At 57.8% G+C, this 141,200-nt stretch overlaps 1 protein-coding gene across 1 annotated transcript; it reads right to left on the minus strand.

Moving 5' to 3' along the window:
* Positions 1 to 12,951: 12,951 nt before the first annotated feature.
* On the minus strand, positions 12,952 to 102,721 carry GRM4 (glutamate metabotropic receptor 4). Its single transcript, XM_047795381.1, has 10 exons — positions 101,864 to 102,721; positions 67,700 to 67,916; positions 45,031 to 45,166; positions 42,394 to 42,548; positions 40,323 to 40,463; positions 29,229 to 29,429; positions 28,834 to 28,970; positions 24,796 to 25,731; positions 18,974 to 19,220; positions 12,952 to 13,840 (listed from the first exon to the last, which is right to left on the minus strand). Exons 1-10 carry the CDS (start codon positions 102,380 to 102,382, stop codon positions 13,791 to 13,793), a joined length of 2,739 nt encoding a protein of 912 aa, XP_047651337.1. The 5' UTR covers positions 102,383 to 102,721; the 3' UTR covers positions 12,952 to 13,790.
* Positions 102,722 to 141,200: the final 38,479 nt, after the last annotated feature.

Consider the following 141,200-nt stretch of genomic DNA (forward strand, 5'->3'; position numbering starts at 1 on the left):
GCATGTCCTATTGTTTCATCCTAAAGTCATTCGTAATCAGACTTTTTTCTATCCACCTGCTTTTAAGATCTCTTTGGATTTCCGCAGTTTCACTACAGTGTTCCTAGATCTGGGATTTTCTTTATTTACTCTGCTTGAATTCTTCATGCTGCCTCCCTGGGGTTTGTCTTTTTGATCATTTCTGGAAAATTCCTAATCAACATCATTAAGTGTTGCCTCCCCCAGTTCCTCAGTATCTCCTCTGGAATTCATATAAGATATTTGTTAAATTCCTTATTCTATATCCCATCTCTTTTTTCCTCTTGTTCATATTTTTCTCTTTGTGCTGCATTATGGCTAATGATTTCTTCAAATCTATTTTCCAGTCCACTAACTATCTCTTCAACTGTATCTAATCTGCTGGTTAAGCTGTCCTTTGGGTTTTATATTTCAACATTATTGTTTTCATTTCTGAGTCTATTTGTTCACTTTCATATTTGCCTGGTTTTCCTGATAGCATCTTTTTTTTCTCTAGACGATTTAAATGAGCTTTTTTTTTTTTTTTTTGTAAAATATTCTGGATTGGATCATTTTAACACCTTAAGTCATTAAGGTCTAATTTAGCCATTTGCTGTTTTTACTGACTCACTCATGATTGATCGTTTCCTCAGATGCTTTGTAATTTTGCATTGCCAGCTTAAACTCAGTGAGTTTCTACCTGTGGGCCTCCTGCACAGCAGGGGTTGAGGATGTGTCCCTCCCAAGAGAATTTGCTTTTGCTTTGACCAGGTGCCCCAGGGGCTACCAACACCTTGGAGGTGATTTCACTACTTGGAGTTTTCTTGAACACACAGGTAGTGCAAATATTGACCCTAAACCCCTATGTGGGCAGGCCTGTGGTTACAAGTGTAAGGGATTTTCTTACTACCTAGAGCCCAAGCTGACATAGACAAATAATCTTATCATTTATCTTTGCCACTGGGGGATTTTTTTCTCTATTCTTTCATAAAAGATGTAGCTTTGAGAGCCCTGGTTTGGTTTTGGTTTGGTTTCGTTTTGTAGAGGCCTCAATTACAACTCCCCACCATAAATGCCCACCACCTGTCTCATCCCCTGTGGAGCCCTTAACACCCAAGCCTCTAGGCCTTTGTTTCTGGGCCTGGACAGCGATGTCCCCCAGGAGATATTTCTGGTTGTCACAACTGGAGGAGGGAGTTTCTTTGGCATCTAGTGGGTGGAGGCCAAAGTTGCTGCCAAACCTCTTACAGTGCACAGGACAGCCACCCTCAAGCAAAAGTAGTCTGGCCCATGATGTCAATAGTTCTGCTATTGAGAAACTCTGATCTAGGCCAAGGAGATGCATGTGCAGAAGACCTGAGGTCTCCCCACAGCTTCAGAGCTCTCCAACTCTCAGGCTTCCAGAACCTTCTTTATATTTTACATCTTAAAAGTTTGTCTTGCATTCATTCATTCATGAATTCATTCATTCATTCTGCAAACATCGACATGCATTTTAAAATAATAGTTGTCTGTTTTACGGAGCCCCTCTGGGTGTCCTTCGGTAGGAGGTGTCTCGGATAACCACCTGTCACTTCTGCCTGCATCCATCTCTCCGATGTCTGCTGCTCTGGCTCACCACCCCATCCAGTGACCATCTTTTTCGTTGCTCTCCCTCCCCCTGCCCTGTGCACAGCGAGAAGCCCCGAGAATGTTACGAAGTTTTGGGGAATAATCAAAAGAGTCCTGAGAGGCTGTGACATGCCCCCCAGCAGCAGTTACTCTTCTGCAACCTCCCTCCTCTTAGTCTCTAGGACCCCCCCCCCACCCTCAGAGAGAAAATTCTCCCCCCACCCACCTGAAGACCTGAGGTCTTCCTGCAGTGGGAACATACATTGCCCGGAGTCTGGGTCAGGTTTGTCCAGTCTAGAGGGCCTGGTCCACAGGAGGTGCTCACCACTGACTCGCTGAATGAATGAATGAAAGAAGGAGGCCTTGTTTCTGGGTCAGGCAAGTCAGTCATAATAAACAAATGTATATTTCCCAGCTTCTGGGCTATTCCACTTAAAAGTGACTCTGTGTTGGGACAGTCACAGTTTGGGTCTAAATGCACATTTAGAGAAAACAATCTCTAGTGCTTTAAGCGCACAGCCGGGCTAGAGACTCTCCACACCCAAACAGCGCACTTCACAAAGTGCAGCATCAGCTCCAATTTGTGGTGACTTTACAGTTTCCTCTGAAAAAAAATTGGGTGGACTCTTGCTTGTTTAGTTACCAACAGGGCCCAGCTTGGGATGCAGGAAACGAAAGGAAGCCTGTCCAGAGCCTCAGGTGTCCACCTCAGAACTAAGTCTGCGACCCCTAACTAACCTCTCCCTGGAAAGAGCGAAGCCAGGTCTCTGTGGTCCTAGCAGTCCCTGGAAGCCAAGGCCATTCACTCCATTCATTCATTCATTCATTCATTCAGTATTGATAGAATGTCTCCATGTGCTGGGCACTGTTTTAAGCTCTTGAAGTCTTGTAGAAACCCTTAGGTCTAACTTTCTTCTGTTCTTCTTTCTTGAGGAAGGCTCTCATATCATGCAAAACTTATATTAAGTACATTTGTAGGCTTTTCTCCTGTGACTCAGTCTTTGCCAGTTTAATTTTCTGACCCTAAAAGGATCAAGGAAAAATTTCCCTCCCCTATGCTGGCAGAACTAGGAAATGGGGAGGGGACCACACAGGTCAAGTTCAGATGCAAGAACAGAGAGCTGGAGATGCATGTTTGGGAGTTAAAGCCACAGGACAAGCTCCTACAGAGAGGGTCCAGCTGGAGAAATAAAGGGGTCTGTGGCCTGAGCCCTGGACACACAAACATCCGGGGGTCATTAAAGGTGCACATCGGGGCCCATCCTGCTTAAGGTTTTCTGGTGGACCTCTGGCCACATGATGCCAGGTCCTGGGTGATCTCCCCTTGGGGCCACTGACTAAATGCTGCTCTGGTCCTATCTAACAAAGCTTGAAAGCAAGACCTGAAAGGATTAAACCATTTCCAAGTAGCTTAACTACATTCTGGAAAATCTCAAGAATATTTATATGTGTATAAAAATAACCAGCAATGTGAAAATATGTATGAGGTAAAACTCACAATATTTGGAATCCAATAAGCAGTTACTATGTATACAAAAAAGAAGGAAACTACAGCCCATAAGGAGAAAAGAAATCAGTTGAAAGCAACCCAGAAATGACACAATAACAGAATTAGTAGACAAATAGTTATTACAACTATATTCCATATGTTCTAGAAGTAGAGAAAAAAGTGAACATTTAACCAGAGACATGAAAGATATATATATATTAGAAAGGACCCAGTCAAGCTTCTAGAGATGAAAGCTACACTGCTGAGATTCAAAAAATGCACTGCACACAATTAAGAGTTTGGATGTCGCAGAAGAGAAGGTTAGTGAACTTAAAGACACAGCAATAGGAGTTCCCATTGTGGTGCAGTGGTTAATGAATCTGACTAGGAACCATGAGGTTGCATGTTTGATCCCTGGCCTTGCTTGGTGGGTTAAGGATCCGGCGTTGCCCTGAGCTGTGGTGTAGATTCCAGACGCCACTTGGATCCCACGTTGCTGTGGTTGTGGCACAGGCCTGTGGCTACAGCTCCGATCAGACCCCTAGCCTGGGGACCTCCATATGCCATGGGTGCAGCCCTAGAAAAGACAAAAAGACAAAAAAAAAAGGCACAGCAATAGAAACTATACAAATGAGAGAGTGTGGTCAAGATGGCAGAGTGGGAGGACCCTGAGCTCACGTCCTCCATGGGCTCCAAAATCACAACCGTTTACAGAGAAACTGTCTATGACAGAAACCTGAAGTCTAGCAGAAAGGAATTTCCATGAGTGATGATATAAGCGAAACCACAAGCCAGGTAGGAGGGCATGGTCAAGACCTGCACACTCAGGTAGGTGACCCACAGACAGGAAGGCCATTACAATTGCAGAGGTTCTCCCGCAAGGAGCCAGGTATCTGAGCCCCACAATGGGCTTCTCAGCCTTGGGTCCTGCATCAGGAAGATAAGCCCCCAAGATGTCTGGCTTTGATGGCCAGACAGGCCTGCACCTGGGAGAGCTAGAGGGCTGTGGCCAATAGAGACTCTGCTCTTAGAGGGAACACCCCAAATCTCACATGCTCCAAGACCCTGCACAGAGGCAGTAATCTAAAAGTAGTCTGAGTCAGTTGCTGATCTGGGAGAATCTCGTGGAAGGTGGGAGGCAATTGGGAACCCGTGGGAACGGAGATGCCGACGGCAGCCGTTTTTGGAGCTCATCATGTCATGAGAACACTGGTGCTGGCAAGTACCGTTTTGGAGTCCTTCCTCTGGCCTATTGGTGCCAGGGGCTTTCCCACCAACTGGCAGGCTGGCACCAGTCTCAGGACCCCCTAAACCAAGCACCCAGCCCCACTGGGACTCGGCCTTACCAACAGGTTGACACCAGCCCCAGGACCTGGTCCCACCTACCAGCAGGTAGCAACCACTGCACAAAGCAAGGCCTGGCAGCCAGCCAGGCCGGGGATCAGCCCCACCTAGAGTAGCTGGCTTTGCCACAGCAGAAGGGCCCACACACCCACACAGGGGGCACCCCCAGGTATATCACTCTGCTGACCAGAGGGGGGCACTGCTAGGACATCTCCTACAAAAGGCCACTTCTCCAAGATCAGGCAATATAACCAACCTACTAATACATAAAATAAACACAGAGAATTGGGCAGAATCAGGAGAAAGAGGAATATGTTCCAAATGAAGGCACAAGACAAAACCCCAGAAGAACTAAGCAAGGTGGAGACGAGCAATCTACCCCATAAAGAGTTGAAGGCAGTGACCATAAAGACACTCTGTGAACCCGGGAGAAGAATGATGAGCAGAGTGAGAAGTTCAGCAAAGAGTTAGGAAATATAAGGAAGAAGCAAACAGAGCTGAAGAATGCAATAATGAAATAAAGGACATCTGAGAAGGAATCAATAGTAGACCAGATGATACAGAGGAACAGATCAGTGAACTGGAAGACAGAGAAGTGGAAATCACCTGAACTGAACAGGAAAAAAGAATGAAAAAAAAAATGAGGATAGTTTAAGAGGCCTCTGGGACAATATCAAGCATGCTAACATTTGAATGATGGGGGTCCCAGAAAGAGAAGAGAGAAAGGGGCAAAGAACTTGTTTGAAGAATTATTAGCTGAAAACTTCTCTAACCTGAGGAAGGAAACAGACATCTAAATCCAGGAATCACAGATTCCCCAACAAGATTAGCCTTAAGAGGTCCTCACAAAGACACATTGTCAGTAAAATGGCAAAAAATTAAAGAGAGAATCTTATAAGCAGCAAGAGAAAGGGGAACCCTCACGCACTGTTGGTGAGTATGTAAATTGGTGCAGCCACTATGGAAAACAATATAGAGTTTCCTCAAAAAATTAAAAATAGGACTACCATAGCATCTCGCAATTCCACTTCTAGGTATTCCTCTGAAGAAAAAAGGACTAATTAAAAATTAATTAAAACTATGCACCCCTAGATCATTGGGGCATTATTTTTTTTTTACTATATCTAAGATAGGGAAGCACCCTAAATATCCACTGATGGAGGAATGGATAAAGAAGATGTGGTACATATACACAAAGGACTATTACTCAGCCATAAAAAGCAATGAAATCTTGTCATTTGAGACATCATGGATGGATCTGGAGGGAATTAAGCTAAGTGAGACAAGCCAGAAAGAGAAAGACAAGTGCCATATGACTTCACTTATATGTGGAATCTAAGAAAATGAATGCACATAACAAAACAAAAACAAGGTCATACATACAGAGAACAAACAGGCGGTTGCCGGAGGAGAGGGGGGATGAGTGAAACAGGTGAGGGAGTTTAAGAGGTACAATCTTCCAGTTGTAAAATAAAGAAGACACAGGGGTGTAAAGTAGAGCATACGGAATATAGTCAATAACATTGTAATCACTTTGTGTGGTGACAGATGGTAACTAGATTTATGGGGGTGATCATTTTGTCATGTATCCCAATATCAAATCACTATGTCGTACACTTGAAGCTAATATAATATTGTAAGACAATTTTACCTAAATAAATAATTAAGTTAAAAATAGAAACTTTACAAAAAGAAACACAAAGAGAAAAAAGACTGAAAAAACAAAGAATCAAACATGGCTGCATTATTGGAACAAAGTCTAATACACCGGTCATAGAAGTCCCCCAGGAGAGAAATAGAGGCAAAGAAGCAGTTCTGAGGAAATAATGGCCAAACTTTTCTCATTATTAACCTATAGATCCCAAGAAGCTCAATAAGATGCAAGTCCAAGAAGAGAACCACACAGAGGCGTGTCATCATTGAGCAGCTTAAAACCAGTGATAAAGAGAAAAACGTAAAAGCAGCCAGAGGAAGGAGACATTATATACAAAGGGAAGAAGATAAGGATGATGGCAAATTTCTCCTTGGAAACCACACAAGCTGGAAGACACGGAGCAACATCTCTAAAGAACCAAGATAAAGGCTGGAAGCTGGGAGAGGAGATGGGAGACTGTGCCTGCGGGCCAGGGGCCAGAGGGGGTGAGGGCATAAGGTCCAGAGGTGGCAGTGGGCACGAGGAGAGAGCAGAAGAATGATGGGGACATAGCCACAGACGAGAAGTGGGAAGGGAGGTCCAGGGGAAGGTGCAGGTTTCTGGTTTGTATGGCTGCTGAGCACCCAAATGGGGAGCAAGCAAGAGGAACAGGTGTAGGAGAAGACTGTGAGTTCCACTGTGGACCATTCACAAAGGAGCCCCCTGGTGGTCTCGTGGCTACTGCTGCAGCCCTGGGTTCAATCCTTGGTCTGGAAACTGAGATCCCACTTCAAGCTGCTACAGGCTGGGGCCAAAAAAAAGACGGGGGCGGTGGGGGGGACCCTGGAGTGTTGTGCTCAAAAGCGCCAGTGGGGTGCTCAGAAGGAGGCTTAGAAGCTGGAAGATCAATTTGGGATTTATTTGACCATATGTTAGGCAGGATAGGAAAAGCTATAATTTAGAAACAAATCCTGAAATCTCAGCCTCTTAGCCACAAAGAGGTTTATGAAGTTTATTGCTTACAAAGTTGGTAAATTGGCAGAGGCTGTCCTCCAACCAGTGATTCAGGGACCCAGGTGACCACATCTTATGTGCCATCATCCTATCACGTGACCTCCAAGAGGAGAAAGGCCTGGAGGAGGGGGACGGTGAGGCGGAAGAAGAAAGGAGCTCAGCAAGGGCCCGGCCCAGCGTCCGCGTCCAAGTCCAAGTCCGCCAAGCCTTGAGCTAGGGCGGGTCCCCGCCCTCCGAGCTCCACCCCTGCTTTGCTTAATAAAGCTCAGAGCGCACAGCGGTTCCGGAGCTGCCTGAAGCCTGCGCCTCCCCTGACTGCCGAGGCTGACCAGGTTGGTGGTGGGAAGGGTCTTTCTGAGGCTTCTCAAATCTTGGCAGTGCTCTTGACTCCCTGGGCCTCAGTTTCCTCCCCAGCTACTGTATGTGTGAGGCCGGGAGCAGATGATCCTTGAGATCCTGTCCAGCTTAGACATCTAGTTCTAAGCCCATTTCCCCCACTGTGGCGGGGTACCAGGCTGGCAGGCCACTCCCCTGGACTGGTCCCCAGCTCCACAACAGCCACATCAGTCTCCATCCTCTTCCACTGCCGGCAGCATTAATAAGGCCTCTTCCGCCAATCTCAGACAGAGGACCAGGACCAGGCAGGGGACGCTGAGGGAAGGGCCTTATTTGCATACTCGGGCCCCTCCTCCCCTTAGCGTGTGCACGGTTGCCATAGCAACCAGCCCCCAAAGGCTCTTGCCTGCAGTCGCCTCCCCTTCTGTGCTGCTGGAATGCAGACTGCTTACCCAGGCTCCGAGGGCTGGGAGCTCAGACTCATTTTACGGATGAAGACACAGGCCCAGAGAGGGAAAGCCCAACTGCATACCCACTTAGCAGCAGGTCTCCTGATTCCAGCTCCAGGCCGCCTGTCATTCTGGTGGGGCGAGGGGGCAGATGGGGGTCAGTGATCAGAGCGCCACGTCCATGCTCCCCTTGGGCCTCTAGGGAAGACCTTGGAAACCACGATGAAGAAATGACCCGCTGGACTCCGGGCAGAGACTCTATGATGGAGCTGAGCGCCAGGGAGTGGAGGGGAGCAGAGGTGGGGGACACAGCCAAATGGGTTCCCCTAGGTCTCCGGTCCAGCCCCCTCCCCCCAGTCCATTCATTCAGCAGGTATTCATCACATGCCCGCCATGTGCCAGCTACTGTCTGGATTCAGCTGTGATCAAACTGACCAAAAAATTCCCTGCCCTGGCTAACCCTTCGCTGGGAGGGGTCACATGAGCATCAAATGATGTCTGGGGTGAGGTGGTCTCCAGAAAGCCATGGAGGGACCGCTTGCTACCCGAGTTGAGGTGCCCTGCCCCACCCTTAGGGCAGCTGACGCCAGTGTGGCTGCCAACCACTGTCACGTTTGTCACACGCCTTGACCCAGAATCCTGAGCCTGTGGCAGGTGGCAGAAGTTTCCGTAGAGTAGGTGGCAGTCAGGAAGACGTGGGGACAGCGGCCTCCCCAAAACATGGGCAGCCGCCCACCCGTTCCCAGCATGGCCTGCTGCTCAAAGGGTCTGATTTCAGAGGCCATGAGAGGATGGCCCCCAGAACCACAGTTGTTACCCACGTGCTGGTCCTGCTCCATAAAGAACTTGGAGTTAGAAAGTACATTAAGTCCACATGCTCCTGAGAGCAGATTCCAGGGGCCAGGCTCAGTTAGCAGACCCCTGCCTGGGAAGGCAGTTTTATTTATTTATGATGGAAATGTTCAAACATATGCAGCAGGTGAACAGTAAAAAGAACCAGGTGCCAAGCACAACTCAAGAATCACTAACTCAGGGAGTTCCCGTTGTGGCTCAGTGGGTCATGAACCGGACTAGTGTTCCTAAGGAGGCGGATTGACCCCTGGCCTTGCTCAGTGGGTTAAGGATCTGGCGTTGCTGTGAGCTGCAGTGTAGGTCACAGGTGCAGCTCGGATCCTGCATTGCTGTGGCTGTGATGTAGCCCAGCAGCTGCAGCTCCAAATCCACCCCAAGCCTGGGAACTTCCATATGTTGCATGTGCAGCCCTAAAAAGCAAAAAGAAAAAAGAAAAGGAACCACCACCTCAGGGCTCCTCTGGCTACAGTTCTACCCGCTCCCTGCCCACTGGAATGCTCTGGTTTTCTAAGAAAAAATGAAGACGATCAGGAGGCCCCCAAGCCTGGGGGAGGGGACCCTAGAAGTGCGGACAAGGGCAGCCAACAGGAGGGGGTGCTGAGCACAGAGCTGCAGTGGGGAGGCCCCAGGGGGACCTGCCCCCAGAATGGGCTTCTGGGTCCTGCCCCATTTCCTGCCCCAACTCCATCTCTCTTTGTTTTCTTTCCCTCCTCTTTCCCCTCCTCACTCACAATAAAAACATAATTATGGGCTTTATTTTAAAAAAAAGGCAAATTATGGTGACATGCTTTAATTATCTGCCGAGCAATGGCGGGCTGAATTACACAGGCAGGGCCTCGGAGGTTACCTAAAAATAAAGCAAGAAGCCTCATTAGATGCTAATTGCTGCTTTTGCCGACTGGAGTGAGATTTTGGCACCGTGTACCATTTGATGCCGGGGTGTCAGCGGGCAAGTTCAAGCCCTGGGGAGCTCTGAGCACCAGGGTGGAGGCCTGCGAGGCAGGAGGGCAGTGCAGGGTTGGGTGGGGGGGGCTCTCGTGGCTGGGGGAGCACTGAGGTCTTCTGGGTGATATTCAGAGGGGGGGTGGGAACTCCAGGCTTGGGATGGGGGATGGGGTGGGGGGAGCACAGGCCCCAGGGAGAGAACCAAACAAAAGGGCCCTTGTGTGACCTCTGGGGGTGATAGTGTGCGGTGCCTGGCCTGGTGCTGACTCTCCGGCCTGGTCTCTGCCTCCAGGGCAGGATGCGGGAACTGGACCGTAAGACACTGGAGCTCAGAGCCAGCTGCTCCGAGCTGGAGGGGACCCAACTTGTGTGCTGCTACTGAGGCTGAGCCCCCTGGGTTCCGAGCTTCCAAAAAGGTGACCCCGGTGCCCAGCCAACATGGGAGCTCAGGGCGGGTGGCAGCCTAGTCTCAGCCTGAGCCTCAAGAAGCTCTTGAGTGGCAGTGATTCCCCACCACCACCCCTCTGGGCTGCAGAGACCCCTAAGTCTGGCTTCTACCTGGCCTGGCTTGTGGTACGTACTTAATAGCTGCTGAATGAATAAGGAAGGGAGTCTTATCACATTTGCCTAGTTTTTCCAGGACTTTCTTGGTTCCAGCATGGAAAGTGCTGTGTCCCAGGAAGTCCCCAGTCCATGGTAACCCTAAGCCTGATCCTCACCCGCCCCATCCCCCAAACACTGAAATCCCACACATCAGCCTTTAAAGATTCACATAGCTTTAGGCGGTGGTTCTCAAGCTTGGCCTTGAACCAAAGTGAGCTGCGGGGCCTAAAAAATGGATTAATGGCCCTGCCCCTGGAACTTCTGGTCCAGTAGGCCTGGGGTGGCACTTGCAACAATGTGCTCATTTAACAAGTTCCCAGGGATGCGGGTCTTGAGCAGAATCACCAGCTGGGGGCTGCATTGCTCCTGGGGAGATTGTAAACACACTGTGCCAGCCCCCGCCCCCCGCCCAGGGCCCAGCATCCCTGTGGTGGGGACAGAGTCTCCACTGGCCTGTTCCTCTCATCCTGCCCTGGGGCCTGGCCCTGACCTCCCCGCTGGGCCTCTTGCTGTGACGCTGAGGCCCCAGGGGAGGGGTGAGCCCTGAGCTTCTGGAGACCCCTTCACACGTCTTACAGAGCAAAGGTCTCTGGGGGCCACCAGCTCTGTCCAGGGAGCCAGGGACACTGCAACTCCCCATCTTACTGAAACAGAAAATTCTGAAGATGCAAACATCTTTCCCGGGTGACCCATAGGAGCCTGGGGAACAGTCACCCAGGACGGAGAACACAGGTGAGCAGCCAACCGGTCTTTCGCACCACGTGCATCAGGGCAGCGCGCGCGCACACACACACACACACACACACACACACACACACACACACCCGCCCCTGAAACCTGCCAGATCTCAGCCTGGGCCTCATTGGCCTGTGCCTCCTAGAAGGCCCCAGCCCCCGGATGCCCACCCCTCACCCTGCTGCAGTCAGCCTGACTTCCAAACCTCCCATCTTAGGCCCACGGAGTCTGCACCTCTCCTCTCCATTCACAGGCCACACAAGGCTCCACCCCTCAACCCAGGCATTCCCATCATTATGCTTCCTGGGGCCATCAGCATTTCCAGGCTGTCTGGCTCTGTGGGGGCTGCCTCTCCCGACGGCAAGGATTGGATGTGGGGGTGGGGGGCAGAGCCCTGGGGAGGCTGGACTGGACCGAGCCTCAGGGTGTCTGAGGGGCCCAAGCCCCTCGAAAAGCTGCCCTGGCCTGACTCTTAGCCCCTCCCCCCAGCAGGCCTTGAAGGCTGCCCTTGGCCTACTGCCTTCTCCTGAGTGCGACGGGGAGCAGAGGGGGCAGCGCCCCACCCCCTTGGAAAGAAGGCTATTCTCTCTGGGACCTACAAGGGGGCTCCACAGATGTGGGGGCCCCTGGGAAGGTCCCGAGCTGAGCATCAGATGCTCAGGTTCCAGGCCAGGTCTTCTGTCTAGACCGTGGCTCCCGCACAGCGATCTCCTTAGAGGGAAATGGAGCACAGGGGACAAGCGGCCCAGGCTGCAGGCACTTCAGAGAGCTGCCCACTCCCCTTCTCCACCCGACCCCCGACACACACCCCCTCGCCCAGCTCCTCCAGGCCCTCAGCCACTGTGTCCCACACCCCTGTCAGGTAGCCAAGGGGAGGGGGGCAGGCAGCCTGGCCTCCAGCTGCCTCAGTGACCTCGCTGTGTCGCTGGCTCGGCAGTTTACCACTGGCAGGGCCCAGCTCCGAAACTGTTCACACTCCTACCACCCAACCTGCACAGAAGCCAGTGACCGTGAACACACTCACACTCGCCACCAGCCCTGGCATCCTCACCGCTCAGGGGCAACATGGACTCAGACCCACCCGGGCCTAAACGGACAGACAGACAAGACAAACCAGCATGCACAGGTGTAAGAGCACGCACAGGCGCACGTACGCACATGCCACACACTGATCTCCAGGACAATGGCGCATCATCTCAGGCCCTGTGACCTGGAGACAGGACAGGTGGGAGGGGACGGCTGCAGGTGCTGAGAGCCCCGGAAGCCAATTTCCCAATTTCTTTCTTTCTTTTTTTTTTCGGTCTTTTGTCTTTTTAGGGCCGCACCCAGGGCATATGGAGGTTCCCAGGCTAGGGGTTGAATCGGAGCTATAGCTGCTGGCCTACACCGCAGCCACAGCAACGTGAGATCTGAGCCGCTTCTGAGACCTACACCCCAGCTCACCGCAATGCCAGATCCCCAACCCACTGAGCAAGGCCAGGGATTGAACCTGCATCCTCATGGATCCTAGTTGGGTTCGTTAACCACTGAGCCAGGACTGGAACTCCCAATTTCTCAATTTCTCAAGGGTTTCTTGGCGGAGGGAGAGGAGGTCCAGGTTACAGGATGGAGGGGTCCCAGGTGTGAGGGCTGTGAGCAGAGGCCAGGCAAGGCAGAAATGGTACCTCCCTTAGGGCCTGCAGGACAGAGGATGGGGACAGAACCTCCCTCTTACTTAGGGGACCAACAGGGGCTGATTTCTGGACTCTCCCACAATGTCCTGGATCCTTCAGGACCCCACCCGTTACCAACCCAGGGAGGAGCCTCCTCTGCCCCCAATCCCTATGTCCCCACCACCCAGCTCCTCCCTCTAACTCCAGGTCCTCCAGCTGTGGGCCAAGTCTGGGGTCCCTCTGCAGGACCCTCAGCGGATGTGGAGCCAGCGTGCAAAACCATGTGTTTATTTTTATTAGAAATGTTCTCAGTATAAAAACAATCATGCGCTACACATTGTCATCAAGAACCATCACCAAACACCCAGGCACTGAACTCCGTGTCATTGGCAGGAGGGGCAGGCGGGCAGGCGGGCGGGACACACGGCAGACGGGCAGGGGCGGGCAGGTGGGCTGTGGCCACGGGGACACACACAGAGGCCACCAGGAGGACGCCGCACTTGGCAACACACTCAAGATTTGTTTTTGTTTTGGCTTTTTTGTGTTTTGATTTTTTTTTTCCTTTTTTCTCTTTTGCGACATGTTGATTTTGGTGACTTGGGAAAAGATGACATGGAGAGGAACAGAGGCAGGACGGAAATGCTGAGGACAGGAAGCAAAAATGCAGGAGAGGAGAGAGCCCGGTGGAGAGCCTGGAGAGGAGAAAAGGCAGAGGCAGAAAGAAAGGAGAAGATACAAGAAAGCAGACGGAGACAGAGCACAAAGACAGGACAGAGAGAGATGAAAAAATAAAGACAGGGATGAAGACAAGACAGAAACGAGGGAGAGAAAACCAGGGCTGGGGCCCTTGCAACCTCAGCCCCTGGGCTTTGGGGCCGGGAGGGGCCTTGGTCCAAGAGGCAGGCTCTGGGGGTGGCCTGAAGCTGACCCGGCCCCTCATCCTTCTTCTGTCACCAACGGCTTGCCCAGGCTGCCCAGCAGGGACCGCCGGGGCTCTGCTGTCCTCAGCACCAAGCCACGTCCGCGGGCGCCCACGGGCAGGCAGGACGTCAGCTGGGCCCCAGGGTGAGGCCCTGGCCCATCGCACCATCCACGGGGCCTCGGCTCTCCCGCGTGGCTCCGTGGCCTGGCTAGATCGCATGGTTGGTGTAGGTGACATAGGTCTGCTTGGTGGCCAGCGCTGCAGGGAGAGAGGTACCGAGGAGTCAGAGGCTGGCTTGGCCCCACGCCCCTTCCGCACAGGTGCCCCCCCCCACCCCCCCCCACCCCCGCCTCATCAGGATCCTGATCTGAGCCTCCTCAGACCCTGCCCCGCCAGCCCCTCCCAGCCCACCCGGCCCAGCGCTCTGCTTCCCCCAGACGCATCCCGCCCTGACCTGGCTGCCTCCCTCCTCACTCTGCTCACAGACCCATCCTGGCACCACCCCGCTGCCAGGGTGTCGCTTTCCCTCAGAGTTCCTGCTGCCTCCTGACCAGCCACTTTGTTATAAAGTATCATCAAAAGGACATTTTTCAGAAGTTCTGGAAGAGAACATGTGAAGAATATCTGTGGACCCGCAGCCGAGGGGAAGCAAGTGGGGAATGCAGACAAGGGAGGTAAAGGATGACACCAGAGGGGGGGTCTTGGAGCCAGACAATGCCCCTCCCCAGGCCCCCAGGTCCCTGGGCCTTCTTGTGCCCCCACCCTTCCCTTTCCTGGCATCCCATGTCACCTCAGCCGGGAGCCCCCCTTACATGCACCCACCACTGCAGCTGGGGGCACTTGTCTGGGTGTCTCCCCTCTCCCACCCACAGGCAGGTGACACGATGACTGCCCTCCTGGGCACTGCGCCCCGCAGAGCGGCATGGTGAGGAGGCCAGAGAAGCACGGCCCCCAGGTGGAGACAAAGGAACAGAGGGAGAGGGGTCAGGAGCCCAGCCAGTCCTGTCCTGTCCTCCAGGGGCTCAGAGGCTCAGGGGCTCCCTCGGTAGCCTGGGGATGGGGCATGACAGTAACCCAGGGCAGAACTGCCACCAGGGGAGGGGCTGGTGCCGAGAGAGGAGATGAAGTGGGGGACAATCCTGGTGCCTGTTGTCATAAAAGTGCCGGACGCTGTAAGGATCCCGGCAGCTCAGGACAAGGGGCACCTGCCATGCGCAGTCAGGGGTGCCCGGCAGGAGGAGAGGACACCAGGGAGCAGGCTGGCCCCCTTGGCCCCCTCTCCCCCTTTTCACTGCCAAGCTAAGGACATTCCCCTGACCCCCTGCAGCCTGGCATGGCTCCACATGACCACATTCCTGCCGATGACATGTGTCAAGGGCTGTGTGGAGTTTCCAATGTCATTTGACTGAAATAGATCGTTTTCCTGCATGTCCTCTTCTCCCGTCTGTGGGCAGAACAGACACTGAGGTCATAGCCTCAGCCATGAGGACGAGGACAGCCCTCTGGGAGCTGAGGGAACAACAAAGCAGAAGGACTCAGTCCCGGCTCCTGTCCACCCACCATGCACTGCGACAGCAGAAACAAATGTCTACTGATCTGAGCCGCTGTCTTGGGGCCTCTGTCACCGTGTATAACCGGAAGCCCACGTTGACAGGCAGGACTGCTGCGTCCCCCTCTCGGGGGTCCCTCTAGTGAGGAGGAAGCAAGGCTGTCAGGATGTGGGGTGAGCAGAGGGGACACGGCAGCACCAGGGGGCAGAGGACCCGGGCTGAGAGTGGAGGAGGTGGCCTGGTGCTGTTGGTGAGCTGAAACAGCTGTTGGCAGAAATAGGCCAGTGGCAGGTGCAGTCACTGGGCTGGACGGTGGCAGGGAAACTGCGAATTATAGGTGCACCTGGACAGGTGCTGCTGGAAGGAAATGGTGCCCACAGGGTGGGGGGAACCCCAGGAGGGGCCTGGGCTGGGCACACATGGGGAAGGGGCTGAGCCGGGGGCTGGGACCCTGACTCAGAGGTGCTGAAAGGCTGGGGGGAGGCGAAGATGGCCTGGGGGGCCTCCCTCTGTGACCTCGGGCAGCCCCTCCCCGCCACCCCCACCTCTCCGCTCCACCCTCTCCCCCACCATCAGAATAAGAGCCAGCAGCTGGCCTGTGAATCAGTGCAGGGTGGCTGCGGGGCACCCAGAGTGGGTGGGGGATGGGAACAGGGGCAGCTGGGCCCTAGTCTCCCTCCAAGGCCATGGCTGCCTCCTCGAGAAAATGCCAGCCGTGGGTTTCAGAGCCTGGGAGCACATTCAGCCCTCAGCTCTAAGCCAGGGCCCCAGACTCCTTCAATGGAGCCTCGGTCTGACCATCTGAAAAATGGAAGCAGTGAATTCTGCCCGGGGCCCCAGAAGCTAACTGCAAGGATCTGGCCGAGAATCAGGACACTGGAGGTCCAATCCGGCCCTCACGAGGGTAGCGGATCTCCGCACCTGTCATGTGACCTTTCTCACACACTGAACCTCTCGGAGCCTCAACTCCGTCATCTGTAAAATGGGACGATAATAAACCCGTGGCTGCTCTCAGCTGTGGGGTGGAGAGCACTCCTCTAAACCCTGTAAGATGCTGGGCGACAGGCAGGAGGGGACAGCGGCTCTCCAGGGCATCCTCGTGTGTGGGGTGGGGAAGACTGAGGGGTGGGATCAGGAGTGCGGCATGGCTCTGGTTGGTGGCTTTAGTGCCCGCCGCCTCAGATAACAATTAGCTGGGCAGCACAGGCACGAGCTGTCAGCCCCCATTTGTCCGCCGGTGTTTTGGCGCCTAATCTGCCTGCGATCAGGCCCTGAATTATTTATTCTGTTGTTTGTTTAAAGATACGTGGCCTGCCAGTGACAGAGTGAAAAATGTCCCTGCTCTCTGGGAGTGACACCTCCCCCCTCTTCTGGCTCACACCCCCTCGATCTGGCTGTTCCCAGAATTAATCACCGGCTCCTGCCTGGCACCTCCACAGCCCCTATTGTCACGAGCTCTTGTCACAGTGGGGCCGAGGGGCTCTGGCCTCTGGTCCTTAGCGCCCAGGCGCAGGGAGGGGCAGCTCTCAACCCTGCGGGAAGTGGGGCTGGGAGCACGGGGTCGCCCCTCACCACACCCTCCTTGTCAGGCCCGGCTGGGTAATGTCCCCTGTCCTCAGGTGACCAGCCTGAGCAGAGGCCAAAGCAACAGTGTCCCCGAGGTGCCACTGGGGCTCTCGGTGATGGCCCCACCCCCATGGTCCCCTCTGGCTTGTCACAGCACTATGAGTGCCACTCTGTGGGGTCAGGGCGCCAAGTCCTATTGGACACGTGGGGTCTCCAGAGCTCTGGTGCCCACCGAGTGTCACGGGCCCTAGAGCAGAGCTTGGCACCAGCAGTGGGGCCTTGAGGGAGAGGACCCAGCAAGGCTGAGTCTCGGAGGAAAGGAGGAAAACGAAGTTGGGAGTAGGGGGCGGGGAGCAGCGAAGGGTCCCTGCTCAGGGCAGAACAGCCTGGTTGGGGGCAGCATTTAGGGTTTTTGCACACCAGGGTGGCCAAGGAAGGACAGGGGTGGGGAGGCCTGCAAGGACACTCCCCTCCCACCTCGAAGCAGAGGGCCACGTGGCATCTGAAGGGAGCCCCAGGTGGGCTGTGCTCTGGAAGGAGGAGCGGAATGAGGGAAGCGGAGGGTCACTAGGTGGAGGGTGTGGCCAGCAGGGAGTCGTCAGGGGTGTCCATCAAAGGAGGGGCATGCAGAAGCCAGGCACAGTGCCCAGCACAGGGAGCAGGACGCACAGCAACGGGGAGGCCACATGAAGTCAGCGTCCAGGGAAAGACACGGGGTGGGGCCAGCCAGTCACCACCTTGCAGTGTGACCTCCGGAGAGTCACTCGCCCTCTCTGGGCCTTGGCTGGGGACCCTGGAACAATTCTGTCTGGACATGGGAAGGAACATGATGTTCTTTCTACACGCGGGAGTGATGCTGAGAACAGACCTCCCTCCCCCAGAGCTCCAGGGTGGGAGTCTGTGAGACCTGCTGCCACAAAAGCCCCTGAGAAAGGAGTCCCCTGTCTCCTGATCTCTCTGTGGGTGACAAAGGGACTCTTCTCTATGTCCCTCCTGTGCCACCAACCACATCCACTTCTGGCCTTTCCGCCAGTACCAGAGGGAGGAGGCGGAGGGCTACCCCAGGTGCCAGGGGATTTGGGATGCTCCTGGGGGAGGGGGCTTTTGCATCTTCCTCCCCCACCCACAGAAGTCCCCCCGAGACTCTCAGAGAGTGGGGAGGCAGGGGAGCTGCCATTTAAAGCATCAGGCACCAACAGGGTGTCCAGGGAGGGAGCCAAGGTCTGCAGTGGGGTGGGGGTCACCGAGTGGCACCTCAGTCCTGTCCGCTCGGGAGCAACCGGAAGCAACCCCACCCCCAACAGGCCAGAGGCCTCGGGCAGCAGTCAGGTCGTGGGCTGCCGTGTGGCCTGGGTGAGCCCCTCTCTTTCTGAGCCTCCCTTTCCTTATCTGTCTCCTGCAAATGATTAAAAATAACTGCCTTTCAGGGTTGCTGTGAAGATGGAAACTGGTCCTTGGCAGGTGTGGCCCACAGCAGGGTTCAAGAAAGGGTCAGCACTGTTACTGGACCCCGAGGCTTCCCCTGTCCCCACATGCTCTGCCCCTGTCCTCTCTGTCCCTTCTCCTCACACCCAGGGTCGGCTTCTGGGGCAGGAGGTTGGGGGAGGGACAGGAGGTTGGCAATGATGGTGGCCCTCCTCCCTCCTGTACACGGCCCTTAACCTCTGAGGGGCCTGTCCTGCCCAGGCTGGACTTGGGTCTGCCACTCAGGTGCAAAGCGAGGCCCCGCTTCCTCCACCCCAACACCCCCCCTTGCAAAGTACCAGGGGCTCCAGAGGCCCCTCTCCACCTCCACACTCACTCAGGGCCCTGCCAGGGGGTGGCCAGTCATAAGCCAAGCTGAGGGGTTTCAATTGCTCTGGCACCAGGGCCACTGCCCCTGGTTACAAAGGGCCAGAGAGCAGGGGCCCCCAGACAAGCCCTTCCCCAGGGGACCAAAAGGGCCCAGGCCCAGAGGAGGAAGCCAGGGAAGAGAAATCCCAGGGTCCCCCATCACCTTGCCTGAACCAGGCTCCCTGGGGCCTCCTGAGATTCTGGGGGAAATGAGGCTAGGGCAGTGGGGGAGTGTTGGGGGGCAGGACCCTCAGGGTCCTCGCTACCAGGCTGGGGCGGACAGAGGGGGAACCTAAAGCCTCAAGGCTCCGCGGAAGGGAGGGCGGCCACTCACTGCAGCCTCAGGGCTCTCCCAGAGCCCCCAGAGGACCGGGCCGAGGTCGGCCTCTCCAGGAGCGGGCGGGGCCTGGGCAGGCGCGGGGGGGCGGGGCCAGGCGCTCACCTGGGGCTTCCAGGTTCTCGCAGAGCTCGGACTTGGCCTCGCCGTTGGGCCGGAAGCTGCCCTTCTGCGTGAACTTGTTGGACATGGTGGCGGCGGTGACGACAGCTTTGAGGCTGCGCTTGCGCTTGGGCACGTTCTGCTCCGGGTGGAAGAGGATGACGTAGACCTTGGGCATGTAGAGCATCCCCAGGGACACCGAGGCGCTCAGACTCACGGAGACCGTCAGCGTCGTGGTCTGGATGTACAGCTGGGGGGGCGGGCCGGGGGCGGTGTCAGGGCAGGCTCCGCCCGGCCTCGCGGCGTGGGGTGGGGGGCCCTGCCTGAAGCCCAGCTCCCAGACAGACCCAGGACTCCTGCCCCGCATCCCGCTGGCTTTGTGGCTGCGAGCTGGGGCTTTAGACCAGAATCCCTGGGTGGCCTAGCCCCACCAGTCGCTGTGTGATCCTGGACAAGTCACATCCTTGTGCCTCAGTTTCCTCAGGTAGAATTTGGGCTTAAGAATTACAGTACTCAGCTCCCAGGGCGGCTGTGAGTTTGAAATGACTTAAGCGCTACAAGCATGTCCAATAACAAGTGACACGTGGTCAGGGCCCACAGGTGCTCAGCACTGTTCTGTGCCACCTGGTGGATGCCCCAGAGGAGAGGCCCTTGGGGGACAGTTGAGCCTCCTTGGAAGCAGCCTCTGCACAGGGCTGGGGGTGACAGGAGCATCTGTCCCTGTCTTGTAGTAACTCCCAGTGGCCCTGGCATGGCCCCTCGACAGCCCCCCCCAGTGATCCCCCCCACAGGCCACCCTGTGTGGAGCAGGCTGTTGGCACAGGAGCCACAGCGTCATCATGATCCAGTGATGGCAGCCCAGTCAAAGCTCGTTTCATGCTCACTCACCAGCACTAACAGTGACAGATGTTTGGCAAAATGAAAGTCCATTAATCTGGGTGTCGGATAATCCATTCTTCAATAGTGGGGCTTTCCAGGCAAGGCCTACAGTTTCCACCACCCCCTCCCCTCCTCGCCTCCTCCCTTCCCGGCCCCTGACCCCCTCAACCAGGGCTGGGCCAGGGACGCCCAGGCTGTGGCCCCCAGGTCTGGGCACAGGGAAGGCAGGAGATGCTCTGCCTCCAGAGCCGCTGTTCCCAGGGGCCTCCTGATGGACCACCACCTCCAGGAAGCTCTCCCTGAACCCCAGCTCTCACCAGTCCCCCATGACACAACCTCATTCCTTGCACCCAGCCCAGCAGTGGGCAACCTGGGTCTGGACTGGCTTCTCGAGGTCACAGGGGCCCTGGCCTCCTCTGGTGGTCTCCTTCCATCCCTGCCCGCCCCCCAAATCCCTCATGACCTGGATCTGCAGGCCTAGTCCCAGCCCCCTACCTGGGGGAGAGGGGCTGGAGAAGTTCTAGAGTCCCCAAGCCAGGGGCATGTGACGCTGGGGAAGGCTCGGCCCCTGTCATCAGTGCTGTAGAAAGACAGCACCGGCCTCACCCAAACCAGAGGCCAACCTTGTGCATGGGGGCGGGGGCAGGGCTGGGGGCGGGGAGGCTGTTTCAGGAAATGTCACAGGCCTGGAGAGATGAGAGCCTGTTCCCTGGTGAGCACCCCCTCTGGACACAGTCATCCGGTCCTCACACTCGCTCGCACTCAGCCCCGAGCGCAGCACTGCCTCCCCCCATGCGGGCCGGGAAAGGTCACGACAAGTCAGACGGAAGGTGCTGCCACCTCTCCCACCCGTGGAGGTGGCACACGGGGCCAGGAAGGAAGGGGTGGAGGTCGGGCACCAGGGTGTCACAGCAGACCCTTGGAGAAAATAGTGGTGCTCTAGGCTAAACAAGTTGGGCTTGTTGGGGTCTTCACTGTCAGCTGAAGGCTCCCTGGGCCCAGTGTCTCCCTCATCAGACTGGGGCTCCCTGAGGGCAGGAGGTGTCTCTGCTTTCATGCTGGGGGCTCTTGGGGACAAGGGTTATATCCAGGAGAGACACCCATCTTAGGGCCCCCTGCTGATGGAGGGGGTATGGAGGAGACCAGTATGGAGGCGGAGGATCAGGGGTAGAGGCCCCTCTCCCGGCAGAGACAGCCCCGTGCGGGGTCAGGGGGCTGGGTTCCAGATTCCACTCTGCCCAGACCCTCAGAGGGCTGCTGGGCCCCTCCTCTAACTAGGGCACAGCTCTCTCCGTGGACACTCAGTTTAACGCCCCACCATTGCCATCTTGAATCCTGAATAATTTTCAAACGAGGGGCCTTCATTTTCATTTTGCTGCAGTCTCTGAAAACTACTGAGCCAGCCCTGAGTACTGGCCTCAGTGTTCTGTTCTAATCTGCATTTCAGCCTCGGAGACTTTCTGCACACAAAATGCAAGGAAGGCTGAAAGAGATGAACCTTGAATAAAGCTGTCCCCATCTGCTGGGGCCCTTCCCCCTGAGCATGCACCCTGGCCAGCCTCGGGCTGGGGTTGGGGGGCTGGCCCTGTGCTCAGAAGTGGGGCTGCACACCCCCAGGCTGTTCCTTGCCCCAGGGCCTGGAGTGCCCACCCACCACTAGCTCCAGCGTGGTCTGGAGCCCCCGAGGTGAAGGTGCATGCTGTCACCAGGAGATGGTAGCGTGTCAACCCCATCAGGGAAGCAATGGTCCTCTCAAATCTCTAGCCTGCAGGGCTGGGGCCCAGGCTCTGATGCAGGTCTCCAATGCAGGCGGCTTGAGAGGCGGCTTTCGGGAAGTGATCTCACCACCTCTCCATTCCACCCATCCCGCAGCCTGGAGGTCCTGAACTGCCCCACTCCTGCTCCCCTCCTCGGACAGGCCCGAGCCACACGACGTCCCCTCTGAGAAATCCTGCCTTAGCCTCACCAGTCACTGCTGCCCAGAGTGAGGGAGGCCGTCAGAACTGGGTTTGATGGGGGGGTGACAGAGGTCACCTTGGGAGGGGGCAAAGGGCACAGAAAGGATGGCCGTGGAGGTGGATGACGAATTTCCTGTTTGGAGGCTTGTCCTGGGAGGGGGGTCCCTGAGGAGTTCTGCCTGCTTTGTGCTCGTGCCCAGGCCGACCCTGGCAGGGAGAGAGCCTCAGAATCTGTACACACCAGACCAGTGAACTTCCCCACAATCTGGCTGGCCTCTGAGGCCACATCCCCACAGCCTGGCTGAGACGGGTGGAGTCAGCACAGGGTAAGGCCAGGCGGCTGCGGTGATGAGCCCTCCAAATCCGGGTTAAGGCGGGGGATCTGGCACCTGCTCATCAGAGCGACTCCAACGGGCTCACGGGACAGGCACAGCTGAGCACCTGCAAGTGCCCACAGCCCTGGGCACGCACGCCAGCCTGCAAACACGCACTGTATGCAACGTGTTCAGAAACACACCTGAACTCACAGCCACATGCTCCTACCTGACTCAGGTACATCGGAGCTCACACACAGCCTTTTGTGTTACCAGATACACACATGTGCATATACACAGGTGGATTCCTGCACATCTGCACATACACCTGAACTCACGCACTTGCGGCTTTCTTTGGGGCGCTTTATAGCTGGGACGTGACAGCTGAGATTCATCCCTGGGGCTGCTGAGCCTCTAAGAGCCCAGGGTCTGAACCAGAGGGACCTCACAGATGAGCATGTGTCCCGTGTCAGTGCCATCAAGGGTGGCACACAGGTGTGGGCTGGCCAGGTGTGTGACCCCAGGCAAGTCCCTGTCCCTCTCTGAGTCTCAGAGGAGATCATCTCAGAGGCTCCTTTTCACATCAGTACTGAGGGAAGCCTCTTAAAAAGGGACAAATTAGAGGAGGTGAGGTGGACGGGAAAGATGGGGAGGGTGCTAGACCTGGTGGGAGGACAGGGACCCTCCAGGGAGACCTGTGCTGGCTGCCTGCCAGGGCATCATGAGCCCACACTCTTGGCCCTGGCCCTGTGTCTTTGCTCCCTGAGCCAAGGGAAGGCCCTCCTGGGATTGTTGAGGGTAAGTTCTCAAGCTGCCAGCTTCCTGGGGTGCAGGTGGCCTCCCCTGCTGGCTCCACAGGACTCCTGGGCGCTCTGCTTGCACTTGCCCTCAGCGGGGAGGGCCTCCTGCGGGCCTGGTGGGGGTGGGCACCGGCTCAGGTATGCAGGGTGGCTGGGGCCAGGCCTGGTCTCAGACCTCAGGGCACTCACTGCCAGCCCTGCAGTCTGCTTCTCAGAAGCCCTGCTCACGGGGACACCACTGGAAGACAGGCCACGGGGCTCTCTCCTTGTCCTGAGGAGCTACTGGAGAAGAGCTGCGCACCCACCAAGGAAGCCCCAGGACAGGGGTGGGGGGGAGGGTGCCGTGGAGCTGCAGGGGGTCCTGAGTTAGACGGAGTAGGGTCAAGTCCAGCAATGCCTCCTACTGGCTGTGTGACCCTAGACAGGCCACATCACCTCTCTGCTTCCACGGCCTCATCTGTAACAGGGATGGTGTATCTACCCTAGCTCGCCACTCTGGTGCCTGCTGACCACCAGGTAAAGTGCCTGGCACAGGACCAGCACTTATCCATGGTGGCCTTGACTACAGCCTCCACGAGGCCCCGTGTCCTAGGAGCGCACGCCCAGGCACACTGTGCATGCCATCCCAGGAGGGAGACTCCCCCACTTATGTCTCCAGCCCGGGCCACACCCCTGAACCCCAGACCTGTATCATCTATATCTGCACTTGGACGCCTCACGGGCACCGCAAATTCAGCAGGTCCAGGGACCTTCCTGACCTCCGTCCCCAAGGCCCCTCTGGTGCAGAGGCTCCTTCCTTCCCATCACTCACACCAGCAGCGGGGTCCTCCTCGTCCCCCTCGACTCTCCTCTGCATCCTCATCCCACGCACACTCATCATCAGAAAGCCAGCCAGCCCCACCCCCAGGCATGGCCGGGATCCCCCTCTCCTCGGGGCTCCACCCAGCAGCCAGAGGGAGCCTTGAAACCTAGTCACAAGGCACTGCCCTGCTCAGGACCCCACAGCGGGGCCCCTCTCCCCCAGTAAAGGCCAACACCCTTCCCTCAGCCTCTGTCTCCTCCCTCGTTCCCACTCCCCACCCCCGGACTCCTCTGCCCCTGCCTCTTAGGATGTGGAAACTGCTCCTGCACCCCTCGTGTTGTGTGGTTGTTACACTTGTAAGTACTCTGCAGGTGGAGGGTCACGGCCCCAACCTACAGATGGAGAAACTGAGGCGTGAGGCGGCTGGCTTGCCCAGGGCTCCACAGTTAGACAGGTCCCCTGACTCTCCCAACCTCTGGCCTCGGAGTTCAGGGACGCTCAACCCTTCAAGACAGAACCCTTCAGAACTCCAGGCAGCGCTGGGGCTGTGGCGGCAGCAGATCTCCTTGGAGGAGGTCCCCCCGCTGCAGCCAGGCCAAGAGGAGGCTGACTGGGCGGCAGAGGCGGCCCCCAGGGAGGCCCGCAGCTGACACTGCCAGGCCCCGCTCCTGGCCTTGGGGGGGCGTGGGCGGAAGAGAGCACGAGTGCCCCATACATCACCCACCCTGGGGACCCACGGGAGGTCCTGTGAGGGCAGAGGAAGAAGGAAGATAGGCTGAGTGCGGGGAGGTAAAGGAGAGTCTAGGAAAGAGCGAAGGATGAAGGGGCAGCATCCCAGGGTGATGAGAGCAGAGAGGATGCGGGAAGGAGAGGGAAGGAGAAAAAGACAGAGAGGTGGGGGTGGGAGGCAGGGAGAGGGAGGAGAAGGGGGAAGGGGAGAGGGTGGAGGGAGCTGAAGCAGAGGGAAGGGAGGGGAGGCGGGAGGAGAGACAGGAGGGAGACCCTGAACTGGAGGAAACACTGAGACAGAAAAGGCACTTGGGACCCGCCCAGGAAGCTGCCCCGCACTCACCTTGTCGGCTGACTGCGAGGTGCCAAAGAAGATGGGGATGAAGGCGAGCCAGACAATGCAGGTGGTGTACATGGTGAAGCCGATGGGCTTGGCCTCGTTGAAGGTCTCGGGCACGCCGCGCGTCTTGATGGCATACACGGTGCACGTGACCATGAGCAGCATGCTGTAGCCCAGCAGGCAGATGAGCGACAGGTCTGAGATGTCGCACTTGAGCACGCCCCTGGCGAAGCGGGGGTCGAGCGTCCGCTGGTCCTGGAAGTCCACCACCGAGTGGGAGGGGTCCACCACAAACCACACGCAGATGCCCAGCAGCTGCAGCGAGATGAGGCTGAAGGTGATGGCCAGTTGCGAGGCGGGGCTGATGAAGCGCGGAGCGCTGACCGACCGCTTGCCCTGCTCGAAGATGCGGTAGATGCGGTTGGTCTTGGTGAGCAGCGCCGCGTAGCTGATGCTCATGCCGAGGCCCAGGAAGATCCGGCGCAGTGAGCAGGTGCCCAGGTCGGGCTCGGCGATCATGAGGAAGGTGGTGGCATAGCACAGGAAGATGCCCGCCAGCAGCACGTAGCTCAGCTCGCGGCCCGAGGCCTTGACAATGGGCGTGTCGTTATAGCGCACGAAGGTGACCACCACGAAGAGTGTGGCGGCGATGCCCACCACAGCCAGGAAGAGGGGCAGTACGGCCCAGGGCGAGTTCCACTCCAGCTTGATGATGGGGATGGGCCGGCAGCCCGTGCGGTTCTCTGTGGGCCGCATGTCATAGGGGCAGGTCTTGCAGGTGTAGCGGTCCACCTGGTACTGGTAGCCCGTGCAGGGCTCACAGTGCCAGCAGCATGGCATGCCCTTCACCGTCTTCTTCCGCTCGCCCGGCTGGCAGGGCAAGCTGCAGATGGAGCGGGGCAGCTGCTGCACACTTCCCGGCCAGTGCATCCGTTCCACCTGGCAGCAACAGCACCGGGAGGAGGGGCTCAGGACGTGGAGCCCATGCCCTGGACCACCCCACCGGCCGGCACTCTGGACCCTACTTCGGAGTCACCCGGTTAGCCAGCTCAAGCCCGGCTACAAGGGTTTCCCCCCACACAGGAGCAGCTGAATAACAGCTGCATTCAAATAAGCTCCCGGCATGACTCAGACCCAGCTGACCTATGGGAAATCCTGCTCAAATCAAAACTCCCAAGGGTCGCACAGAGAAACTGAGCCCAGAGACCAGCAGTAATAACAGAGTCCTATGGCAGAGCAGACAGAACCCAGCAGTCCAGACTCCCAGTCCCGTGAGCCCTCGCTACTCAAAGTGGTCCCCAGACCAGCAGCAGCACAGGAGCTTGCTGGGATGTAAATTTCTGACCCCACCAGACCCACTGACTCAGAAATCTCAGTTTTCTTATTTGTGTGTTTGTTCGTTTGTTTTTCTTTTTAGGGCCACACCTGCAGCAGGTGGAGGTTCCCAGGCTAGGGGTCATATCAGAACTGAAGCTGCCGGCCTACAGCACAGCCACAGCAATGCCAGATCCGAGCCTCATCTGTGACCTACACCACAGCTCATGGCAACACTGCATCCTTAACCCACTGAGGGAGGCCGGGAATCAAACCCTCATCCTCATGGATACTAGTCGGGCTCTTAACCTGCTGAGCCACCACAGGAACTCCTGAATCAGTCTTCAGCAAGACCCCACAGGTGACCTGTGTGCCCTACAGCTCAGCCCACAGGGCCTCCCCAGCGGCAGAGTTGGCTTCAGCAAAGGGCAATGAACGAAGGCTCGGTCAGAGACGCTCAATGCGTGCCTGTGCCCGGGTCTGCGTTTCCTTGCATCTCGCTCTCAGTGAGCGCCAGTCGTAGTTACATGTCTCTAAAGACAACATCACTGAGAGCAAAGGCACACGCCGAAGCCGGCACGCCCTACTGAGTGTGTCAAAGTTCTGGGGTGTGAGAAAGAGCCCTGGCAGAGGGGGGCCTGGGGGTGCTTGGGAGCCACATTCAAGCATCTGTTCTCAGTCATGAGGTGCGTGGGGAGCAGCAGGCCTGGCAGGCTGTGTGCTGGGTGCTAGGTCCTGGGCAGACGGACAAGCAGTTGGCTCAGGGCCAAGGGGTGGGGTCAGAGCAGAGGAAAAGGGTGAAGGGACCGAATGGGGGGAATCTGAGGACAGCCTCACGAGGGGAGGCTTGTGCTGGGGGCCTGGGCATAACACTGTGTGGTCCCCTGAAGGCCAGGGAGCACAGCAGTGACCAGTGCCACCCACATCCTGCAGGGACAACAGGGCAGGACAATCACTAGGCATCAGGACTGTGACACTGCAGGGGGGCACGGGGACACAGGGTGATAGTGGGTGTTCTAGAAAATTCTGTGGCTCCTGTAGAGTGGTGGATGTGGTCAAATCTTAGCACCACAATTCTGTCGCTAGCTGGCTGTGTGCCCTTGAGCAGACACCTCAACATCTCTGAGCCTTTTCCCCACTTCATCCAAAGAGAGGAGCTATGAAGCCTCTGTGCCCTTTGTGACTTAGTGTGGCGTCCAGTCAGAAGTCATAAGGGAAGCTCCTCACATTTCTCCAGATCCTCAGCCACAGGAGGACAGGGGGTCGAGTCACTTCCCTGCTGCGTCTCTAGCCCGCAGCGCAGGGCTGACGCACAGTGGGGCCCAGGCAGCTCTGAATCTCTGTGGAATCTTCGCAGGACGCAGTGAGGTCTGGGCGCCGGCAGGAGAGGCTGCTTGACCTCAGACCAGAAGGAGGTCGGTACAGGCAGGGAAGGCCTCTCCTGCTCTGTGCCCCCTACCCCCGCCCAGCCCAGTGCAGCCAGAACCCAGCACTGGGAAGAAGGTGGGGAGAGTGGTCCCGCCCCTCAGCTCCGTGCTGGTGGAGGGGCTTGTATTACTGCGGAGGGACCCCTGCCACCCCGCCCCCCATGCTGCCTTCACTTACCACGCCTGTAGCCTCGGCTAATAACAGTGCCAGCCCCATGGGGCCACTGTCCCCACAGTAAGGTCACGTGCTTAGAGCAGCAGCTGCACACAGCAGGGGCTCAGCAGGATGAGCTGCTGTCACCAGTGAGTGGAATCACGGCCCCCCCCTTTAGGGTACTGTCCCCACCCCGGCTCCACCCACCCTGTTTCATCTGTCTGTCCCCACTCAGCAACATGAGGAGCATCACTGTAGGAGGGGGCTCCGTCCCCGCTGTGCCGTGTGGCCTGTGGACTGTCTCGCCAGCCTGTTTTCCCGAGATGTCTCCCGACTTGAAGCCGTTGGAGATAAATGAGATCACAGGCAGAAAGTGCTGAGAGGGCCCCAGGTGTTGCCGCCAGAAGGGATTCTGACAGGAGGGGACAGCAAGGGAGGAAGGCCCCTCCCCCTAGATGTCCGGTCCATGTAGACATCACGCTGTGCCCACCCCGAGCAGGGCTCGCCCTTCCACTGGGCGAAGCGGGGACCAGTCCACAGGTACCTCCTTGAGAGCCGAACCTCAGCTCCTTTCTCTCCAAAACATGGCTCTATTCACAGCTGGGGACACTGCGGGGAGCGGCCACCAAGTCCACGAGACAGCCATGGGCTGGGGAATGTGGCCAGGAGGACCTAGGAGCGGCCTCCACGACACCAGAAAAGTGATGGCCTCGAAGCACGGTCTGGATGCTCCGGGTGGCTCTCCCTGCCCAGCGCTGGAAACCCCGCTATCTGACTGTGTTGCTGCCTGGTCCAGACGCAGCCCTCTGCCTGCTCACCTTTCTTGCCCCTCACCGCCCCCCACCCCCAACCAAGACCTTGACCCCGGGGTGAATTCATCTATCTGGTTTTTGCACATCCTTTGCAGGAAGGCCTCTGGCCAAGGGAAGAGCAGGAGCAGGAAGGGCAGCAAAGCCCAGCTGCCCTGTTCTTCTACTGGGAGGAGGGCTCAGGGTCCTCTGAGGTCTTGGGGGGCACCGAGAGAAGCCCTGCCTCAGCGGCAGCAAACCCAGGGGTTGGGTGAATCAGTGGCTGCCTTGCCTTGGTCCCCCCCAGGTCTGGGGGTGCCCTCCCCCCCCCGCCCCCACCCTCCCAGCAGGCGCTTACTCGGAGGTGCAGGTGGTCGGTCCAGGAGCCGATGACCTTGTACTCGGCAGAGCCGTTGTGCAGCTGGTACTGGTAGATGTCATAGCGTCCGGGCGCATCTCCATTCTCATTGAAGGTCACAGGGTTCCCGGCGATGCCTGTGGGGCCGGTGGGTGTCACACGCTCTGCCTGCTGGCTGGGCCTTCGCCCAGAGGCAGGGAGGATGGCGAGCCCAGGGCAGAGGCCCCTCCACAGGGAACATCTTGACAGGGTTGACCCCTTGGGAGTACCGGCAGAGAGCCTTCCACTCCCCCGACAGAGCCACGGGACTCCTCCCCTGGGACTCCCTCCCCTGGAACCCCCTCCCCTGGGGTCCCTCCCCCGGGGCTGGGTGGCGCCCTACACCGCTGTGCTACCTGAGAAGTTGACGCTGCGGATGTACTTGAGCAGCTGGGTGCCGTCCACGGGGTCCATGCGCGGGCAGAGTCCCACGCGGCCAGGACACAGGTCACGGTGCATGGCGTGCAGTGCATGGCCCATGGCATACACGGCATCGATCACAAACTGCACTTTCCCCTCCTGCTCGTAGGCCGAATCCTGCCCGATGCGCTCTCGGTCTGCAACAAGAGCCAAGAGTGAGGGGCCGCGAGGCCCGCTGTCCTCACCAATTACTGTGGGAACCGCGGTGGCCCCCAAGCCCAGGAAGCCATCTCTGTGCACCTGGGCATCCGGGCTCAGGCCAGGCTTGTCCACCACCCCAGGGGGGTGTCTGCAGAGGCACACAGGATGGCGCTCAAGGGCCCTCTGCCCTCATGGCTGGACCTGTGCCTGAGGCCCCAGGACAGCCAGGGCAGGCCCCCTTGGCATGGTCACCCTCAGAAGGCCACAAGCCAGGGAGTTCTTCTGGCGGTGGTGCTTGCCTGCCTCCCCATGCCTGGCCTGCACCAACTCCAGGAATAGCAGCCACGCGGGCAGGGGATCACCAGGGCAGGAACTGTGTCAAGCCACACAGCCATGGGGATGCTGTCCCCACCCCCCAGAGAGGGTGAGAGACTGGCTGCAGGTCCCTCAGGATTCAGGACCTGGACCGCCCAAGCCCTCAGTGGCTTCCAGATGGCCCAGATAGCGGAGGGCCCCATCACTCCTACACAGCCCTCCCCCATGAGCCAGGGTGAGGGAGCTTTGCTAAATGGGAACTCACACCCCCCCTTCTCACTGCAAACAGCAGAGGCTCCCCAGGGTGCTGTGTCCTCCCACCCTCACCCCCTTGTCTCTGGGCACACCCACCCCTCTACTTGGGCCCTGTGCAAACCCTGGGTGCCTGGGACCTTGAGGTCCTCTCAGTAAAAAGATCATACTCCTGCCTCAAGGGAGTGCTGGGAGGCTTCGTGAGATGCGGTACAGAAAACACTCCAGACACGGAGTAGGTGACTAAGCCACATTAGTACCGTACTTATGTGGTCAGAATAGAGGGGTTCTAAGTGGGGGCCACGGGGGGACCTGGGCCAGAGCAAGCCAGGCATGCTTCCTGGAGGAGGAGGAGCTCCTGGCCTGGGTCCTGGGTGATGGTGATGATGACGAAGAAGAAGGGCTATGAACTTCTGGGGAGCATCTGCTCTGTGCTGGGCACTGTTCTAAGCTCCCTGCACATGTTCACTCACTGAACACTCACAACCGTGCTGTAAATGAGTGAGTCTCCCCATCACGGAGATGAGAGAATGAGGCTTGGGAAAGCTCACTGGCACCCCAGGACCACGCAGAGCTGGATCTGCTGCAGCCGGATCTGCCTCCCCGCCTGCACACCCCTCCACGCCTGAGATTGTCAGAGCCAGACTGCAGGGGGAGGGTGGGGAAGTGAGAGGGGAGGGGCGGAAGGGCAGGGGCTTGAGATGGGGGCACGGGGGCAGGAGGATGACAGGGAGAGGACAGGCAGAGTGCCAGGGAGCCCAGCGTCCCCTCCCAAGGCCACAGCCCTGCATACAGCTTCGCCTGCGTCCTCCTCAAGGCCAGGATGGTGAAATACACACACACACACACACACCTGCTAGCAGCCAGCAGGGTGAGTGGCTGCATGTGGGGGGCCAGGCTGAGGCCCCAGGGAGCCACAGATCACCCCCTAGATCCCTGCATTTTTAGCCAGTGGATGGTCACTGCACCCTGCTCCCCAGGGCTCCCCCAGAGCTGGTGGCATGTCTCATAGCCCTGCCGCGGCCACCAAGACTCTGTGACCAAGGTCAGAACCTGAATCCGGTATCTGCTTCAGGGTCAAGGACAAAGGTCTCCAGCTCAGATTGAACAATTTAGGGGCAGAGGCCGGGTTGGCGCTGGGGGCACTGCTGGGGCCAGATGGAGTCCACAGCTTTCGTGTGTGGCCCGGGCTGGAGACAGGCAGTCGTCAGCCACCCACCTGGTTCTCCGGCCGGTCAGCTAAGCCCGGTCTTCCTGCTGTTACTGCACGGCGTTCACACTGCACTGTCTGGGCCGGAACCCCAGCTCATTCACATACCCTGGCTGTGACCTTGGACCTGCCACCTCATCACTCGGGCTTCACAGTCCTCATCTGCCACGTGAGGATAATGATGGGACCACCTCACAGGGTCAGGACACGGTCCCCAGGAGGATTGACAGCTTTATATCCACAACAGGTCATAAAGAGAGGCCTGGTGCCTGCCAGGTGCCCAGAAGTCTGTTAAACACAAGGGTTAAACACAGGGGTGCAAGGCCCGCCTGCCTCAGGGGCCTGGGAGAGCAGAACATCGCCCACTCTGCTGAGAGGCAGAGCTCGCCAGGCCTCAGCACGGAGAGGGAGGAACGGGAGCAAGTTCTCCAGCCGCCACAGACTGCCCGCTGTGCAAACCTTCCAGTCATAGCACTGAGAGCCAGGAAGGACAGTCCTGGCCTCAAAGGGTGACACAGGGGGCTGGGGCAGGGTAGCCTGGCCCCCACCCGTACCCCCAGCCCCCAGGGCCTTCCCTCTGCCTCCTGAAGACCATAAACCCCCACTCCACCCCCCACAGCTCCCATCACACCCTCATTCATATGGATGAGAGGCTGAATTATTAACAGGACCAGGCGGAGGCTGCGGCCACTGCACCAGAGGCAGCTTCCTCCCAAGGCCAAGGACACAGCAGGCCCGGGGACCCTGGCTGCACCACCCAACTGAGCTGCCCTCAGCCCCTCTCCCTGCCTTCCCACAGGGTCCCTCCTCGGTGGGTCTGGCTGCAGCATCTGCTCCTGGGCCTCTAGGGTCCAGGACCAAGTGCTCTAAGCAGGGTCACGACACCACCTCCACAGGCCCTGGAATGGGGACAAGCCCACAGGACCCCTTCCCCAGGGGAGCACCCCTCAGGGTGCTGCGGTCCTACAGGCTTTCAGCGGCCCTTGAGCATGGCCTCTTCAGGTCCCTCCACCCCGGAGCTGTCACGGTGCCAGCCACGGACTTCTAGAGACTTTCCAACACACTTTCATGCCCTTGACTTTGGTCTCAAGTCTGGTGCCAATAACAAAATAAGAAAATGGGGCTGGTGAGGTGACCTGCAAAGGGCCTTTATTTGCCAGGGAGCAGCAGGCCTGAGCGTGCCCCCTCCACACGCCCACTCACCCCTCAGACTCCACAGCCCTCCCCCTGAGCCCCCCAGGAAGCAATGGCAGCGCCTAAGTGTGCTCACCTTGAGAGGGGGGAGTAGGGACCCCAAACACCATCAGACAAGGTCAAGATACTATCCTGAACATTGGCAAAGGTGGCCGTGAGCAGAGCAGCTCTCTGGACAACCTGCAGCAAACAACCTGCAGCGTGGCTGGCATTTCCTCTTCCCTGAGCCTCTGGGAGGTAGGCTGGAGGGGTTCCCTCACCAGGGAGGCAGCCGAGATCTGCAGGTGGCCCAGGGCATACCCAGGGCCTGCAGGAATCCTGGCACCAGGCAGGTGTCCACCAGCACCAGGCACTGCCCTGGCCGGCGAGTGGCAAACCTGGCTCTCTGGCTCCCTGAGTTTCACCCACCCTGAAAGGTCCCTCTCTTCTCCCTCCGTCCAGCCCTGACCTTCCCCCTTCCCCTCCTCGGGGTCCCAGCTCCTGCCCCAACCGTCTGGCCAGGCCTAACCGGGAGTTAGGGCTCCCATCTGCAGGGCTGCGGGAGTTGGTGGCCTCTCATGGGGTGGGTGGGACCCCGGCCCAGGCAGGGAACTGCGTTCTGGGCGCTCCTGGAGGGGATCAATTCCAGACACGTGGCAGCAATGACAGCGGCAAGAGTTTGAAGATGTCCTAATTGTGTCCAGGGGCACAGTGAGCCAGAGATGCGGCGGGAGGGTGCTGCCACAGGTGACAGCCAGCTGGGAACCTTCGGGGAGGGGATTTTCTCTGTCAAAACCCCACAGCTGTGGTTACTACGGCGACCGCAGCCTTTGTCTGCAGGTTGTAAATTGTAATTGAAATGCGTTTTCAAGGTTGAAATAATAAGTTCCTGGTGGTCTCCCCCCTCACCTGTCCAAAACCCACCCCACCCGCCACCATCCTCCCAAGTTGTATGCACACGTGTGCGCGCACACACGCATGTGTGCACACACACACACACACACACCTCCTGGCAACCTTCCAGGGAGCAGGATAAGGGAGTCCCAGGACCCCCCAGGGAGAGCCACCTGCTGCACGGCTCCACCATGGGCCCCGAGGTGACCCTGGCCAAGTAAACTTTACATTCTCAGATGCACATCCAGGGGCCACCTGGAGGGGCCACAGGGAGGATTCGAGGAGACGCAGATGAAAAACACACAGCATCACACCTGAACGTAGTGCCGTGTAAGTCTGTTCTCCCCTCCTCCCAACACCCCTCCTCGGGGTCACTCCCCACCCCGAGTGGAGAGGCCTCCACCCCAGCTCCACTGCCCCTCCGTCCCGTGGGCAGCCTGGCTCCTGCGGACTCTCCCTGCCCCCCATCACCTGAGCATTCACAAGGCCCACATCAGTTTGCCCACTGATACGCAGACAGGGCAGGAAGCTGCCACCTGGCCATTCCCACTCTTTCCTGACTCTGCTTGTGGCTGAGACATTCTCCCTGTCACCTCCCTGAAACACACAGGTCTGAGGGTCGCAGCACTTGTGGGGCCCTAAGAAGACAAAAAACAAAAACAAAAACAAAAAACAAAACTATCCCCAGATGGCCCCTGCCTCCAGTTTGGGAAACAGGACATGGGTGTTGGGCCAGATGGGAGCAGCTTGAAACCCCCCACTGAGCCTCTTGGGGGGGGGGGGGACTGGGGAGTCTCTCAGCATCCCTGAGTGTCAGCCCCCTTTTCTGTGAGATGAGGTTGCCCTGGGACCACTGGAAAAGAGGGACCCTGCACCAGTCAGCTCCCAGGGAAGGCTGCTCTCAGCCCCTCGCTGGTTCTGGGGCCTGAGCCCCGCGGTCCCAGGGGCTGAGGTCACAGCCAATCCCCAATGTGGATGTCCCCTCCCCCATCACCCATGCTGCTCCCCCTTCCTGCAGCATCTAATTTTCTGTCTACTGGATCTCTGCTGTCCACACAGAAATACGCTCTAATTTCTCCCCATTAGACAAACAAAACCCCTCTCTGGGCCCTTCTTCTCCCCCAGCTGGCAGCCCTCCTGTTTAGAACAAAAGAGGTGTGCCTGCTCATGTCACCCACTTCACTCTGTTTTCTCTGACCCACTCCAACCTGGGCTTTGTTCCCGCTCCCCGAGGAATCTCCACCTGGCCAAGCCTGACCCTCCCGGCCCCCATCGCAGTGCGCGGCCAAGAACCCCGGAGTCATCCCTCATTTGCTGTCATCTCTCTCTCGCCTCAGATCCTTCAGCAAACTCTGCAAAGTTTATAAATATCTCAGCCACCACCCCGCTCCAGGTTCCCACCACCTCCCACCTGGACTAGGGCACCGGCACCCTAACTGCTCTCCAGCCCTGCCCTCACCCCAACTCCAGTCCAGGAAGCAGCCAGAGGGAAACCGTTACAAGAACAATCTGACCTCCTGAATCCTTTTCAAACCCTGCAATGGCTGTGTCTCATTCTGCATTAAAAGACTAAATGCTCACAAATTGCCTACAAGGGAGTTCCCATCGTGGCACAGTGGTTAACGAATCCGACTAGGAACCATGAGGTTGCGGGTTCGGTCCCTGCCCTTGCTCAGTGGGTTAACGATCCGGCGTTGCCGTGAGCTGTGGTGTAGGTTGCAGACACAGCTCGGATCCCGCGTTGCTGTGGCTCTGGTGTGGGCCGGTGGCTACAGCTCCGATTGGACCCCTAGCCTGGGAACCTCCATATGCCGCAGGAACGGCCCAGAGAAATGGCAAAAAGACAAGGAAAAAAAATAAATTAAATAAAATACTTAAAAAAAAAAGTAAAACTGTTAAAAAAAAAATTGCCTACAAGGTCCGTGCCAGCTGCCCCCACCTCTAGGACCTCATCTCCTACCTGGTGCTCTCTCTGCTTCGGCCACATGGCCTCCTTTGCTCCCCAGACTGCCAGTCCAAGCCTGCCTCAGGGCCTTTGCTCGTGCTCTGCCCTCTGCCTGGCATACACTCCTTTCCACTGAGGACCTCTGACCTTCTGACCTACAAGTGCAGCCTCCCTTGTCTCCCAGCATCTCCAGGAGGCCTCACGGTCAGGTCGCCCCTGTAGGCCCATGGCTCTGACACTGGGACCATCAGGCACCACCTTGTCTGCCAGGCCACATGGTCTCCCCCTGCTGAGGAGCTCCCGGGGGGGGGTCCCCCTCATAGAGCCCAGCACAGGGCTAGGCACACAGTCAGCCTCTTGAACACAGTCAGTAGTGGACCAAGTAAGAAGCAGCACTAGGAGAAAGGGCTCAGGATCCCTCCAGCTTGAACACATGAGTTCCCCGAGTGAGCAGCACAGCCTGGCGCATAGTAGGATCCCACATGTGGGTCTTTTCTTCCTTCCTCTCCCCAGGAAGGGACCCCTCTTCAGGTCCCTTGAGGAACGTGGAGGTGGAAGAGCCTTCAAAGCTCGGCTGAAGAGCCAGGAGGGCCCCTGAGCTGGGACGCCAGCTGGCCTGAGGCAGGACACCCCTGGAGCCGGACAGGGTTTGAATCCTAGCTCTGCAACTTACTACCCATATGACATTGGACAAGACTTTCCCCACCCTGTGCCTCAGTTTCCTCATCTGTAAAATGGGTTGCTGTGAAGCAAAACACTGGAACAGAGTTTGCCAAGTAATAAACACTATGTAAGTATCAGCTGTTATTATTGTTGTTGCTGCGCTTACTGCTGCTCGCGTAGGCTGGGCCAGCAGCACCTCCCCGCACGTCCCCAGCTGCCATGCGGCCGCCCTCCCTCTCAAGGCTCGGGGCCCCTGGGAGCAGCAGGCACTAAATTTCTCCTATCTCCTCATAAAGCAGGCCTTCCTCCGCTCAGCCATCACCTGGCTGGCAGCGCTGTCAAAAAGACAGATGCCACATCTGCCTTGTTTACAGCTTTAATTCCTGAGCCCTGCTCTGCAGGTTCCCAGGGAGGGGGCAAAGGAGGAGGCGGGCTCCCGCAGGCCGTGCCGGCAGCAGAGACCACCCTCTCCGTGACCGCTGTCTTGCTCAGGTGTGGGCAGTCCCTGGGCCATCTTCCCGTGGCTCCTGCAGCTCCTCCCCGCCCCGTCCCCTCCAGGAACCGTGGGGGACGCGGCTCTGCCGGGGCAGGGCTCGGGGGCTGAGAGTAGGCAGTAGGACTTCCATTTCACGGATGGGGAAACTGAAGCCTCAAGGGGTGAGGTGACCCACCCAAGGTCACACAGCGGGGAAGTGACACTGAGACCCATGCCTAGCTCAGCGGGACCCTCATGGTTGCGTATTTGAGAAAGGATGGGTGCCCGTCCCCACCTGCCACTTCGAGACACACCAGCACAACCTCCAACAGCCAGGTTCTGCCGCTCTTTGGAGACTGGCCACAGAGCCCTCTGCCAGCCACTTGACAGCTGGAGGCGCTGAGGAATGAAAGCCCTCCCCTCCCCGCAGGGAGAGCCAGCAATGACAGACAGGACTTGGCGATGGGTGCAAGGAGTGCTTCTTTCTGTCCCTAGTGCCCCAGGAGACAAAGCTCCGACAGTTCAAGGTGGCAACCTGTTGGTATCACCCGCTTTATTGCTGCCTTCCCTCCCCTGCAGGCATTTCCTGGGACCCCCTCCCAAGGAAACTGCTTGCTCTCAGATCCTTGTCTTGGGGGCATTAATTAAAGACAGGCTTGAGGGGGGGGGTCACGGCCGAGAATGTCCTTCCCACCCTCCGGGAAGGTCACTAGGCCCAGCTGTTGCCCTGGGGTGGGGAGGGGGGACTTGGCAGAGCAGAGGACAAGGAGCACAGGAGTGGCACCTGTAGGCGGTGAGATCCTGGGTGGGGCTGGCGCGGCCTATGGACCTGAGGCAGGCAGAGGCTGTGAGCATCAAGGGGACCAGTGTGGGCCTCGGTGTGGGTGGGGCGGGCATCCCGGAGGAGGCGAGCGAGGAGCTGGGCTCGGGAGACGGTGGGGCAGGTGGAGAACACAGTGCTGGCTGAGGCAGAAAGAGGGACCTGGGGCAGGGGGACTCGGGACAGGCAGGTGGGCACCGGCACGAGGGCCAGGCTGCCTGGCTATGAGTCCAGTTCTGCCAGCGCTGTGATAGGTTACACTCACCAACTGCCTCAGCATCCTCTTCTGCAAAATGGGTGCAACCCTTGTGACAGCCTATTCCACCCCCCCGCCCCCAGGATGGTGTCCCCCCTCACTGAGTCCTACCCTGATGGATGGACCTGGGCTGTTAAATTACCCAACTGCATGTAAATCCCCCTTCCACTCCCTTGTCCTCAACAGTAACGACCATTCTGTCAGCACTCAGCATTCGCGTCGTCCTTCGGCCAGCCTCTTCTTAGACTCCATACACAGCACCATCCTCCCAACAACTCAAAGAGCTCCCCTGCCCTCTCCGAGACTCAGAGAGGTTAAACAGCCAGTCCGAGGTCACAGCGCAGTGAGGAGGCGGAGTCAGACACAGACCCGGACACACTGTCAGGTGCCCAGTCCCCCCAGTTCTCCTGGCCTATGATATTCTACCAAGGGACCAGGAAGCAGAACTGCCCCCATACCCCATCACCCCAATGCAGAATCTGAGCTGCGTCTGCAACCTACACCACAGCTCAAGGCAACACCGGATCCTTAACCCACTGAGCAAGGCCAGGGATAGAACCCGCAACCTCATGGTTCCTAGTCGGATTCGTTAACCACTGAACCATGACAGGAACTCCCAAGGGCACCTTTTAAAAATCCCAATGCCCAGGTCACACCCAGGACCAATCCAATCAGAGTGTCTGGGGCTGGGAGCCAGGTGTCAGGGTCTTAGAAGATCCCCAGGTGATTCGAGGGCAACAGCACTGCTCCTGCCTGAGGTTCTCAGCCCTGAACATACACACAGTCCCTGGAGAGCTTCCAAACATCCACCCCAGGAGTTCCCATCGTGGCACAGCAGAAACGAAGCCAACTAGGAGCCATTAAGTTGTGGGTTTGATCCCTGGCCTTGCTCAGTGGGTTAAGGAGCCAGCATTGCTGTGAGCTGTGGTGTAGGTCGCAGACACAGCTTGGATCTGACGTTGCTGCAGCTGGAAAGCCAGCCCCTCAGGCTCACCAGGTGCCTCCACTGCCCTTTCTCACCTGCGCCCCGAGGCACCCCCTGGGTGAGCTCACTGTCAATCCCATTTCTCAGATGAGAAATCTACAACCCAGAGAGGTCCCAGCTGGCCTCAGACCTGCTCTTCCGACTCCTGCTCCCCCCGCCCTTCCCCACCTGCTGCCAAGTCAGCCCAGACACCTCCCTGAGGGCTGCAGAGAGGGGCCCTCCCCCGACTCCCAGCAGCAGGGCACCCCTGAGGACTGGGAGTCTGGCACAGCCCCCAGGGACTGACCGAGCCTGCTCCTTCCGGTCCCTCCTGGGCCCCGAGCTGACTCCAGAAAGAGCCTTGGCGGCTGGACTCTGGGGCTGCCCCCTCTCCCGTCTCCCCCATCCTCACCCCAAGCCAGGCCTGGTGACCTACAATCAGAGTGAACATACAATTTTCTATCCCCTGGGCACTTTTGAGAATAAAAGGGCATGCTCTCAATAATTCTGCCAGGACAAGAGAGCTCAGCCTTTCGCTCCCAGGCAGGTTGGTGCTTCTTGCACCTTGGTTATGGTTACTGCCTCAAAAAGGCATTTGCTATGCAGCCTTGGGCAAGCTGCTTGGCCTCTCTAGCTCTCCAGAGCCTCTATAATACAGAGTCCCCGGAGTTGTGAGGGTGAAAGGAGATGATGTCGTTAAAATGTCTAGAACACAGTAAGTGCATAACAAAGAGTGCTCTTTATGGCTCTCAGCTCACGCAAGACGGTCGCCCCTACATAAGACCAAGGCGCATACATGTACCGTCTCTTTGAGACACTCCTGCACATACACACGCAGTCACACACAAAGGCACACACACAGGGCCGCCTATACCCACACGAGTTTGCCCATGTCCTCAGAGGACACCCGTGGTCCTAAGTGGCCATCAGAGGTCAACGTCTCACTCCCCGCCAGTGAGTCCACACAGCATGTCCCTGTGGCTGGTTCAGCGGCCCCTTGCTCATCTGGCCCTCTGCCCAAGTTGCACCCATCCCTCCAGGAGGATATAGCAGGGAGCTCATCATCCTGGCATGGACACCACTCAGGTTGAAGGTACCCAGAGCCCCCAATGTCCCTAAGGTCAGGTCCTGCTGCAGAACCACCCAAGCGCACACAAAGACCCACATCCAAACATAGCACAGGTGCACACGCCCAGATGGCCACCTGGTCCACACCCTGCTCTAGCACCTTCCATCTGTGGGGGAGCCCAAGCCGCTTGACTTACGTTCTCTGAGCCTGTTTTCCAACCTGTAAAGCAGACCCAACGTCCATCCCCCCAGGCTCATTCCTGGTCCTTTTCAGGACTCTGCAGAAATGTTAGGCTGCAAGGAGGCCAGCCTCTTATCTGTTTTGCTTCTACTGCACATTTTCCTTCTGACATAGTCTACAGCTTACTTATCTTGTTGATTGTCTGCCTTCCCATTAGAATAAAAACTCCAAGAGGTTTTTGGCTCTTTCATTCACCACTACATCCAGGGCGCTTAGGAAAAGGCTAGGTGCTGGGAGTGAGACTAGTGTCTGCGGAGTGACTGTGGGGACCCTGAAGGGTTAGAGATGGCTTCTGCACGGTGCTCAGACCGGTGGGCGTCAGGAGGCTCGGACAGCTGGGGTCAGTCCAGCTCTGCCGGCACGCCCTAGGAATGTCCAGAGGAAGCCCAAGGCAGCCACAGCCCCTACAGCGCCTCTGCCTGGACCCAAGAGCCCCTTCCTCCTCAGCAGCGCCACCTACAGTTGGCGGCACCTGGGGTTTAGGGCCTTACTTAAGCCCGCCCACCCGCAAGGCCCCGGTGTGGGTACCTGAGTCGGCCTTGACCCCGCCTCTGGCCCCGCCCCTCGGCCCCGCCCCTCGGGCCGTCCTGGTCCCGCCCACGCGCGTGCTCACTGGTGCACTTCTTGACGTGGCTGCCCTTCTTGAGCGCGTGGCGGCTCAGCTTGCAATGGAAGTTGTCCTCCCAGAACTCGGCAAACCAGATGTTGCGCCGGTTGTTGTCCAGCGTGCGGCTGGAGAAGTAGCGGTCGAAGCCTGACGGGGAACGAGCACGTCAGGACCCCGCCCCACCCCCGTCCTTCCACTTCCCGCAGGCTGAGCCGGCCCAGGCCGGAGCAGCGGGGCGGGAAGAGCCCGTGCTCCCAACTCAGGGCCCAGCCGGAAAAAACACAACGTGGAGCATTTCATTTCCTTCACAATGAAACAAGATGTATTAAATTCCAGGGGCAGCGCGTATAATCTGACGACTGCTGCCTTTATGGAAGAACAGGATGAGGATGTTTCCGCGGCTCTTTACCCACCAAAACGCTAATGTGCAGCCTGAGAAAGAACCACCTGGGATCCTGAGACTAAAGTAGAGAGGCCACGGGGGGGGGGAGGGGGGGGGCAGTCCTGGCAGCACCAGCTCCCTAGTTCTGAAGAGACAGACCAGAGAGTGTGGGGTCCCAAGGCCAGAAGGGGACCTGGCTCATCTCCCCTCAAACCCAGAACTTGCCCATCCCCGCCAGGGGCAGCCTCCCCACAAGGCTCCGAGGAGCCCAGCAGCCCGGCTCTAAGCCCAGCTAAGCCCAGAAGGACCAGGGACAGGCTGGGCAGCCGGAGGGTGACTCATACCTTCTTTCTCTTCCCAGTGCCCCCTCTGCCTCCTGTGCCTTGTGCACAGTGGACTGAGCTGCTGGGTCTGACCCAGTGGAGGCTCAAGGACTATGTGTCGGGCTATAGGAGAGGTGCTGGTGCTAGGGACTAGCTTAGAGCCGACTTTCTCTACCTTGACACCCATGACCCTGGGCCCTATCACTGTTGTGGGCCGTCCTGTGCCTTGTGGATGTGGGGCGGCAACCCTGGCCTCCACCCACTGGATGCCAGAGCATCACTCCCCAACTGTGACAACCAAAATGTCTCCAGACATTGCCAAATGTCCCTGGGGGCTCAAGATCAGCCCAGATGAGATCCACTGCTCTAAAGCCTTCTCTAATGTCCCACAGAGAAAAAGGACCCGTTGGGCAAGTTCTGGGTTCAGACCCCGGTTTGGCACTTAATAGCTGGTGGGTGTCACTTACTGCCACTGTATGTCACTTCATCTCTCTGAGCCCTAATATAGTCACTTAAATGTGGATACAGGCTTCTTGTGGGGTTGCTGGGAAGAGCAGATGAGGTGTCTGGAAGGGGCTGGCATTTGTGGGTACCAACCAGAGGGACTGTTATTTTGTGTTGATTATGGCTCGAGGCTGAGGGGGGGTTGTGCAAGCTTCTGCTGCCTGCGCTCCCTCTGCCTCAGGGAGAACAGAGGACGCTGCTGTGTGGCCTTCAGCATGTCTCTCCCCTGCTCAGGCCTTGGTCTCTTGGAAAGTTTGGTGGAGGCAGATGCCTGCAGGCTTTTCCAGTTCCATCAGTGCTGGGTTCTGCTGACTGGAGCCAGAGCAGGGAGAAGCCTGGAGGACGGTGAGGTCCCTGCCTGGCTGGGCCATGGCGTTAACAGGAATTTCACACCCAGAGCAGCAGAAGGAAGGAGAAAGGGACACAGGGCAGGCCCAACCCCAGCCTCCCACTGGCAGCTCCCAGACTCCTTCTGGAAGAGTCCTCGCTCCAGGCAGGGCAAGGGCCTCGCCCTTTGGGAGACAAGCTGGGAGATGGAGAAGGGATGGAAATTCGTGGGGGCGAAGGAGGGTCCTTGAAGGACGAGCCTTTTTTTTTTTTGTCTTTTTGCCTTTTCTGGGGCTGCTCCCGCGGCAAAGGACGAGCCTCTTGTACAGCCACACACCCGAAATAGCTGAGACAGGTGGCTCTGAATCTTGCTGGGTTCAGTGTGGCCAGAAAGGCCTTCCAGTCCAGAACCCGAGCAGAAAGAAGCCGTGAGCCAGGGGGAGGGACAACAGGACAAAGAGCTGGAGCAGAAGGGCATGGGGGACAAAAAGAAGGGGCTGCAGAGGGGACTGACAATGGTGCTGGGTGGTGAGGGGCCTACCTCGCACGGACATCCTCTTGGGGAGGATGGTGACGGCGCCCTCCGCCACCTCCTCCAGGTGCAGCACAGGTGCGATCTTGGAGCCCCAGCTGTCCGAGCCCATCCAGAAGAAGTGGCCCGTCTGGTTGGCCTTCCGCGCCGCCTCCAGCACACGCCTGCGGGAACACGCGCCAGCGCAGCCCAGCCGTGTCTGTCCGCACAGCTGCACTCCCACCCCGGGGCAACACCTGTGCCCCTTGCGGCCAGTGCCTGGATCCCCCACTCTGGACCCACATGAGCCCAGGGCCCTTGACACCCAGGCCCGTACCTTCAGGCCCCAGGTTCCCTGCTGCCTGGGCCCATGCCTGACCACAGGCGCATGCACCCCCACTCACCCATACTGCACCCTGCCCCCACCTGTGCCCTGCACCCACGCCTGCCTACAGGCCCGGTGCACTCCCTTAGGGCACCCCTGTCCCTGCAAAGACCACACCTGTTTCCCTAGCCTTGGACCTACCCCTTTCTGACTCAGGCCCCCAGAACTATATTCGCCTGGGCTGTGCCCTCTCAGTTCATTCCAGCCTGGTCCTAAGCAGAGACCCACAGCCCTTGGCCTCTTCTCACACTTATATCCACTGCTGCACACACACACACACACACACACACACACACACACACACACACACACCTCTCTTTCTCTCTCTCTCTCTCTCTTCCACCCCCTCCCCCTCTACACCCCACCTCCTCCTGTGCCAAAAGTTCACGGGCTTCAAAGAGCTGCCCGTGGCTGCTGCCTGCTGGCTGGATGTAGGGGCGGCCAAGCTCACAGTGACAGGGGCCCCCATCAGGTCAGGGGCCCTGGAACCCAGCACAGGGCAAGCCCAGGAGGTGCTCAGCCAGTACTTAAGGAATGCTTGAACTAAGTGGGCCCTCAAAACCATCTGGAAGGAGAGAAACAGAAAGGACTGGGCAGAAGTTCCTCAACGCAGCTCATTCCGCAGGGAGAGGCTGAGCGCAGTAGGCTGGCAGCTGGCTCAAGGTCACCCAGCAAGTGAGAGGCTAGGATTCTAGAAACTGGCCAGGCCATCCGGTTCCCAAGGCCAGGACACAGACTCAGGGCTTGGGGTGGCTGCTGTGCTGGAGGTGGCCAACTGGGGCAGGACAGCTGGGGGCTGCCAGGGAGAATTCCAGGCCCCCAGGCTACACCTTCCCTCCTCTGTCACCTCCTGACTCTCTGCATTCCTGGCCCCCCAAACCTGCTGCAGCCCCGCAGGGCCCACTGTTCTCAGAACCCAGAGCACAGCCCTTTCAACACCTGCCTGCATCTGGCCAGCCCGCAATGCCCATAGCACCCAAGCCTCCATTTCTGCAAAATCCCCTGCATTTCTTTTTACCCCCGTTCACTTCTGAAAATGCATGTGGATTTCCAGAAATGCCCCCTTCACACACACCCCGACAGCTGGTTTGAGGCCCTGCCCCCTCTCCCCAGGTGCCTCTTCTCTGGGACATGGGGCCAGCGTAGGGGTCCATCTGCGCTGCCAGGAGGCTTGGGGCTGGGGGACTGGTATTGCTGGGCTTTGGGAGGGGTGGGGGCAGGAGTGCGGGGCCTGTGACCAGAAGAGGAAAAGAGCTCAGAAAGCACCACTCCCACCCCCGTTGCCAGCTGATCTGTGGCAACAGGACAGTACAGAATGTAGGGGAGCTGAAAGCTCTGAGGGGTCAGGAGCAGCACCTCTCAGCTCTGAGGGAGGTGTCAGGTGCGCTCTGAAGCACTCCCTGCCACTCCCAGGCTAGAGATCGAATCGGAGCTGCAGCTGCTGGCCTAGGCCACAGCCACAGCAATGCCAGATCTGAGCCTCGTCTGTGACCTAAACCACAGCTCACAGCGACGCTGGATCCTTAACCCACTGAGTGAGGCCAAGAATGGAACCCACATCCTCATGGATACTAGTCAGGTTCTTACCCCGCTGAGCCACAACGGGAACTCCTCAGGGGTCACTTTTGAGTTTCCGACCTGTGACTTGGGACCCAGGACCAGGTGTGCAGAGAGGTGGGCTGGTCTGCAACTTCTGCACCACTTGGTTCTGGCACCACCTGCCCCCACTCTGCAGATGTGAAGACTGAGGCCCAGGGAATGGACGATACTGTCCACTCCGAGTATGTGCCTAAGCCAGGCTAGAACCTCAGCCCAGCCTCTTCCCACTCCTCCGAGCTCACTAAGGGAAGAGGATGGGGGCTGAGAGGTGGTGCACCCACTAGTGCCAGCTCTAAGCCCTGTACGCACATTGCTGCATTCAGTGCTCAAACAACATGATCAAGCAGGCATCATTAGCTCCTTTTCTTAAAACAGAAAAGAGGCCCAGAGAGGCTGAGAAACTTGCTTGAGGTCACACAGCTACTGGGACAGAGAGCAGGGCTAGAACCTAGATGTTTGGGCCCAAGCCCATGGCCTTGACCCCTCTGTTTAAGTACCTGCTTACCATCCCCAGCTGGTAGAGTGGATGCACGAAGCAGGGACCCAGCCCCAGGGTCTCCCCACCACATACTCCCTGCGTGCCCCACCTCTCTGGAACCCAGGATGGGTCAGGCTTGCCTAGGAAGGTCTCTAGCAGGGGTCCCTGGGTCCAAGGCCCGCCCCCCACTGCCACCTGCCCTCACCTGATGTCGTCCTCGTTGGCAAAGATGATGACTGCCCTGGCGTTTGAGGTCTCCAGGAGGCGCCGGATGATCTTGTCAAACTCCCCGGGCTTGGGCTCCCGCGGTATCTTGACTGACTGGGCAATGCACACGCCCCCTGTGGAAAGGGCATCAGTCTCTCCCCCAGCCACACTCCCGGGGGCTCCCACCATGCCCCAGCTCGACACTAAGCTCCCAGGTCCCACTTTCTGGGCACAGGCTCTAAAGTCAGAAAAGCCATAGTGCAAATTTCGGTTCTGCCACTCAGGCCGGGTAACCCTGGACTTGTCACTTAAGTTCTCTGTGCCTCAGCTGCCCATACATAAAAAGATCGCTAGCAAGAGGCAATACGGCATTGTGCTTAAAGCTAGACTGCCTGGGTTCCAATCTCAATTCTGCTCCTTAAGGCTGTGCGATCTCAGGCTGGTTACTGAACCTCTCTGTGCCTCAAATACATCATCTATAAAGTTAAGGTAATACTACTATCTATTTCATAAGGTTGTTGTAAAGCTAAGTGCTCAGAACAGAGAAGAGGTTTGCCCAAAGCCACACAGTTCCCTGCCCACTGGGGTGCAGAGTGTGGGGCCTCCAGGGAATAAAACCCCCAAGACCTCGGTGGCAGCAGAGTCAGGGCTCAGCTGATGGAAAAAAGTGAGGGATCAGTCTTTTTTTTTTTTTGGCTGCGCCTGTGGCATACGGAAATTCCTAGGTCAGGGACTGAACCCGAGCCATAGCAATAATCCAAGCCACAGCAATGACCTGAGCCACAGCAGTGACAACTCCAGAACCTTAACCCGCTGAGCTACCCGGGAACTCCCCTGATGAAGGCAGATCCTTTACCTAAGACCATTCCCCTCCCCTGGGTCTCAGCCTCAATCGGGACCCCTTTTGAGCCCAGCCAATGCCTCAAACCATCTACCTTGGCTGGGCACCTGGCTGCTACCCCAGGTCCCCCTCTCAGTCCAGGCTGGGATCACCTGAGCCTTCTGCACAGACTGTACACCTCTCTGTGGGGGACGGGCCGCAAGGGGCTTGCAGTGCAAAGGGGACACAACCCACCCACTGCCCCATGGGGAAAAGCACCAGTGCCCAGCTCCACCCAAGGAGGGCCCTCTGCTCCTGGGCACAGGTGGCAACCAGGGAAGGCTACCCGGAGCAGAGTCTTGGCAGGAGGCGGCAGAGAGCATTGCGGGAAAAGGTGTTCACACTAGCAGGGGGGCTGCGGTGTGCTGGCACCTCACACCTCACACGTGGCTGGAAGTAGCTCCTGTTCTCTGCAGCAGGTAAGGCAGCCATGGCCCTGTGCCCCCACCCTGACCAGCACCCACCCCCCCTTACTTTCTGTCTCTTCCAGGCAGTCCAGCCTCAGGCCCTGTGAGACACCCAGAGCACAGGAGGAGAGAAGGGCGACCAGGTGCTCGGGGGGGGGGCAGAGAAGAATAGCAGAAGGGAGGGACTGGGGGCAGGACGGGGCCCTCGGGTCCCCAGTCACAGAGAGCGCCCAGGGAGCCAGCCTGCTGCCCCGGCGCTGGCCCTGCCATCACACGGCCGGCAGACACTCAGCTCCCAGCTAAACCAACATATGGTTCCTTTCCGGTTAGAAAATGGGCCAACGGCGACATTTCTGCCCCCATCTGGGGAGACAGATGGACACGAGGGGGAGGCTGGGCAGGGGTTAGGACAGGCCACCTGGCTCGGGAGGGAGAAGGGGGCACAGGGGAGGGGGCACCGCATGGGGGGTAATTATTCCCCAAGAGGGAGAAGCTCTTAGGTTAAGTCATATTTCTGGGCGATGCTCCCCTAAGAAGTTCCAGCAGGTGGTCCCGCCTGACCCCAGGGGGTGTCACACACGTTGCATTGTGCTGGCGAAAGAGGAAGTAACCACAGCTCTGCTATCCAGACCGCGACCGGGAGCGAGTCTCAAGACAGCGAGACAGGAGCGGGGTCTGGGGCAGACCGTTCCCACCGCAGGGTGTGGAGACCAGAGGGGAGCTGGGGTTCCGCAGGGCTCAGCGCTAGGGGACCTTTCTCAAGTGCGTAATGCACGCTAAATAGCGTTCTGCACGTTTGCATGGATTCCCTCGTGAGCAGCACGGCTCCAACGTGTAGATGACAACACTGAGGCACAGAGAGGTTAAGTGGCTTCCCCAAGGTCACGCAGGCAGTCGGGGAAGACCGGGGTTTGAACACAGGCCATCGGGCTCTCATGACTCCTTTAGTCCGTCCAGTGTGTCACAACCAGCCACGTGGAGTCAGGAAATACGGGGGGCCTGTAAGCACACCCCATGGAGTAAGTACCCACTGGTGTCACTGGCACAGTGAGGCACTGATGGCGTCACTGCCCGAGAGTCAGCTTGGCGGCTCAGGGGACCCCAGCACAAGGGACTAAAAGGCTGCTTCACCTGGGGTGACACAGGATTCCAGTAACAAGTGGCACAGCATCTGCCTCAGCAGCCCCCCCAGGCCCCCTGCCACAGCCAGAGAGAACTGGAGTGGCCTGAGAGAGACCTGCAATTAGTGGGTGCCCACTGCATGCCCGGCACTCAGTGAATCCTCACAGCACCTGGGGCAGGTGTGAACAGCCCCATCTTACAGATGAGGAAACTGAGGCTCGGAGGTGCTAAGTAGCCTGATGGAGGTCACACAGCTGGTCAGTGGGACTACCATCCAGCTCTGCTTCCAGAGCCTCACTCAGGCAGAGGAAGGGAAGGCCCTGGTCACTGGGTCTCTGTTAACCCCACCTCCTGCAACCAAACACCCCTGGGGAGACGCCAGGTCACACGCCAAGCCCGCCCACCCTCCTGTGTCCAGCCCCTGCCTCTGCAGCCTCTCACCGTGGGGACCACAGCTCACACTCCCCCAGGACGCCCTCTCCTAATTCCTGCCAGGACGGGCACTGCTCTGCGCCTTACTCCTTTGCCCCAATAAGAACCCATGAGTCCATAAAGAAAACAAATGCAATCAAGTTAAACTCATGCAGCGAGGACCAAGCCCACACGCTCTCTGTGCACAGAGGCCAGAGAAGGGGGTCAGGGGGAACCCCGGACTCCTCCCTGCCCTCCAGGCCCTCCTGGGTCCCCCTTTGGCAAGCTCCTCCTCCCACACTCAGCCCTGGTCCCCTGGCAAGTGCAGGCTGCGGCATGCCAGCTGCAAGCTCCTCATCCAGCCAGCCAGCACCTGCGTGCAGGGCCGGGGGCAGGAAGCCGCGAGCATTGACAAGCGCATCTGAGCCTGTGGGTGGCAAGGACCTCAGAGAGCTCCTGGCCCAAGCGCACAGGGAGCTGGGAAGCTGAGGGCAGGTGGCCTCAGCGTCTAGAATCCAGGCCAGCCCTCTGCCCGCTGCCCATCCCCCGTGAGCACCCCACCCATCCCGCTGCAATGGCCCAGGGCCTGCCCACTCTCCACACTGCCCCCTGGCCCTGGGCCAGCCCACCCAACACTGACTTAGCCTCGGTCTCATTGCTCAAGGCCCTGCTCTGCTACGACAAACCTGGACGATATGACCGAGGGGTCCATGAGAACACTTTTGGGGGCTGTATGGCGACATCCAGTGAAGGTGAGGACGTGACAGCGTGTCCTCTTCCACGTCCACGTCCTCCCCAGAGAAACTCGCATGAGGGCGCGAGTAGCCATGCCCAAAGACAGTCATTCGGCACTCTGAACCAGCCAAAAAACAGAAACGACCTTCATATCTTACAACAGAAGAAGGGCTAAACCCTGGTGTGTTTGCACAGTGGAATATTATGTAGCAAGGATTCATAAAACAGCTCTCACATCTCAGCATGACGAAATCCTGAAACTGCACAGTTGACTGTAAAGCAAAGCGAGACAGGATCGGTCCTGTTTATGTGGCCTTTAAAGGCCACATGTGATAGGACCTATTACCTAGGGACACACAGGCACATGAGCAAAAGCTGCAAGAAGGCAGGAGATTCTGCCCGCCGTCTTCACTGTGACCCCCCCCCAGTGCCTAGAGCTGTGCCTGGTACACACGAGGCGCTCCACAAATGCTTGTTGAATGACTAAACAAGGACAAGAAGGAAACCCACACCCTTCAGAGTCACGGTAACCTCTGGAGGTGGGGATGGAACCAGACTGAGGCCCGTGGGTGGGCCTCCAGGAAATCCCTGTTTCTCGTCTTTAAAAAAATCATCAGAAGCAAACATGGCAAGACGTAAATACATGGTGAACATGGACCCAGAACCCAGGCCAGACCAGACTTCCTGACAGCAGTGACAGTGAGGGCATTCTGGTCCCCCGTGTGCTGGAACCTCCTTTGTCCATCTGTGACTCAGGCCTCTCGGCCACTCTGGGCCCGAGCGCATCCAGGGGAGTGCGTGGGGACCCTGCCTGGGCTGCCCTTCCCCTGCCGGCCATCTGGCTCCCAAAGTCCCACCTTCCCCGGAGGATGGGCTCTTCCCCAGCCAGCCCTCCCCTGACGCTGGAACCCTGTGCTTCCACCAGGCTCCAGGCACCTGACAACTTGAACTTGACATGGAGTCTCCATTAGCGGAACTCGACATGACTTTCCTGTTGTGTCTTGTGGTCTCTGCGCCCTTTCCATTTGTGCTTTGCTGGCCTTGCCCGGTGTTCTCCGGGTCCAGCGGATGTACCTGTGTCCGTGTCTGCCTGCAGCTGCCCTCCCCCAGGGCAGGCCAGCCCTGCATGTTCATTCATTCATTCATTCATTCATTCAAGAAATGCCCTGCTCCACTCCTGGCACATTCAGTCCTTAGGAAATCATAGTAAGGCCCCTTCCTGGGAGGCTCACAGTCTGGTTGGGAAGCAAGACTGGAAGAGAGAGCCCAAAGAGGGTGCCAGGAGGAAGGCCCACTGGGCGCCAGGCCCACTGCACTCTTCCCCAGACGCTACACCTCCAGCAATGCACCGGGACCCACATGCTCCACTGCTTTTCCTTCACTGAGTCAACAAACGTTTACTGGCAGCAGCGTTTTGCTGCTGGATGCAGCCTCGAGGACAGAGCCCTAATCCCATGCAGCTGCTTTGCAGGGTGGGGGTGGGGAGACAGGGAGGTCAGGCGGGCAGAGCCGAGGGATGGAGGGATGCTGGAGGGAGGCTGGGGGTGCTGGCCCCACTCTGCCAGGCAGGTGAGCACAGGTGAGCGGCTGACAGAGGCGGAGTTGCACTCTGCTCTGACATTTCTCCAGGAGCTACTGCCCTGCCTCAGAACGGGGAATTGAAACCACCTTGGACTCATAAATCCTACCCTCCAGTGAGAGATCACTGCTGAGATGACCTGGTTTTTCCATCGTCCGCTGCCTGGGACGGTCCACACTCGGCTCCCTCCATCAGCACAGACATCCACAGAGAGCACGTTTGAGGTCTGGGCCTCGGTGACACAGCGTCACACAAAGCGCAATCACGCACCTGTGCTCAGCTCCCTCCCCCTGCACCTCCCTCCACCTGCCTAAGTAGGTCCTCTCCACCCGCTCCAAGCAGCCCCAGGTCCCCCGCCTCCATGCCCTGTGGGCGGCCCAGGGAAGCAGGAATGAAAGGCCTCCAACGGGAGCAGCCTGCTTCTGCCCCGCTTGCCCCAGGTAGGGACAGTCAGGGACCTGGGCCCCGTTCCTTCCCAGCTCTCAGCCCCACCCTCCGAGCTGGGGAGCCCCTCCCCACCTCCTGCAGCCTCTCCCTCACCTGGAGACCTGCCCACGCCAGGAAGCAGCTGGGCAGCCAGCTTGAAGGCAGGGGACAGCGAGGGCACGAGAAAGGGCACCGCATCCCGGCCTCGGCCCCGGGACGCAGTGCCCACCCCTCCTGCTGCAGCACCAGGCCCTGGATCGCATTCGGCAATCCAGGTTGCTCCCTCCGCCCAAGTGGCCCCAGGCTCTGGGCCCAGACTGGGTGCAGGGGGAGAAAGGTCCTCCTCCAGGGCTTTGGGCAGCTGCCCTGCAGCCCAAGAGCGCAGGGGGCAGCGGGGCACCCCCCAAACCTGGCAGCTCGGCAGGAGGCAGGAGGTAGGAGGTCTCTTCTGCTCCCTTGTCCTTTTTCTTTCTTTCTTTTTTTGTCCTTTTAAATTTAAAGCAGGAGAAAAACAATGAAAGACAAATCCTAGGAAATCAAGTGGAAAAAATCTACATTAGGGCAAAATGTGAAGGCAGCAAATTGCAACACTGAGGGAAAGTGGGGGTTGTTACCCAACCCGAGGGGGTCCCCCAGGCTCCCCATCCCTGGCAGAGAAGAGGGTGGTGGAGGGGGAGGTGAGGCGGAGGCCATGTGGCCTCACACACTCACATCACGCTCTCTCATACACACACACACTCACACACACTCACACTCTCACAAATCACACACTGTCCCTCACACACACTCACACATCACACTCACAGCACACTCACACACTCACACATCACACCCCCACACACACTCACACATCACACACACACACACACACACACACACACACACACACACACTCTCCCACATGCAGTCTCACACTGTTTCTCTCACAGGCACAGTTCTTCCTCTCTCCCTCCTCCTTCCGTCTCCAAAAGCCAGGCCCCATCCCCAGATCTGCTCTCAGGAAAGGGTGCAGGGGGTCAGTGACTAACGGCGCTGCGTTTGTTTACCACCAGCAGTGGAATCTTTGTCTGAATAAATGGAGCCGTGCGGGCAGCAGAGCAACTGCTGGACGGGTGTCTGAGGTCGGGGCGTCCAGGGTGAGGGGCTTCGGCCAGGGAGGGGCCGCACTCCAGCCAGCTCTGGATCCAGCTGCTTATGGGGCTCCGCCTGGTTCACAGCCACCACCCCCTTCCGCTCAAGCCTGGACCCGGTCCCCGCCGTCCAGGGTCCACTCCAGCCTCCTAAAGCACACACCCCTCTGCCTGCAACTCTTGGTGGCTCCCGTGTGTGTACGCGTGTGTGCATACATGTGTGTGTGTGTGTGAGAGAGAGAGAGAGTGCTAGAGTGTGTGTGTGGTGAGTATGTGTGTGTGAGCGTGTGTCAAAGTGTGTGCGTGTGAGAGTATGAGGTGAGTATGTTGTGTAGTGAGTATGCCTCTGTGTGTATAGTATGAGTATGTGCGTGTGTGTTTGCACGTGCATGTGTGAGAGAGTATGGGAGTGAGTGTGTGTGACCGAGTATGTAAGGGTGTGTGATATGTGTATTCGAGTGAGAGTAGGAGCCTGTGAGTACGCACGTGCGAGGCCGAATATGCGTGTGTGAGCATGTGTGTGTATGTGCATAAGTGTGCGTGTGTGCATACGCATGTGTGAGTATGCATGTGAGTGACTGTGTGTATGAGAGTGTTGTGAGAGTGGGTGTGAGAGACCTCAGGGCCGCCCCTCCTCGGCTCTGCCACATGCAGCCTCATCCCAGGCCCCCAAGGAATCCGCCACCCGACAGGTGGGCACAGAGGCTGCTGGCTCAAGCAGGGGGGCCTCAAGGGGCTGGGGTGACCCTCTGGCACCCTCGAGGCCCTTCCTTTGCTGGGCTCCAGTATGTCCTCCATGTCCGTGTCCGTGTCCCTGCACCAGGCCTCTCAAGCCTGCATGCAGTCCCCCACCGCCCAGGACAGGCAGCAACCCCAACCCACACCGGCCAGACCCAAACAGCCAAGCCGCGAGTGCCCGACTGGCAGGCACAGGAGGCCAGCGGGGCAGAGGCTCTGCAGGGATCCAAGGCACCACCTCCTCTGGAGATCTCCCCGATCCCGCAGCCCCCTGTGACCTCTCCTCGGAGCCACACCTGGTCACACTGGGCGCCAGACGTCCGGGGGCACAGGCTCGGGCCTCAGGGTGGCCCACAGCCAGCGTCTGCCCTGCAGGACTCACCCGCAGCTCTGAGCACACAAGGGGGCATCAGGCACCAGGACCGCCCCCCTCCATCCTGCCTTCTCCTGGGAGTTTACTCCACCCCGATGCACCCTCCTTGCCATGAGCGCTCAGGAAGGGACACCAGGTGAAGCCCTGTCCCCAGGGACAGGGTGCTGGGCAGAAGCTGGGGCCTTAGCCTGGAAGCCCAGGGACTGTCCAGGGCAGAACCCACAGTTTTCTGTCCTGAACGCTCTCAAGGCACCACCTTCCCCACCGCCCACATCACTCCCAGTCCCCCAGTCACACAAACACACACACTCGAGCCCCAAAGCACACATGGGCTGGAGCCCACATTCACTTGCTACTTCTCTCTGTCACTTAGGAAGATAGTGTGACAATCTCTACAATTCTATCTAACTTAAGACCCTCTGTTAATAAGACCTGCGTTGACATGACGCTGTCTCTGAGCCGACTCAGGAATTACGGGACGCATGGCCTCAGGCACTGGTGCAGGGGGCCTGGCTGCGGAGTACTGACGGGGTGGGGTGGTGACTAGTGGGGGGACTGCTCACCCCCATGAAGAACTGGGCAGGACCTGCAGGCACAGGGTGCTGGCCTGCTTTGACACCTGGGTTGTCTCCGCACAGGTGGGTCCAGGCCCCATCTCAACCACCCATGTGGTAAAAGCCAAGCTCCCCGACCTCTCTGAACCTCCACACCCACATCTGTGAAATGGGACCCCACCATCCCCACTCCCCAGAGAGCAGGGCTACGGTGAGGATTAAAGGGGCCACCTGCGGACAGGCCCCCCCCACCACTGGGGGCCATTCTGGGGAGGGGCCAGGCTGTGGGGGAGTAGGCCAGGCAGCTGGGGCTCAGAGCATCTGAGCGGGGACACTGTCCCCTCCCCTGAGGCGGAAGCACTGGGCAGCGCAGGGTGCTCGGAGCTGCATTATTCATGGCACTTGGCTCTGAGCAGAGGGAAATTTGCTGAGTGATCAACCTAACATCTTAACACAAACCCATTTAGGCAAAACACCTTTGAAGCGAGAAAAGCAGAAGAAAAGAAAGAGAGAAAGAAGCAAAGGTGTCTGGAGGCAGGTGGTGGCAGGAGGGAACAAGGGGAGCAGAGAGATGGCTGGTTCCCAGCCCCCACGCCAGCACCCCCCTACTCTTGGTGGCCATGCCAGGCCTTCCTCAACGGAGGGGATCCCACCCATTCCTCAGAGTCGGTCCAGAGACGGAAAGGAGTCCGCCTGAGGCTCACACAGCACATCAGGCCAGGACGGCTGAGTGTGAGTTAAGAGTCCTCTGCTCTTCAAAGCCACTTTCAGAGCAAGACCCCCCAGCTCCAGTGACACACCTGGGTCACGTGGCAGCTTTCCAGCCCCTTCCTTGGCCTCACAACGCCACACGCCATGGTGAGGCCACTTTCTCCAATGCAGCGCAAACTCTGCCACCCCAGAGCCTTTGCTGGTCCCTCTGCCAGAAATACCCACCTTCTTCTCTACTTGTGCCCCCCCCCCACCCCCGCTGCTGCCCCTGGCCCCAAGCTCCATCTCTCCACCCCAGATCCTCTGCCCAGTGAGGCTCATCACTGCCCACCCAGGCTGTCATCTCTTCTCTGGCTGCCCCCGTCCTCCACCCGTGCTGCCCCGGGTTTGCAGCTCCTGCGCTTCAGGGCTGGAGCCAGGCTGCCTGGGTTCATCCCAGCTCTGCCACTTCTTAGTGACTCTGGACAAGTGACTCCCCTCTGGGCCTGTGTCCTCACAACAGAACACGAAAAAGTGAGTTAATACACGCACCCGTGCCTGGCACATAAGGACTCGGTGTTTGCTGCTAGAACACTGTGGTCAGTTTCCTCCGGCAGCCCCTGAGCCCTTCGAGGGGAAACGGTGCCTTTCGCTTTCTTCGCCCCCCGTTTCCAGCAGAGTGCCAGGCACACAGTAGGCGCTCAATCAATGTTGGTTGAACTGAGCCTAATTTCCAGCCATGAGGTCTGCCTGGCCTCTTCACCCCAGACCCCTTGGGAAGAGGAGGCGGCGCTAGGCTGGTGGTGCCCACCCCACCCCCGGGTCTGCAGGGGCATGGAGAAGATGACCTATGGTAGCTGCAGGGCAGAGCAGGAACCGAGGCTCAGCCACGGGGCAGGGGCCGGGTTTGGGGCCGGCAGCTGGGCTCACGGTGTGGCCGGAGCGGAACAGACAGCTGTAGGCTGGGATGAAATATTTAGGAGCCCATATCCCCAGGAAGTGAAAACTGACAGGCGAAATGAAATGCTGCAATGTAATTACCCAGGCAGGCCAAGCATGTTCCCCCACCCACCCCTAGTGGCGGGCTCAGGCCCTCCCACATGCCACCAGCAGGAGGCACCGGATAACCAAGTCCTCTAGGACCCTGGTCTTCAGGCCCACTCAGGGGGAGGGATGGCAGGCAGCTGGGCTTGGGCTCCTCCAAGCCGACCCTTCTGATGGCAGAGGGTGGAGGCCTGGGCCCACCCTGGCACTGGAAGTACCTAGGTGAGGCCTCAGCTTCTGTGGCCAGAAAGCAGGCTGCCGACCCCCCACGGGAAGGATCAAGGTGGTGGGTATGAGTGTGCCCCCTAAATCAGCCGTAGGGGAGGACGGGGCAAGGGGGCAGCCCCCACAAGGAGGGGAGCGCAGAGAGAAGGCAGCCTGAGCCTGCGGACCTTCGGAGGCTTTCCTGAGGAGCCGGGCTGCCCCGGGGCTGAGGGACAAAGGCCAGGGACTGAGGACCAGACGTGGCCCTGAGCCGCAGAAGTGCTCACCCCGCCCCCAACACCTGTGCCAGGCTCTGCCAACGCTGCTGAGGGAGAACTTGGGGCCCAGAGCCTGAGGCCTGATTGGCCAGACCTGGGGGTTGAGAGACAGAAGGAGGGATGGAGAGGGGAGGCCAGGCCTGGGTCCTGGGAGCAGGCTGGAGTGGGCTCGGGCGTCCAGGATGGGGCAGGGTGGGGGAGTGCTCAGCTGACCTGGCCTTTCTGCAGCCCCCACCCTGCAGCCAGGGTGGGCAAACTACCAGCTGCAAGTGTCTAGGGTGGGACCTCTTTCCTAGTGAGTGACTGTGCCGTGTCGCAGTGTTGCAATCCGAGGGTACTAAGTACCAGTAGGGACTCGTGATGCTTATACTGACATTTAAAGGCGCCCCGGGTGCCTGGCTGGGCTGGGACTGCCCAGAGCTGAGCAGTCCTATCTAATATGAACCAGGGCCCAGAGGCTGGTGACCTGCCCAGGGCAGCCGAGCACATGTCACTCACAAGACGCTGCCTGACCCGGCTCCAAGCTGGCTCCATGTCCAGGGGGCAGGCCCAGCCTCCTGGTGGTAGCTCCTGGCCCCTGGGACCCTGACCCTTGTGCACCCCAATTCTGGTCAATGAAACCTACCTGTGACCCTCAGCCTGACCGGGCCCCTCCCCCAACACACCCGACTGTCCCCTCTGCCCTTGTGCCCACCCCCCCTCTCCCCTTGTGCCCGCCCCCCGTCTCCAGACTCCTTCTCATGCCAGCTTCTGCCAGGTCTTGAGGATGGGCTCAGGCCCCCTCCTCCAGGAAGCCTTTGGAGGTGTCCCCAGGCGCCTTCTCCCCTGTGCCCGTAACCATCCCAGGGTCTCGGTCACTGCAGTAGTCCCAAGGTGACTACTGGACTGGACAGCTCTGAGCTCCAGGGAGAGGGCCCCTGCCCAGCCCAGAGCAGAGCATCCACTGACTCAGCAGTGATTTACTAAGCTCCTCCCAGTGCCAGGGCCGCCCGAGACGCTGTGGGGACAGCCGGAAACAGGACAGAGAAGAATCCTGCCCTGGAGTTCCTCTCGTGGCTCAGCGGGTTAAGAACCCAACTAGTATCCATGAGGACTCGGTTCGATCCCTGGCCCCGCTCAGCGGGTTAAGGATCCAGCATTGCCGTAAGCTGTACCTAGGTCACAGATGTGGCTCGGATCCTGCACTGCTGTGGCTGTGGTATAGGCCAGTGGCTCCAGCTCTAATTCAACCCCTCTCCTGGGAACTTCCATATGCTACAGTTATGGCAAAAAGCAAAAATAAAAAAGAAGAAGAATCCTGCCGTCAAGGAGCTGACATCCATTTATGAAGCAGACTTAGATGCTGTGGAATGAAAGCGTGAATGAAAAAATGAGTGAATGGCTAACTGACTGACTCAGAGCTGGCCTCCCATCCAGACGGCCTCTTGGCCTCACGCCAGCTGCTAGCTCCTGTCCCTCGGCCGCTCTTCCTGCCTCCCCCTCATTCCCCCGCCCCATCCTGTCTCCCGTCCTCTCTCTCCGTCTCTCAGGCACACACCCTCCACGGCCCCTCGCAGCTCAGAAGCGCATCCTGCCACCCCCACTACCCCGATGCCGCCCTCCTCCCCTCCTCTCTCTCTCCCAGCTCTGGGGTGTCTGCAAGTTGCCTCTCTCTGACCCTGTTTCCCATCTTAAAGTGGGGCAGGCAGACAGGCTCTGAGAGATGGTAAAGGGACCCCCAACCCTTACCATGTCCCCCCTCCGACCCTTCTCCTTGCTCCCTCTCCTCTTGTTTGCCACTTTGTCCTGTTCCTTCACACACACACTACCCCCGCCACGTGCCCCGTCCCAAGGCCTTCCTCAGGCCCCAAGGAGTCTGCAAGATGGTCGTCAGCTTTCCTTCTGGCTCATTAAAAATAAGAATTTGCATAGAATATCCATATGATCATTCTGTCTACAACAGAATGGGGCACAGATCTCATGAGTCAGGGAGGGGGGACCCAACCCGGATGAGGCCAAGCACTCACTCCCCCTGGCGTCTGACGCCTCAGAGGCAGCCCCTCACCCCCTCCAACCCTTTGGTGGCCTCTCTGATGCTAGGTCACCCACTTTTGTCCTCCGTACAATAGCCAGCCCAGAGGGACTGCAGTCACCCCCCTGTGTGACTGGAGATGATGGAGAAACAGGACCAGGAAGAGCGTCTTCTCCGGACCCACAGCGAGTCCCAGGCAGGGTCAGCACGACCACATGGGCCAGCCACACACACACAGACACACACACAGACACACACACACAGACACACACACACACCCCACTCCAGGAGGAAGAACCGCCCAGCTGCCGCTCAGGCTCCCTGCTGTTGCTCTGGGGCAGGCCCGGGAGGCTCTCCCTGCAGCCCCCTCCTCAAGAAAGCACCCCTTCTCCCAATCCCTGCCCTGCTCCCTCCAGATAATAACCATCTAGCCGGATGCAGAGATCTGGGGAGACAACTGCTCCAAATCTCTCGCTGCAGCTATATAAGCCCATTCAGACCTGCCTCGTCCCAAAAAGGATTCACAGCAGTACCCAGAAATAAACACATGTACCTAAAAGAGAAATTGCTAACAAAATCGAGGGGAAGAGGCCAGCACTTTATGGACGAGGCTTCAATCAGGGTCCAGGGACCAGCTGAGAACTGGCCATTTGTTTGCTGGGACCTGAGCCAACCAGGGCTTCCCCAGGGTCTGGCGCTGGGGTGGGCGCCTCTACCCAAGGGTGCTCAAGCAGGAGCGCCTGGGCGACCCCCGGGAGCAAGCCAGGAGCAAGTCCTGGGGGCCAAACACACCTGGGATCTGTCCCTTGTCACCACCACCCCACGTCCCAGTCACCATCCCTTGAGACCTGGAGGACAGCAGTGGCCTCCACACTGGCCTTCCTGCTTCAGGCCCGCAGCCTCTTCCCCACACAACAGCCAGAGGGACCCTGGTACACCAAGTCCACGGCGCCCTCCTCAGCTCACAACCCTCCGGGGCTCCCGTCTCATGTAAGCCAAAGCCAGAGCCGGCCCAGGGCCCAGAAGGCCCCCCGCCCCCACTCTGTCGCCCTCACTCACTCGCTCCTGACTCTGGGGGTCCCCATCTTGGGGACTCTGCACTTGGGAGTCCTGATTCCTCGTCTGGAACACGTCCCACAGATGTCCATGGGGCTCGCGTCCTCCTGTTTGGGCCCCGCCTGGACGTCCCCTGCAGAAGAGCCTTCCTCCTGCCCCTCCCTGCCTACTTACATTGCATGCTGCTTTGGGGTTTTTGTTTTGTTTTGTTTTGCTTTTTAGGGCCACACCTGCAGCATATGGAGATTCCCAGGCTAGGGGTGGCATTGGATCTGTAGCTGCTGGACTTTGCCACAGCCACAGCAGTGCAGGATCTGCGACCTACACCACAGCTCACGGCAACGCCGGATCCTTAACCCACTAAGCAAGGCCAGGGATCGAACCTGCGTCCTCATCAATGCTAGTCAGATTCGTGAACCGCTGAGCCACAACAGGGACTCCTGCTTTAGTCTTCACAGCAACAGCCATCGCCTCTGCAACTACTCTGTACAGTGAGGGACACGTTTACTGTGAGCGCCTCTAACGCCCTCCAGACACGAGCTCACAGATCAGGGGCTTCATCTGTTGGGTCCACTGCAGCTTCTCCCAGGTCCTGGTCCAATGCCCAGCGCACAGCAGATGCTTAGTAACCCGGGGTTACACAGCCACACAGAGATGGAGCCAGGACTAGAACGGGGCCCTGACACCTCACCCCACTCTGGTTAACAATGGCAGGGACACCGCCAGCAGCTCAGGGCCTAGCGCACGGCCCAGACGGTGCTAGTGGTGTCCCTGTGCGCACTCATGTAAGGCTCACCGGAACCCAGAAGGGAAGTGCTGCCAGCATCCCCACTTCATGAGGTGGAAAATGAGGCCAAGACCCTCAGCAACCACTCCACATGGCACAGCACCTGACTCTTCAGCCCTCTGTGGTGGCATCCGGTGAGAACGGGACTCAGAAGGCCAGAGCCACGAAGGGCTGCAACCAGCAAAAGGAAGCTTTTCTTTTTTTTTTTTTGTCTTTTTGCCTTCTCTAGGGCCGCTTCCCGTGGCATATGGAGGTTCCCAGGCTGGGGTCTAATAGGAGCTGTAGCCACTGGCCTACGCCACAGCATCTCAGGATCTGAGACGTGTCTGCAACCTACACCACAGCTCACGGCAATGCCAGATGCTTACCCCACTGAGCAAGGCCAGGGATCGAACCCACAATCTCATGGTTCCTAGTCGGATTCATTAACCACTGAGCCATGACGAGAACTCCAAAAGGAACCTTTTTCTTTTTAAATTATGGCCACACTTGCAGCATATGGAAGTTCCTGAGCCAGGGATCAAATCCAATCCGCAGCTGTGACCTACTCCCCAGCTGAGGCAAGACTGGATCCTTTACCCACTGTGCCACAGAGGGAACTCCATGGGAAACTTTTTTAAAACCCCAAGAAATCTTCAGACATGTTCCACAGAGGAGGCCAGTGAGAGCAAACGTTGCCTTCTGCCGAGAGGGCAGTGATGCAAACACAGAGCAAAAGGTGTCCAGTGCCTTCTTCCTCTGTGAATCCCATCAAGCTTAGCGACAACCTCGGATGCACTCGTCCCTGTCCTGACTGGCAGGGTGAACACGTCACAGGTGAGTCAAAGACAGGAAAACAGCCGGATGACAGCAGCCCGCAGGACTCACCAAATCAAGAGGTGCCAGCCCCACACCAAAGGCTAGAAGGGCAAGGAAATCAGCAGACAGGAGACGTCCCCAAGGCCGCAGGGCAGCTCAGCAGCATCTCCACAGCAGGATAGAGGCCGACCGGGCAATTACCAAGCAGTCACAACGACACCAGCACCCTGCTGATCTCCAAGCCCTGGCCAGGAACCTCAGATGGGACATGCGGGGCCCCGTGGCTCGGTGGGGTGCCCGTACCAGGTCCCCTTCGTTTCTACCCACAGCACAGTGACCGGCAGCAGACCAGCAGGCAGAAGGTGAGACTGGTCTCAAGCTCAGGGTGGCCTGGTTGATAACAGGAATGGTGGGGACTGGCTTTGGGGTGGGGGTCCCCTTCCCTCCCACATCCTTGGAAAATGCCTGGTCAGTGGGCAGCACACGCGCAGCGCCAATGGAGGATCCTGGGCTGTGAGGTCCAGAGGTCTCCCCTCAAGAAGATACTGCAAGGCATCATCCCCCCAGCAGAGGCTCCACACCAAGCCAGCGGTGGGACCTCTCCCCACATCTGGCTCTCAGCCCATCTCCACCACATACGAGGTCACATGCCGCAGGCTCTGTCCCCAAGCAGTTGGCCCCCCATCATCCCTGAACAAAAAGAGCAAGCCTGAGGGGCCCCCATTGGATGCCCTAGCCTTTAGGCCACAGGAGCCGTTTGGTTCTCACGCTTCTCTGAGAAAAGGATCCTAAACACTCTGTCCGTGAGCGTCCGGGGGTGTTCTCAGAACAGGCCAGAGTCGTGGGAACAAGCCGTGATGAGCCTTGGCGAACAAGAAGGATGCCTGGAGCCGGGCGCCTGGGACTGGAAGGGCGCGGCCAGCCGGATGTCGAGCTGAGACACGCCCACCCCTGCTGCGATGGATGGAGGCCCCAGAAGGGCAGTGATGCACCCAGGAGCACCAGGCTGGGCAGCTCTTCATGCTGCGAACACCTACTGAGGCCCCACTGGGCACAAGAGAGGGCCAGGGTCCCAGAGCCTGGGGATCCAGCCCTTCCTGGCCTCAAAGGGCCCAGTCAAGTGGAAGAGGAGATGGGAACACTGAGCAGGTGCTGGGGCGAGAGTGACAGGGCTCCCAGGAGGCCGGCCCTGGGAAGGTCACAGCCCTCCCCTCCCCCACAGGAAGCAGGGCTGCAGGGGGGATGGGCTTTGCCCCGGGGCTGTGATGGGCAGGGCAGACTTCCCGGGGCCTGAGTAACCTGGATGTGGCAGGTGGACATGACCCCAAGTGCCAAAACTTTTCTTCAACACAGGATTGGCCTGAAAGAAGCGGCTTGGCTCCGTCTCACGTTGGTCCCCACCCTGTGGCCCCCAGGACCAGGCCAGGCCCTGCCCCGGGTCCTGCCTCTGCTCTCTCCTCCCAGGCTCCTGCTAGAGCTGTTCCCCCACCTGCTGTTCCTTCCTCTCTGTTTGGCCAAGGGCCGGGCACCTGCAGCCCTGGAGGGACCTTCTCACTTTCGGGTGCATCCCTGTCCCTCCCTTCAGGGTCCAGGCCCTACTACCAAGTGCCTCCTGCTCTGGACGGGCGGATGCCAGGTCTGGCCGTGCCCGCTCGCCCACGCCAGCCGAGAGCCAGCTGGGCCCACAGCCTGTCTCCTGTCCTCACGTGGGGCTGGTACCCGGCAGACAGGAAATAAATCCAGACACACAGCCAGCCGGAGACTCCGGGGCCTGGAAGGCTGGGTCTCTCCCACTCCTGCCTCTGAGGCAGGCAGCCATGGCGAAGTGAAGAGGCTCTCTGTCCTCACGTGTCGGGTTGGGCTGGGGAGGGCCAGGACATCCGTGGGGACCCCAGATGCCTAGGCCCTGTCAGCCTCTGTCTGCCCTTCTGCAGACTGGGAGACAAGCCCAGGCCCCAGAGAAGTGAGTGGCTGCCAGACTCCCTGGTCGGCCACCCATTCCACAAACATTTACTGAGCAACTACTATGTGCCAGGACTGAGCGAGAGGCTGGGGGGAGGCACCAAAGAAAAAAACAGGCAAAAAATCTCTGCTCTCATGGACCAGAGACAAAGAACAATGTACTTGTCAAGAAGAAAACCAAAGCAGGGAATAGGGGACGGAGAGGAACGGGCTGGGGCAGGGCTTATTTTAGACACGGTGGTCAGAGAGGCCCCTCTGAAGCGGAACACCTGGATAGACAGCTAATGCACTGAGGACCGGCCACACAGGTCCCAGGCAGGGCATCCCAGGCAGAAGGAGCAGCCTGTGCAAAGGCCCTGTGGCCAGCTTGCATCTGGCCTGTTGGAGGAGCAGGGAGGAGGCTGGTGCAACTGCAGCAGAGCCTGGGAGGAGAGTGGGAGGAGACGAGGCCCAGGAGAGGAAAGGGGGAGGGAAAAGCGGAGTGGGCACTCTAAGGATCCCCCCCTTGAGGTTTCTGGATCCTGGGGGTGCCCCTCGGCAAGTCTCTCCTCTCTGGTCTCCCAGAAAGATGGGCAATGCCAGCCTCTCTGGGGGGCACAGCTCCTTCCAGCTGGCCAAGCTCTTTCCCCTGCCCTCTGGCCCCCCATTTACAGCCAGAGAAGCACAGTCCAAAGATGTCACAAGGCCAGAGGGATGAGGTGCCCTAGTCTTGGGCCTCCAGCTGCCAGCCTGCTGGCCGCCGTGTGGACAGGGCCATCTACATGCAAGTCTGACGCTCAGCCGTGTGAGCTGGAGCTGGAGGTCAGACCGGCAATAGCTTGACGCACTAGCATCTCTGGAATATCAATGGGGGACGCAGCAGGCGGGGAGGCTTTAGAATTTTCCACTGTGTGGGGGACAGGACGTCCGCTGAGGGGCAGGCCTGAGCCACACCCAGGAAGGCCATCTTATTCCACCCCAGGAGCACAGGCCTGGATGTGCCCAAGGCGCTGGAATCATTCCCTGGAGGGGACCAGAACCAAACTCCCAAGGTGACTCCCCGGAGAGGGCCCTGCCAGGAGCTGACCCGTGTCCTTTCTGCCATGTGCACCAAGACGGGGAGCCACACTGGATGCAAACTCCTGCTACTTTCTGGCTGTGTGGCCTCAGGGGATTACTTAACCTCTCTGGGCCTCTGTGTTGCCATCCATATGACGGAGTTGTCTTGAAGGAGAAATAGATTAACACGAATGAAGCACAGAGAAGGTCTGGTCACCGGCTCCATAAACGTGACCTACTGATATTGTCATTCTCCTGTCACCCACCCTGCAGCCCTGAGCTCTGACAATTCCATGTGGCCTCAGGCAGGACCCTTGACTTCCCTGCGCCTTTTGTCCTCATCCGTGACATGAAGCACTGGTGCAGGGAAACCGAGGCTCACGCAGGACCCCACAGATACGGAAAGGCTGTGGGGGTAGAGAAGCTTACACCCCAGACTCCCACCCCTGAGCACGCCCAGGACAGGGGCGGGTGGCGCCCGGGACCAGGCCACCCCCTCCAGCCTATCTGGCTTTATCTCCAGAGCCCAGGCAGGGCCTGCTCCGCATACCTAATCCCAGCCCTGACTGTGCCCCCACCTTTCCCGCACCTGGTAGGGTCGGGGAGGGGGGGAGGGGGCTGCAGAGAAGGCAGCGCCCACCACATACACACACACACACACACACACACACACACACACACACACACGCACACACATTGCCTGCCACCCGTCAGACACACCTACAGGGGCAGGCCAGCTGGGCACACATCCAGAAAATCACATGGCGCACCCCTCCCCACCACATGCATGTGTGCACGCGCACGCACACACGCACACACGCATACGTGCACATGCACTCTCACACGTGCACACACACGTGTGCATGCTCACACATGCACAGGCTGTCCTGGCTGTCTTTGGGGGTCCCCTCTCTGCCCTCTCACCATCAGACCAGCTGTTCTGTAAGAACCGGAACCAGGCTGGCCTGGGCTCCTGTGGTTGTCCCCTAGTCCTGTCTGAGAACGTGGCCTGTAGCCTCCTTGGGCCTTCGCGTGCCCAGACCTCCCTAGGTGTGGCTGGCACCGGGGCGGGGGGGCGGGGAGGGGCCTGTGGCCCAGGCAGCTGGACCCCCAGTAGCAGCCCTCTGTGCCCCCACCTCTACTGGCCAGGAGCACATTTCATTCTGGTAACAACTGGTTTATCCCCGTTTCACAGATGAGGAAACCAAAACCGAGAGAGACTGAGTGACCTTCCCAGGACCAAGCGCCAGTAAGTGGCCGAGGCCAGACCCTCAGCCCTGAGCTGTCGCCTCTGTGAGGAGAGCTGGGGGAGGCGGGCAGTGCAGGGTAGAAGAGCATGGGTCTGACAGCCCAGATCCAACAGCCTGGCTCCAAGTCCTGCTCCCACACTTCGCTGTGTGAGCCTGAGCAAGCCCCTTCACGCTGAGCCCCAGTTTGCTCATCTCTAAAATGGGGACAAAGCACTCGGCCTGCAAGATGGTCATCAGGACATGTGATAAGGCAGCAAGGGTGCCTGGCATAGGGCAGGGTCCAGCCCATGGCCATCGGACAGCTCAGGGCATCAGCCACATGGCGGAGTGATCAGGGCGGGAGGGCCGGGTGCGGATGGGGGCTGGGAAATGTCACGCCAGGGCTTTCCTCAGGCCCTGTGCCAACGGCCCGAGCCCTGCTGGGCCCTCCCCTCCGTGTCCCCCACCCCCGCTCCCGGTGCACCTCTGAGCAACTGGCAGATGACACACTTCAGAGGAGGAATCAATACAATATACGGCCAAAGACATCTTTAATCTTTCACAGGGATTAGGCTACAAGGTACAGCAGCCCCTTTCTACTGGCCGCTCAATTCTGATTTCAATTGGGGCAGCTGGAGCGTGGCCTTCTCTCTCCTTTGCTCTCTCCTCGCCTAAGACAGTTCGCCAAAGCACACTTCATGCAGCAGGTGGGGCGGGGAGCCAGCCCGGGGCTGCCCACCCAGACAGAGTCTGTGGGCGTGGGAGACAGGCCCTCAGTGAGGGGATGGAGCCCCGGGGGCAGGGGCTCAGGGAGGGGGCGCAAAGTAGCTAGTTCTCGTATTTTTCTAGAAGTCCTTCTCTTTTTTTTTTGCCATTTCTAGGGCTGCTCCCACGGCATATGGCGGTTCCCAGGCTAGGAGTCTAATCAGAGCTGTAGCCGCTGGCCTACGCCAGAGCCACAGCAACGCGGGATCTGAGCCACGTCTGCAACCTACGCCACAGCTCATGGCAACGCCGGATCCTTAACCTACTGAGCAAGGCCAGGGATTGAACCCACAATGTCATGATTCCTAGTCGGATTCGTTAACCAATGAGCCACGATGTGAACTTCTAGAAGTCCTTTTAAAAATCTTGAATTGACTTCATATTTTGTAACAACTCAATGTCTGATGAGATGTTTGTAAGAAATTCAAATAGTCTTAGCTTCAGCCAAAACACAATGCCCAGGAGTTGCTGTCGTGGCGCAGCGGAAACGAATCCGACTAGGAACCATGAAGTTGCGGGTTCAATCCCTGGCCTCGCTCAGTGGGTTAAGGATCCAGCGTTGCCGTGACCTGTGGTGTAGGTTGCAGATGCGGCTCAGATCTGGTGTTGCTGTGGCTGTGGTGTAGGCTGGCAGCTGCGGCTCTGATTGGACCCCTAGCCTGGGCACCTCCATATGCCGCTGGTGCAGCCCTAAAAAGACGAAAGACAAAAAAATTAAAAATAAAACACAATGCCCAGAGCTCACTCTAGTCCCTAGCCTCTCCCGCACTTACACCAGTGTGTGTCCCTCCAGGCCGTGTGTGTGTGTGTGACTGTCATTGTCATACCCCTTCCCTTACGCAGGGCTGGTCCACTGGGGTCTCAGTTAAAGTACTAGGAAATGGGCACAAGATAGTGACAAAAACAAAGCAATGAAGACCTGTGGTCCTGGAGCCAGACTACTGCCTGGGTTCAAACTCCTCCTCCCTCCAACTTGCTCTGCAACCCGGTGCCAAGTATTATAAAGTCTCTCTGTGCCTGAGCTTCGTCCACTGCAAAGCAAGGGTACCTGTCTCATAGGGTGGGTGGGTTACCCGGAATGACGTGTACACGGGGTCAGCGTGCACCCAGCTGGCAGGGGGCCTATGTGAGTACGGGGGTGGCTTCTAGGTCACCACTCAGGGTCAGGACATGGGGGTTCTGGACCTCTGTCCCTGCCCCCATCCAGCACCCCCCTCCCCACATCTGACTGAGGGTGCATGGAAGGAGCCCAGCCGTCCAGGAGGAGGGGAACCTGCCTGGCAGGGTGGGCGGAGCCTCCCAGGGTCTGAGCAAAGAAAGAGGGACTTGGGGGCAGCGGGGAAAGGGGCAGGAGTGGGGTCTGTCCGCCCCCGCTTCCATCTGCAAGGGACCAGCTGCTGGAGCCGCAGCCAGCGCTGCCCCACTTCTGCCACCCGCCGCCCTCTCCACCAGGTCACAAGCACCCGAGCTGCGGCAGCTGTACAATTAAAGGGGTTTATGTGAGATTTATAGTAGGATTACGCTCGCAGGGTGTTACCAACGCCAGCCTCTGGACACTCTGTGGTCCTTGGGAAAAGCAATTAGGGTCCCAGGTTACATGGGTATAAATATACAGATGCCATGCCCAAGGTCGAGGGCGCCACAGCGAGCTATTTAGGGACAGGGCCTTGGGGAGGCTGAGGGAGGAGGCAGAGGCCCTTTCTGCAGGGAGGTGGGCCTGCCGGGCTGGAGGGCCTCCTGCTTATCAGTACACCCCACACAGCCCCTCGCCCCTTGGCCCCAAACCAGCATCCTGCATGGCAGGGCCCACCCAACCCAGGCGGAGCCCCGACCCAAGGGCCTGTCTGCCCCTCTGGATGCCTAGCACCCCGGTCCCACAGGCTGCCCTCCCTCCATGGTCAGAGGCCCGGATCGTGGCCCACGTGGTGTCAGCCCTTGCTTGCTAGATGAAAGCTGCATCACTTTGGGGAGAACAACTGAGGGATGTGGTGCGCTTGGAGGGGGAGATCCAAGAGCAGAGGTCTTTCCCGTCCTTCCCCAAATCCCACCTGCGGGGCACCCACATCCCTGAACCAGCACAGCCGCATCCCCTGCCCCCCTGCAGCCCCTGGCCCCACCAGACTCCCTGATTTTAAGGGCTCCGAATTCCCCCAAACAAATCCTCGCTCCAAAAACTTGCTGGTGGGCCCCTGGCTCCTGGGTCCCTGAGACCCCCTCGAACAAGGCCACCTCCCTCTGCCGGATCCCTCTGGCTGCCTGACCGTGTCTGCACAAGTCCTTCACACCCACCCCAGATCCAGGAGTCCCCCAGACACCCCCCGAGGTGGCCACAGGCCCGGAGGGGATGCCAGGTGGTGAGGGGCTGCCCGGGGCAGGAGAGCCCACGGCAGGACACGCTCGGCCACCAAGCTGGAAGCCCCCGCCCCACGCACGGCCCGCGCCCGACTCACCGTCCTCACGGGACTTCTGGATGAAGGCCTCCACGCCGCTCTCGCCGTAGCTGCCCTCCGATGCCAGCGTGGACACGTAGTTCCACTTGAGGGCGCGGACGATGTCCACCATGGCCTGGGCCTGGTAGGTGTCCGAGGGCACCACGCGGGAGAAAAAGTCGTAGCGGCTGTTGTCGCTCAGGTCGGGGGCTGTGGAGGCGTAGCTGATCTGGGGGATCTGGGGGTGAGAGGGGCCGCTGAAGGGCGACTGGCAGCTCACCCTGCCCAGCCAGCGCCAGCCCCCATGCCCCCGCCTCCCATCCCCCAGCCTCGGGACCATCCCAGCCCTTCCCGGGGGCCTGCTTTCCTCTCCTCCTGGGTGGGGAGGCGGGGGGTGGGCTGGGCATACAGTGAACAGGTCCCAGACCCACTGGACAGAGGCAGAGGAGGAGACAGGCCAGAGAGGGGGGACGACGATGGGTCAGCCCGGGCCCTGCCCCTCCCCAGCTCTCCCCTGATCCGGCCCCCTCCCGACACCCCTCATCAGTGAGGCCCCATCAGGTTGAGAAGTGAGGGGCAGCATCCAGTCCTCCTCCTCCAGGAAGCCTCCCTGCCAGCCCGCCCAGGTACCAAGGCTGGTGGTCCCTCAATAACACCCCACAGTAATAGGGGCTAACACACATGCACAGCCATTCCCATCAAGAGCCACAAGGTCCCAGCTGGGGAAAATCCCCCGGTGGGTGAGGGGTTGGCACCAGGATGCAGTGGGGATGAGGGTGGTGAGAGGGGTCCTCACCCTGCCCCAGGCAGCCCTGCTTGTCACGACCCAGCAGACCCTGTCCCCACAGCTCCCTCTGGGCCCAGGCTCCTCTCCACTGCCAGCTCTGAGGGGGCAGAGCCCAGCTTCCAGTTCCCCCAGCCCCACCCACCCCAGAAGACCAGAGAGAGTGGGGCCTGGGACCCCGGGCCTGCCCAGTCCCATAGCCCCTCATGGCAGGCTCTGGCCTCCTACCCCCAGCCCCCAAGTCACCAGGCACCTTCCTGCCCCCACATCAGGCAAAAGTGAGACAGAGCCGTCCAGCTGCCCTTCCTCTGTGGTTGACATCCACCACCCCAGGGGCGTGGAAGGAGCCGGGTGGACCCCCGAGCACCCCTCCCCGTGCCCTCCTCAAAGGGCCCCTGGCTCGCCAGGGCTGGTCAGTGGCCCGGGTGCTCCCCTCCCTGCCTTGGTCCACACCATATGCACCTTCCCGCGTGCCCTCTGCCCAATCTCCACTGCCCACGGTGACAGGCGAGGGGAGGGCGCACTGCACTGGGCTGACTTCTGAGCCGCGCCTGCGGCATATGGAGGTTCCCAGCCTAGGGGTCGAATTGGAGCTGCAGCTGCCAACCTATGCCACAGCCACGGCAATGCCAGATCCAAGTGGTGTCTGTGACCTAAGCCCCAGCTCACAGCAGCACCAGATCCTTAACCCACTGAGCGAGGCCAGGGATCAAACCCACCTTCCCACGGACAGTGTCGGGTTCTGAGATCACTGAGCCACAACTCCAGAAGGAAGTCTTTTCAGGCAGTGGGAACAGGCCGTGCAAAGGCCTGCACACATGTATGTGCATGTGTGCATGTGTGTCCATGGGTTGGAACCTGAACCTGCTCTCAAGCTGCCCCAGGCCCAGCACGGCGACACTAGCTGCAGTGCAGGGTGCCGACAGCTCAGGTCCTGGATCACTGGCTCCCAAACCAGAATCTGAGGATGCCCTGAGAGGGGCTGGCCACAGCTGCACCCTAGCCAGAAAAGGACAGGGGTAAGCAAACTGCCCAGCATCTCAGACCCACCCCGGGCCCAGTCCTCAGGCCTCTGAAGGCTGGTGCTCTGGCAAGGCCAATGCTCTGTTCAGAGCAGTCAGGGTAGAACCCCCGCCCTGACCTGCACAAGGCCTGGGGCACCCCAGTCAAGCAGCTGGATGTCCAGGGCTAGTACCCTGGACCCCTAGGGTCACCTGACAAAAACCCCACCCCTCTTCCTGGCAGCATTAGTGCTTAGAAGCACCCCGCCCCCGCCAGCAGAGCCTCCTTGCCTGGCAGCTTGCATCTCTCATAAGCATCCTATCTTAATAAATCTATTTCTTGCCTGTTAATCAATCAATCAATCAATAAAAGCACCCCCCCCCTTCCCCAGCACTTGCCTCAGTGCTCCCTGGAGCCAACCTGCCCAGTGCTGTGCCACCCAGCTTTGCCATCCTGCTGGCCTACCCTAGGCAAGCAAGTAGCCTCTCTGGGCCTCACTCGCCACTCCTATGAAGCAGTCACAGTAATGACAGAGAGGAATGCCTTGGTGAGGACACAAGGTGCTTACAACAGTGCTCGGCATGTGGGGCCTCAGCAGGTGCTAGAGATCACTATTAGAGAGGGAGGCAAGACGCAGACGTTGTGCCCATTTTTCAGATGAGGAAACTGAGGCTCAGAGAGACGAAAGTGCCCTCTGATATCAGAGCCAGGAGATCAGACACCAGGCGCAGACCCGCTGCTCTGAAGCCCTGCTCAGCATCCCCCGCCCTAGCCTTGTGCCCGTCCTCCTTCCCAGCTGACTGCTCTGTCTGTTCCAGCCACAAGCCAGGCCAGACAGCTGCAGATTGAGGCCAGGACCCTGTAGCCCCCTCTGGCAGCCAGCCCCACCCAGGCCAGGACCCAGGCAGACCTTGGGCCCCCCACCTGCTGGCTGCAGCCCTTCTTACTCAGGGAGCAGGGAAGTCAGGCCCAGGGTGGCCACCTGCCCCTGGCCCTGCTGATCTTGGCTGCATGAGGCCTCGGCTGCCAGACTTTCAGCATCAGTTGTTTTCTTTCCCAGATAAAAGGCAGCCGGCTTTCAGGTACATGAAAGCTGCTTGGGCAGGGATGTGCACTTCCGAGCTGGCGAGAGGAGAGAAGGCCAGCTTCTCACCCGGCACCCGCACCGCCAGAGCCTCTGCTGCAGACCCAGTGCCCCGGAGGAGCTGAGGTGCTGCCGGCTGCCCTCCTCCCTCTGCAGGCCTGGGGGCAGGAGTGGGTCTCAGTGAGAGCCGGACACAGGGCGGACACCCCCACACCCTTGGGAACCCCCCTCTCAGCCAGGCACTGAGACCCTCATTGAGACCAGGCCACTGGGGGCGGGAAAGGAGGTCCTCCGAAGAGAAAGGCCTCCAGGCTGGTGTCAGGTTTGGGGCAACAGGGCTTCCCTGGGGGCTCATGGGGGGGGTCTCAAGGCTGGCAGGGTGGGTGAGGGTGTAACAGACTGAAGAGGAGAAAGGGGGTCAAAGAGGGGAGTTGGGGAGCTGCAGGTGGCTGGGAGGGCAGTCACGTGAGAGATGGGGGACCATGGCAGAGGGGGGCAGCGGACGGCACTGGCACACAGAGGGTCACCAATGCCCCCCTGCCCTCAGTCCCGACCAGACCCACCTCTGAGAGGGACCCAGGGTTCAAGGGCAGAGGAACAGACTCCCAAAGCCTGCAAAGCAGGAGACGCCTGGGCAGGGCTGAGGGGGCAGCATCGGGGTGTCTGCGGGGGCAGCATCGGGGTGTCTGCGGGAGGCCTGGGATCAGCCCGGGGAAGGACCGTCTGATGCCCGCCCTGGGCCTCAGTCTGGGTCACATGCTGGGGCCTTGCCCCTCAACAAACGACTTCCACATGCCCACTGGGCCATGTGGGGCCACCGTCCACTTTCCCCACAGACCCTGCATGAATTCAGGCCAGGCCAGCCCGGGCAGCGCACTTCTGTCAATCAGACCTCATTACCCTGCGGACAGAGGCCAGCCACCAGCTCTGGACCTCAAGCATCCGATCGCTGGGGACCTAGTCACGAGGTGTGCTGTGGCTCTGGGCCAGCCAACCTAGGCCCCAGTGCCATCAATCCGTCTGCCCGCCCCAACCTGGATGCACCCTGATTCAGCCCCTGCCCCTCTCGCCACCAGGGTGCTTGGCTTCCCCAGCTCTGCCCTCTCCGTGCCTGGTGATGGGTTGGCCCTGGCCCTCCCCTTTGCCTGGGCTGCTCTGTAGCCACCAGCCTTCCCCCCAACACACACAGGTCCAGGCCACCCTCACTCCTCGGAACTCACTCATGCGATGCTTCCCTGAGCACCTACTCAGTGCCTTGCACAACCTCTGGCCAACACACAGGGAAACATCCCCGCCTTTAGGGAGCTGAGGTTCCAGCGGGAGGGCCAATAAGCAACCTGGCACATGACTATTGTGGGTGCTGGTTCTCAGGGACACCCACTGCATGATGGGCAGTGTCCCCTAGCCTGCCCCTGAGGAGGGGGAGCACAGCACCCCACCAACTACATGGAGGTGTAATGCAGTCAGGATCCCTGTTACATGTCTCAAGCCACAGCGATGCAGGGCTGTTGGTTCCCACCCGTCTCCTTGCGCCACTCAGGGACACAGGCTGTGTGAGCTCTGGCCCTGGGGCAACCGCGGATACGCCGCATTTGCTTCCATCTCAAGAGCCAGGGTGCAAGGCATTCACACCCACCATGGGCTGGCCTGGGCTGAACTGCACTAAATCCACACAAACACACACGTGCACCCAGGTGTGTGGGCATCCCTGTGAAAATGAATGAGCATTTATTGAGTGCTTACTGTGTGCCAAGAACTATCCACAGTGGTTTTATATGACTAAAACCTTTAATCTTACAATAACCTTAGGAAGCAGGCTATCTTATTCTCCCCGTTTCCCCAAAACCAAGGTACAAAGAGTAACTTGCCCAGGGTCACACAGCTAATGGCTGAGCCATGATTTGAACTCAGAGGGACTAGCTCCAGAACTCACGTTACAGTCATGTAAACCTCAGCCTCCCTCGTTCACAAGTGGGTCTGCACACACTCACACACACACACACAGAATCTGGGCGTGACGGCGGCAGCCCCCTTTGACGAAGAGGGCCACCCACATGGCCTGAGGCAGCTGCAGGGAGAGCTGGTCCTCCTTCCTGTCCAGGCTCAGCCACCACCTCCACTTCTGGCTGTCACACTGGGCTGAAGTGGCCCATCTGTCTCCATCACAAAGGATCAGGCGGGGGTGGGGGCCGGGGCCCCAGAGGGTTGCGCAAATGGCTCTGCTTGGAGCAACAGCTAATTTCTAAACATAATTATTAATTTCATGCCTATCATATGCAAACCTCTGCCTCCCAGACGAGATGAAATTGATTTAATTAGAAATTCCATCATCAGGCCTTTTGGATCCAAGCTCTTAATTAGGATCCCCAGCCCCACCCATGGCCCATGGCCCTGACCTCCCTCCCCGAGGCCCCTCACTGCTACCAGGGCCCCCCTGGCCAGGTCAGGGCCCCTCACCAGGCCATTTACCCATTTCCCACCCCAGCGTGGCCCCAGTCACAAGTGGCCATTTTTGCTCCTGGCATCGTGATGGGGAAGTGGCCTGAGAAGAGTTTCTATCATCTTGCCGTCAAAAGACCTAGAATGTTTGCGGTGGGCAGAAGACCAGAGAGTGGGCACAGTGCCCACACGGCCTTCTTGTGCGAGCCCTGGGAGGCATTAATCAAATGCCCTTTACAGCTCATCTCAGGGCCATCGGCCAAAACATCAAGAACTTGTGTATTTTTGGGGGGGGAGGTTTGTTTGTTTGTTTTGTTTTTTTGTGTTTTTTGAAGGGCTGTATCCACAGCATATGGAGGTTCCCAGGCTAGGGGTCAAATTGGAGCTGCAGCTGCTGGCCTACACCACAGCCACAGCAACGCCAGATCCAAGCCACATCTGCAACCTACACCACAGCTCACGGCAACGTTGGATCCTTAACCCACTGAGCAAGGCCAGGGATCAAACTTGCATCCTCGTGGTTCCCAGTCAGAGGCATTTCTGCTGAGCCACAATGATGCCTGATGCTGATGATGATGGGAATTCCAACTTGTGTGTTTTACCAAAGCGTTTTCACCTCATTACCTCCGACCTCATCTCCAGCCAGCACCTTGGCCTCAGCTCAGGCTCACTCACAAGATTCCAGCCTCGGCAGCCCTCCATTGAACACGCCAGGCACACTCTGCCTCAGGGCCTTTGCACCAGCTGCTCCTGCTGCCTGAATGCTCTTCCCACAGATTCTCATGAGGCTCCTCTCTCACACTCTCCCTTCCAGCCTCTGCAGACAGGGCCTCCCACCACCCTGTTAAGGCCAATCCGACTTCCCTCCCTGCTTAGGTTTTCCCCATAACAATGATCACTTTCCAACATGCGCTGTATTTACTGGCTTATTTCATTTACTAGCCACCTCTCCCTAAAATGTCAGCTCCATGAATCCAGGGGCCTTTTTAAATCCCCCACTGTGTCCTGGACACCTGGCACAGCACTTGGCTCAGGAAATGAAGGGGCCACCAGAGTCCTCCCCCACAGCGGTACCATGAGGGCCTCAGCCGGTTGAGGAAACCCAGGCTCAGAGCCTCGGGGCCTTGTTGCCACCACAGAGCCGGTCGACCCTGAGGTCTGCCGCTTCACCTGGGCAGGTGGGCAGCTCCCCAGCAGCACGCTGCTCACTGAAGATGCTCTGAGGTCCCTCTCCTCCCTCCCCAGGGTTCAGTGGGACTCTCCCTCCAGCTCCCTCACCCCTGATTTCACAGCAACACCCCAGAAAGCAATCACTGGGGGGGGCCCTCCCACACCCGCTTCTGTCTCCCCCTCCCTGGGGCCCGCCCAGCCTCTTATCAGGAAAGCAAGCGGACACTTGGATTAATTTCCAGGCCGGCTCTGAATTATGTTTTCCAGGAGAGAACCAGACAGATGCAGGCAACAGGCCTTTGAACAAATATTTCCCCAGAAAGCGCTTTATTCAGCCCCTTGTCTCACCCTTTTAAACATTATATGTTTTCGTAGGAGCCCAGGAAAAAGGGGGGCCCCCCAATAAGGCACGGAGGCTGGAGAAGAATGGAGGCGCAGAGTGCAGAGGCTCCAGGGCTGACAAAGGAGCGGCTGGGCGCAGGCTGGGGAATTACTGCAGATAAGCGCCCGGGAGCGGGCGGGGGAGCGGGCCGCCGAGGGCGAGAGCAAACCGGATCCTCAAATCAGCACTTGTCCTGTTTCATAAGCAAAACGTAGATCAATAAATTACACTCACTTTTGCAGGTTTTTCATGCTGACTCCGTAACCTTGTCAACAGTGATCCAAGGGACAGAGGAGCCCAGGGTGGGGAGGAAGGGCCCAGCTGGGGGGAAACCCCGAGTGGCCACAGCACCGCACCCCCCCCAAGAAGGGCCCATAGCCCAGGTTCCCGGAGGCGAGAGGCAGGTGCCGCCTACTGCGGGCAAGTCACCGGCCCATGAGCCTCAGTCTCCACATCTGTCAAATGGGCTCAGGGGTGAGACCCTGGCCCCTGTCAGCCTCATTGTGAGGCTGACCTGGGAGAACATGCTCACTTGGAAAGAGGGCCAACATCCAAGACGCCCAGAGCCATCACTATGCCTCTGACACATACCAGGTGCGGCCGCTACTGACAGACCCTCCGTTAACTCTCCCCACGCCTGAGACAGGAGACCCTTGCCTGGTTTACGACGGAAGTCACCCAGTGCCCGGGCGGCAGCCACACCCAGGCCCACCTAGGGCAAAGGTGGGCCTTCCTTGTGCCACCATGAGCCTGTGAGCCAGGGGGCTGGGCAGCACTGGGCACCAGGCCACACCCAAGTATCTGGGGACAGGGCCGGGGACCTGCACAGGGAGCTGTGAAACCCAAGGTGGGGGCAGCAGGTGAGAGGCCGTGCAGGTGTTGGCGGTGATGTGATCCCAACAGGCCAGGCACCACCATTCAAGGTACCAGCTCCGTGTCATGCACTGCACAGGGTCCTCTCATTTAATCTTCACACAGTAACCCCAGGAAGTGACGGCTAGTATTACCTTGACTATTCAGATGAGAAAACTGAGGCCCAAGAAGCAAGTAGCCAAGCAGGATTTGAACCCGGGTCTGTCTGACTCCAACACCTGGCTGCTCTCACCTCTATGCCCCGCCAGGCACACACTCCAGCCTCCTGGCCTCTGCCCGCACCACCCCTGCCCCCGGGAAGCAGCGGGATGGGGAACCGAGTCCATGCCTTGGCCCTTCTTCACCGCATCTCTTGAACACAGCACTTCCGGCTCTGACTCTCAGTTTCCACATCCGTGCAGTGGCAGTTTAAGGACCTCTGGACTCGCAAGGTAAGGACAGGGGGTGGAGCCTCCGTGGGCGGGAGCGACATCAAAAACCCTCTTCCACAGAACACTCTGATCCACCCGCAGCTGCAGGAGTGGCGGCAGGGCTGGGACCACCCCAGGAACTGGCTGCCTTGGGCGTCCTGCTGGCCAGCGATGGTGGCGTGGCCGGGTCAAGGGACCAAGTACAGTGTGTGCCCTGTGTCCTCCCGAGTCAAGTCTCTGTGCTGCCCTGCGTGGACTAGATGGCTCTGTGTTAATATAATGTGGTCTAATGGGATGTAGTAACATTATTGAACACAAGAGCCGATAAAAGTCACAGCCCCATCACTCTGGGTAATTTATATCACAGTCCGGCCCCAGCCAAGCTGGAGGGGGGCCCACTGGAGTGAGGGAGCCTACGCCCTGGGCTGGAGGGGCAGCCAAAACCAGCCGGGGAGGGAGGTGCAGCCAAGCAGGCAAGGCAGGTAACCCCCAGGGCCAGGGACCAGGTGGCCTTGGGAGCTCTCAGCCCTGGGCCCTCCAGCCAGTCCTCACCACACTTGACCCTGTGGTGGCATTTGAGCACACTGTCCCCTCTCAGAGCTGCCCAGCTCCCCGCTCTCCTGGTAACCCCCCGACCCATCTAGGCAGCCCCTGCTCAGCCTCCATGGCTGATCCTGAACGCTGGCCACCCGGGACCCAGACCTCCATCCCCCACCAGTCATTCCCAGGCCACCTACACAGCCTGAGGGGCACCCACCCAAACCCCAGGCTCCCACCCACTGCCTGCTCCATTGGCCATCAAATGGGACCCCCAGCCAGGCAGCCAAGCTCAGCTCTCAGGGTCAGGCACAACCTTGACTCTTATCTCTCATGCCTCAAATCTGATTTCTCAGCAGATACTGTTCCCTTGAAAACAAGATCCAGAACCCAGCCGAGGCTCACCTCCTCTGCTGCTGCCACCCTGGTGTGGCCTTGCCTCCTCACTGCCCCCACTTCCCACACTTGTCACCTTCCCCACACAGCCCGGCCCTTCCCCAGCTGGTGGCCAGTTAGAGCAGCTCCTCCCATCAAGAGGCCTATCTCCACGGCCCACTGGGCCCTACACGACCCCCCCTTAGCCTCCTGACCGCCCCTCCCTCCCTTTGCCCCAGCCACTGGGCCTCGTGCTATTTCTCCCAACATGCCAGACAGGAGGCCACCTCAGGACCTTTGCACCAGCTGTTACATTTCCTCTGCCGCCCTTCCCCCACCCCCACTGGAAGGTCAGTCCCTTGGGGACAGAGGGATTTCAGCGACCTTGCTTATTGGCCCAGGACTCAGGACAGAGCCTGGCACCAAAGCCCTCATGTCACAGGCTCTGCAAATGAAGAGCCATCATCAGTGAAAGAGGGGACGAGCCAGAGCATCAGCCGCTTTTACCTGATTCTCACAAACAGGCTTCTCTACCAGATTCTGGGGGGAAATGTGTCTGCTGCTAAAGAGTTTGAACACACTGGCCTGCTCCAGCTGAGGAAAATGAGCAGTGGGTGGGCCAAGTGGCAGCATTTAGCCAAGACCAAAGGGCAGGCTGGTGGCTGGCCACTCCAGAGCCCATTTCTCCCCGCTGGCCCCACCAACCCAGCACCCAGCTCAGCTTCCCTGGGGCCCTGGAGCCAAGCCAGCCCCACCCCCACCACCCTGAGACCAGCCTGCAGGGGGCGCCCATCCTCAAGAGCTTCTCTGACCCCTGACTGCCCCACAGCTGTCCTCAGGCATAGGACCCTGGAGCTGACCTGTCGCTCATCCGCACCCTCAGGAAGAGGCCCACGTGCGGTGCGCTCAGGGTGGCATTCCACCCAGGGTTCCCTCCTGGGGGGCACTTGCTGTGGAAGCCCCATCCCTAACTGCACAGTGGGGACTCCTGGCCCTGGCCAGGGTGGGGGCGCCAGGGGCCTCCCACCCTGTCATCCACTCATTCAAAATGCATTCACTGAGACTCACCCTGTGCCCGCGATGCTGGGCACCGGGACGCCACTGTGAGCAAAGCAGGCAGATGCCCATCCTCATGGAGCTGGGTCCTACCCAGATATACACACCAGCACATACACAACGACTACCCCCGACACGAGCTGGGGAGAGGCCAGAGCCTGTGAGAAGCTGCAGTGGAGCCCTGGATCTGGTCAGGGTGCCCAAGGAGGGCTCCCTGGGGAGGGATAATGAGTTGGCACCTGAAGGACAGGGGTGGGCAACACCCAGGTGAAGAGGGAAGAACAACCCAGATAGGAGGGGAACAGGTGCAAAGGTCCTGCGGCCAAGAGCTCATGGCTGGCTCAAGGAAAGACAACAACATGGAGGATGGGAGAACACAGCACGAGACGCAGCTGGATGGAAACGGACCCAGGGGCCGAGGGGAGGTAGCTGCACTCATCCAGAAAAGAGGCGAGGGCAGCCCGGGCCGGGGGTTGTCTGTGCAGGTAGAGAGGTCCCCACAAGCCCTCCAGCTCCAAGAGTTTCCTCCCAGGATGAAGTCTTGGCTTTAGGCACCTTTCCCAAAATTCTGTGCCCACCAGAGACCACAGGAAGAGCCTGGAGCCAGGAGCCAGGCAAAGGGTTCTCCAGGGCCAGCTGCCCGCTGCCCCTCTGGGCCAAGCCCACTCCTTGGAGATAACTGGCCTCCTGGGGGTTCTCCATCTGCCCCAGTGTCACAGCAGGTGAGGAGGGGGCCAGGGGATGGGCCCAGGGGGAGGGGAGGCCACCCCTGCCTCTCTCCTCCGCTGCCGGCGCCCTCTGCCGCTCTGGGAGCTGGTCATGATGGAAAGAACCATTGTGTGACCACAGACTGGACCCTCTTCCATCCGTGCCCCGGGTGTCTCCTCTAAGGCTCCTAAAGTAACGATCGCAATAACAGCTAACATTTACTGAGGGCTTACTGTGTGCCAGGCTCTGTTGTCAGCACAGAGTCCTCACCAGAAACGGCCACAGAGGTACCAGCACTTAGCCGAGTTTGCCCGTGTGGGAACTGTGGCCCAAAGAGTTAATGACCTGCCCGAAGACACGCACCTGCAGCCTGGCAGCTGGGCCCTGCCTGCCATCACGCTCTGCCACCTCCCCAGGGAACTAAGGACTGAACCGACTCACCGGAGGCCTCCAGCCCCCCGTGCCACTTCTGCTTCTCAGCCCAGAACTTGGCCTCCAGCCTGAAGGACCCAGCTTCTCCCAAAGGATGGCACGTGTGCTCTGGGGTGGATCTGAGCCCAGATCCGTCTGCGCCTCTCCACCTTCTGCAGAAACCTCCAAACGTCTGATTCAGTTCAGCGACCACATGCCCCCTGCCCCATGAGCCTGGCACTGGGACCTGGTGGGGAACAGCAGGGCCCCCGCCCCGTGCTGAGAACCTGCCCTGCACCGTCTCCCACCAGCCCCAGTGGGATGGGCCCCAGGCACTCACTGGGGGACCAGCTCATTAAGGCACCAGCCCTGGAAGCGTCTACTTCCTTCTCCTCCCAGGAAAACGGCCTCCCATCCTCTTGCTCTGGGGGCCTGACCTGTGACTGAGACATCTAACCTCATTTAATTTACTCTGAACAACACCCCCTCAAGGTAGATTTTATCACCCGCATTTTCTAGACCACAACTTGGAGACAGAAGGAAGTCATTGGCCCTCACAGCTCAGCTACTGACAGAAACCGCCGCCGCCCCCCCCAATGCCAGAGGCAGAAATTCTTCCACAGCTGCCTGGCCTCCCTCCGAGCCCTCGGCAAGAGCCACCAGCACGTCTGGGGCCTGTCCAGACAATGAAGAGACGGGCAGGACATGTCCACAGGCTGTGCCTGTCCCAGCCATGTGTCCAGTTTCCAGCAACTGGGGATGTGAGCTGACATCTCTGAGAGCGACGCGCCAGGGGAGCTTGGCCCCTCCCCACCCCACCCAGGCCTCTGCCCCAGAATCTCCACAAAAGCCAGAGAGTTGACAAAGATCTCCCCATTAACCCAGACTAACCCCCCATTAACTCAGCCCATCCCACTGGAGGCAGCCACAGGAAGCAGAGCCTGGAGAGGGGTCCTGCCACCCAGCACAGCTGGGCACAGCCAGGGCCCCCCTCAGTCCCAGCAAACAGCAGGCATCTGCAGGGATATTCGGAAGGGCCTGAGGTCCCCCAGGTATCTCCCCAGCACCTGCTGCCTCACTGACCTCAGCTCTTACCAGCCCCTCCCCATTCACTTCCCTGCAGCCACACCGACCTCCTTAGCCCCCAAGCCCCCAAGCAGGGTCCGCTGGCCTCAGAGCCTGTGCACCTGCTGTGTCCTCAGCCTTTCTGGCTCGTCCCCCACAGAGCCACACACCTGCCAATCCACTCACTCATATCTCCAACCACACGCCACCTCCTGGGGGAGGTTGTCATTGAACAGTGTCTAAAGTAGACCCCCCAGCCCACACCCTGTCCCCCTGCCATGGCCCTTCTCATCCGACACAGCGTCTGGAGTTAGCTGTGCCTCGCAGGACTGGCAGCCTCTACAGCCTGTGAGCCACGGGGGCCACTCCTCAGCCCCAGGCTTTCAAGGTCAAGGTGGTGCCCTGCCTGGCCCAGGCTACAGGGCCAGCTGTCCTGCCTGGCACCCCGAGCTGGGGAGACAGCAGAAAGCTCCCCCAGGGCAGGCTGGAGGAGTGGAAGGTCAGGAGCCCACAGAGAGTGGGCAGAAACAGGTCTCCCCATGGTCACCCTTGGGGTCGCCAAGGCCAGGTGGGCAGCTCAGATAATCCTGTGTCACACTCCAGAGTGACAGCCACTGGGGACAAGGGAAGACACACTCACACGCACACACACTCACACTCACTCACTTGGGTACAGTCAGGACCGGCAGAGGCAGCACTGCTGTGCACTTTGGGGAACACAAAAGAATGTCCATAACACCCCAATGTCATTGCCCTGCCCAGCTGCCCATCAAGCAGGCTCATAGCTACACCTGCTTCCTCACTCCCCAACCCTCCCCGCCACCCCCGCCGGTGCAATGCCCGGCAGGGGGCAGTTTTCTGCAGGGCTGATCCAGCCAGTGTGAGACCCAGCCTGGCTGGCAGGCAGAGCTCAGGGTGAGCAGGGGCTGGCAGGCCTGGAGGGTCAGTGGGGAGGAAGACTGAGGGACAGGGCACCAGTGTGGGGCGGCCTGGGGGCCGTGTTCCTGCCTGTCCCACTCCCTTGGACACCATGGCAGGGGCTGGAGTTGGCAGGCCTCTCCCTCACCCCAGGCCCCCGCCCACCCAGGTAACCGGTGCGGCTGGAGGGAGAGGGCCCAGGCCAGCCAGCTCCCCCTGCCCCTGGTTGTCCAGCTCTACCTGGAAGGCCGCAATGAGAAACGGGGGCCTTGGGAGTTTCCGATGTGGCTCAGTGGAAACGAACCCAGCTAGTATCCATGACGCGGGTTCGATCCCTGGCCTCGCTCAGTGGATCAAGGATCCGGCGTTGCCATGAGCTGTGGACACGGCTTGGATCTGGCATTGCCGTGGCTGTGGTGTAGGCTGGCAGCTGCAGCTCCGATTTGACCCCTAGCCTGGAAACTTCCATAGGCCATGGGTGGGTGTAGCCAACCAAAAAAAAGGAAAGAAACGGGGGCCTTGCCCAGAGACCCCAACGCAGGGAAGTCCTCCTCCATCCCCTAAGTAACTGTAGTGGAAACAGTGGGGCAGGGGATCAGTCCTGTGAGCCAAGCCCGGCTCCAGCCCAGGGAGGGGAGAGCAGTGTCTGTAATTTGTTTTAATAATCCTGCTGAACTGGGAGAAAATTAACAAATGAGAAACCGGCTCTAAATTAATCAAACTTCCCTGTCCGTCCCCCCACCTTCCGTCTTAATGAAGGTTATTTATCCAAGGAGCAATAAAACACAGAATTAAATTAAACAGGCCTTTCTTTGGGTCCCCCCCTCCAATGCCCCAGGGAGGCAGCGTCTCCCTGCTTACAGCTCTATAAGCTGTGCCTGGGGGACCCCAGCAAAGCTACAATTCCCGCCAGCAATCGGGGGGTCCCAGGAGCCCCACAATTAACACACCCAGCCGGGTCTCACTGCCAGCTCCCTGCCAAAAATACGAGCGGCCGTTAACTCAAGCACGTTCCCAGGGAGGGCCAGGGAGGCTGTGCGGCCAGGCCTTGTCCGGCTTGGGGCTGGGGCTGCAGCAGCTTCTCTGTGGGGGAGAGAAGGACGAGGACGAGGCATGGAAGGCGGGGGCAACCCCACCCCGCCAAGGAGGAGGCTCTGGTGCCCGCCGCAGGTTCCGGCCAGAAACTGCCTCCCGGGCCATCCTCCTGGTGGGGAGGGGCTGGACAGGGCGCGGGGCGCAGGGGGAGCTGAGGAAGGACCTCCTGGGAGGACAGGGCTCAGGGGCCCCAGCCTAGGGTCACCACGTCGCCCTCGGGACAGGGCAGCACAGCCCACTGGCCCTGGCAGTTTGTCGGCCATCTGCCTCCCCAAATATCCCTTCCCTGCAGCTTTTGAATCCCTTTATGGTTCACCAGGGCCACTATTTAGAGTCACAGGTTCCTAAAGAGCTATTCTCAGGGCCCCGCTCAACCGTTCCCTTTGGTCTCCCTCTGGCTTTGAAAACTGCAGTAACAATGGCCTTCCATCCGCAGCTGTCACATACACTCCCCCACTTAAGCCTCACATCCGCACCATGAGGAACATGTGCCACGACGCCCACCTTATGGGTGAGGACAGCTGAGGCTCGGAGAGGGCCCTGGACAAGGCCCATCCCACAGTGGCTGAGGGTCCCAGGCCAGATGGGTTGGAGTTTGGGGACCAGGGGTGTGGGACCAGGGGTGGGGAAGAACAGGGCTCTCTGCGGAACCGCCAGGCCTCCTGGGAGCCTCCGCAGCGGCTTTCTGTGGAGCTGAGGCTGGGGGCTGATGGTGCCCTGGGAGGATGGGGGGCAGAAGGGGAGGGAGGAAGGAGGGGAGGAAGGGGGCAGAGAGGGGAGGGGAGGAGGGAGGGAAGGTTATCAACTCCTCGTGTCTGCCTCTGACAAGGCTACAAATTCAGTCTACGTAGGGCAACCAGAGAGTCCTTTTAAACATAAATCTGGACCCATCACTTTCTGCTTAAAACCCTCCAAAGGGCGCTCATTGCACCTGGAGTGAACGGTCAGACTCCCCCTGGGGACCCAGGAGTTCCCACAGATCCAGTTCTGCAGCCTCTTCTCTCAGCCCCCTTGTTCCTCAGACAGACCAAGGCTGTTGCGGCCTCAGGGCCTTTGCACTGGCTGTGCCCCCACGCCACCCCACCCCCACCCCCGCCACAAGGCCAGCCAGCCACCTGGCCCCTTCCTTACCTCCCTGACACCTTGTTGAAAAGAGCCGTCTGCCTCCTCCTCCACTCTCAAAACCCCTGACCCTCTGCAATTTTCCTCCACAGCACCTGTCACCACTGAATCACTGCCGTTTACCGTCTTGTTCCTGCTCCAGAAGGTCACCTCCACGTGGGCAAGCATTTCATGTCTTTTCCTCACTGCTGTCCTCCTAAGCTAGCCTAACAGGTGACTTACTGTTTGGCTGGTGAATGAATGACGGACTCTAAGTCCATGGCCATCATTCGGGCCACCGGAACCGCCATCTGAACTATTCCATCAGTCTCCTAACCTCTCACTTGGTCCCAGGCCTTAGCTTGCACACAACCCTCCACTCCATGCCCAAAGGAATATCTTTGTGTGTGGCATTTGCCTTTTTAAGGCCACACCCGTAGCATATGGAGGTTCTCAGTCTAGAGGTCAAATCGGAGCTGCAGCTGCCGGCCTACACTACAGCCACAGCAACACCAGATCCAAGCTGCATCTTCAACTACACCACAGCTCACGGCAATGCCGGAACCTTAATCCACTGAGTGAGGCCAGGTATCGAACCTATGTCCTCATGGAAACTAGTCAGGTTCCTTAACCACTGAGCCACAACAGGAACTCCCCAAAAGAATATTTTAAACCCCAGACTGGACCAAGGCACCACCCTCAGGATCAAGTCCACACTTGGCCTAAGGCCCTAATTGCTCCCAACTCCCTCTCCACTGACCCTCTCCCATGCCCCCAGCCCTGCTGCATCCATACCAGATACAGCTCACGTTCCGGCCATACTCGTCCTTTCCCTGGAGCATGGTCATGGTTCCCTCTCTGCTGGCAGGACACCTCCTCCAGGCAGCCACCCCATGTGTGCCCTGCCAGAACGCACCTCTCCCTCATCTGAGCCCCCACAGACCCTCACCTGCACCTCCGCCACAGCCCTCCCACACCCACAACTTGAGCTGTGACAAATCCTATGCGAGCCATACCTCCCCATCCAGGAAGGACCCAGATTTATTCCCTGGCAACTCTCCCACCCCCACCACCTGCTCTGGTATCTTGCGCAAACTTGGAGCTCCATAAATATTTGCTGAAGCAAATGGAACCAGTTCAAATACAGCCCAGGGAGAGTGCCCATTAAGAGGGGCTTTTCCTCCAGGTTGCTGGCATTTCGGGCTGGTCTGAGGACAAACGGACCTTTAAGTGCCACTTAACTGCAGCACACAGGAGCAGCTGGCCTGCATTCGGCTAACCTCTCTTTGGGGGTTGCCTGGGAGGAAACGATTCACCCGGGCTGAGAGGTGACCTGGGCCCTGTTAAAACGGCAATGTGAGGCCGCCGGCCCAGCCACCAGCCCGTAATAGCAGCTCCTGGCCCACCCGGCAGCTTGTGTGTTGAGCACACGTGTGGCCACCCCCATGGGTGAGAACAGCAGGCACAACACAGCCACCGCTGAATTATTTATTCCGTACATTGTTAGCGCAGCAGAGAGAGCAACCGTGTCTCCAGGCTTCAATTAAAATATCAAGGCGCCCGCACCGTCTGCCCCGCCACATGGCCACCTCCCACTGAAACTGGCAGGGGAGCACCTCAGGGGAACCCAGAGAGCCCCCAAGGCCAGCTCTACGGCCTTCCTCTGCCTCCCAACAATGAGGCCCTGTTTCAGCACCGCGGACAGTGGCCTTCTGGCCCCAGGCTCCTCTGGGGGTCTGCCCCAGGACTCCCAGCAAACCTTTCAGGGCTCTGAAAGACCACTTAGTAAATCGATGTCCTGAAAGAGCCTTTCCAGCCTCCCAAAGCGGCCCTGGGACAAGCCTTGCTGGGTTTTTAGCCTACGTCCAATTCTCTAGCAGCTGCCAGCCCAGCCCTGCAACATGACAGCACAGGGAAGGCAGGATTTCCAGGCCCCCACCTGAGTGCTCATCCAGGCTCCTTGACAACCCCAGACACATCACACCACCTCCCTGGGAAGCAAATGTGTCACTCAGAAAATGCACATGACAGTGGCCAGGCTGGGACCTCAGCGATTGTCACAACCAATGGAAAGGGATTTTGAAAGGGTACAAATGTTGGCTGTGCCAGAACAGGGCTTTCATTGCATACGAGCGAGTTTCTTCAGCCTTCCCACCCCTACCCCAACCTCGAAATCCCTGATTCTAGGGCACAGACTCAGGATGAAGAAAAAGCTGACAGATCCTTCAGGAGCTGGCTGGGTCACAAGCTAACTAGGTCACCCACGAGATTTAATTCAACAACCCCCGGACTAGAATATGAGGCCGAGTGAAATCAAAGTGGGCGAGCTGAAAAAGAGCAAGAAATTCCAAACACATGCCGCCGCCGAGAACTGTAGAATGAGCATAGGCTTCGGGGAGAGCTGCAGGCCGCGCTGCTTTCTGCACAAGCCTCAGCGTCATCACCTGGAGAACAGGCAGTGATGCTGAGGTCCCAGCCAGCACCTTACACTAGATAACCCGTGGAGGACTCCTGACACGGTGCCAGGCACAGCAATGCAACTGCTCATCTTATGAGGCACCGACTACATCCCAGGCCCTGGAGACAAAGCCCGGAAGCAAAGGGACACAAGTGTGCCTGGTAGAGCTGACGTCCCAGTGACCAGCAAAGTCATGCATCAGGATGTCGGGAGAGGGAGCATTTGAGACGGGCCTTTGAAGCACAGGTGGAATTTCCAAAGCCAAAAAAAAAAAGTGGCAAGAGGGTATAATCCTTTTGGGAAAATGTTTGGCAGTTCCTCCTCAATCTAACCATTCACACAGCCAGAGAGCCAGCAATTGTTTAGACCTATACTCATATACATAATACAAATGAGCACTTATGTCCATGAAAAGACACGTACACAAAAGTTCAGAAGAGCTTTATTCATCAGAGCCAAACACTGGATTCAGCCCAGATGACCAGCAGCAGCAAAATGGGTAAACAAATGCTGAACTGTGCCAACAATGACGCAGTGGAATAGTATGGGGCAGTGAAGAGGGGAAATTGCCAAAGTACCCAGCCACCCAGGGGAATCTCATAGACGGTGTGAGTGAAAAAAGCCATGCACGGAGTTCCTGTCTTGGCACGGTGGTTAACGAACCCGACTAGCAACCATGAGGCCACGGGTTCGATCCCTGGCCTCGCTCAGTGGGTTAAGGATCCGGCATTGCTGTGAGCTATGGTGTAGGTCAAAGACTCGGCTCAGACCCCACGTTGCTGTGGCTGTGGTGTAAGCCAGCAGCTATAGCTCTGATTCGACCCCTAGCCTGGGAACCTCCATATGCCATGGGTGCAGCCCTGAAAAGACAAAAAAACAAAAACAAAAACAAAAAACAGAAAAAGAAAAGAGCCACACGCAAAATTCTTACTGCACGATCCTATTTATATGAAGGTCAAAACCAGCCAAAACCAATCTATGCTGTGAGAAGTCAGGCTGCTGAGTAGCCTTGGGGAGGAGGGGTGTAGGCCAGGAGGGGCTCAAGGGATCCCGCTGAGATACTGAAAATGCCCTGTGTCTTGATGCTCACACAAGGACATGCATTTACGAAAGCTCAATAAGTAGTATCACTGTGTCTAAGTTATGCTTCAAATTTTTGGAATGTAAAGCAAAGACGGGACCTTCTTGAGGGGCTGAGGAACATCGGAAGCAGAGGCTAGCAGATTAGACACTGTGAGGGCCAGGGACTGGAGGTGGCAGGGGCTGGAGGAAGGGTCGGAGTCAGTGGGCGAGATGAGTGCCAAGCCAATGCCACCCCTGGAGCCCCGGAGGCTTCTGCCTCCTTCTGCCATACTCCAACCAACCACAGCAAAGGGAACGAGTGAGGCCAACTCCCCTCCCTGCCGGCCTGGCCCCCTGCCACCACCCTCCCTCAGCCGCCACCCTGGATTGCAATCCCCAAGCTTAATTTCCTGGACTTCGAGGGCTTCCATCCTGAGCAGAAATCAAGTGAAGCCACACCCCAGCCTCAGGCCTGCAGTCCAGCTGGGCCCCTCGGCCCACGCCCACGGCATCACAGAGCACACCTGGTTCTGCCTCCCACGCTCCACCTGCCACGTCCCCCTTCCCACCCACCCCCAAAGGGGCCACCTGAGCACCTGTCACTCCCAGGATAACCGCTCCAATTGGGTAACGCCCTCCCACCCCGCTTCCCAATACCACCACCCAAGCCTTCGCCGCCACGCCTCCCCGGGCAGAGGGAGTCCGCTGGACACACACAGACACGGCCGAGAGATGGTCAGAAGGCTCACACCCCACCAGCCACCAGTGAGACGTGACACATAAGACAAACCCCCGCCCCACTGGGGGATGACATACGTGTTTCAAAGACAATCTAAGAATATTGGAAAACGCTCCCAGCTGTAAACTGGTGGACAGAACCACACGGATGTTACGATCTCAACTCTGGAAGTAACACACAAAGGACTAGGAGGAGAGATACCAGCTCATGGAGGTTGTCACTCTGGATGGGGAGGAGGAGGCATGGGCATTTTTCATCTGCCCTTGATGCTCTTCTGTTCTCATGCAGATCTGCAGGAACCATGCTGCTTTTACAGCAGCACCAACAAGGGGGCATCAGGCCACCCGCCCAGGACCTAGGCTGACTAGCCCCTGCTCTGCGGAGCAGAGAGGCCAATATGATGCCAGGCTGCAAACCATCTTTGACACCACCCACAGACTCCAGCACCAACAGGTGCTGGGCTGAAGGGCCCGCCCACAACATCCGGGTGCCTGGAGGGGGCCCAGTAGGGCGCTGGGTGGCTGGGGCCCTGGCTCTAAGCCCTGCTCCCATGCTAACTAGCTGAGCGTTCCCTTCCCACAGTTTCTTCTTCTATAAAGTAGGGCATCTGCCCTGACCACTCTGCAGGACCGTTGTGTGCAATGACCATGAAAGACTGTACATGGGAAACTGTCGCGGTCAATCCTAAGCTCCTTTTCCTGGTCCCCACAGGCCCTCCAGCCCTGTCGCAGTTGCTAAGAGATGCTCAAAATCTGCCTAGAGCAGGCGCCGGAAGGTCCTAAAAGCTGGGCGCCGTATTCATGTGCTGAATCCTGAACTGTCCATAAAATATACACTTTTAATCAGAAACCAAACAAAAGCTAAGTCCCTGGTGCCTCAGCTGGTTAAGGATCTGGCATTGTCACTGCAGGGGCTTGGGTCGCTGCTGCGGCATGGGTCACTCTGAATTCTATGGGGAGCCACAGAAGAAAGACATAGACCCTAACTCAGGATCTCTTTCTCTCCTCCTGTCAATGGGAGACAAGAGGACGTGAAAGCTTGGTGCCAGCACCGATGGTGGGAGATGGAGCCCGAGGCAGGTGGAGGCTGGTGTGGGCAGGGAGGGCCCCAGATGAGGAGGAGACTGGAAGCCGGACATGAAAAACGGGTAGGGTTTCAGTATGAGGAGCCGCGGGATTGGGGAAATCATGCAAAATCAATAGAGTAAAAATGTACAATGCGCTCCAGATCACAAGGCCTTTCCCTCATCTCACTGTGTACCTTGGGGGTAGAACAAATGAAGCCGCTGATACCCTGATACCATGGTTGCATGGAAAACAAAAAAAGTGGTTTCAAGCTCCCCAAAAGAAGAGTCTTAAGGCCCTCCAGGAAGAAGTGGGAAAGCTCCTTCCTCAGGACCCTCAGAAAGTAGCCAGTAAATTAAGTCTGGATGCACTTTGCAGATGGGAAAACTGAGGGGAGATGGTCCAAGTGATGTCGCCAAGGTGCCAAGGCTAGTTAGAAAAGAAGGGAGGGCACCCCCCGCAGAGACAACTGCTGTGCAAGGGCCCGGAGGGAGCAGGACCTGGAAGGCCTGAGACAGAAGCTCTCCTTGAGGAAGTGAAGGAGGCTCAGGGCCAGCCCTGAGCAGATGCAGGCCCTGTGAGCCACCACCTCGCGAAGCTCATCCGTGAAATGGACATGCCGGGCAGGCGGCGGGAGGACTGGTCATGCTAGAATGAGGCCGGTGGGGTGAGGGTGGAGGGGATGGACAGACAGACAGCGCGGCCTGGTCAGTGATGATCAGCTACCGTGGCTCTCAACACCTTCAGGGCAGCCGGGGGTGGAGGCCCTGGTCCCCAGGGCGTCCTGGATGCAGGGAGGGCCCGGCTCCTGCCCAGCCTGCTTGCGTGTGAGAGCACAGGATCAGAGGCAAAGTCTCTGTCCCGAGGAGGCCGGCAGCGGGCAGTGCCAGGAGCCACACGAAGGCCTTCTGCACTGACAGAGGCACCCCAAGAGCGCTGTGGGGTCACCCAGGAGAGGCCGTGGTCGATTGAAAGCAGAGGAGAACACACAAGTGCCCACGCCCGCACACGCTGGTGAACGGTGCCCAGAGTGCAACACACCGGCCACGCCAGGCCAAAGAGTTCTCTAGCAGGTGTGCAGGGAGCAGTGCCCCCGGCCAGGCTGGGCTGGGGTATGTCCTCGGCGCCCTGGGACACCCAGGGGAATGTCTGATGCGCCCACACAAGCCATAACTGAAAAGCATGCCATGCCTCGGCTGCTCCAGGTGCCCCTGGCTGCCAGTCAGAGGCTCAGTCGGAAGCGAGAAGCATCTTTAGAGGAGCCCCTCTCAGGTGCCCTCTCTTCCTGCCCCCGGGATCCCCGGTCTGGGGTTGGGAGGCGAGAGGAGGGGTCCCCGTCCAGGCTGACCAGCCAGGCCGGGGGGTCAGGGTGGGAAGGGAGGCAGTGAGGGGCTGGTCTCCGCTTCTCGAGTTTGTTGTACTTTCCTAATAGATTTTGCGTCTGTGTCACCAGGACACCGAGGACCATCTCAGAAACCACTTAAGCAATTTAAAATAATCCAAGTGCTTATAAGGCACTTAACATTTCCTCATACTTCAGGCTTCCCAAAAACCCCTTCCAGCTGCAAGCTGAGGCCGCCTCACGGTCAAGAGCGACCGACCCCCATAGGGAAGGCAGACACCCAGTCAGGCCATGGCTCCCGCTGGTCACCCAGCCCCAGCAGCCCCAGGCAGGCAGACGGCCAAGCCCAACAAAGCACCTCAGGTCCTCAGCCCCATCCCTCCGCCGCCAGGAACCCCCACCCACCCACCGCCCGCCAGCAACCCCCCACTAGTGACTGTGTCCTGGCCGGTGCCTGCTCTTGTCCTCCTTCAGGAAGCCTTTCCTGACAGCCCACTTTCAGGCTGGTTAAGGGGCCCCCTCATGCAGCCCCAGGGCACCTCGTTCACCCCCACTAGAGCACTCATCTCACTCTCATTGAATTACTGCCCATGTGACTCCCGGCTCAGGGTCCTTGGCCCATACTCCAAGTGTCAAAAGCATGGCACAGTCTGCACAAAACAGGGGTCCCCGATGTTTGCGGAGCAAAACAGTGAATCCAAGCACGACTTCACAGAGTCAAGGGGGACACCCACTCTTGCATGAACCCAGAGCCCAGCCAGGCTCCAGCCACCCTGGACACACCACAGGCTACACCCAAGGGAGGAAAGGGCCGGCCCTGTCTGGGTCCTCACTGTCATCGTCACCCCCACTTCAGAGATGAGGCTATCCCAGCTCAGAGAGATCCAGTTACTGGCCCAAAGTCACACAGCAAATCTGTGGCAGAGCCAGGAGGGGCACCTCCAAATGCAGGTCCAGGAAGCCCCCAGGGACTTGATGAAATAAGACTTCACACCCCCAGAGTCCCCTTAGCAGGGCTGGCTTATATCCAAACAAGCTCCCGGGCTCCTAATGGGGGGTTGGGTTTGAAAGGAAACCAGTGTCCCGGCACAGAACGTGAGAAGAAACGTGGCCCCTCTGGGAAAGTTCAGGAGGCTTATTCTCTAGGAGCCCGCAATCCCGCTCCTGGGTATGACCCAGGAGAAACTCTTCAAGAGCACAAGGAGACATTGGCAAGGACGGTCCCCCAGAAAGATCATCCAGGAACCCTCCTCGGTGACCATGCAGAACGGACAGGAATCACACAGGGCTCTGTCGCAGTGGAGAGCTGCCTGGCACAGGAGAGGAACCAAGCAAACCTCGTAGCAACGTGACTGAGCAAGCACAGAACAGCCACGGTGTGATCCTGCATCTGTCACGCTTAAAACATGCAAACCAGAACTAAGTGTTATCGATGGAGAAACACATGTGTGTCCATATTTTTTAAGTGCACAGGAATTAAAGGAATTGAAAACAACCCATGCAGGGCAGGGCTGCGGCTGTCTCTGAGGGGGTCCAGGAGACGCAAGAAGGGACCTCTGATTATATTTATGATGTTTTCTTTCTTAAAAGAAAAACAAATTCTGACCCTATTAGACCAAAAATTCAATATTGGACCAAGTCAGGCGGTGGCTACAAGGGCAGTTTATTGTATTACCCTTCATAATTTTCCATACACTTGAAAGAGTTCATTTTTAAAATATGTGACGCCTGGTGAGAGAGGGAAACCCCTTCCTGTCAGGCCCACATAGGCGATGCCATTCATCTTTAATAAAATAAAGGTTCTTCATAGAGCTGGGTGCACCCAGCTTCCCACAGGTCTCCTCTCCCAAAAGAGCTGACCCTGGAAGCCACTCCCCTTGAAGAGCCACGCCCCTCGAAGAGCCACGCCCCTCGCCGCTCCCGCCCTCCATCCTAAACTTCTGGTGTCTCCCACCTGGAATTCATTCCTAAGGGTTAAGCTCTGCCCCCTTCCTGCTGGGGTGGGGGCAGCTTCCAGAACCCGAGCATGGAAGGAGGGAGGCTGCTCAGCGTTGGGGGATAGAAGCTGCAAGGAACACCCACTGCCTCTCCCCTAGACCCCAGCCTTGGGGGGAAGCAGAATGCAGACCAGCTGCTTCTCTTTACTCCACAGCCCTGACCTGAGACACCCAGAGCCATCAGGGTCCCTCTCCTCGGCCCAGGGCTGGGGGTCTTCTCTGTGGCCCCCACACTGCAGACACTTCGGCTCTAAGGAGTTTCAAATCCCCCTGGGACCCTGGCCTGGTTGCACCCTCACCAAATGTGCAACTTGCAGCCAGGGCCGAGAAGAGCTGCCAGCCTCACCCCGGGCAGATCCCAGGGACAAAGTGAGGCCTGGGGAAGCCTGAGGTCCGGAGGGAGGGAGGGGCAGGGAGAGTGGCTGGAGCACAGCGCACCACAGTGACTGCTCTTGGGGCCCTTTGGGCACAAGGCCCTGTGCTCCCCACTTTACATCCCGTTGAACCCTCGCAACCACCCTGTGCATTTTGCAGACTGAAAACTGGGCTCAGAGAGGTTAGGAGACCTGCCCAAGGTCACAGAGCTGTTCGTGGCAGAGTCAGGATTTTCTCTTGCTGAAGCAGGTCCACAGCCCTGTGACTGGCCTGGTCTCCCCACAGCCCTCATCACCCCAGTCACCTCACAGGCGAGCCAAGGAGAGCCCAGAGCAGCATCACAACGTGCCTGTGGCCAGGCCACACTTGCAAGGGGAAACTTCTGGAGCTCTGCAGGGGGGGCATCCTGAGTTGGCGGAGGGGTTACCAGGTTGGGGGAGGGGTGCCCACTAGGAAACTCAGCACTGAGATGCCACAGGCAGTCATCAAGGTGGCAGGCAGGTGCATGGCCAGGATGGGCGCCAGGCTGGGGAGTGCCCGGCCACAAGCAGCTGGGCTTGGTGGCTGCTTCCCCCTCCTGGCCCCAGGGTGAGGCCACCCTCACTCAGGGAGAGACACAGAAAGGCCCAGAGAAAGTGCACAAGGGATGAGGGGGAAGGGAGCTGGGAGGACATGAGAGGGAAACAGAGTCAGAGGCTGGTGACAGATGTAAGAGAAAGACAGAGTGTCCCTGCTCCCCGCCTGCACAGCCCCCCGGGCCAGGCCTCTCCTCCCAGCCCCCAGGCCGGGGAGGCAGACCTGGGCCTGCATCTCATCACCTTGCCCCAGCCCAGGCCCCCAAGCGAGAGGCAAGCATAAAGGTCAACCGGAATATAAAGTAGAATTTGCCTTTTCATTTCCAGCATGTCTGGGTCATAAAATGCTAGTTTAATAAATTGGGGGAAACAGAAAAACACACAGTTCGCTCAGGGCTGGGCGGGGTGGGGGCCTAACGCCGGCAGCACAGCTCCCTCGCTCAGTCCCACACCTGCTCCCAAGGCCAGTAGCCGCCCTCATCTGTCTGCCTGTCTCCAGGCCAGGCAATGGGAGTGAGGGGGTGACTGAGGGGTCCAGGCCAGTCGTGCCCGTGACATGGTCTTGAAACTTTGGGGAGACCCATGAGTGTACACGAGAGACCCCTGTACCCCAGGATTTCAGCCCTTGGCTGGTCAGGAAAACCTCAGGGTTTTTTTTGTTTGTTTATTTATTTGTTTGTTTTTGGTCACCCTGCAGCATATGGAGCTCCTGGGCCAGGGATCAGATCTGAGCTGTAGTTGCAACCTAAGCCGCAGCTGTGGTAACGCCAGATCCAGGGATTGAACCTACATCCCAGAGCTTCCAAGACACCACTGATCCCATTGTGCCACAGCAGGAACTTCAGGAAAGCTTCAGGTTTTGAGTCAGGGCTTGGACAAGGAATCTGACTGCCCGGCAGACATCAGGAAGGGCGTTCCAGGAGGAGGGCACGGCCCAGGCAGAGGCCCGGAGGCCGGCCTTGGGAAGCACGGTGCTTGATCAAGGAGGCCTGGACTTTGGGAAGCTCTGCGCCCCTGCGGGAACGGCTCCCGGGTAGAGGAGTGGGGCCAGAGCTTTCCTCACCCAATACCGTCACTGCACAGCCCGGAGAAGGCAGCCTGCCCGCCCAAGGTCACACAGCAGCAGAGCCAGGCCCAGAGCACAGGCCCCTGAGTACTGAAGGCTTCCAAGGGGCCCTCAGCCCTCCCCACGGCAGGAGCCACGGATCACCCCACCCCTCCCACGCCTGACAAGGGGAGGGTCGGGAGGACCCCAGGACCATCTCACAGGGACTCACCAGGGTCACCCCTCTGCCAAAAGCCAGCACCCTCTGTCCAAAGAGCTCCCCACCCTGCAGGGCTCAGACTACCTACCCCCTTCAGATGCTCTGTCAGCAGGAGACCAGGACCGCCTTCCTCGAGCCCTACTGTGCGCCCTCCGCCGCCTGCTCCCCACTCTATCATCGCACACGGCGCAAGGTGCATGCGATTCTGCCCAGTTCACAGATGACACGAGGGGGGTTCTGTAAACCAGTTTACAGAGATGAGGGGGGTTCCGAGACGCTGAGTGAGCTGCGGCCAGAATGGCCCGAATCTGGGCGACCTCCTGCGTTGCCTGGGACGCGGCGCTCAGCCAATACCCAGTATCAACCGCCAGGCCCTGCCTGAGCACTTCCTGTGTTCCCCCACACCCCGTTAGTCTTCACAACGCCCCATGAGGTAGGTGATGCGTGGGTCCCCATCTTAAGCACAGAAGTGCCCCCTGGTAACAAAGGCCATCAGCCCAGGGCCCACGTTCTGCCTCCCCCGCTGCCTCCAGTTCTGTCCATCCTCGGGTCAGGAAGGGGGGAGCAGGAAACAAAGGGGGAGGAGTTGGGGGTTGGGGGGGCAGCAGGGGGAGAGCTGAGAGGAAGTTCTGCCCTTCGTCTCCTCACGGCCGCTCCGTGGCTTCACAAGGACAGTTCAGATACTACCTTACGGGTGAGGGAACTGAAGCCCCGAGAGGCTCAGTGGCCTCCCACAACATCCTCTGCAGCTAGAAGGAGCAGGGTACGGGTTTGGGAGCCCCCTTGGTCCTGCTCTCCCTGCCCCCATAGCTGTCTGTGTCCTCCTTCTAGAACTCCTGGATCACGTCACAACCCAGCACAGTCCTCCTGCCCCGGGCCTTCGTACCTGCTGATCCCTCTCCCTGGAACACTTCTCCTCCCAATATCCATGGGGCCACCCCCTGCACTCCACTCAGATTTATGCACAAATGGTTCCTCTTAAAATATCCCCCTCCAGAGTTCCCTTGCGGCTCCGCAAGCTAAGGATCCACCATTGACACTGCAGCAGCTCAGTGTGCTGCTATGGCGTGAGTTCAATCCCTGGCCAGGGAACTTCCACAGGCTGCGGGTGTGGCCGCAAGAAAGAAAAAGTCCACCTCCAACCATCCTGTCTAAATGGGCACCCCACCCCCCATGGCTCTCTAGACACTCCTGGCTTTGTCCTACAGGGAACTGCTCCTCCTCAGTGACATTAAACTCGTATGTGTGTTCCCTGCCTCCCCTTCAAATGCAGAAGCCCTTGAGACCCAGGCCTCCATCTGCTGTCTTTCCTGTTTTACAACGTTCCCCACCTGCGCTGCCCGTGAGGAGCACCTGGGGAGCCCAGGCCCTGTCCCAGATCCGATAAATCCACATTCGTGGGCTGGGGATCGGATACCAGGACTTTTTTAACTCCTTGGCTGATGTCAGCATGTGGCCAGATGGAGGCTGGGGCTGCAGCAGTGCGAGGCCCGGAGGAGACGTCAGTACAGATTCAGTGAGTGATCAGAGCATGAATGAGTGAATGAATGAATGGATTCTACAGATGCACAAACCAAGGACCAGATGGGGGACAGCGAGCCAGAAGACAGCAGTCCTAACCTTGAGCTTCCCCAGGCAGCTGCCCCTCAGCCCCTCGGCGTCACACACCTGCTCCCACCTGGGCTCCAGGAGCCACAGGACATCTCCAGGAAGCCTCCCCAGAGGCCCCCACTCCCCTTTTAATCCCCACTAATCAGCCTGTTTGCCAGGCGGGTGACCAGAGCTGAAACCCTCCTGCTTCCACTCCCGAATTTCCCGTAATCAGAGAGGTTCTGCCACCCAGGCAGGCCTTGGAGGAGGTGGGCTTGAGTGGGATGTGGGGATGGGGGGGGGGCCACTCCCTGGAGAACCCAGATGGGACAGAAAGCTGGGACACCAAGGAGGACTCAGAGCATCTGTCCAGTTGCTGCCAAGCCTCCCAGCAGATGTCCCAATACTGCCAAATACACACCCCAGGTCTCCTCGGCCATGGGGGCCAGGAAGCCAGTGTTCCCAGGAGCCTATGAGCCACCAGGCTCGAGAACCTCCAGGCCACGCATCTTGTACCTAACACCCCATCTGTAGGCAAGGGCTCGCCGGGAGCACAGAGAGAATTGGCAGAGGGTCGTGATTCCCCTCTCACTCCCTCCCCCCTTCCCCAGTTCAGGCTGGGGTTTACAGAGGGGCAGAGGGGCAGGCTCCCACCACAAAGGGATGCCTGGGTTTAGGGGAGGGACTCTAAAAGCAGAAGGCGGGAGGAGTTCCTGCCCGGGCACAACATGATCCACGGCATCTCTGGAGCTCCAGGATGCAGGTTCGATCCCTGGCCCAGCACAGTGGGTTAAGGATCCGGCACAACTGTGGCTGGATCTGATCCCTGGCCTGGCCTGGGACGGCTCCCCAAAAAAGGAAAAAAGCAGAGGGCGGGAGTTCCCTCATGGCCTGGTGGGTTGGGAATCTGGAGTTGTTACTGCTGTGGTGAAGGTTGGATCCCTGGCTCAGAAACCTCCCCAGGCTGCGAGTAGCCAAAAAATTTAAAAGTAGAGGGAGAGCCACATGGTCCTCACCTCAGGAGCACAGCCCCTGACAGCCACCCTCAGCAAGACCCCTTCCCACACCTCCTCCGGCCCTCCCCCACCCCCTGGGTCGCCCAGCATTTCCCACAGAAATGCCCCCTCAGCCTGTACTGGCGACAGCAGCATCCCACATAGCCACCATTTCTGCCAGAGCAGTGCCATCCCACGCCTTTTACAGATGCACGAACTGAGGCTCAGAAAGGCCACACAGTGTACTAAGCCAGGTCTCAAACCCAAGCCTATCCAAGGGCCAAGAGATAGGAGAGCAGAGTGGTGAAGAGGGCAGATTCAGGGCCCCGCTGCCTGGGTTCGCACCCCAGCTCCACCACTTACTAGCTGTGTGACCTTGGGCAAGTTGCTTAGCATCTCTGTGCCTCACAGGATAAGCCCTGTGCCGCCGCTGCTGGGGGCTGCTGTGCGGATTAGGGCAGAACCTGACACGGGATACAAGCCTCGGGGAGGTGCTTATTTCCCCTCAACCACCCCTTCAGGACAGTCCGTCCTACTCCCCTCTACAGCAGCCTACAGCGGGGACAGGGGCTACCTTTTAACAGGCAACAAAGCTTTAAGTGCTCATGCCCTCTCTGCGGACGGGGTCCCTGCTGTCACCACAGAGTCTGAGGAGACCCGGAGGTGCAGATGCCTCGCCCCGCATGTGTCCATTCTGCCAGGGTGTTCACGAGGGCCCCCAGGGACTTGCATTTGCGGGATCCTGCAGGTGCAGCCCAGAGCCCAGCAGGGTCAGCTGACGGTGTGAGTCCCATCTCCTCACCCCTAGAGCGAGTGGCCCTAGACAGCCCAGCCATGAACAGGCACAGCTGTGTTCCCATGAAACTTGGTCGATACTAAAATTTGAATTTCACATAATTTTCCTGTGTCACAACATATTGCTACTCTAATTTTTTTTTCAACCATTTCAAACACAAAGACCAGGAGTTCCTTGATGGTGCAGCAGGGTTAAAGATCGGGTGTCGTAACTGCTGTGACACGGGTTCAGTCCCTGGCCTGGGAACTTCTGCATGCTGTGGCCACAGCCAGAAAACAAAAACATAAACACCATTCTTAGTTCACGGGCCATACAAGAACACGCAGTAGGTTGGAGGGCAAGCCAACAGAAACAGGAAACAAATAAATATGGACATGACTCCAAACTGTGATGTGGGCCAAGAAGGAAAAAAGGGGAAATAAGACAGACTAACTGGGGAAGCAGGGCGTTTCTCTGAAGAGAGTCCATTTCAGCTTTAGGTTGAATAAGAAGGATCCAGACCTAGAGAGCGAGGGGGAGACTTTTCCATACAGAGGAGACACAGGTGTAAAGGGGCTGTGGTGGGAACATAGCATGGTGTCCTCCAGGAACAGAAAGGGAACAGTGCGGCAGGTGCAGAGTACACCCAGGAGAGGCCCAGGGATGTGGTCAGCACACCAGGTGGCCCAGGGCCCCTCCGACTGGCGAGCAGTTTGGAAGTTTGCATTTTATTTTATTGTTGTCACCTATTCCTGTGGCATATGGAAGTTTCCAGGCCAGGGGTCGAAACAGAGCCGCAGCATCAGAGCTGCAGCTGCCAGCCTGCACCAGAGCCACAGCAACAAGGCATCCAAGCCACGTCTGGGACCTACACCACAGCTCAGGGCAACCCTGGATCGATCCCTAATCGGCTGAGCCAGGCCAGGAAACAAACCCGCATCCCCATGGATATAGCTGGGTTCTGGGTTTGTCACCACTGAACTGCAACGGGAACTCCCAGAAGTTTGCATTTTAATCTAAGAGCAATGCAAAGTCAATAGGAAATTTAAGCAGGGTGATGAGCAGCTTTTTCTCCAGGAAGTGTTCGGAAGGAAGGAGAGCCTGCAGGGTTTGCTAACGGTGGAAAGAGAGAGATCAAAAATGCCGCCAAGTTTTTGGCCTGAGTGCTAGAAGACAGAGCTCCCTTCAGGGCAGACAGACAGGCTGAGAGAGAGCAGGGAACACAAAGACTCCCCATGCGCCCTGGGTGAGGCGCCTGGGGAGGGGGCAGACAAGCCAAGCACCAGGCAGGCAGCTTCTCTAAAAGCAGCCACAAACCCTTAGAGCACTTAGAGCGCCGCATGGGATAAGCACTCACAGGGCCAGGAAGGGGAGGCACGCAGAGGGCTACTGTCACTCACCAGTGTCCCTGGCGGGGACTCTCCTCTGAAGCTGGGGCACCTGCCCACCCACGCGCTGGCTGGCAGCCCCTTCCTCCTCCCACCTGCTTGCCCCTTCCGCACCCCCTCCACTGCCCCGACTCCTAGTTCTCAAGTCCCACTGTTGTGACAGCAAGAAAACCGTCCTTATCCGCAAGTTAAGCTGGCTGCTCAGTCTCAACATGACAGGACACACGCAAGGCCCAGCAGATGGTGGGGCCTCTCCAGGATCAGCCTCAAAGGTCACCGTCTGTCACTGCCCACTAGGTCCAGCCTCTTCCGCATCGACGGAGTCACTCATGCTGACTTAAGGCCCAGCTACAAGCTGGACAGTGACACCTCCTGCCGAGGGACTGTGTGCCAGGCACCGTGCTAGGCCTTTTCCGGACCGTAACCCTCCATCCCCACGCCGGACCTGAGACCCCTGTCACCCTCATTTTGCACATGAGGACACCAAGGTGCAAATGGGCTAAAGAATTCCCCGAGGTGGCAAAAGCCATCTGGCGCCAATGTCCAACTTCTTAACCACCAGGCCGCGCGACCTCCCCTGCTTGGAGCGTCGGGGTTTTTCTCCACTGCAACATGAACGAGGCGCTCAGTGAAATGATTTCTAGACCCCTCTGAGCTCTTACAGGTCAAGGATTGAAAACTGCTCCCTTCCAGGCACTTAGTAAGTGCTTTCTTCCCCACAACGATGGCTGCTCTAGGACAGGATCGTCCTGGCTTGGCCACACTGTGGTGTAAATGACTGGTCTGGGGAGGAAATGCAGTGGAAACGCTGGAGCAGAGATGCAAAGCCCGGCCAGACTGGCTTCAGCACTGGGCTGTCCCCACGACAAGTACCAGGCCACAGCCTCCGCGTTAAGCTCATCTCCAAACAGTACGCTCTACGTCCATCAAGACTCCTGGTCCTTGGACAGCACAGCCCAGACGCAGGTGAAGGGGGGATGGGAAGACCCCCAAAGTTCAACTTTCCTGCCTCTGTAAATGGCTTTTCCGTTTCTCACCCAGCCTCTCATTTCTATCAGTTTAATTATTGAGGAGCCCTCTTGTCGCCAGCCTGGAACGTTAATGCTGTTAAAAAGGATCCAGGGACTTCGGACCACCGCCAGCTGTCTCCTCTGGCTCTCCCCCACCTCCTGGCCTCTCTCCTTTGCCAACTCGCCCCCTCCCAGCCCCTTTCCTTCTCCCCCACCAGGCGTCTACCTCCCCGTCCTGCACTCTGTGCAGCCTGGGGGCCCCCTGCCCCCCTGCCCCCACCCACCCATCTCTCTGGAACCTGAGGAGACACAAACAAAACAGAGGCCACAGTCACACGCCTATGTGTCCAGATGGGCAGAAACAAAGGACACCTGTGAGCACCTTCGGTCCCAGTCCCCTCACCCTGTCCGAGCCGTCCCTATCCTGGGGGCAGTCAGCACAGAAGGCACAGCCCATTCCCACCTGGGACACTGGGCGCCCTGGGAACAGGCTGTATGGCCCAGTGATGACAGTGACCTTTTCCAGAGGGTCCTGAGTTCTCTTCCATATCGCTACAAAGTGGGCACTGGCTCCCACCTCCACCAATGTCACAGCCCCAAGGGCCTGATCTGGTTGTTTTACCATCTTTTTAAAACACCCAGAGCCACCAGGGTGTTTAATACAAAGCTCAGATGGGGACACTGCTGCAGCCCCCTCTGGCCTTCTCAGAGGCTGGGGGTGAGGCCCAGACCAGCCCACGCAGAGCTCCCACCCCACCCCTGCTGTGATAAGACTAGTCTAAGGGCCTTTCATTCCCACCACCTATCCCTGTGCCCACCCACCGCTCACCCCCACTTCTCCCCTGGCCCCCAGAAATGCCCCCAATTCCTGATGCATCATGGGATTGGGCAAGTGCAGTCCAGAAAGCATCCGAAAAAGAGGGACCCAGCCTCAGGGCTGCCATCCCTGCTTGAGGCCAATCCGGGCACTCACTAACTCTGCAGACTTTGAGGAGAGGAGGGGCCACCTCCAGAGACCAAGAATCTAACAGCGGGTGAGGGAGAGACCCAGAGACTCCCTCACACTAACCTCCCTCCCTGCACACACACCCCCTTTGGCATACACGCGCGCGTGCGCGCATATTCACACACTCACACACGCACGCGTGCCCGCACACAGAGCAAACGAGGAGGCTCTGAGAGAGGAGCGGGCACATCATTATTGGTAAAATGCTTGTAATGTTTTTCTCTCTACCCGGTAGCTTTCAGTTGTTTTAGCAGCTTAGCGAAGCACTTGGCTCCAATTGAATTGCAAATCAGCAGCTCTTGCCCCAGGAAGAGATGAAGGGAGGCAGCAAGGAGGGGGCTGGGAGGCACCAGAAGGAAAGGGAGAGAGGTGTGTGCAAGGAAGAGGGGGAGAAGGAAGGAAACGAGCCAGGCCAGCCAGGTTCAGGGCTGAGGGCACCAGATGCAGGGGCCACCCGCTCCCTCCAGGCTCTTCCCCAGCTCATCTCCATTCTCTGTGGGCTCAGTAGCCAATGCCTCATCCCAAAAAATCAGGACACATTTCTAACTATAATTTCGAGGTGGAGCGGGAGGGCCACACGGGGCTTTCTCAACCACCCAGCAGAAAAACATATCTTCCCTGGGAATTGCAATTATTTGAAAACAATGTCAAAACAAAAGTCTTGCTTTTTCACCCTGGCAATCTCCTACATTCACATTTCCATTCCATGCCTGTCTTTTAACCTGTCTTCCTTCCTATCTACCTATATTTCTATTCCCTCTGTCTGGGCTTTTCAGATCTCTGTCTGCCCATCTCCTCCTCCCTTCTGTCGTTCACCAGCACCCCCCAACCCCTCCACCCACTCCCGCCTTAAGAAATCCCTGCAGAGGAGCAGAGGTGACCAAGGCCCTGCCCGCAGCTGTTTCAGCACCATGGTCAGCACCATGGGGCTGCATCCTGCTGACCTCGTCCCGTCCCGGGGACCACAGGTCAGCCCCAAGTTCTCAGGTACTGCTAGGGCGTGGGGGGGGGGAACACACCCTCCCTCAGCTTGGGGGGGCGGGGAGACAGGAGCTGGTCAGCATCCTGGGTGTGGAGGGCCCCAGCTGTTGTTGGAGGAGCATCTGGGGGGGGGGGGCCCGGCCAGCCACCCACCTTGAAGAGGCGGAGGATGTTGGCCACCATGATGGAGACTGAACTCGCCGAAGCACCGATGACGCCCACCACACGCTCAGGTTTGGTGATGATGGGCGGGCTGCCACTGCCGCAGCGGACCTCCGTGCCGTCCTTCTCGATGAGCGCCTGCACAAAGGTCAGGGACTGCTCCAGGGCATGGGTGTCCCTCGAGCAGGTGTCCAGAATGCGGGCGCCCAGCGTGATGTTGGGCAGCAGGTCCGGGTCGTTGTTGATGCGGTCCAGGGCAAAGAGCATGGCCTCCAGCCGGTGGATGCCCTTTTCCTTCTTGAGTTCTCCGCAGGCCTTGCCCTCAGAGCCACGGCCGTGCACAGGGAACAGGCCTCCCAGCGTGATGTCACCATCTATGCGGATGGAGTTCATGTGGGGGTGGCCTTTGGGCTTCCCCAGGGAGGAGGGCACCCAGGGCCCATAAAGGCTGAGCACCAGGCAAAGGGGCAGCCGGGCCCACCACCAGCCCCAGCCCCTCTTCCCAGGCATCTCGGAAATCCCTAGAGACCCATGAAGGGCAGGCCTCGCTCCTAGCCTTGTTGGGCCCCTGGCCCCACAGCCCGGGGAAGCATGGGCAGAGCAGCCCCCACCGGTCTCTCCAGGGCGGCTTCAGCAGCGCAGTGGCTGAGGGCGGCCAGCGGGCTGAACCATGCTGGTGCTCCCAGCCCCACGGGCAGCGGCAGGGAGCAGTCGGGCTGCAGCAAAGCTCTGCGCTTGGTCCCCACGTCCTGCAGGCCTGTTCTTGGTGGAGGACTGTGAACGGAGGAGAGTGCCCCCAGCTCTGCGTATCTTGGCATCAAGGAGAAAACAGCTTCAGCACTTGCCTCCTACCAACCTTAGAAGAGAGAGACAGGGAGAGAATCAAACAGAGGCCCGAAGAAGACGTTAGCTATTCTGATCTCTCATCAGGAGCCGGGGAGAAGGAGATGCTGGAGGTTATCACCAAAGACTCCGTCAATCTCCTGAACTTGGCTGCTGCTCAACTTTGGGTGAAATGGGAGAACCTGAGGCAGGAACTGGGTCATGTTTGAAGATTTCTGAAGGCCTGTGCCCACTGCCATCAGAAGCCCGGGCAGCGGAGAACAGGCTCCCCAGGGAAGAGCCGGGGCAGCTTGGGGAGAAGAGGGGCCCCCACCACACGCGCCCATGAGAAGGAGCAGGCGGAGACTGTCCCAGCCACACCGCCCATTTCAGAGATGAGGAAACTGAGGCTGGGAGCAGGAAGGCCCCTGGCCGGGGTCACTCAGCACGATGCCACCTGGATCTCAGTTTCCTGACTCCCAGCTCTGGAACCGGACACACCTAGGCTCCTTGAGGCCTCGGGCACAAGGAAAGCCAGCAGGGGCCTCAGGAGAAGAAATCAGGCTGGGAGCTACACGGCCTGAGGCCTGGAAGAAGCAGGGTCTGCGGGAGTTCGGGGTTCTCCCTCGGAATCGGGGAGCACTGGGTGGTCCCTTCCCCTCACACTCCACCCCAGGCGGAGTGCAGACCCAGCCTGGCCTCCCCTCCCTCATTCTGAGGGTCTTTACCGCTCAGTCCCCTGCAGCCCCTTCTCCGTCCCCACCTCCTCCCTCTGAGTAGGGCTCGGGTCCTGGCCTGAACGCCTACCCCTACCCCGTCGCTGGGATGGTTGTCATCATTATTGTTGTTGTGATTAAATATTTATTAGAGGAGGGAACACCAGCTCTTCCCCTTTCTCGCTGCTAATCTGGGCTAATTTCCCCAGGGTTTCCTTCAGCTTCCTTTGAAGCCAGCCCCTCCCTCCCCTCGACATAGGAGGCCTTGGGGAGCAGGGCTGAAAGCTGAGTCAGTGTTTGGCTGGGGGCTCACCCCAGGCCCCGTCCCCACGGCTTTGTCGAATGAAGACCAGCAAAGCCGCTTGCCCGTTCTGTGCCTCGGTTTCCCAAGCCATTTGGAAGCAAAGCTTGTGTCTGAAATGGGAGGTTTCCCTGGAGACATGCACCCTCCATCAAGGCCTCAGACTCCCACCCCCCACCCCCCAGAGGCCCTGAAGCTCCAAGTCTGCGGAGGGAGGAGGGGAGGAGAGGGTACAGCACCCAGGCTCCAGCCTCAGCTCCTGGGCCTCCCTGGGCAGCACCTTCCTGCCCTCACCTCACACCCCACCCCTCATCAAACTGCTCCCTCCCCCATCAGCCCCTCAGAAGCCAAAAGCATGGCTCTTCATTCTCCTTAGCCCCCTCCTGCAGGAGAACCAGGAGCCCAGAAGCATTATAAAGTCTCCCAAAGTCACACAGCAAGTGCAGATGGGTGAGGACTCAAAGATAGCACCAGCCACGCTGAGAGCCTGGGGACGGGGAGCCAGGACTCCATGACCTGGGGTGGGGTCAGGGTTCTGGGGGAGACTGAAGGGCTGTTAAAAGATAAGGGGAGGGGCCAGCTACCCTGCACAGAGCCCTCATCAGCGCTCACACCCTTGTGTGAGTGAGTTTATCACGCCTCTTTCCCAGGGGCCGTGGGGACTGAGAGGCCCTGCGTACCATCTGTGGAGGCCACGACCAGGCAATTCAGAGGAGACACAGGAGCAGCTCAGATACCCCACAGGCCTGCCACCACTCTGCTGGAGGCGACCTGTCCCTGAGGGAATCCTCAACTTCAAAATCTGTAAGTGGATGTGCTGGAGTAAGATCCAGACTGTAGGCCACATGGTCCCCGGGACGGCCCTTCAGTTGTCACAGTGATAGAAGGGAGTCACCTGCATGGCTGCATCCAGGCAGGGGTCAGAGGTGACATGGGTGGGACACAGCCTGCTCAGTGAAACACTGTCTTGTCCAAATGCCAAGAGTGCCCCGTGGAGGAGAGGCAACAGCACATGACAACTCCCGGCTGTGGGCCAGCCACCGTCCAAGTGCTCTGCTGACGTTTTCTCGGGTGACACTCACATCCCTACGCGCTAGGGCGTATTTGATCCATGTCACACAGGTGAGGAAGCTGAGACACCCCTCACATGGGGACACAGCCCAGGGACACAGAGCTTGGGTGGGCTGCCCAGACCCTGGCCACGCCGGCGCTGGCCCACGGGATCCCTCTGGCCTGTCCAGCTCTAGCTTCCGGGGGGTTCAGGCCCAGGTTCCCTGAATTTCAAATGGAGGGATTCTTAGCATTGCGACAGGCAGTGCCAACGCTGCAGCAGGGTGAGTTCAGGCCGGGAACCGATGTCCAGCAGCTTCTGACAGGCGGGCTCTGCTCAGGCTTCCAGATCCTTCGTGAGGGATCAACATTCACTTCTCCTTGAAGCCTGAGCACCTCTGGGCTGAGCAGTACCCACAAAGACACACACACAGACACACACACACACACACACACACACACACACTCACACACACACAGTATCCAGGGAAGGACCACATGGGGATGAAGCCTCAGCGAGCAGAAAGGCAAATCCTTACAAGATGAGAAGCGCCCCAAGGCCCAGGCCCCGCCCCAAGGTGGCAAGGTGCCCGCAGGCCTCCCTCCCTAGCACGGGGTCCCCACTTGCCCACAGGGGTCCCGCTCCAGCCCTCAGTCCCACCAGCCTGCCTTTGCTGAGCTTCCAGAATAGCTGGGCAAACCTCTGCCTCTGTCAGCCTCCCCTCCTTCCTTTGATCCTGCCTAACAGGCGCAAGGAAAAGTAAAAATACCAGAGTGAAAGGAACCCAGAGAGCAGGGCTGGGGGGAGCAGGGCGGGAGGGGAGACTGCCTCCCCCACGGGGCCCCACCTGCGGGGAGGGGAGCTGGGGTGGGGCTTGGAGCCCCCAGCCACCCCTGCCCGCAGGGTCCAGAACAGCAGGAAAGCTCAGACGTGGGGCAGCTGGGGTCCCTCCCCAGGCGAAGTGGCCAGCATGGCTGCAGGTCTCACCAGCTCCCCTTCAGGGGGGTCTGACCTCCCCTCCTTTCCCGCCTCCCTTCTGGCCCAGGCCACTGCCCTCTGCCGCCCTGGCTGAATTGTGTAGCTCAGGGGAAACAGAACCAGGCAGGAGGCATGAGGAGCCGAGGAAGAGCTATACCTTGCTGGCCAACGGCATTTTCTGGAATAGTCTCTTCAGTGAAAGGGGATGTGAGGAGACTGGGGTGGGGGGGTTGCTGTCTACCCTCCCCCCAGCCCCCCCCCAACCAGCTGAGGCCCTCTCAGGTATCTGAGGAACTCGGGAAAGCCGCCTCGGTCACCCCTTCCAAGTTTTAACAAGCAGGACTCCAGGCTCCTCTCCTGTGTCACCTCAACCCTTTCCTCTGCTGCCAGCGCCTGGGCCACAAAGACCTGCAAACCACAAAACCACAACCAGGAGAGCTCCCCTGCTTTACTAAACAACAGCCGAGTTTTCACGGAGCTGCCTTTTTTATCCCTCAAAGCTAAGGAGACAGAATTCTCCAGAACACAAAATAAAGGGAAGGGACCCGGCCCCTGCTCCCGGGGGAGGGGCCACAAACAGAGGGGCCTTACCTCCAGCCCTCAGAGGGAGCTCGGGCTGGGCTCCTCCACCGGCCAGGCCCCCAGAGGCAGACCCAGAGGGGGCTCCAGGCCGCCCCCCACCTCTTGGGGGCCCCCTCCCCCTCCGCTTTCCCCTTCCCCTCAGCACCTGCTTCACCTCGGCCCAGCCTAGGTGCTCAGAGAGGAAACTCCTGAGCCATTTAGAAGCCCCACCCCCAAAGGGGAAAGTGAGGGAGACCCCAGGCCTCTCCCCTCCTCTGCACCGCACCCCCACCCCCACGGGAGCCCAAGACCACAGGCCACTTGTGAGGCCCCCTCTCTCCTGTGCCCAGGGAACCTGCACCTGCTGGGTAGAGGTGTGGTTTGCCAGACAGGCCTAGACCCAGGGAGCAGAAGATCAGAGCCCTCTCCACCCCAGCTACACCCACGACAAAGCCCATATTTTGATCCCCAGCTGCATGACTGGGGTCCCTGGGGAAGGGGGTGACGGATCCACTCCCTCAGCCCCTGGCAGCACAGCCCTCTCCCCACCTGGACCATATGGAGAGGGACTTATGTCCTGCTCATCCTGCTGTCCCTGCACTCAGCCCGCACAGGGCCTGGCACCCCTCCAGGGTGAGGGGAGGTGACTGAGTGATGCCTGCCCCACCCCCGCCACTCCCAAGTCATCTTTTTCTATGTGAGTAGAAAGAGCAGCCCTGTTTCCTGGCACTCACCCAGCCCCAGCCATGTCCTGAAAGCAAGAAGGAGGGCACGGTGGGGTCTGGACCCCTGCCCCTTCCTTCAAGTCCTTCAGCTGCTCACCAGCCTGACCGGGAACACTCCCGGGTTCAGAAACCCCAGTCCTCACCTCAAAGGCCAGTTCCACCAAAACCAGGTCCTGATTCAGAAGTGACCAGCTCTGTGCTGGGCAGGCGGTAGGCCCTGAGAAATATGTGTGGAAGCAAAGGAGGAAGGGCCAGAGGCAATCGTTCCTGAGCTTCATGCCCAGGGAAACTAGAAGGGGACATTTGAAACCAGTTGCCCAAGCTTCCCCACCTTCTGATTGCCCCCAGCCTTCTCCTTGGGAGGCTCAACTTCAAGAGAGCAACTGAGATGCTTCCTCCTCCAGGAAGCCTGCCCTGACTCTTCCAGTTCCTGTTCTCTCCTTTCTCCGCAGTCAAGGCCATAAAGCCTCTCTCTGTGTTGTTACCTGGTGTTGATGAGCCTGGGAGCAGGTTGGGGACCTGCGTGCACCGCACTGCCCTCATCTCTGTAAGCCCCATGCCTAGCCCAAAGCTCAGAACACAGGAAATTTTCTGTAAACAACCAGACAATGCCAGGTCTCTGCCCAGGGCCAGCATGGCAACCCCACTCACCAACGCAGAGACCAGGGCAGGGCGTGAGGTGTGCAGCAGCAGGCCGGGTCCGTGGCGTGGGACTCAGATCCTACACTGAACGCTTATAACCCTCTTGTGTGGTCAGGCACAGAACATACTCCACGACCATTCAGTTCCTCCCTATGCTGTCCTAATCCGTGCTGAGCTCCTGCCATGCGCCAGACTCTGCTCTGGGTACTGGGGAAATGCTGGGAGTGAAAAGAGATGCAAACACCGGCCCTGGGAAGCCAGGCTCCCAGTGGGGGTGGGGCAGGAGACAGTAAATACGTTTACACGCAGAGGAGTGGCGCTTTCGGGGATCAAGGGACTATGATGACAAATAAGACAGGTAAGGAGAAGGGGAATGACCCAGTGGGGCTTCTTCGGAAAGAGATAGTCAGGGAGGGCTTCTCAGAGGAGGTGGCATTCCAGCAGAGATGAAAAACACTAAAGGCATGAGCCACCGATCTGCAGGAAAGCATCCCCAGTGGAAAGAGCAGCACAAAGACCCTGAGGTGCTCATGCGCTTAGCGTTCATTGCTCAAGGAACGGCCAGGAGGTCGGCATGGCCGGAGGGTAGTGGGAAGTGAGAGGGATGAGAGAGGAAGACAGAGAGGGCTCCTAGCGCAAGATCCAGCAGGGCCCTGTGGGCCGCGGTATGGACAGAGAAGGCACCTTGAGCACAGCGGCAGGCAGGGGATCGCGACGAGGAGAGAAACCCGAGGTTCATAGGGCGGCCACCTGCTGAGGCCACTGCAGCTCACATCTATTGGAGGGCAAGACAGGCACATCTCACTGGCAGTGGGGCCCACCAGCTAAGCCCAGAAAATGCCTAGCCTTGGAGCTCCCTGGTGGCTCAGTGGGTTAAGGATTCAGGCCCAGCCACCAAGTTCATACTTGCTCAGGTCTCCTTCAACCAGCAGCCCCCCCCTTCCCCATAGACCCCCAGCCTCTCTTTCCCACCCCAACTCACCCCACCCCACCGACCACCACCATCCCGGTTTCTAGCACAGCACCCGAGTGGGCAAGTGTCTTTGTTTGCAGCGGTTGCTATGCTATTACGGGCTTCCCTCTAAGGCTGTTTCTTCCTCTCTCCTTCTTCCTGTCCCCCTCCCTAACCCCGCACTGCCCTGGAAAGCTGGGGCCTGCTGGCCTAGAGAGTCGAGTCGATGTCCAAACTCCACCATCTTGCACAGCTGCAAATGGCACCATGGCTGTGGACAAGACTTCCAACCCTAGGCCACCCTGAGGCCAGGCACAAAGTAGGGGCAGTGACATCTGAGAAGCCAGAAACGTAAGAATGGGGAGTTCCTGTCATGGCTCAGTGGTTGACGAATCTGACTAGGAACCATGAGGTTGTGGGTTTGATCCCTGGCCTTGCTCAGTGGGTTAAGGATCCAGCGTTGCCGTGAGCTGTGGTGTAGGTTGCAGACGCGGCTCAGAATTGGCATTGCTATGGCTCTGGCGTAGGCTGGCAGCTATAGCTCCGATTAGACCCCTAGCCTGGGGACCTCCATATGCCACGGAAGCAGCCCTAAAAAGAACAAAAAGACAAAAAAAAAGGAAGAAAGAAAGAAATGTAAGAATGCAGGTCAAGTCCCAATCTTTTTTTTTTGGTCATTGTAGGGTTGCATGTGCAGCATACGGAAATTCCCGGGCTAGGGGTCCACTCGAAGCTACAGGTGTGACATATGTCACAACCACAACAAGGGATCCAAGCCTCATCTGTGACCTACACCACACCTCACGGCAACGCCGGATCCTTAACCCACTAAGCAAGGCCAGGGATCGAACCTACACCCTCATAGATGCTAGTCAGGTCCTTAAACCACTGGGCCATAACACGGGAACTCCTCAAGTCCCCAGTCTTCATTTCTATGTTCAAAGCTAAAATAACCCTGAAACAATGAAGCATTTTGACTAGAAGTCACAGCCCCAACCAGAAAACAGGTCCAGAGGCTAGTTTCTGTCTCCGGGAGGAACCAAGGGGCGGCTGGGAGGGTTGAATGCAGGGGACACGGGGCAGGACCCAAACCTCCTGGTCCCGAGGCAGGTGGCCCGGCCTGGACAAGCAGCCAGCTGAGCTCTTGCGGGGCCTTGTCACCGCCAAGGGGTGACCAGTGCTTTCTCCCAGAAGAGCGAGGCTTAAGGAGACACCACAGCCTGTGCTTGTGGCCGCAAGAGGCCCGAAATGGTATGGGCTCTCATTATGGGCTGGCATTTCCCAATTACTGCAGATAATATCTGCCTTAATTGAATGGGGTCCAGATAATGTCATTATGCACTGAGCTCCCCGATTTATTGAATATACGTGTGTACACATGTATTTATGCCTCACTGCTGCCAGGAGATTGCTAAACGGTGAGGTTAATAATAAAACATTTCGACGGGAGTCATCAGCTTTAATTTAAGGGGTGATTTTTACGATCCTTGTGGTGCTCGTGTTTTCTGAGGAGCCAAGGGAACCTCAGATAGGCGGCAGGAGGCTCCCTCGGGCCTGCGGGCTGGGAGGCTGTGGGCAGGGCTGTGGGCCAGGCTGCATCTTTCCTAAGCAAGTTCTCTTTCTAGGCCTCCCTTTCGGGAGCAAGGCCCGGACATGGAAAGAGTGCAGGGGCGGTGGGGGTGGCAAGGCAGAGGCCGCCGGAGCTTACCCCAGGACTGGCAGGGAGGAGGACGCTGGCTGGGAACACGGAGCTGCATGGGGCTGGGCTGGGAGGCAGGAGGGAGACAGGGACAGAGGCAGAGCAGAGGCCAGAGGGAGGCCAGAAACTGCACAGCCAGGAAAGCAACAGAGCTCCCAGCAGCGACAGAAGAGGCAGCCTGCACTTTGGCAAGGGCCAAAGGCAGTGAGATCTCTAAATTAATTTTTGATAGTCCCCTGCTAACTGGGGCAGAGTTGACTCGGCAACAAGCCCTTCCAGCTCTTTCCTACAGCCAGCACCAGGGTGGGAGCCCCAGAAAGCTGGTGGCCTCTGCTCGGGCCCGCTGCCCACCAGGGGAAGCCAGGCCCCTCAGCCTCCTCCCTCAGGTCAGCCTCCTCCCTGGGCTCAGCCTGGGCAGCCGGCAGCTCTGCCAGCCCCAGTGAGCAGGGCTGAGCCCAGATGCCAGCTCCCCCGTGTCTTCTCCAGGCGGCAAAGGCGGTATCGCTCTGCAGAAGTGAGATAACCTTCCAGCCAGCAGCCGGCGGGCCCAGCTGCCTGGGCTGCTGGAGGGGCCTGCCGGCTGGAAAGTTGGGTGCTAGGCCGAGCAGAGGAGGACAGCAGGGTGGACAGATGTCTTGGGGTGGGTGGTAATTAGGGGCTGCCGGGCTCCACGCTTGTCTGGGGCGGAGGATGTATCTATGGCTGTAATTATAAAGCTCAGAAGTCCATGGGTCCTGGCCCCATCTTTTCCTGCCAGCTGTCCCCCTGCAGCAGGGCGGGCTCGGGTGTGGCCAAGCATCGTGGGAGCTGGGCTGGGGACCCCTTGGGGAGCCAGTGAGGGGGCTGCAGAGCCCTCCAGGTCTGGGCCCGCCCTCTGACCCCCCTGGCCAGCGCACCCCTCACTCCCAGCCTTGCTCTCACCTACCTCGGCTGCCTGCCTGCCTGCCGCTGTGCAAGGCGCTCCCTCCTGGAGACGTCACGCCTCCAACAGAATGAAGCCGCCCAGACGCAGGTTGGGGGAGGAGGGAGGAGGGAGGAGCGCCTGTGCTAGGCCACTGAGGCCGGGAAGGCGACTCAACCGCAGGCATGTCCCCGCCTCCCCCTGCCCCAGCTCAGGACCTGTTCACCGTGACACACGGCAGGCCCCCCACCATCCCACACAGCTCTCTCGGACAGCCCACCCCTGGGAGAGCACTCCTCTGGATGAAGCATTCCTTCTTCCTCCCCCAGTCGTTCCCAAAGGCAAACGGCCTGGGAGGGGTAGCCCTGGAAGCGACTATGACCTCAGGAGGGGGTAACTTGGGGGTATTTTTTTTCCCTGAGAGGCATTGACAGAGAGGGGAAAGTTGATGGCTGCAATGACAAAGTTGCAGGGACATGGAGACAGTGGCTACCCATTCGCCAGTGGGCAGGCACTCCCCTCCAGAGCTAAGCAGGGCTTCAAGGCACCACCCCCAGAGGTTCCCCACCCCTGCCCAAGGGCAGGACGGTAAGGGCTGGAAAGACCCGAAAAGACCCTCCAAGAAGTGGTCCTCTGGGGGGCCAGGGAGAGGGGCTCCCACCCTCCTCTCCACAGCAGCCAGGGCCTGCCCAGGGGGCGACCACACTCAAGAGCCTCCAGACTCCTCTGTGGGAATTCTCTCTGCCACGCCAGGAAAGCTCCTGCAGCTCCTCACCTTTGCCTGGAAGTTCTCGCACCACCGAGGCCTGCGAGGAGCAGGGGGTGCTCACCCAGGGCCTGAGGCCCAGCATCCCCTGTGGATCCAGGGCAAGAGGGGGCCCACCCAGGGGATGTCCTGGCCATAGGGCCACAGGAATGAGAACATTGCTCACTTCCACAGAGAGCTGGCCAGGAAGGGGGCTGTCCTGCAGACTGTGGGAAGGGGGCACCCAGGATGGAGATTCTTACAGCGCTGGCCCATGCCAGCCCTGAGCCCCCATTTCACCCCAGCACGAGGGGGAAGGGCTATGGCTGAACACAAACACACACAACCCTCCCTCCACCAGCATCGAGGGCTTCCTGCCAGACTGACCGAGGGGCAGACAGTCCGACCACCGCTCCAATAGACACGTGGCTTGGGGCACCCCGTGAAGCAAGCCCAGCTCCGCCTGGCACAGCAGCTTCCTCCCGCGCCGGGAGCAAGGCCGGTGAGCCGAGTGGGGAGAGAAGCAAGGAGCCTCCTCCAGAAAGGACCTGAAGTCTGAAGGCGAGGGTGTCACTCGCGGCCTGGGGGAGGGGGCGCTCGTACGCTCGGGCCTCCGGACTCCCTGCCACCGCCACCGCCGCCCCATTTCAGCACAAACAGCCTCAGACCGCCCCGGTGCGGGGGCGCCGCTTGCAGTCAGGGCCTCCACCTCCCGGCCCCGCCCCCGCGCGGGGAGGGGGCGCTTCCAGCTCCTGGGAGCCGGGGAAGCCCGACCCCGGAGTCCGGGGACACCCCCCCAAAACACACACACACACAAACACACACACGCACACCCGCCTAGAGGTTCATCAGGATCCCAGAAGCACCTGACCCTGAAGTCCCGGAGCTACCGGGAGACCCCAGAACCTGGGGTGCCGTCCCAACCCGCCTCCGCCCAGAGCAAGCGGCCTCGGGCTCCCAACGCGGGGAGCCGGACGCGGTGCGGGTGCCGGGAAAGAAGCCGAGGCGAGAGAGGCTGCCGCTGCCCTCCCGCCGGGAGACCGCAGGGAACCCGGGCAAAGAACTGCCCGCGCCCCCGCCCGCCCCGCTCTCCGCAGAAGGGGCGCCCTGACGCCGCCGCCCCTACCTGAGCGCGGGCTCGAGCCCCCTATCCGGTGGAAGCCGACCCGACCCCAGGCACAGAGACACTCTCCCCCAAGCCCGCAAAAGAGTCGCTGCCCTACTCCGTCTCTCGGGGCGCCGGCAGAGCCCGGCCCGGCCCCGAGGGGAGACCCTCCAGCCCGGGTCCCGCGCCCTCCAGCCGGGAGGGCTCCGGTCCGCCGACCTTCCTCCGGGCAGCTCCGAGCGCGGGAGCTCGGCAGAAGCCACCTCCCAGAGCCCCGGAGCGCCCGCCGCAGCCCGCGCCCCAGAGGCCGGAGGGCACGGTCCCCCTGCCCGTTCCCCGCGGGCCACAACTCACCGCGCGCAGGCGAGGGGTCGGTGGCGTGGGGAGGCGGCGGCCGGAGGCTTGCTTCTCGCGGTGGCCCGAGCCCAGGCCCGGGCGCGAGGCGCTGACGCTGCGGACCGAGCCCGGCGCGGAGCCGCCCGGAGTCCGGGACGCAGCGGGGACGAGCTGGCGGCCGCCTGGCCGGAGCCGCCGCCAAGCGCGCGGCGGTCGGGCTGCTGCTCCGGGGACAGCGAGCCAGGGAGCGGCGGCCAGCCCTGCTTCCACCGCCGCAGAGCCCGGCGTCCCAGCACTCTGGGGCGCGGGGTCGGGCCGAGGGCTCGGAGCTGGGAAGGGAGTGGAGCGGGAGCCGAGCAGCGAGCGCAGCCGGCCGAGAGGCGGGCGCCCGGAGGCGCCGCGGCAGCCGCTCGGCAGCAGGAAAAAATGAGAGCGAGCGAGAGAGCGCGCTGGAGAGCGAGCGAGAGAGGGAGCGCGAGACGGGCAGAGCAAGCGAGGAAGACGCCGGGAGGGGAGGCTGCGGGAGGGGGCGGGAGCCCCGAGCACGAGGGGGCGAGGGGACCGCAGCCGCTCAGCCCCGGCGCCCGCTGCTGCTGCCGCACTCGAGAAGGCGCGAGCCTGGCCGCCAAGTTTGCGCCGCAAGTGCGGCCGAGCGCGCGATTTCCGCCGGCCTTTTAAAGAGAGAGCCTCTGGGAGCCCAGCCAGTCCCCGCACCTCCACCGCGGAGCCTGGGGCTCCCAAGGCGACCCGCCACTCCTTCGCTCCCCTCCCACCGCGCCCCGCCGGCGCCCTCTTCCCGAAGCCCGCTTCACCTCCCCGCCTCGAGCCCCGGGGCCCGTGGGGGCTCCTAGACCCCAGGACTTGGCAGGGACCCCCTCCTGATCCCTAAAGGGCAAAGGTCAGGCAACAGAGCCTCTTTAACACTCTCTGAGAAGTACAGCAAACACCCTGATGCCAAAGGGTCCCATTCCTCCCACCCCCACCGCATCCTCCCCACCCCTTGGGGTACTAGGACCCCAACCTGAGGCCAGCTTCCCACACATCTGCACCAGGCACGTGGCATGTGCCCCCATGTGGCATGTTCATGTGCACACCCCAATGCTCCTGCTTTGAGGTTATGACTCAGGAGGGGGGTTCCGCCTGCCCCTGGTCACCCAGCCTGTCAGGGGCCCCTGAGACCCCTGCACCCCAGAACTCTGTCAGGCCAGGGGACCTCCACCCCACGGCCCACAGCCCACTGGTCTCCCTCCAAGTCTCCTCTACAAAGTAACAGGTGGCCTGGCTGGCGGGCGGGAGCAAGCCTGGGGAAGAAGCCCTCAGCCAGGGAGAAGCTGGGGCCCCAGCCCTCTTCGGAGGTGGAGGGGCTGTGAAAAATCCCAGGAGAGGGCTAGCCTTAGAGACAGGCAGGGGAGGCAGAGAGGGAGGGAGCCTTGCAGCCCTCTTAGGATTGCAAGAGCATCTCTTCCCAGACTGCAGAAGCGGCTTCAATTAGAGCTATGACGTCTGACTGTCCTTGTCCCCCGCCGAGGGTGCTCAGCACAGGGCCAGGGAGCTGGGGGGAGAGAGTGGCTGACCACCGGCCTCCCTCCCCCTTGCCAGTGCCTCAGTTATCCTGGCTGACCCGCACAGTGTCACCCTCTGCCCCACTGTGCCTGGGGCCTGGGGGCCTCCGTCCTCCCCCCTCAGCGAGCCCCCCGATTCCACGGATCACTTCAGGGCCATGTCTGGCAGGCCTGGGACAGCAGGGTCTGACCCTCGCCCTACCCATCTGCCCTTTCTCCCTCTGGGCCCCTCGTCCAGTGCCCTGTGCCTCCCAAAGCCACTCAGGGCCCCCTCCTCCTACAGAATCCCAGACAGGCCAGGCCAGAAGCACGTCTTGTTCACCATGGTTCATCCGGGGCCTGGCACCTTGCCTGCCTGTACTGTAAGCTCAAGGAATATTTGGTGAATGAATACGCGTTGGCAAAGCAGGAAGGCTCTTTGTAACTCTTGCCTGCAGGAGCCCCAGAAGCACGTCCCGGCACCCAGGCCGACCACGGTCTCTGATGGAGGGGCCAACGTCATGCAGTCACTCAGGCCTTTTTCTGTGCAAGCGGCACTGGCCAAGCTCCAGGAACACACACAGGTCAGCTCGCCACCCTGTCCTGGAGGAGGGCACCCATGGCCATGCCTGCCTTGGCCCCACCCATTTATGGAGGCAGGAAGGAGCTGAGGCCACCTCAGCGCCTGCTGTCCTGTGGCTCTGCCCAGCCAGGGTTGCACTGCCATGGCTTGCTGGGAACTCAGGTCAGGCCTGGACAGGCTATGTCCTCGGGGACAGCCAACCTGGGTTCCAACCGAAGCCTGAGCATGCCTGGGACCCCTTGCCCAGGGCCCGTCAGTTTTCTGTTGTCAGAGCTGGGCTGCTGGCTCGGTGCAAGAAGCCAGCCAGGGAGGGGTGCTGGAAGGTTCCAGTTCAGCCTTCCTTGGGCTTGACACGGGATGCATCCTGTGCTAAGGCTGGGTCTGCCTGGAAGGCAGGGGTCCTTTGTCTGATTCGGGCAAAGGTGCCCTAAGGGCCGGCGCCTGGGCTACTGGCAAGGCCATCACGGAGGTGGCATGAAATAATGGGGGCTCAGCACCCCGTCCTGCGTTTAGGCGCCAGAAGTGGGAGCCACTGCAATTTTAACACAGAATACAGTCCTCGACAGCCTTTTATTGCACATCCTTTTGTGGGAGGAATGAATGAATGAGTGAGTGAATGAATGAATGAAAATAAAGGAGCCCTGGTTTATTGAGAGACAGAGGTGAAGCAGCCTCTCTCCCCACCCCCTGCCCCTCAGTGTCGCCTTCACTCTGGCCATAATTATCCCACCCACACCCCCACCAGCTGTGTGGCAGAAGGCCGGGCAGGCTATATTTTTCAGGGGTTAAAAAAAGAAACACTGTTGGCTGGCAGATGGCTGGGTTTGTGGGCTCGTCCAGTTTGAAGGTGCCCAGCCTGAGGCCTGTCTCCTCCGGGCGGCCATCCTGGGCCATCCCAGGCCTCAGGCCGCCAGCCTCAGGGTGATCAGCCCCCAGCCCTCGCCTGGGACCCCCAGCTTGGTTCCTCTTCTCCCTCAGGCTGATTTGTGGCTGCCTTGACTTATAAAAACAGACACACAGAGATACACACACAGACTCCCACATACACACACACACACGTGCGTGCAGACACACACACCCCCACATACATAGCAACACATTCAGATACACATTCACAGAGACACACACACATAGACACACAGACACACTCACACACACCTCCGGGAACTTCAGGGGGTGTCCCCTGCACTGGGGAGCTGGGGCACCCAGGGAACGTCAGAGCCGCAGGGGTGGGAGAAGAGTGATCAGAGGTGACCTTGAGAGGAGCCACGTAGCAGGGGCCCCAGCCTGGGGCAGCTGCCAAGGCCTGAGTTCCAAACTGCCCCTCAGCACTCCTGCTCCTCAGAGCTGTGCTCTGCCTGGGAGGGTCCACGGGGCTGGAAGCAGGCAGCCAGGTCCTTGGTGCCAAGGCTGCGTGATGCGGGGGCAGGGGGAGCCCTGGCTTCCCCATCCAGGAGACGAGGGGCCAGGCTGAGGTCTCTCTAAGGCTGCTGGATGTGGTGTTGGGAGTCATTCTGAAACCTTTCCAGGAGGCTGACCCAACTGACACGGGTGGGGTCACCAGGGTGAACATTCTCATCGGCCCTCCCACGTACATGCACCAACCCAGATAAATGGGGACACGACCTCAGCCCTGGGGGTCGGTCAACTTGAGGGAGGAGAGACCAAGGCAGGGAGCCCTAGAGAAAACCATAACACCACGTCTTGCACCGTACTTTAGACCTCCATGACCTGGAAGTTCTTCCCGAGGTCTGACCTAACTCCCTCCTGCTGCAGTGGAGTCTTTCTTCCTGCTCTGACTCTGGCCTCCCTGGCAAGGGAAGCAACTTGCCTGCCTTTTCCCACCAACTGGGTTGGCAACTCAAACTCACCCGGCTGCTTCTATGACCTCTCCATTTCCAAAGAATCCCAATAGGAGAGGGCAATTGTCTTTGAAATCCTGAAGTTTAGAATTTGTTGAAATATATCAAAGTGAGCTTGAAGGTGCAGGGGCCTTGGGAGAGCCCACCAGGCCTGGAACACCTGATAAATGTCCCCTTGTGGAACACTGACACAGCCACCACCCTGGCCTTGGTGGCTGATGGGTTTCAATTCTGGTTTCCCCCAAACCAGGCCACCTGATAGAAACATTTCTTTCTAGTGGGGCAGTTTGTCTAAACAATAACTGTCCCCCGGCAGGATCTTTCCAGGTGACGAGCTGAGCACAAGAGAAGGCAAGGCCCGAACTCAGAGCCCTAACTGACCCTATGTGCTCAGAGGAGCTGAGCAGGGCTGAGGTAGAGGCTGAGACCCGGGCAAGGGTACCGGGCTCTGGGACAGGCCAGAACAAGGTGTGCGTGACCCCCTGCCTTGAGGCCGGTATAGGTCCAAGTCCAGGAGTCCTCCCACACCTTCTGGAACTTTCTCAGGCTTTCGGCTTGGGGTTATGAGTTGGCTAAAGGTGCCACCCCCTCTCCACGATTGCAAAACCCTACATGTCTTTTAAGCCAGTTTGTTCACAAAAGTTCAGCAAACTCATCTGGCTGCGAACCTGATGTGACAGCGAGTCACAGTCACTGTGTGGCTCCCATGGGGGAAGATCCTGTTTCACAGCAGGAACCTGAGCCAGCGTGTTTGTTCTGGGGACACAGCCCCAGGTTGCCGGGGGCATTGCCCGGCCCGTCATCTGTGCCACATCTTCCTTCTCAATTCCAAATCAGTGGGGCCCCGGGGCCTACGCACCTGTAATCATCGCATTTGGACCAAAGCCTTTTCAGGGCCCACAGCACAGCTGTACTGAGCGCCCCTCCAATGGAGCAGAGAGAGCAGGCAGGGCAGACTCTGAACACGGCTCTGCTGAACCCCCCTGCATGAGACCAGGTGCCAGCCCGGATCGGGTGTGTAAGGACTTAGGGGGCAGTAGACACAAAATCGCTAGAGGGTGGGGACATGAGGAAGGAAACTTGGGGGAGGGAGTTACCAGCGCTGCCTCAGGCTCCTGGGCATCGAGGAAGGGAGGGGCGATGATGGCTAGGTCAGGGCCCCCAGAGGAGCGGGGCACACAGCCAGGCTGCGCACTGCGCATCTGACCCCCTACGGGCTGTGACCATGCCAAGCATCCAGTAGGTGCCCAATAAATATTCATTTGTTCAATGAATAACTGACTCCCCCATCCCCGGCCTCTGCAAGAAGGCCTCTTCCTCCTGTCTCTGCTCCTCTCACCCTCTCTTTTCTGAGACTCAGGATGTTCCAGCCTCTTTGCCACGCTGCAATTTAGAGCTACTTATCATCCCTCTCGCTCCGCATGTCCGAGGACTGTCAGCTGTGAGCCAAATGTCATTAGGATGGATGTCACCAGCGGAAATGTCAAAATACAATTAACATCTTAAAGCCCCTCCCACCCCGCCCTGGGCCCCTTGGCCGGCCTGCTCCTTCTGCTGAGTGGCAGGGCTCTGGGTGTCAAGGGAGCCACCAGGTGACAGGCGCGGAAGGGGATGGAGGCCCGCAGGAGGTGGGGGAGGGGACGGGGGGGGGCAGCCTGGAAAGGGAGGGCCTTTGCTTCCCTGTGCCCCACCTGCAGCCCCTTCTCCAGATCCTATGGTTCTTTCTCCGGCTCCACACACTGCGCCAGGTGCCAGCCCCAGCCACCGGCCACAGCACCGCATTCTATGCCACTGCCCTACTGTGAGCTCAGGGGCCATGATGCTGCTGCCACTCACGGCTCTTTGGGGATGAAGGGAAAGAATGGGGCTGAGGCACTTCCCCAGTGGCACAGCGGGTTAGCAGTCCGGCATTGTCCCTGCTGTGGCACGGGGTTCGATCCCTGGCCCAGAAACTTCCACATGCTGTGGGAATGGCCAAAAAAAAAAAAAAAGAATTGGGCTGAGAAGCGCCTTTCAGGTATCAGGGATCCATGTGATCTGAGCCTTATCTTGTCCTCTGCACGGCCCCAGTCCCCTGGCTTGGGACAAAGGCTGCACAGCCTGGCTGCCAACTGACTGCTGGGCTAGGAATTCCTGGCGGGCCCCTTGGTCAGTCCCCATACATGGTACCCTTGGTCCTCCTTGGGGACTTCCTGGGCAGCACTGGAAGAAGCCCAGCATTTGCTCCCTCCTAAGATGACAGCTGACAGGACAGAGCTGGAAATGACAACCCAGGACCTCTTGCTAGTGGAGCCTCAGGGAGGCTGTGTGGCCTGTAGGCTTTCATCCTGGTATCTGCAGGGGGCTCCCCATCCAGAGCCAGGGCAGCTAGGCTGCCCCGGAAGACGTCCCATGGGGGGGGTCATGGTCAGGTCATGAGGCTGGGGTCACAGGGGCCCAGCCCCACCCCCACACTCAGTTATCGGAGAAACCTGGGTCCCCCACACAGGGGTTCTGCGCCCCTCTAAGGCAGCAGTATGCACACAAACACCTCCCCTCCCCCACCTCAGCTTTCTCTTGCCTCCTGAACCCACAAAGACCATCCATCACCTAGACACCCCAAAAAGGACAAAGCAGTGCCGAGAAAGGAAAGCCCACACCCGCTACTACCCTCGTGGGCTGCATTTTAATGGCGTTTGATTGGATCGGATGTGCTTTTAATTCCCTCCTGGGACATCAGAAGGAGGAGGGAGGAAAGAATCTTTAATTCATCAAACTGAAATATTAATAGAGCTCCAGCCAGCTGGAGTGGGGTACGAGGCCCCCACAACTGAAGACATAGGGGTCTGGCAGGAGCAAGGTGGGAGAGCGACTGGGTGGGGAGGTGGGGCTCAGCAGTTGTGCTAATGTGCAGCCAGCCCAACCCAGAGAACCCCCACACCCCGCACCCAGCTCCACCCCCCTCCCTCAGGGGTCTGCACCACCACTTCAGGACACAGATGAAGCACTGAGGCCCAGAAAGGGGAGCCACCAGGCCAGGGCTACACAGCAGTCCCACTGCAGAGCTCAGTCTGACCTCTGTCCCTGGCCCCAATTCTGCACAACCCCAGCTCCCAGCCCCGAAGCCCTTGGCCCACGGCTTCTCTGGCCCCAAGTCCAGGAGGAGCAGGGGTCCTAAAGCACTGGCTCCACTAAGTGTCCCCTTCCTGCTGGGTGGCCTTCCCAGGGGCAAAGTCTTTTCCCAGTTAGTGCAGAGGTCGTGGTTGATGGCAGACAGACACCCCCCCCCCGCCCGCTGCCTCCCCAAAGTTAGGTGTGAGTGAGGAGGAGAACAGACAGGAGAAACCTCAGGGGCACAGAGTGGAAGCCAGGAGCACAAGAGGCCCCATAGGATCCCGGCAGGCCTGTGTCAGGGTGTCGAGGACTGTGAGCTGGCACAGGCCGACCCTGGCCCCACGCTCCCTGTTAATGTGCTCTGTGCTTAAAGGCCAAGCTCTTTCTCCACCTGAGCCTAGTACACCTGCATTCAGCCCCAGCTGAACACCCATCACTGGGGGTCTTGGCTAAACACCCACCACTAGGGGGCCCCAGGTGAACACCCACCACTGGGGGCTCCAGCTGGTCCCTTCACCTCTCAAGCCTCAGTTTCCTCCTTGAAAAGGGGGGGACAATGAAGCCTGCCGCCCAGGTTTCCCGGATGGACAGCTGGGGAAGACGGTGTGTGCAGCTCCTGGTTCCCTCCAGCCTGTGTCCAGGGCCTTCTGCCCTCATCTCACCTCTATGGCTGAATCACTTGCTCTTCACAACCAGAAACCTCCTCCCTGACCTTCGAGGCCCAGCCTAACCATCACCCGGGGCCGAATTCCTGGGCCTGCAGTTCACTGGTTTGCCTTCCCCAGACTGAGGCAGGATAACCCTTTACCTTCCTCCCATATCTTCAGTCCCGCTGGTTTAGAGCCTGCAGTGAACCAATGTTACCTGGATAGACAGGTGGGTGGACACACAGACCAACAGATGGAGAGATGGTCCTGCCCCCCGCCCCCGCCCGCCCCAAAAGATGAGAACTCTGGAAGCGCGCGGGACACGTGAGACAAAAAGAAGAATCAGCTGGTGGGGACACGACTTTTCTCCCGGCCCCTGGGGATGGCTCAGCACCGGCCTGGCCACGCCCCGCCCGGCCCTCAAGATGAGGAGCCCATTCGGCCGCGGCCAAGCCCAGAAATGCAGAGAGACACCCCCCCACACCTCGGGACGCCCCAGGTGGAGAAGGGGCAAGGCGAGTCCGCCTGCCCGAGAGCGGCAGCGCCGGTCCCTCCCCACTGAGCCCGGCCCGGAGCCCCAGCCGAAACGAGGGCTCCCATTGTGGGCCAGCAGCGCCGCCCGGTGGCCGAGAGGCCTCACTGCACGCGCTGACCCGGCCCAGGCGGCTTCGCGCGCATCCAAGCGGGACCCGGGCGCAGGTCTATGCTGCCCACAGGACTCGGCGCCTCCCCGCTGCGCCTCCCGGAGAGACACTGGAATTGAGAGGGGTGTTTGTCATCCGAGCAGATTCTGGGAGGAGGCAGAGGCGACGGCCGGGGTCTATCTCAGGGCTGTTTCCCGGCTGGGCCACCGGCCCTCGGATTCGTGCGCGGCGGGCCTCACCTGCGCGGGGGCGCTTCCTCCAAATCCAGAGGGACCTGGGCTGACCCGGGACAGGAGGCGGTCGGCAAGGGACGTCCTGGATTCCTCAGTGGGAGGAAGGCAGAGTAAGTGGGTTGAGGGTGCAATGAGGAGAGTATAAGGGGAGCAGAGAGGGCGCGACAGCCGGCGGAAGTGACACCCTCTGTGTTCCCAAGACGTGCCTGGCTCCTGGTCACCGACTTCATCGCACCTTGGAGTTATCTGGGGCGCTTTTAAAATTCCCGAGGGCCTCACCCTGAACAGAAGAAATCAGAACCCGTGGGAGGGCGCAGGTTTGATCATCCTGGTGATAAAGCGCAGCCACGTCTGAGACCGCGGCGCCCGCATTGCAGGCACAAGGCTGGCAGGCTCTGCCATGGGGTAGCCCTGCCATTTCCACCACAGCCCTGAGAAGTTCATTGATGGTCTGCTGTTCCCGGAGGCTCAGAGACCCTAGCAACCTTAGCAAGGCTCAGAGACCCCCTGGGTCATGCAAGCTAAGGCTTATGCAACGGAAAGAAGTTGTCCCTAATGGGCAACATTATTCAGGTAATATTTTTACTAATAGAACAGCCACATCCTCCCCCCGGCCAGAGACTGGGGACTGAGTGGACAGAGCAGAGAGTAGGGCCAGGGGCACCCCAGGACAGGAGCTGTTTCTAAATGTGGAGGTGCAGTGGGGGAGGGGTGTGGGGGAGAGGTGCCTGTTTCATATACTGGGGCCAACCCAGCCTGGGGCTGAAGCCAAAGCAGCTACCCTTTCTTTTTTCTGTTTTAGGGCAGCAAGTATGGCATATTGACATATGAAGGTTCCCAGGTTAGGGGTCAAGTCAGAGCTGCAGTTGAATCAGAGCTACACCACAGCCACAGCAACATCAGATCCGAGACGAATCTATGCCTCAGTTTGTGGCAACAGCAGATCCTTAACCAGGGCCAGGGATCGAACTCACATCCACTATACCTGGTTCTTTTTTTTTTTTTGTCTTTTTGTCTTTTTGCCTTTTCTAGGGCCGCTCCTGCAGCATATAGAGGTTCCCAGGCTAGGGGTCAAATCAGAGCTGTAGCCGCCGGCCTACACCACAGCCAGAGCAACACGGGATCCAAGCAGTATCTGCGACCTACACCACAACTCACAGCAACGCTGGATCCTTAACCCACTGAGCAAGGCCAGGGATCGAACCCGCAACTTCGCGGTTCCTAGTCAAATTCGTAAACCACTGCATCAGGACAGGAACTCCTATACTGGGTTCTTAACCTGCTGAGCCACAGCAAGAACTCAGTGCTCTTACTTTTCTATTGCTTTATTTTTCTGTCTTCTAGCACTCCAATTATGTGTATGTTGGATCCTCTTGGCTTATCTTTAACCATCTCTTGTCTCTGACACTTTTTGGCTTTGTTGTTGATTTTATTTTTGTTCTCTCAGATTTTTTCATTCCTTTTATGATGTGACTGCCCCTTATTACATTTTCAGTTGAGTACCTTGCAGTTTAATCTTGTGAGATGACTTTGACTTTTTCTTCTATTTCTTTCCCATGTTTGTTAACTCTCATTTCCTGCTACTCATTTTTGGATCCATTTCTGTATGATGCTTTAAAATTTCTGATTTAAAGTGTTTTTTCATATCTGCAAAATCTTCTTTAAAGATATTTAGTATAGGCTAGAGTTTATATTAGAGTTTTCCTCTGCCTGGTGTTTTTCTAGAGAACTCTCATCAGCCGAAATGACTGATTCTCATTTTCTATTTTTTTTTCTTTGTTCTTTTCTTTCTTTTTTGCCTTTTTAGGGCCACACCCATGGCATATGGAGGTTCCCAGGCCAGGGGTCAAATCAGAGCTACAGCTGCCGGCCTACACCACAGCCACAGCAACACAGGATCTGAGCCACATCTTGTGACCCACATCACAGCTCATGGCAATGCTGGATTGGCTGACCCACTAAGCAAGGCCAGGGATCGAAACTGTGTCCTCATGTATGCTAGTCAGATTCGTTTCTACAGAGCCACTATGGACCTCCACCTGCTTTTCTCCGTTAATGTTGAAATGTCTTCTATTTCCTTTGACTAGAAATAAAAGGCATTTGTAGAAAAGATGAGAAGTTTGGGTGACACTCATTAGGTTTCTCAGTTTAAGATCACCCTGGAGTTTTCCTTGTGGCTAAGCAGTAACGAGCCCCTACTGGTATCCATGAGGATGCAGGTGAGGACTTGGCCTGGAAGGAACAGAACCCTCTTCAGCTGGCACACGGGGACTGTGGTTAGAGCGGTGGGGGTGGGAGGGGATATGTTCAGGCTGCTGGAGGAAAGTGCATCTTTCCCTCCTTCCCCTATGGATGTGGGGGTTCCTTCCCACTGGGTCACAGGGCAGTTCATAAACCATGATCCAGGCACATGATGACAACCAATCTCTCATTTTCTCTTGCCCCAAATCCTGGAAAAACAACATTGGGCTGTGTTGGGGCGTGGGCAAGACAGCCTCCAAGTGCCCACCACAACAGGCTTCTCTGAGATCTGGAAGGTTCCGTCCTTGGTGTCTACCTGGGCAGGTGGCAGGTCCTCCCCTAGCCCCCGCCCCCAGCTTCCCTGTCTTACTTGGGTCTGAGCCTGGTTTTCTCTCTAGGTTCACAGGGTTTCTTGAGTGCACCTTATTCGACCCCTAACCTGGGAACTTCCATATCGTGCGGGTGCAGCCCTAAAAAGACCAAAAAAAAAAAAAAGCCTACCTAGATGGCATTGTACACTGCCTGCCTGCCACTGCTTGGCTTGGCTCATTTCCTTTGCAAAACAGAGCAAAGCCAAATACGAAAAGCCAGGACCAGTAACTCAGGGGCTTTAAGTCCAGTGGGTGGTGGGCCAAGGGCAGAGGGGAGGCTCTCGATGAGAGGCCACATGAAGGACGTGGGACTTGGACTCAGGACCTTGGGGCCCAGACTTAACCCCAAAGCTTGGCCTTGACCCAGTCACTTCACCCCTGAAAGCAGCTGTCAGGCAGCAACAAAATCTCTCTCACTGCGCAGCCATGGAGGGAGAGCCATTATAATCACAAAGGCTTGGGTCTGGTGGGGGGTGTTGGTCCCCAGGGCCAGAGACTACCTGAGATGGGGAGGCTCGGCCCTGAGACTAGGTGACTGGGGTCCAGGCCTGCGTACAGCCTCCTCCCTCACTTCCTGCACCTGCTGCCTCCAGCCAGGCCTCAGCAGCAAGTGTTAGCAGCCAGGAGACCCTTCCAGTGCAAGTTCAGGTTAACAGACAGCCATCCCTGTAGGGACAAAACTGCTCCCTCCCACCCCTGAGGGACCCCAGGACAGAGGTCAGGACAGCTCGGCTGGCCCCCCCCGCTGCTGCGCCCTGGAACACAGATCCTTGGGAGGTGAGTACAGCCCCTCCTCCCGCCTTGGAATGGGTTCCAACTTCCCTCTGACCACTACTGGCCAGCAGAGGGCGCACCAGCATCCCCTTTGGTCACTTCTTTCCACCACTTCCTTTATATATAAAGTTTATAAACTGGGGCAGATGTGAAGGGAAGGACACCAACCCTCCATTTACTGAGCACCTGCTCTGTACCAGGCGCTGTACCAGACCCCTTCCATCTTTCAAGGAGCCCTGACAATAACCCTTTCAGGGAACTATTATTACCCCATGTACAGGTGAGGAAACTGAGGCTCCAAAAGTTGTCTTTGGAAGCGTTTTCTGCCAGGTGTGCACAGCTCCTGGAAAGGGCCCGCCTGCATTGACTCAGCAGACTGGAGGCTTTCTTTTTTTTTTTTTTTTTAGGGCTGCATCGGCAGCATATGGAGGTTCCCAGGCTAGGGGTCTAATTGGAGCTACAGCTGCTGGCCTACACCACAGCCATAGCAACACGGGATCCAAGCTGGATCTGCAACCTACACCATAGCACACAGCAACGCCGGATCCTTAATCCCGAGCGAGGCCAGGGATCAAACCTGCAACCTCATGGTTCCTAGTCAAATTCGCTTCCGTTGCGCCACGATGGAACTGCCCAGGCTGTTAAACTAAAAGGCCTTACAAAAGCAATGCTAATGGAAACACTCCCTCTGAAGAGGCCATAAACCGCAGGCAGGCCAGGGGGCCCTGAGAGAGAGACTCCAGCTGTGGGCCTGAGCCTCTGGGAGCCCTTCACTCTGGCCTGCTCTCCTCAGCTGGCCCAGGGCAAAGGTGTCGGCCCTGGGCCTTCCAGCTTTGCCCCCTCTGGGCCGTGAGGGGCCCCCCAGTTCTGACCCCCATCACATTAATTCATCATTAAGCCCATTTTACTTGAGGCCACACAGCTTGCTTGTATCAGAACCAGTGAGAGAAGGATATGCGATGCCCGACTCCAAACTGCAGTTTGGCAAAGTCACTTAAACAAAACATTTCCTGCCAGTTCAGTGCTGGGTGCTGGGGGCACCAGTTGACTGAGGCAGCCCCTCAAACATTACTGCCAGTGAGGCAGAGGCAGAGGCAGAAGCTGGGACTCACTCAGGGAGCCCCAAAGCCACAACCCTGTCGGCAGGCACCTCCAAGGCTGGGCTGCTCTTCCTGGGAAAGGTGTGTATCTCACTCAGCATCAACAGGATGGACACACAACTCCTCACCTGCTCCAGGGCTCCCTGCTTAGCCAAATCCAAGACAGGGAGCTCTCATTACACAAAAGCCAGTTAGGGTGAAGCCATGTGCTTCACTGAAGACATGAATGCAGGACTTTTTCATAGTAGTTTTTTTACTTTTAGAAAGTATATAGGAGTTTCCATTGTGGTTCCGTGGGTTAAGGGCCCCAGGCTTGTCTCTGTGAGAATGCAGGTTCAATCCCTGGCCTCACTCAGTGGGTTAAGGATCCGGCATTGCCACTGGCTGCAGTGTAGGTCACAGATACAGCTTGGATCATAGGCCTGCAGCTCCGATTCCATCCCCAGCCCAGGACCCATGCCACAGGTGCAGCCATAAAAAGAAAAAAAAAAAAGCATATGGATGATAAAACACTTTTAAAATACAGAAAGGCAGAAAAAAATAATAACCATCCATCATCTCACCATGTAAGAGGCAAGACTGCAAAAGACAGAAAACCTAAGCAGCAAGGGGAGGCCGTGCTGCCTCAAGGATCAGACCACAGACAGCACAGGAGAGACGTAATCCCACCGTCCCTTGAACCTTCTTTCATCTCTTGCCGGCTTTCACTCTCTGCAAGCCTTCTCCCCATGCAGGGGCAGCACGACCTCAGTCTCCCTGAGCTCACATCCTTGTGGTACTGCTCTGAAGAGGAAGAAGCTTCTCGGAGTCTTCGTCGTGGCACAGCAGAAACTAATCCAACTAGGAACCATGAGGTTGCGGGTTTGATCCCTGGCCTTGTGCGGTGGGTTAAGGATCTGGCATGGCCATGAGCGGTAGTGGAGGTCACAGATGCAGCTCAGATCTGGGGTTGCTCTGACTGTGGTGTAGGCTGGCAGCTACAGCTCTGATTAGGTCTCTAGCCTGGAAACCTCCATATGCGGTGGGTGCAGCCCTAAAAAGACAAAGGAAAAAAAGAAAGAAAGGAAGGAAGGAAGGAAGAAAAGAAAGAGACACAGCCAGAACTAAAAAGAAAATCAAGGCTATGCTTAACATAAAGGGATAGTTCCTAGGGTTCCCGTCGTGGTGCAGTGGGTTAAAACTCCGACTGCAGCAGTTTGGGTCATTGCAGAGGCCAGGTTTTGACCCCTGATCCAGCGCCGTGGGTTAAAGGATCCAGTGTTGCCAAAAACCTGCAGTTCAGAGTCAGTCCCCAGCCTGGGACCTTCCATGTGCTGTGGATGTGGCCATTAAAAAAAAAAAAAAAAAAAGAGGGAGTTCCCACCGTGATGCAGGAGAAACGAATCCCGCTAGTATCCATGAGGATGCAGGTTTGAACCCTGGCCTTGCTCAGTGGGTCAGGGATCTGGCATTGCCATGAGCTGTGGTGTAGGTCACAGACTTGGCTCAGATCTGGCATTGCTGTGGCTTAAACTGGCAGCTACAGCTCTGATTCCCACCCCTAACCCAGGAACATCCATATGCCATGAGTGCGGCCCCAAAAAAGAAAAAAAAAATAGTTCCTGAGGCATGACTGTTTTGGGAACACGTTGGGGTCCAGCATTCATTTTATAATCATTCTGTCCATATTTGTCTTATGCACTTTGCTGTACATGTGTTATAGTTTGTAATTGTTTAAAAGTTCCAAACAAAACAGAGCTGGGAGTGCATAGGACTCCCAACTTCCACCGGGAGATGGACTCCAGGAGGAAGGAGAGTCCGCAAAGCATGAGGAAACAACACATCGAGTGGTGAACACACAAGTAAGCTCAGACAGACTCTATCGTATAAAACATGGATTTTTTTTTACCACGTTTAAAAAAATGTTTTAGGCTGGAGCAGCCACGAGGCATGTCCAAGAGCCACCAGAGGTGGTGTTAATAAGGACCCTGGGAAAGGTTGTGAAAAGTCTGATGTTTTGCCCCACTTGTGAGCTAACTAGTTAACCAGTCACCATTTCACCAATGCTGGCAGAAGACAGGAGAGTCCTGGGTGGATACAGGACTTTATTACTCACAGCAAGCAGCATGAGTTCTCTCTTTGCATCTTCCTTCTGGTCCCAGAGGTCCCGTGGGGCCACGTGCAGGGCCCACGCTCTGTGATGACTCTCCTGCTTCCCTCTCCTTAAGGATACACACACCCTACCATTCAATTAGAAAAATGCTAGCAGGGCCAAAAGCCCCATGGGCTTCTGAGAGTTTTCTCAGAAAACATTTCAGAGGTCTGATTTGGGCACCAGGCCCTCCCCTGTGACCTGACTTGCCTAGACCTGCTCAGGCCTCATTACTGAGTCTCATGCCCATGATGGAATTTCCTCACTGGCCCTGGTCTAATAACTGGGCCTCCGGACTATAGCTTTAACCCAAAGAAAGCCCTTCTGGCTTCCCCTCCTGCAGCTGCGGCAGACATCACTAATCCATCCCAGCACCAGTCCTCAGTCCCTGTCCAGGATCAGATGGAAAGAGGGCTCTGGCAATATTTGCAACCAGTAGAAGATCTCCAGAACTCCTTTATGTCAGCCAGAAAAAGATCACTAACCTAAAAGAAAAATAAGCAGACACAGATCCAGCGTTGCAGCTGCAGCTGCAGCTGTCTTTGTACCCCTAGCCTGGGAATATCCATATGCCACATGTGTGGCCCTAAAAAGCAAAAAATAAAATGAGTTCCCTTCGTGGCTCAGTGCTTAATGAACCTGACTAGGCTCAATGGGTATGCGGGTTCAATCCCTGGCCTTGCTCAGTGGGTTAAGGATCTGGCGTTGCCATGAGCTGTGGTGTAGGTCTCAGATGCAGCTCGGATCCCGTGTTGCCGGTGTAGGCTGGCAACTGTAGCTCCAATTCGACCCCTAGCCTGGGAACTTCCGTATGTGGCAGGTTCAGTCCTAAAAAGCAAAAAAATAAAATAAAAATAATCTTTAAAAAAAAGGAAAATAAGCAAAAGATTTGGACAGAACTTTGAAAGAAAAGGAGCAGCCCAAGGCTATTATACATGAGAAGCTGTTTAGTCTCACTAGTAAGCAGAGAAATGCAAATTAAAACAAGAACAGAATACTACTTCACACCCCACAAATGGGCCAGAATTAATAGCCCTCATGGGAGCACGTGGAGAAATTCATGGAGTTACATGGTTTGTTCTCGGGAGTGTGAATCGGAGAATGATTTGACAATATTTAGTAAAGTTGAAGATGCGAAAACATCACGAATAGAATTTCCTCTTCCTTGCTTGTCCGGGGAGGCATGTTTAAGAAGGTTCCCTGTGCCCATTGGTCATAATCAGGAACTATTATTCTTAGCAGGAGAGCAGATAAATGGTGGTCGGCACAGAACAAAAGCCGTGCAGAGGTTACAAAGAGCGGATTCGATTTGCATGGAGCAGCCTTCATAGGTCTCCAAGCACAATGTTGAGATAAAGCAATTTGCAAAATGATGTTACATTATGATACCACTTATGTAGAATTTGGAACACAAAACAATACCGCATCTTGTTTACAGATGTATACCTACTTGGCAAAAGTTTTAAAATGTGTTTGGGAATGAAAAAAACTTCAGGGAAAGGAAAAGCTGGGCTTTGGTTCTTTCTGTGACATTTTTTTCCTTTCAAAAAATATATATGTACAACCGAAAAAACTAAGTCAAAATGTTTGAACAAGACAAACTAGTTGGAGGATTATAGGTAACTGTTGTATCATTTTTCTCTTTTTTCTTTTGCTTTCTTTTTTTTTTAGGGCGGCACCCGTGGCATATGGAGGTTCCCAGGCAAGGGGTGGAATCGGAGCTGCAGCTGCCAGCCTACACCACAGCCACAGCAACACGGGATCCGAGCCGTGTCTGCAACCTACACCACAGCTCACGGCAACACAGGATCCTTAACCCACTGAGCGAGGCCAGGGATTGAACTCTCAACCTCATGGTTCCTAGTTGGATTCGTTTCTGCTGTGCCACAATGGGAACTTCTATCATATCATTTTCTGTACTTTTCTGTATACTTCAAATATTTCAAAATTTGTAATTAAAAGCAAAGCCAAAAGACAGTGCTCTGGTCATGTAGTGATGCCAGGCAGGGCAGGGGGACGGCAGCCAGAGGTCGCTGTTCGCATCCCTGCCTGGACTCCCATCTCTGACACACATTACCCCTACCCCCAACAGTGTCCCACAGCCCCCACCTGACCACAGGCCTGGCTGGCACCACCTGGATCTCTGGAAGTCACCTGTCCCTGGTTTCCTGCTGGAAAAACTTCCTGCTTGCCCCCCCATCATATATTCTCACTGGATTCACACCCACACAGCCCCCCCCCCCACCTCCCTGGGCCCACAGGGCTGAGCAGAAGACACAGGATTTAGAGCCAGGAGACCTGGGTTCAAGCAACAATTCGGCCACATCTTGGCTGTGACGTTCCTGAGGGCCATTTCCAGAGGCCCTCTCCCTCCAGTGGGACTTCAGCAGCCTGGACACTGCTGGTGAGGGTCCCGAGGCCTCCTAGGGAGTCCCGAGGTACCCAGAATACCCCCACTGCTTCCCACAGCACTGGGCTGCCCTGCCTGGAGCTGTCTCAGGGCCGTAGACAGACTGCCCTGCTGACCACCAAGCTGCCTTGGAGTGGGAGGCCCTGCAGGAGCAGAGCTGGCCCAGGAGGCTTGCCTCCTTTCACCGCCAAGCTCAGCCTGGACTGTCAGGGGCTGGGCTGTCCGCAGCTCTCACCACCTGTCCTCAGCCATCAGGAGAGAGTGGATTAGCTCATCGCCATGCCGGGCTCTCTGCCGGCCACAGATGAACATCTGGAAAGGTTGTGGGATTCAGCCCGTGGGCAAGAGAGCCTCAGTGTGGATGCTGGAGTGGTTTTTCCACTCCTGAGCCCCAGGGAGAGCTTCACCTCCCTCCGGGCCTCCCTGGACTGGCTCCCCCTCGGTGCTTCCTTCCCCGCCTTTTCTCCCCGCCACAGGCCTCAGACGCCCTTAAGCCTTGGTTTTTCCTCAAAAGACAAGAACAAGGGTTGGGGGTGAGTCGCAGTGCCACAGCCCAAGAGCCCAAATTGGCCCAACCCCAGCCCACGCGCCCCTCGCCAGCCGCCCCGTTCAGAGAAGGCGTGGCAATGCCGAATGTGACCACGAGGTGGCGCTAGGAGGCCGCCCGAACTCGGACCCGAGCGGGCCACATTTCTCTTCTCTGCCTCAGCCCAGTCCCCACTCACTATCCCCGCTCGCCCGAGGGGACCGGGCTGGTGGGCAGCTAGCTGGGGGGAGGTGAGGGAAGCTGTGCGGCCGCTATGACATCCCCGCGGAAGGAGCCGAGGGACCGCTTCGATCCGGAGCGACCTGGAGGGGGACCGCACCAGCGTTATCCGGGTCCTGGAGGGGTCCCTTTCAGGTGTGCAGCGCCCTCTCCCTGCAAGCCCATTTGGGTGAACCTTGCTACTCCTGACTGTAAACGGAAGGGGCCGGGAGGAGAACATGGAAGAGAAATAGAAGACGTTGCCATTGGCACCCAGCTCTGCCTACGCCCGGCCCTGGCCCAGCCTCTGTATTTCTAATCTCTACGCGGATGCTCTTATCACGAGCTATTCTGCACGCCTGGTGGGACTCCGTGCCCTGTCCAGGCTGCACAGCTCTTGGTGGTGGGAGGGTGGTGGGAGCTTGCTGGCATCACAACTCAGGACTGCTACCCCGACCCCCACCACAGGCCTCCCCGTCCACACCTGGGCGCCCCCACCCCGGGGAAGGGCACAGGTGCTGACCACTGTGCTTGACCAGGAGTCACAGACCAGGCACCAGGCATGTGCCTAACCCGAAGCCCAGGCTCCTACAGCCTGAGGAAGCTGAGTCCCAGGGACGGGATCCCCACCCCACCCAGTCCCACCCCTGAACTGGACTCACCTCCCCACACCCCACACCCCACACCCTCTATGGGGAAGCAACATGGAGTTCTGGAAAGATCAGGGGCTTTGGAGCCCCTGCAGACCTGGGTTAAAACTGCTTCTGTGCTGACTGGCTCTGTGATCTTGCCCAAGTCGTCGGACCTTTCTGGGTCTCGCTTTGTTCATCTGTAAGATGAGTGTGCTCACGCTCATCCTGGAAACACCACACCTGTGAAAGAAAACTCCTGGTGGGAGTAGATGCTCAGTAAGCTCTGGTTACTCAATATTTATCGACCCCTGTTTTGTGCCAAGTCTTATTTTGGGGTTCAGGGACCCCAGACAATGAGATGTGACTGCTGACCTCCAGGAGTGACTGTTGGGGAAGATAAAATTTGTGTCTCAGAATTCAGGCAGCATTTTGCTACTGTTGAATGTGGAGACATTGAGATGCTTTCAACCTTCCAGACTATAAAGGTGCTGCAAGTCGCAGCCATGGTGGCTACCCTGTACTGACACATACCATGTGCCAGGTTCTTCACCTACCTTTATTCAGCAGATACCTACTGTGGGCCAAGTGGGTGCCAGGTACTCTTCTGGGACCTGGGGATCAAGGTTGAGCAGGGCAGTGACCGCCACACGGAGCAGACAGCCTAGTGGGGGACAGAGGACAAAGAAGTCATGACACAGATATACTCGTATTTGAGGTAAGCGCCTCAGAGGCACATGTGCCAAGCCAGTAGCAAGGAGGGTGTGCCGAGGATGGGGCAGTGGGAGCATGTGCCCTGATGCAGGCAAGAGAGGGTGTCCCCAAGTTCCCGTTGTGGTGCAGCAGAAACAACCCGACTCGTATCCATGAGGACACAGGTTCAATCCTTGGCTTCGCTCAGCAGGTCAAGGATCCAGCATTGCTGTGAGCTTTGGTGTAGATTGCTGACATGGCTCGGATCCCGTGGTGCTGTGGCTGTGGTGTAGACCGGCTGCAGTAGCTCTGATTCTACCCCTAGCCTGGGAACTTCCATATGCCTAGGGTGCAGCCCTAAAAACCAAAATAAAGGGGGGGAGGGGTTGTCCTCAGTAACAAACTGTAAAACAAAAAGAAACCACTAAGCAATTCTAAACAATGTCCTCCCCCCAAAATTCTTCTGTGATTTAAGACCTCAATGATTGTTTCAGCTACTGTTGACTTTTAATAAAATATGTGTAACTTGCAAATTAGCACATTTTTATTACTTATCCTTTAAGCAGCATTGTATTCTGTGTGTAAAGTATTTGAGAGACTTCTCAGTGATTTAGCCACCCGCACGCAAGGGGACCCAGCCACCCCTGGTCATGTGGATGCAGAATTGTTCGTGTTCACTTCAGAGGAAAGCTGTGGCTGGAATCTCTATTGCACTGGCCTTCATTTAGCTAGAGGGTTTGAACTAAATATTGGGGTTCTACGTGATTTTTTTTCTTTTTTTTTTCTTTGCTTTTTTAGGACTATACCTGAGGCATATGGAAGTTCCCAGGCTAGGGGTCAAATTCAAGCTGTAGCTGCCAGCCACAGCCACAGTCACAGCAACACAGGATCCGAGCCACATCTGCAGCCTACACCACAGCTGGATCCTTAACCCAGTGAATGAGCCCAAATATCAGACCCACGTCCTCATGGATACAAGTCGGGTTCGTTTCCACTGCGCCATAACAGGAACTCCAGAGCTTTTATTTGTTTAAAGGTTTTCAGCTGAGAAGGTATTTGAAAGCTGCTAGAATTAATCCCAAAGAAACAGACATGGATAGGACTGTGGTTTCTGGAATTTATTGTGAATTTATTCTGGAATTTACTCTGAATTTCTGCCAAACTTATCCTTATGTTTAAGGCTCTCCCTAACTATTTGTGTATCTGTTGCTTCATGTGAGAAAAAACATTTCCAAATAAAAATTAATAAAGTATTTCTTTGGTCAGTTATGACCAAACATAATTTGACAAATCTGCCTAAGCTATTTCCTGAACATAAATATACAAAGATAATTTTGACAGTCATTGATAAATTTACAAAAGGCTGGAAAACAGAAAGTATAATGTTATTCATTACTATGCATTTTTCTTTTTTCAAAGAAAAGACAATGTAATTTAAAAAGTGTTAATCCATTACTTTTTTTTTTTTTTGTCCTTTTAGGGCCACACCTGCGGCACATGGAGGTTCCCAGACTAGGGGTCTAATCAGAGCTGTAGCTGCTGGCCTATACCACAGCCACAGCAACAGGGGATTCGAGCTGTGTCTGCGACCTACACCACAGCTCATGGCAACGCCAGATCCTTAACCCACCGAGCGAGGCCAGGAATTGAACCACATCCTCATGGCTACTAGTCTGGTTCGTAAACCACTGAGCCACAATGGGAACTCCCTGTAGAAACCATTTGTCTCGGGTGTGAGTTTGACGTCCTGACTCTTGTTCCGGCAGAGAGTACTTCTCTCCCTCTTAGAAGTGTTGGGAGTCCACCCAGGGCAAAAGCCCAGGTGGGAAGTGCTTCCCCATGAGAGACAGAGCTGGCCTCACCCAGCGGGGTGGGGGGCAGTAGCTCCATTAGGGGTTTTCCTCACCTAAACCGTGGAGAACCCTCCCTGCCTACCGAGCAGCAGAGACGACGGGAGCAGTTGGCTTGTCAGGGCCCCCTCCAGCTCTGAGCTCCCTGGCTCTGTGATGCCACCTCACTCCACCCCAGCACAGCTGCTCCTGCATTCCGGGGAGAAGGCTCAGGGGAGGGACCCCTTCTTCCTGCGGGGGTGGTACACGGAAAGGGATGGAGGCAGGGGCCAGTGCCCCTCGAGGCTCCGGTGGAAGCTTCCTCTGCCTGGCATTCCTCACCACGGAAGCCCCAGTGGGCCCTGAGGATGGCCCTCGGGCGTGGGGCGGGGGGGCAGGTTTTGACAAAGGGCAGCCGCACCACCTTGGCAGTTGGGGTTACTCAGAGGGGAGGCCAGACCACCAGGGGTGACTTGGGGGTTTGGGGGTCCCTGAGGAGGAGCCAAGCCGGGTGACACACTCAGTGGTGTCAGTGTAGCTTGGGGCTGCGGGTGACAGATGGTTTGTGAGATCAGTTCATCAGGACTAACGGGCTGTGCCGCCCACAGAACACACCGGGCGCAGATCTGAACGGAGCTTTCTGGAGACACTGACTTTCAAGCCAAACATGATTCTAATGGGAGAATTTCAGGTACCTTGAACAAGCTGGTGGAGGTTATCTGGGGGAAAGGCAGGGATTTTTATCACCCTTCAAATCTTCAAATGACCCTCCTTCCAATTCAATTTAAAAGCAACTGTTGCGCACCTAAAGTATGCAGCTGAAAAAGCCACGATCGCCACCCACTGCTGGCAGGGGTTTCCACTGGCCTCCCAGGGCAGGCTCACTTCTTCCAGCAGCTTTTCCAGAGCGTCCCCCTCCCCTGCTCCTTCCTGCTCCCCGTAAGCCAGCCCCCAGGTGTTAGCCCCCCCCATCTCAGGTGTTAGCCACCCCGCCCCCATTGAAACTGTTCCAGTGTGAATCCCTGATCCCCCAGGCTGTGCCCAGCATGATGCCAGGCACAAGGAAAGGCAGATGAACCAAGGAAGGGGCTGTTAGGGCAGAGGCAGAGAATAAGGGCACAAGAAGACAGAGGCCAGGCCCTGGGTAGGGGTAAGATTCAGCTGGTGAGCCCGAATGAAGGAGGCTTTGAACAGCTTTGGTGCTGCAGCCTGGGGGATTCTAGACACCGAAGTTAACCATCATCAAGCTTTTTTTTTTTCTTTATTATTTTTTTTCTTTTTTTTTTTTTAGGAAGTTTTTTTCACTTTTTAGGGCCGTACCCTCGGCATATACAAGTTCCCAGGCTAGGGGTCCAATTGGAGCTATAGCCACTGGCCTACGCCGGAGCTGCAGCCACAGCAATGCGGGATCCAAGCTGCGTCTGTGACCTATACTACAGCTCATGGCAACCCCAGATTCCTAACCCACTGGGCGAGGCCAGGGATCAAACCTGCATCCTCACAGATACTAGTCAGATTCGTTTCCGCTGTGCCAGGACAGGAACTCCCAGGAAGCTTTCTTTGGGCTTCAGTGTTTTACATGTATGTCCTTTTTCCGTCCTCAGGACAAATCTGTAAGATGGAGATTAGCACCCCATTTGACGCCTGAGAACACTGAGGCACCAAAGCGACCAGGTGGCGACGCTGGGACTTGGATCTGTCCCTCTGGCCCTAGACCCACCAAGAGCGAACACTCTGAGCACTTGCTGTGGCCACAAGCGGTGTAGACGGCATGACTCTTACTCAGCACAACTGCCTTTGCTGGAACTTTTCAGAGGCCACGGCTATGCTATGCTTCCTCTCCGCCCCCCCCTGCCCCCCCCCCCGGAGAAGAGGCGTCAGCCTTCACTCAGGCAAAACTTTCAGCTCAGGGCGGGCACAGGGCAGGTCAGCAGCAGGTGAATGAGCCACCTTGGGAATGGCTCCTCGGGAACGGCTCCTCAGGCCCCATCAAGCCTTCAGGTGACTGCAGCTCCAGCCAGCATCTTAACGGCAATCTCACAGACCCGTCTAGAACCATCCAGCAAGGCAGTTCCCGGACCCCTGACGTCCCCTTGCTAAGTTTGGAGTTATTTCTTTCTCATCAATAGGTAACATACACACTCATTCAGGGCGCAGGGCCCCCTAGCTGTGCGACCGGGGGCATCTTCACCCCTCTGATTGTATGTTTTCTCCAGCTCAGACCTTTCTGCTCAAGCCCAGATCAATGCAATCAGCAGTCCCCTTTAAATGGTCCCTCCCTTAGGCATGGGACCTTGGCATGGCCTAGACAAATGTCTCTTGAAGCCACTTCCCACCATAGTTCAAGCCCTTATGGTCTCTGGCTTCAGTTACTAAATCAGTCTCCTCACTGACTCTCCTGCCTTGTTTGCATAAGGCTGCAAATAACAAAATCCAAAAATATCAATGGATTAGGGGAGGCAGGTAGGGGGACAGATGGAATAGGTGAAGGAAAATAAAACATACAAATTTCCAGGTATAGGAGCTTCCTTCGTGGCTCAGTGGTTAACGAATCCGATTAGGAACCATGAGGTTGCAGGCTCGATCCCTGGCTCTGCTCAGTGGGTTAAAGATCTGGCATTGCCGTGAGCTGTGGTGTAGGTCACAGACGCAGCTCAGATCCCATGTTGCTATGGCTCTGGTGTAGGCCGGCGGCTACAGCTCCGATTGAACCCCTAGCCTGGGAACCTTCATATGCTGCGGGCGCAGCCCTAGAAAAAAAAAAGACAAAAAAAAATTTCCAGGTATAAAATAAATAAATCACTGAGATGTAGTACATAACATAGGGAATATAATCAATAATATTCTAATAACTGTGTGATGACAGATGGTAACTAGATTTATCAGAGTGATCATTTTGTAATATATAAAAATATCAAATCACTATGTTGTACACTAGAAACTAATGTAATAGTGTATGTCAACTATGATGCAATTATAAAAGACATGAGTAGATTATACTAGACAGAAGTGCATTTCTCTCTCACATTCTGGAAGTCCAGAGGCAGGTGGTAGAGAGTTAGCCTCGGATCCCGCGTTGCTGTGGCTGTGGCAAAGGCTATGAGTACAATGCCGAGAACCCAGCCTCTTCCTATTTGGTTACTCTACAGGGTGTGGCTTTCATCGTCAAAGTTTCCTCATGGTCTAAAATCGCTGCTTGTGCTCCAGCCGTCTTGTCCACAATCTAGCCTTTAGAAAGAAGTAAATGGAGAAAAAACAAAACATACCTTCCATTTAAAAACATTTGTTTTTCCATTGACCACATCTAGCAAGGAACGCAAGGAAACAGTCTATCAGTCTCTTTTGAGGGTCACCATATGTCTTCTAAAAATGCAGTAGTGGTTCCCAGGCAGAAAGGGCGGTCAGGCATGAGGGACAACAGCAGTCTTTGCAGCACCCTCCACACTGTGGCCTAGTAATAGTTTTATGCTTACTTTTGTTTGTTCTTCATTATAAAAATAATATAGCACAGACAGCTGAGGTCCAGAGAGGAATCACAGGGACTTGGGGGCTGTGCCAGAAGTGCCTTTGAGCCTCAATCCATGAGGACACGGGTTCAATCCCTGGCCTCGCTCAGTAGGTTAAGATCTGGCGTTGCTATGAGTGTGGTGTAAGTTGCAGATGTGGCTCGGATCTCAAGTTGCTATGGCTGTGGCATAGGCCGGCAGCTTCAGCTCCAATTCGACCCCTAGCCTGGGAACCTCCATATGCCACAGGTTTGGCCCTAAAAAGACAAAAGACAAAAAATAAACGAAGTAGGGTAATCCCACTTTTTTTTCCCTTTTTTTTTTAGGGCCACACCCGCGACCTACACCACAGCTCTCAACAATGCTGACTCCTTAAACCCACTGTGAAAGGCCAAGGATTTAACCAGCAACCTCATGGTTCCTAGTCAGGTTCGTTTCTGCTGCGACACAATCGGAACTCCAGTCCCACATTCTGAGGAAGCAAACTCTCCTAGTTCATTTCTTGGAATCAAGAAAAATGATTATAAAAAAAAGGAAAATGATTATGGCTCAGATTCTATGTCTCAAACCTACAGAATAAAGGTTGTTTTCTTCCTTGTAAATATAGAACTTTCATTGTTATGTGATCGTAATGGCAAACAAAGATGGAGTATGTTTGAGTTGCTTAGTTTTTTAAAGATGACATAATGTGAAATAAATGAACCTGAATTTAAGATTTAGCCTTAGGAGTTCCCACTGTGATACAGAGGGTTAAGGATCTGGTGTTGTCACAGCTGTGGCATAGGTCGCAGCTGCAGTTCAGATTTGATCCCTGGCCAGGGAACTTCCATATGCTGCAAGGGAGGGAGGGAAAAAAAGATTTAGCCTGTAGGGTACACACAAAATGATAACAGTGTTGGGAATGAGTATGACAGCCTTTCCCCATGGGTTACATATTTCCGTACTGTTTAAACCTTACAAGAAGCGGGGATTGCACATGTAATTGAAAAAGAGACATTTAAGAGACATAAAGATAAATAAAAATAGTCTATACTCTCCCTAAATAAAATGTATGTGCTCATTTTAGAAAACAGAAATATATTAAAAATTTTTTTTCCTTTTTTTTTTTTTTTTAGAGCCACACCCATGGCATATGGAAGTTCCCAGGCTAGGGGTCGAATCAGAGCTGAAGCTGCCAGCCTACGCCACAGCCACAGCAACGTGGGATCTGAGCTGCGTCTGGGACATGTACCACAGCTCACTGCCACGCTGGATACTTAACCCACTGAGCAAGGCCAGGGATCAAACCCAACTCCTCATGGATACTAACCGGGTTCGTTACCACTGAACCACAACGGGAACTCTCTTCAAAAAAATTATATTATTGCTATAAAACATTCCATAATATCGCACTCAATTTATTTTAGCAATTCCCTCTTGTTGGACATTTATATTGTTTCCTTTTACTATTATTATTAACTTTTTTTTGTCTTCTTGTCTTTTTAGGGCCACACCCATGGCATATGGAGGTTCCCAGGCTAGGGGTCCAATCGGAGCTGTAGCCGCTGGCCACAGCCACAGCAACATCAGATCTGAGCCACATCTGCAATCTACACCACAGCTCAAGGAAACACCAGGTCCTTAACCCACTGAGCGAGGCCAGGGATTGAACCCTCAACCTCATGGTTCTTAGTAGGATTCGTTTCCGCTGCTCTGCGAGGGGAACTCCCAATTATTATTTTTTTTTCTTTGCTTTTTAGGGCCACACCTGTGGCATGTGGAGATTTCCAGGGGTCAAACCAGAGCTACAGCTGCTGGCCTACACCACAGCCATAGCACTTGGGATCCAAGCCGCATATGAGACCTACACCACAGCTCACAGCAACGCCAGATCCTTAACCCACTGACCAAGGACAGGGATCGAACCTGCATCTTCATGGATGCTAGTCAGATTCATTAACTGCTGAGCCATGATGGGAACTCCACTATTATTATTAATGACAGAATGAATTTCAGATTCTGGGACATAAAAGATCTCTTTTCTAATTATGTCAGAGGCAAGATTCCTAGAAATGGGATTAGAAGGTCAAAGGGCTGAACCCTCCACAAGCACTACACATGGCTCAGCTGCTTTTCACAAAGGTCAGACCAACTCCATCCCCTCAGGTACATGAGTGTGCTCGGTGTACTGAAACGCTGTCAGCTTTGGAACTATCATATCACTTTAAAGCTCTTTGCCATTGGAGGAGAAAAGCAGTGTATCTCCCTTGCTTTTTTGAGGGGGGTATTTTTTAGGGCCACACCCATGGCACAAGGAGGTCCCCAGGCTAGGGGTTGAATTGGACCTACAGCTGCCAGCCTACACCAGAGCCACAGCAACGCAGGATCCGAGCCACGTCTATGACCTACACCACAGCTCATGGCAACACTGGGTCCTTAACCCAGTGAGTGAGGCCAGGGATCAAACCTGTGTCCTCATGGATACTAGCCAGATTCATTTCCGCTGCTCCACAACGGGAACTCCCATCGTGCTGCTTCTTAAACTCATGAGCTAAATGTTTCTCATCATCAAAAAAGAAAGAAAAGAAAAGAAGAGTTCCTGTCGTGGTGCAGTGGTTAATGAATCCGACTAGGAACAATGAGGTTGCGGGTTTGATCCCTGGCCTTGCTCAGTGGGCTAAGGATCCGCCGTTGCTGTGAGCTGTGGTGTAGACTGCAGACACGGCTTGGATCCCGAGTTGCTGTGGCTCAAGCGTAGGCCGGTGGCTACAGCTCCAATTGGA

Source organism: Phacochoerus africanus, chromosome 9 (assembly GCF_016906955.1).
Source record: "Phacochoerus africanus isolate WHEZ1 chromosome 9, ROS_Pafr_v1, whole genome shotgun sequence".
NCBI classification, from domain to species: Eukaryota; Metazoa; Chordata; class Mammalia; order Artiodactyla; family Suidae; genus Phacochoerus; species Phacochoerus africanus.

Bases quoted from the DNA above. Each gene is read 5' to 3' on its own strand.
- GRM4 (XM_047795381.1), bottom strand. From the start codon at position 102,382: ATGCCTGGGAAGAGGGGCTGGGGCTGGTGGTGGGCCCGGCTGCCCCTT. The intron at 40,464-42,393 runs GTAGGCCCCTCA...GTTCCCCGTCAG, and splicing joins CAAGAGGATGTCCGTGCGAG to GCTTCGACCGCTACTTCTCC. The intron at 29,430-40,322 runs GTGAGCACGCGC...CTCTTGTTGCAG, and splicing joins CCACGTCAAGAAGTGCACCA to ACCGAGAGCGCATCGGGCAG.